The 104,661-nt window shown below is 37.2% G+C and overlaps 2 protein-coding genes and 3 non-coding genes across 10 annotated transcripts; 4 read left to right on the top strand and 1 right to left on the bottom strand.

Moving 5' to 3' along the window:
* Positions 1-13,055: 13,055 nt before the first annotated feature.
* On the top strand, positions 13,056-13,129 carry TRNAV-AAC (transfer RNA valine (anticodon AAC)). Its single transcript has one exon. It is a non-coding gene; the product is annotated as a tRNA-Val (tRNA).
* A 1,881-nt stretch (positions 13,130-15,010) lies between these two features.
* Positions 15,011-15,084, top strand: TRNAV-AAC (transfer RNA valine (anticodon AAC)). Its single transcript has one exon. It is a non-coding gene; the product is annotated as a tRNA-Val (tRNA).
* Positions 15,085-15,173: 89 nt separating this feature from the next.
* Positions 15,174-15,247, top strand: TRNAV-AAC (transfer RNA valine (anticodon AAC)). Its single transcript has one exon. It is a non-coding gene; the product is annotated as a tRNA-Val (tRNA).
* Positions 15,248-31,999: 16,752 nt separating this feature from the next.
* LOC104606033 (cystathionine beta-lyase, chloroplastic-like) lies at positions 32,000-56,455 on the top strand. 4 transcript variants are annotated; one of them, XM_010271046.3, is made up of 14 exons: positions 32,002-32,165; positions 32,244-32,357; positions 32,450-32,621; positions 32,695-32,807; positions 33,123-33,193; positions 33,279-33,370; positions 33,471-33,558; positions 33,646-33,757; positions 50,475-50,571; positions 50,702-50,783; positions 51,844-51,961; positions 55,777-55,884; positions 55,958-56,060; positions 56,145-56,455. In XM_010271046.3, exons 2-14 carry the CDS (start codon positions 32,295-32,297, stop codon positions 56,318-56,320), a joined length of 1,395 nt encoding a protein of 464 aa, XP_010269348.1. In that variant the 5' UTR covers positions 32,002-32,165; positions 32,244-32,294; the 3' UTR covers positions 56,321-56,455. The 4 variants fall into 4 exon arrangements, with proteins under 4 accessions (XP_010269351.1, XP_010269348.1, XP_010269349.1 ...); XM_010271047.3 differs by having other exon boundaries at positions 32,004-32,165; positions 32,259-32,357; XM_010271049.3 differs by lacking the exon at positions 32,244-32,357 and having other exon boundaries at positions 32,000-32,165.
* A 445-nt stretch (positions 56,456-56,900) lies between these two features.
* On the bottom strand, positions 56,901-84,473 carry LOC104606032 (uncharacterized). Of its 3 annotated transcripts, none has more exons than XM_010271043.3 (8): positions 84,330-84,473; positions 82,548-82,816; positions 80,212-80,317; positions 78,547-78,729; positions 73,232-73,717; positions 73,062-73,148; positions 72,909-72,989; positions 56,901-57,181 (listed from the first exon to the last, which is right to left on the bottom strand). In XM_010271043.3, the coding sequence occupies exons 2-7, from the start codon at positions 82,593-82,595 to the stop codon at positions 72,925-72,927; spliced, it is 975 nt and encodes a 324-aa protein (XP_010269345.1). In that variant the 5' UTR covers positions 82,596-82,816; positions 84,330-84,473; the 3' UTR covers positions 56,901-57,181; positions 72,909-72,924. The 3 variants fall into 3 exon arrangements, with proteins under 3 accessions (XP_010269345.1, XP_010269346.1, XP_088754285.1); XM_010271044.3 differs by having other exon boundaries at positions 82,548-82,809; positions 84,330-84,471; XM_088898159.1 differs by lacking the exon at positions 56,901-57,181 and adding an exon at positions 61,515-63,068 and having other exon boundaries at positions 84,330-84,471.
* Positions 84,474-104,661: the final 20,188 nt, after the last annotated feature.

Here is a 104,661-nt window from a genome sequence, read left to right on the forward strand (position 1 = left end):
ATGGGCTTTAGGCCCAATAAGTCTAAGTGCTCAGAATGCTTCCAAACTGCTGCCCAGTTGGGCTTCTTTGTATGGCGTGGGACCCAAACATTGATCTACACATCAGCCACATGGGTTTAGCCCAGCCTCTGTTACAAGGCCTGGCTGAATTCACTGAAAAGATTGTGAACCCCCTGAAACCCATCACATGGACTCCTAATGGGCCCAACACTTACACTAAGTGGTCCCTGGGCCAAGCCACCTTATAAAAACCCAAGGACTGTGAGCAGATGCAATATTAGCCCATCAGGTATAACCCTCAATGGCTTTACATTTAACCTCTCAACCCATAATGATCAAACACTGCCCGACAAGAGAGGACCTCTCCCTCGGCTGCAAGGAACAGTGTTGCACTCTCTTCTCACATGGATCCCGGGAATTAAAACCTTTTTGCAAAGGTTTAGAAACCATAATATATATGTATATCTTTATATAAATATATTTTGCAAAAACAAATTTCAACGATTGAAATCAACTGCCGGTAGTTTTGGTTTCCATCAGAGAGAGTGCATCCCCGATCATTACCTTTGTCCGACAAAGGGGTTGATACTGTCACTATGATCACTCACTCAGATGAATTCTCAGACTGTCCCAACATACCCAGGTTTTGACCCCATCTAAGGATCTCACTGATTGGCACATCAAAGACAGCCCAATCCAACACCTAGTGTAGTATCATAATCGAGTCTAGGGGTCAGGTGTAACATTCCAGTTTTGCCCACTTATCACCAACGTCCAGGGAAACACTGGAATTCTGGTCTGGTTCAAGGTTTCAAGTTAAACCTACAATGCATGTACCTCGGGTCTCACCCTGGCGGCTGAGATAGGCCACCCCAACCAACTTGGCGGCATATCAATGTCAGCCTTATCAAGATAGATCTCCCCAGATCAACCCACTAGCTGTGAATATTCCAAACTAACACAAGTCTCATTATGTGTCCAGTTTAAGGGTATTACACAGAAACACACCACAATAACATGAATCAAATATGTACTTTATTCATTTACAATAAATGTCATAATGTACATCAATCTGATTGGAGCTAAGGGCATACACTGTCTAACAACTCCCACTTGCACTTAGGATCAATCTGGTATAAGACGGAGTCCCAGACTTTCCACGTGTTTCTCAAACACTTTCTGTGTGAGTGGCTTAATCAATGGGTCTGCTACATTCTCTGTTGACGCTACCTTCTGAATCAAGGCATCCCCTCTACCAACAATCTCCCAAAGGACGTGGTACTTCCTCTCGATGTGCTTCGACTTCAAGTGTGCTCGTGGCTCCTTAGCCTGAGCAATAGCTCCATTATTGTCACACAACAATGGGATGGGTGATGTGTTGGATGGAACAACTCCCAATTCGTGAATGAACTTTTTCATCCACACGGCTTCTTTAGCAGCTTCACTTGCGGCAATATATTCGGCTTCGGTTGTGGAGTCTGCCGTGGACCCCTATTTGCTGCTTTTCCAGCAAACAGTACACGATCCTATCGTAAAAACATACCCAGATATAGACTTTCTATCATCTGGATCCGACTAAAAATCGGCATCAGTATACCCCTGGATCTGTAGTGAGCTACCATCGAATACCAGACAAAACTCTTTTGACCTTCGAAGGTACTTAAGTATATTTTTCACAGTGGTTCAGTGCTCCTGCCCTGGGTTGGCCTGGAATCTGCTTACCACACTCACTGCTTGAGCAATGTCAGGACGAATGCAAAGCATGGCATACATGATGCTCTCTACGACTGAGGCATAGGGAACGTCATTCATGCCCTCAATCTCCTTAGAAGTCTTGGGAGACATCTTCTTGGAGAAAGTGACTCTGTATCTAAAAGGAACATTATCCGCTTTGATCTATCTCTATAGAGTCGAAGACCTAGTATATAGGAAGCTTCTCCAAGATCTTTCATGGAGAATTGCTGTGAAAGCCATACTTTCACCATAGTCAACATTCCTACATCATTCCCAATGAGTAGAATGTCGTCTATATATAGAACCAGAAACGTAACCTTGTCTCCACTGGACTTCCTGTAAACACAGGGCTCATCCGGATTCTACTCAAAGTCAAACCTTTTGACAGTAGATTCAAACCTGATGTTCCAACTTCTGGAAACTTGCTTAAGTCCATATACAGATCTATTTAATCTACATACCATGTGTTCCTGACCTACAGCTATGAAACCTTGCGGTTGCTGCATATAGAAATCTTCAGTAAGATCTCCATTCAGTAATGCAGTTTTGGCATCCATTTGCCAAATCTCGTAGTCATGGTATCCTACTACATCTAGCAAGATCCTAATGGATTTAAGCATGGCCACGGGCGAAAAGGTTTCCTCATAATTGATGCCCTCTTTTTGAGTATACCCTTTCGCCACCAGACGAGCTTTGTAGGTCTCAACCTTACCATCAGGGCCCTTCTTCCTCTTATAGATCCATTTGCAACCAATTGCTTTTACCCCGGGGGGGCGGATCTACTAGAGTCCAGACTCCATTGGTCTCTATTGAGTCCATCTCAACTCTCATGGCATCTACCCACTTCAAGGAATCTATGTACAACATAGCTTCCGCATAAGTCACGGGATCCTCCTCATTAGTCAAGGCTTCCACCAGGTAACTATCCTGATCATAACCAAAACGAACTAGTGGCCTGGAAACCCGGGTAGATCTTCTAGGTTGGTCACTACCTGGAACTTGTGGAACATCTCCCACTACTCCTATGCTCTCCTCATCAAGAACTATTTCCTGACGATGGGTGTCCAGAATGTAATCATTTTTCAAGAACTATGCATTTCGACTGCAGAACACCTTCTGCTCACTTGGGTCATAGAATAGGTAACCCACAGAACCCTTGGGGTAGCCTATGAATAGGCAACGGCTGGTCTTGGATTCCAATTTGTTTGCACTCATTCTTTTAACGTGTGTTAGATAACCCCAAATCTTCAAGTGTTTGACACTTGGTTTCTTTCCGGTCTAAAGTTCATATGGAGTATTCGGAACCAATTTGGTTGGAACCCGATTCAGCACATATATCGTAATCTCTAATGCGTAACCCCAAAAGGATGTGGGTAACTCTGAGTGTACGAGAAGTGATCGAACCATATCCAATAAGGTCTTGTTCCTCCTCTCTGAAACACCGTTTAACTGTGGTGTAGCAGGAGGAGCCAACTGTGATACTATCTCCCATTGACCTTCAAGTAGTCCATGAATTTGTCAGAGAGATACTCGCCACCTCGATCCGATCGAATGGTCTTAATTTCTCTCCCTAACTGTTTCTTGACCTCTTGTTTGAACTCCTTGAACTTTTCAAAGGATTCAGACTTGTGTCTCATTAGGTATACGTAACCATACCAAGAGTAATCATCGGTAAGTGTAATGAAATACACATGTTGGTTACGAGTCCTAACACTCGGGGTACCACATACATCAGTATGTATAAGGTCAAGTGTGCCTGTACATCTTTCAGTCTTACCGTTAAATGGTCGTTTCGTCATCTTACCCTGAAGGCAAGGTTCACAAGTGGGAAGATCTTCTACAGTTAGAAAATCCAAAGGACCATCCTTTACCAACCTTGTGATATGATCAATACTGATATGGCCAAGTCGGTAATGCCACAAGCACGTGGGATTAACTGTATCACGGGTTCTTTTCTTGGGAATATCAGCCGACGTAGTTTCGGCTATGTTAGTTTCTAGAGAAGGATGTAGAACATAGAGACCATTCTCCAGTTCCCCGTATGCAATGAATTTGTTGTTTCTTTCGATAGTAATCGTATTACTAAAGAAGACAGAATATCCATCCGCACACAGTTTTGAGACAGAAATCAAATTTCTTCTTAAATTCTGTACAAAAAGACAATCTTTAAGTACAACAGATCCTTCTCTAAAATTTAATTCTACAGTTCCTATGGCCGCAACTGCAACACTTGTAGAAGTCCCCAAGTAAAGTGTCACCTCTCCTTCACTCAGCCTTCTGCTTACCTTGAACCCCTACAGTGAGTTACACGCATGAGTTGAAGCCCTGGAGTCAATACACCAGGATGCAGAAACTACCAACAAATTGGTTTCTATGACACAAGATTCGAAATTACCTTTCTTGGGTTCCAGGTATTGAGGACAATTCCTCTTCCAGTGGTCAGTCTGTTTGCAGAAGTAACATGCATCAAATGCCCTGTCCTTTTTTTGCTTCTTGAACTTGGTGGCTTTCTTCTAGGGTTTCTTCTTTACCTTCCTCTTTTTCTTGCCTAACTTGCTAGCTTCAATAAGCATAGCAATAGGCTCATCTTTCTTAATCAGTTCCTCGGCCCTCTACAACATATTGCTGAGTTCCTGAACGCTAACATTCAGCTTATTCATGTTATAATTCATGATGAATGGATTGAAGGAAGGAGGCAAAGAATTCAGGATGGCATCTATTTGGGTTGCGTGATCCAACCCGAATCCAAGAGCCTCAAGCTCATTGATGTAGCCCATCATCCAAAGACAATGGTCATGAACTTGTTGCCCCTTGGACATCTGTGCGGTCATGAATTGTTTCAAGACCTTCTGTCGAGTAGAATGATTCCGCTCTTCATACATTGTCTTTAGACTGTCCAATATGTCCTTGGCAAGTTCGATCTGATCAAACTACCCCTGTATTGGATTGTCCAGTGATGCAATAATATAGCACCAGGCCAAAGAGTTTTTCTCCTCCCAATCCTGATAGTCCCTCCTACGGGCCTCAGAAGCCCTATCACCCAGACGCTCCGGGGCAGGGTTTTTAGCCACCTTGTCCAACTTCTCAGAAGTCAGGATCAACATAAGGTTACGGTACCAATCGGAATAGTTTGGAACCTTAAGCTTGTTGTCGTCAAGAAGCTTTGCAAATTATTCATTTGCCATTTTCTGATAAAAGAGCAAACATCAGTCCACAACCTAATTTGATTCATGTTATCCACATAGATATGGCTTTTAATCTATGTTCCATTCCCATTTATTCATCTCTAAGATTTCCCTCCCATCTCAGTGACGGAGACTGCGAATTGTCTCTAGAAATGTGGGAAACCAAATAGGGTGCATGGAACCAACTGTTTCAGTTGCAAAACCCCACCACCTTTCTGTGAATGATCATATCCACTCATCATATGAGCTTTCCCTTTGGCCTCTGTCAGACAAGGTTCAGAGCCATTTTAGGTTAAACCTTTTTGTCCAGTGAGTGCTCACCCATCATATTCGTGAATGCCAAGGTACCGTGAGAGTCTCCCATTTTCTGGTGAGGGCCTCCCACATCGGTCTATGGTGCCCTTATCATCTTAGGAAACACTCCAACAGATCCAACAGCACTTGGATAGCCCAATTTTATGGTGTGTCCCCTCATAACTGAATGACCCATCTTCATGCTAATGACGGAAGGCCTTTAGAGAGTTCATCATATGAATCTCCCTATCACATGCACTCATATTTCAAGAAGGAACAAAAGTTACGCCCTAGATTAATTTAGGTCAAACCAAAGTGGCTCCCACTGACTTTCATAAAGCCAGATTTCTGGCGAGCCCTAAACGGCTAGGGTTCCACACATAACCTTTCAGGGGGGTGGCGCCCACCACTGAGGGAGATCATCCAATGATCTTTAGGGACATCATGGCAATGATGTGCATTATGGCCCATGTACGAAGCACATCACACATTCATACATCCACAAGGATAGAATTGATCCAATCAATTAATATCTGTAAAGCCCATTATTAAAGCCCAATTTAATCCATAATATTACTGATTAATATTATCTAGGTATATGGGCTGAATAGCAGTTAGCAGTTTGGCCCATATAGCTTTCCTGCAATTAGTGGGCTTTTGCGGTTTTAACACCTTAAAACTGGGCCTTACAGGTGTGGGCCAAATTAAGTCTCTTAATTAATCATCAATCCCTTGACCCAAAAAGTGGGAAATTAGGGCTGACAATCAGCTTCCATCGATCCACAGATTCGGTCCAACCAGTTTGGTCTAATCTAGTTCGAATGGGTTTAGGATTTGATTTTTAATTAAAGATTTAATTCAAGAAACGATCTAAAATTATAATTATTGATTAAAGAAAAACAAGAATCAGTCACAGGGCTGTTTGCACATCTCCATCCTGCAAAACAAATGTCAGATCTCAGTTTGCATTTTCACAAACTACAAATCACAGATAGCAATTTTGATATTTGCGAAATCTCCTTCTGCGCCACCATCTTCGATCAAGAAAAATAAATAAATAGAAAACCTAATTTCTATTAATATTACATTTAATCAAATCTTATACATTCAGTCTAGAAAATAAAAAAAAAAATTATTTACAGACCAGAATGTAAAAAGAAACTACAAATCACAGGTCCACTTCGCCAATCAAGATTTCGATCTCCATTTGTACAAATAGCCCATAATTCAAGAAAATAATAAAGAACATTTCTAAATAAATTCCAGATTTATAAAATTAATTTCAGATCATTCGCCCTTTAACTGGGAACCGATTTCCCAAAAAAACCCTAATCTGCACAAATCGGGTAGAACGCCTTCTGCCCATTTGCGCAGGTTCAAATCTAGTCGATTTCGGTTCAAGATTTGAACCATGGCTCTAATACCACTAAAGGGATGAGAGATTCATCATATGGATGGCCGAACCCTGTAGGAAGGTAGGGCGAAATTTCAAAAATTTATCTCTCTCCCATGTGGGAATCACATTCCCTGTTTTAGAAAGTTGCTTTTCAAGGATCAATCTTAAACCAAGAACTGAACCAGATTTGAACAAAGTCAGTAGGAGAGGGATATACCTGATACGAAGATGCAGTATCTCCCAATGAAGGTGTTCACGCCCAAAGAAAAAATCCAAAGACTGTTCCTACTAAAGATGACACAGCGAATGGTGGAGCAGAATCAGCAGGGTCTGTCCAACGAACCGAATTCTTTAGCAAGAATTCAATGGAGGCAGTGAGCACGACTTTTGATCAGCCTTTCTCCAAAGACAGATATCAAGACTCTTCTTGATCGCTCCTACAATGGAGATTGAACTGGCAGTGTGGCGGCAACTGGAGGAGGACGCAAGAGCAGAAGATGGCGTAGCCGTCTTCTCTCTTGGTGATCTGAGATCTGATCTCTGGATGCTAGTGATGGGCTGAATAGTTCGCTCCCTCCTCCTTTTATAGCCTTAAAGAGAGCTCCTAATCTCATTAGGAGTTTCCTAATCCAAATCTGTATTTGGATAAGGAGTTCTCTTTAAGAGATAAGGATAAGACATTATCTTATCTGCAGATTAGATCAGCCCTCTCCTAATCTCATTAGGAGGTTTCTAGATCCAAATCTGTATTCAGATCTAGACTTTCTGAGTGGATAGGGATAGGACCCTATCCTATCTGCTGATTTAATCCCAGATCCGCCCCCTTATTTAACTAATCAAATTAGGTCAGTTCGAAATGGGCTTTAGGCCCAATAAGTCTAAGTGCTCAGAATGCTTCCAAACTGCTGCCCAACTTCAATCCGATTGGAGCTAAGGGCATAAACTGTCTAACACCTCTCTTCCCTTCTTCCTTGCTTCCTAGAAACCCTAGTTCGAACCAGTTGTTGTGGGGCTGAGAATTCTTCAACCCTCTACTGTGTTTTGGGCAAAAACCTAAGATACACTTATGCTTATGTTGCTACAACATATCCAAGATAGTTTGGAGATCTGTTTTGTAGAAAGGGGCATTGCTGAATCAACTTCACATTGCAATTACACCATCATCAGTTGTAAGCTGGTTCAGGTTTAATATTGGTCGTGAACCACCACTTTGGGAGCTGCTTTTGTGGACTTCGTTTCAAGAATGATCAGAAATTAATTTGGGTTTCAAATCTCGTTCAAGTCAGTGCAAGTTCAATCATGAAATTTCAATCCTACTCTTGTGTAGCTCTCTCTCTCTCTCTCTCTCTCTTTCTCTTTATATATATATAAAGAGAAAAGCCTAATAACCCATGTATTGGTGGGCAAATTTGGCATTTGACATTATTTTGAGTCCAAGTTAGGGTTCATTTTTGGGTTTGCCCTTGAGGTAAAAAGAGAGAAAAGAGAGAGAGAGAGAGAGAGAGAGAGAGAGAGAGAGAGAGAGAATTAAGAATGATCTTATTAGAGAATAAATATTAATTTTATGAGAGACAATTAAGACTCGTAAAGAATTTACACCTCTACTTTATTAGAGAGAGACAAAAGGGATTAAAAGATATTTAAGAAGAAAATAAATATTTAATGGGAATGAGAGATGTTACAAACATTGACTATTAAGGTGAAAGAGAGAGAGAGAGAGAGAGAGAGAAAGAACAAGAATGGTTTTAATGATTTCATTTAAAAATAAATATGCACACGTGTGAGAAAGGAGACTAAGAGGAGGAACATGTGAGTTTTGTGGTGAGAGGACTACTCAGGCCCTCACCTCCCATTTCCTCTTTCTATTACATATACTAGCTGGGACCCGTACGATACACGAGAAATTGTAGTTAGTAGAAATTGGCACGTTTTAATATTGCATTCATCTGTCACTATGTCATAAAATATTAAAGTAGAAATTGGCAAGTTTTAATGTGGCATGAATTATTACAAAAAGTATGAAACCATTAAAAAATAAAACATGAGAAAAAAATACCAACGACGAAAGAACACTTAAAGCATGTACACATACAATGACTTGGCTATATACATGTAATGGTGGACGCCCAAGATTGAATCCTGTCTATACCAAGTTCTTTTATCAAGTAAAATTGAAGCACGAGTCCTATAACATTTCTAATTGGACTAAGTTGTTCAACCCAATTGTTATTTTTGGGTTACATCTTACATCTAATTGGTCTCATTGCAATCTAAGTTGCACCCACAATAAGAGTGGCAAATTTCCAATGCACATATCCCTTCTATAAAAACCCAGTAAATAATTTTAACTGGTTTTCCATTAAAACGTTGATAATCAATAGTTTAAGTGAAATTTGAATTAATTTTAAATTTAATAAAATTTTGTTATTTTCAGTTAATGAATTGAGCATTGATCCCTATACTTGAGAAATGGAGGAACAAAAAATCAAACAACTGAATTAAATAAACATACTTCACCAACCTTCTTTGTATCACAAAGCTTCAAATGATAAACAAACTGAAGATAATTCACGACAGAGGCAAAGATCTTCCAAAATACAGAATAATGGGAGAGCTTTTTCAAATATCAATTGACAAATATAGTACTCATGGATGATCATTATCTGTCTTATAGATCAGAAAAAAAAAAAGGAAAAACATAGAATAGCACTCCAAACCTTACTTTTCTAACAAATTCAACTTAAATCAATTCTATGAACAGCCACAAAATCAATTCATTGGTAGTTACAGCACTTGTGGCACCTGTAGAGATACATATGAAAGTATTATCATCTTTATCATGGATGTTTTGATAAAGTGTGTTCGAATAATTTAATGCCTATGTTGGTGTTTAGGAGATGAAAAAGAATTATGCAATGCAAACATAATTTGAACACATTGTAGCTAAAATAAGACAATAAGGTGTAGAATTCTCAAAACAAAAGTTGTGATTTGCTTATTTTCTAAGAATAGGGGAATTAATTGTTCTAGATGTTTTAGGTTAAGTTAGCAATCGATTGTTTTATATAGATTTCTGTGTTTCATTCTTCAAACTTCTTTAGTTTTACAACTAACATCTCTTAAATTTATGAATTGGTGTCTTTTCTTCAAACTTCTTTAGTTTTACAACAAATATCTCTTAAGTTTTTGAATTGGTTGTCTTTAGATTTTATTAATGTCAATTTCTAAATCGGTTTTCAGCTGATCTGCTGCATTCCTACCATTTCTTGTAGTTTTCCTACTCCACATTTCCTTTTAAGGTGCTTCTTTAACTTTTTGGTTCATCCAATTGTAAAACCCATAGAGTAGGGTAGACCAGTAGTGGTTTTGGAGATGTCAAGTAAGGACATGTTTGCATTGGACATGAGGTTTACTGGCAAGGGTAGACCAGCAGGGCAAGTTGGCAAGGTGGCTTACTGGCTTAGAGCTAAAGGAGTAAGGTTAGGGATGGAGTAACCCTAACATGTAGCAAACCTAACATATATTGACATCTTGTGTATAGATTCCGTTTCAAAACATGACCAAGGATTATTTTGAGACAAATCTTCATCTCCCAGAGTTGATCATCATGTTTATAATACTTTATGTTAGAATCTAGATGTTAGGATTACCGTACAGTATTAATAGATCTTTTTAGGGAATTTGTGGATAAATTCTTTCTTGCCAATTTTTTAAACATGTCAATTTTTTTAGGGAATTCTTTCTTTCAATTGTAACCCATGATTATAATTCCTGTCCTACTTCCCTTAAATTGTATTGTATAAAATCTTCAAGTGAAATAATAAAGGACTTGTAAGGCCAGCCAAAACAAATAATAATAGGAAAATTATGAGCTTGATTCTAAGACAGTTAAGGTGTGTAGGGTATTCAATTAACAACCACTAGAGATTTGATTTTTGCAAAATCATAATCAACATTATAGGCATAAATACATTAAAAATTAGGTTAACTTACAGAGTTTTGGGATTTGGAATCAGAAACAAAATTGAAGGTATTCAGCCCACCAACTGGTTAATCTCCAAAGTCCTACGGTCATGCTTGGGAACTTGGTAGAGAATATCTAAATAATTTTAATCCTTTGTGTATTGTATCGATATTTTAATCCTTGACCACCATTAAACAAGTTCATATGTAGGTGGATGACTAAGGGTGTAACTTGTGTGCGTTGGTAGGGATGCAAATGGATCGGATCAAATTCGAATCAAGGTATATTCGAATCCGATCAAACACTATTTATGTCAGATCGAATCCTATCGGTAAGTCGGATCTTCGGATTTGATCTGACTTGTTTTCTTTAAAAATTAATAAATTATTAAAATAAAAATAAAATATACTAATTTAAATAAAGTAAAAACATAAAATACAAGTATATTTTAATTATTTTCATCATATACATACATGTTTTTAATAAAAAATAAATAATATAACAAATTTATAAAAATATATTTATAAGTAAATAAATAACATATATATGTATTTATAAATTATATTAGATTGGATCTTATTATTCGATCCGAAAATCCATACAGGGGTGATCCGAATTCGACCAAATAGAATCGGATCGGATCATGATTCAATCCATTTGCACCCCTACAGGTTGGGTTGGGTTGGGTTGAGAGTTAATCCAAACCCAACTTAAGGTGCAAACCTCGAATTTGAGCATGACCCAACCCAAGGTCAAACCATATTTTATCAATTTAGGCTCAATTTGAGCTGGGACTAAGGTTGGGTTGGATTAGGTCAAGCTTAGTTGAACTTAGACAAGTTGGTCGGGTTTGAAGGAATTTACAAATATATTTTTAATAGTCATATTTTATTATGGTCTAAGTTCAAAGTAGAATTGATTGAAAATATGTATAAATTTTATTTATATATTTATGTATACATATTTTATACATATGAGGTCCTTGATGAATTGGAAACAATGAATTAGAACAGAGGCTACACAACCAACCACATTATAACATGTCTCGCTTTTTTTATTAGGCTGCATTTGGATGTAATGTAAATCAAGAACCATCCATTCGGTTTTGTACGCATTTGGAAAGAGAGTGTAATTATTATCGACATAAAATTACACTCCGGTTCAATTTTGCGTGTGTTTGGATGGAGTGTAGTTTGACATCGACAATCGATGTAAAACTTCATCAACTCTAAAGTTTTACATCGATAATCGATGTAAAAACTACATCGATTTTATTAATGTAAAACTTTACACTCTTCCACCCAACACAATTTTCAAAAAAGCAACGGTCATTTTCTAGTTCAGTGTAAAGCGTCATTAGTGTATTTTTACATTGATGACGTTTTACACTAATTCCAAACGCAACCTTAGTGGGTAAAAGTAAAAGTAACGGGAGAGTAGGGGTTTGGTATGGTGGCATTATGTTGCTTTGCATTTTGGGTTATTCAATACAAATTTGTGAGAAATATGTATTTCCACATCATATATAATTGTCATGTCAACTAAAAATGCATATGTGAGAAACTTCAAATTTGATATTTTACAAATGGGAAAATGCAACTGTAACAAATAGGGATACAAACAGATCAGATCGGGTTAAAATTGAAGTATATCCGAATCCAATCCAATAACACATCCTAGATTCAATCTGATCCAAAGACCCGGTTGGATCTCACAAATAGCAAGTCAAATCCAAATCCATAAAGGATGCCGGATATCTGAATCTGATATGATCCAATTTAATTTCTGATAATTTTAATAAATTATTAAAATAAACATACTAGTTCGTTTATAAAAAGAAAAAACATGTCTGTCTGTTTATAAAAAATGCAATATAAACATATTTATAAATAATATATATAGATAGGATTTGATAGTACAGAGGGGTGATTCGAATTCAATCTGATTTTCAATAATCGGATCCTCTTATCCCATCCGAAAATCCAATAGGGGTTATTAAATCCAACAAAAATAGGATTGCATTTGGATTGGATCGGATGATCATCCGGTCGAGGTGGAAAAGCCGGAAATACTTGCAACCCCATTTCTCTCTCTGTGATTTTTTCTGGGAAACCCATGATCCCACCAACAAAGAATACTTGATGGCTCCTTTTCCCTTTTCCACATTAACTATGGTTTTAATTTCCCATTCATTTGAAGTTTGGGATTGATACACACTGTTGCAGAATTTTGGGATTAATACAGACTATCGATCTGCAAAATTTTACATGCACGAAGAACGAAGGAAAGCGAAGGAGTCCAAAAACAAGACGATAGTCAGTTAGTCAAAAAGATCATTCCCAGGGGATCAAGATTTCTGCCTCGCAGAAAACCAACACCAAATGTATTATTTGCAGAAATGTGGACTTCATAACGTTGAGATTGCGAAGTACAATTTGCAAACTTAATGGCTTTATAGAGAAGTGAAACTTGTCAAGACAATGGTGTCGTGGTGTAGTTGGTTATCACGTCAGTCTAACACACTGAAGGTCTCCGGTTCGAGTCCGGGCGACGCCATTTCTTTTTATTTCTAATATTTTACCCAATTGGCCAACTGGCTATCAAAGTGCCACATGCTATAGTCCATAGATCCATGGCTATGGTGGTGTGTGATAAAACTGAAATTTGAAAAGCAAAATTCTACCGTTTTTTTGTGTTTTAAAATGTATTTAATATTAAAAAAGAAATAAAGACATTATTGGTGGTGTTGGGCATTATCTGTCATTTTCTTATTTATCATATTTATTTTTGTTTGATATAATATTAGAGATGTTAACAGGGGTGTCAATGGACCGGTTTTGGATTGGGCCCTGCCCAAACCAAAATCAATTTAGATGGATTGGATGGAGCAACAAGACATATTGAATTGGACCAATCCAGACTTAATGGTCCAAAGTATTTATTGAATTGGATTGGGCCTGGGCCATCCATAATGGATTTATATTGGATTGGATTGGATTGAACCAATATCTAGTCTATTGATAGAAGATAAGAATGTAGGTGTCAATAGACCAGGTTTGGGTTAGAATAAATCTAAATTAAAATAAATTTGAACAGATTGGACGGTTCAAGCATTGAATTGGACCAGTCCAAAATATTCATTGTATTGGATTGGATTTTGGACCTGGTCCATTTGTAATGAAATCACATTGGGTTGGATGGGTTTGTACCAAATCCGGTCCAATTGACACCCCTTGATGTGAACAAATTGTTTGATAAATTTTTGTATTTTTATAATTTTTATTTCTTTCTATTTTTTGAGTTATTATTATAAAATTATGACATCTTTTATTGGTCTTTATGCCCAATTTAGGAATAGAAATAATTGAAAATATGTACACAATTCATTAACAAATGTACATATACATGTTTAATATAAATTAGAAAAATGATATTTTATATAAACAAGATGCATATATGAATTTATCTGGACGGGCTCAGGTTGGATCAGATAGGGTTCAGGCCCAAACAAGTTGAAGTCATGACTGAATTTTTTAACCCAGGCTCACAAAGAAAATTCAGGCCCAATCCGTCAAAAACTTGGGTTGTAATGGGTAAGAGTAGTTTGGGTCAATCCTAGTTGCAGCCCTATTTATGAAACTTTACCCCACTTAATTCTTTAGACTCAGCTTGGAAAGAATATAAATACAAATATATACAGTAAAAATGTATAAAAAAAATACAAAATACAAGGTCTTACATTTTACATATTTGTATTTGTATTCCTTGCAAATTGAGCCTTAGGATGTGTTTGGTTGCAATGCAGATAGATTTTCACTGATGCAAAACCATGTCTGTGCATATGATTTGAGTGTAAATTCTGACATATTTTTGTTTAAAATTTTAGCTTATTTTGTTTGATTGCAATACAAATAAAATAAATTAAGACATGAAGCAAAATAAAGTATAATCCAAAACAAAATTAAACAAGAATTTGCATTTTTTACATTTGTACTAGTACAAATAAATTTACAATGCAACCAAATACAGCCTTAGGCTCAGTTTGGAAGACTACAAATACAAATATGTAGAGCACAAATACATATAAAATAATACAAAAAACAAGGTTTTGCACTCTACATATTTGTATTTGTACTCCTTCCAAACTGAGCCTTAATTCCTGGCCACTTTGAATTTCCATTCATTTTTTCACATAGGCTGTGTTTGGTTTGAAGAAAAAATTAGGGAAAGAAAAGGAAAAGCAGAGAAACCCTTGCAAAACTTGCATGGGTTTCCATACTTTTTTCTTTTTCTTATCTTTTCCTTCAAACCAAACATAGTCTTACAGTACACTGTAAACCAAAAGTATTATTTTCAAAACTGTAGACTTCATGATCATGACATATTGAGTTGCAAAATTAATGGATATAGATTTAAGTATACTGCATTTTTAGCAATGGTGTCGTGGTGTAGTTGGTTATCACGTCAGTCTAACACACTGAAGGTCTCCGGTTCGAGTCCGGGCGACGCCATTTTCTTTTATTTCTAATATTTTACCCAATTGGCCAACTGGCTATCAAAGTGCCACATGCTATAGAGAAGTGAAACTTGTCAAGACAATGGTGTCGTGGTGTAGTTGGTTATCACGTCAGTCTAACACACTGAAGGTCTCCGGTTCTAGTCCGGGCGATGCCACTTTTTCTCATTTCTAATTTTTTGCTTAGTTGGCCAGCTGGCTAACAAAACAAAAACGTTTTTTCAATTGTATGAAATTTGAAAGCTAAAAGGGAAAATCTACTTTTTTTTTTCGTTTTTCAAAATTTTGTAATATGAAAAACAAATGAGGTATTGAGGTCATCTTATATATATATATATATGATTGACCGATTGGGGTGCTCTCTCCGTGCAGGAAATGAAATCTAGCACGTGAGAGTAGATTCGCACGTGAGAGCAACCCATTTTCTATTAATTATATAAATATTGTTAGATAAATATATAATAGTTATTATATATAATTATAAATATTGTTTAATAGGATTGAAGTACTCTCTCCATGCGGGAGATGAAATCTATTCGTGCGAGTAGATTCCCACGTGAAAGCAACCCATTTCTTATTAATTATATAAATATTGTTAGTTAAATATATAATAGTTATTATATATAATTATAAATATTCTTATTATAATTATGTAATTATTGTTTATCTAATTATCTAATTATTGTTTATTTAATTATATAATTATATAAATATATAATAATTATTATAAATATTATTAATAACTAGATATCGAACTGTTTGAACCGTTCAAACGGTTTTGACCACTTTTTTATTTTTTTGTCAGAACGGGCCGACCGTTCAACCCGTAACCAACCCCTAACTAGTTCGGTCTCCGGGTCGGTTTTAAAAACCATGATGTTATGTCATTCGAGCATGTGATTCATATGACCGGAAAATGAAATTGTTCTAGCCACCGGTTTTCGAATCGACGGTTCGACCGTCCGATTTGAACGGACGACCCATTCTAACAACAAAAAATTAAAAAAAAAATAAAAAATGGCCAAAAACCATTGAATGGGTCAACGAGTTGACGGTTCGACCACTTGAGTCAATGGGTTGTTAACCGATTCAATGGTTTTTGGCCAAGGACCGGGATTGGGGTAAAACAGAACTGGTTGCCTGGATGGATCCCAATTAAAAATATAAAAAACAGATGACCCATTTTGACAACAAAAATTACAGGCAAAAAAATGAGTGTGTGAGGTCCATTAAGTAGTACCATACGTGTTATGTCATTTGAGCGTGTGACTCATACGACTTGAAAACGGAATCGTTCTAGCCACTGGTTTTCGGGTCGACAGTTTGATTGCTCGGTTCGAATGGATGGCCCGTTCTGACAACAAAAATTAAAAAAAAAAAACAAAAAATGACCAAAAACCATTGAACGGGTCAATGGTTCGATCGCCTGGTTCAATGGGTCATTGACCAGTTCAACGATTTTTGGCTAAGGACCAAGATTAGGATAAAATGGAACATGTTGCCTAGATGGTTCCCAATTAAAAATAAATAAAAAATGGCTAAAACCATTTTACGGGTCAATGGGTCAATGGTTTGACCGCTTGAGTCAATGGGTTGTTGACTGATTCAACGGTTTTTGGCCAGGAACTGGGTCAATAGGTCGATGATTCCATTCCAGCCCCTACGAAATAGGCCCCTCTGCTAGTTTTAATTATTATGAACCATTCGAAATACATCTGAGAAGCATTTGACAAATGAGAATGAGCCACCTCTCTTGTACCTTTTTATTTCTTTTCCGGCCCCAATTCAAAGCAATAAAAAAAATTAAAAAAAAAAATTGGAACCTGATCCAGTTAGAATCCAATTGTGTCTCATAGGGTTGAGCAGAAATTTTGTTAGGTTTGAATTGACAAATTTAGGCTGCATTTGGAAACAATGCAAATAGAGTGTAAATTCCGGTTCAGGGTAAATTTGCACTCTAGTTCATTTTTGCTTGTGTTTGGCAACATTACATTTATGCATTAACAAATGACAGATCAATGCAATATTTACATTGATAATAAAATGTAAAAATATATCAATAAAAAAGAAGTAAAATTTGCATTCACGTGGGCTTTCGATAAAAAAACATATGCTTTATTGGAATTCGTGTTTGCATCCATTACAGCTTAAAGTCTAAAAGTCTATTTGGTAAAGAGATAAATTTGTCAGTGTAAAATTAACCCAACTTTACAATTTATATGAACTGTATTACATTCTACATATTTGCATTCACACTTATTTGCATCATTTCAAACACACCCTTAGGTCCATGATAGGTTCAAAATTTAAGATTGGCAGTTACATGATCTGATTTATACCTCTAATTTATTAAAGAGAATTAAAAATGACTAAAAATTCAATAGGAAAAGAGGGATTTCAAGGAGAGATAGAATGATCTTAATGGAGATGGTAATGGCAGATTTTATTAATTAGATAAAATTAAGGCCTTAATAACTTGATTTAAAAATAATTGTCATCACAAGAGTTCTGAAGTGGCGCAACAAGCTGCTACATGGCCACTCACAAAGAATCCCGACTTAGCATTGGATGGATTTTACCTTATAGATGGCTCAAACTGAAAATTAATATAATTAATTAATCCATCTCAACTGTATCTTTCTTTTAGAAAAAAAAATAGAAAAACCGTATCTTTAATTGAAAAATATATTGCATTTGGATTTTGTTCATACTTGTCATCAATTAGGGTGTTAAAACATTAAAAAATTCAGAGAAACTGTCTTTTAAATGAGCCTTTAAAGCGGTTTCCACTACAAATTTCATGTTTTCTTAGACTACATTTGGAATCCATGTAAAACGTCATTGATGTAAAAATACACTGATAACCGTAAAAGTAACCATTGCTTTTTAAAAAACACGATGGGTGGAAGAGTATAAAGTTTTACATCAATAAAATTGATGTAGTTTTTACATCGATTGTCAATGTAAAACTTTATGCTTGATGAGATTTTACATCGATTATTGACGTAGAATTCCACTCCATCCAAATGGATGCAAAACTGAACCAGAGTAAAGTTTTATGTTAATCATAATTACACGCCCCTTCCAAACACGTACAAAACTAAACCAATGTAAATTTTACATCGGTTCTTGATTTACATCGCTTTCAAATACAGCCTTAGGATTTATATGAAATCCATATTGTTAATTATTTTATGTATTGGATATAATTCGATTTGTTGGTTCATTTACATCTAGTTCAACCACATAAAGATATTAGTCACCAGTCCAAATTGGCTATTAAAAAGTAAAAACCCTCTAATGGCCATTATAGTTTGTAGACTTCCACTTCATAGTGCGCATCCACCTTTTATAAGATGCTCTCTGAGGTGTTGTTAGCCTATACTGAATTCTGCACTATAGATATCGTTCTTCCTTAGGGCAAGAGCAATGGGTTTTGAGTGGATTTCCATTCCCATCATGATTTCTTGGAATTCAAATGTCTATTCCTCATGCCACCCTTCCACAAAAAAAAATAATAATAAATAAAAAATGGAGTAATGGACCCAAAACAGGTAATTTGGGGATGCTTGGAACAAAAAGTTCCAATTTCATCATGCATCAGCTTTATTTGCCCTTCAAATCAATATTGTGCAAATAGGCTAGAAATGGATCCATCGTCATATCATATTCAGATTAAATGGGAGGTTTTCCTATTCAGGTTTAGATCCAGATTCAATCAGGATCAATGAGAGGGTTCCAATTCAAGTCTGGACCTGCTACAGATTTGATTTGAGTATACAAAATGAAGTAGATATGAATATATCACATCATATCCTAATCAGATCTCCCTGGATCTAATGTGAGTATTTCCCTTTTGGGTTTAGACTTGAATCCAACTTGGTCTGTATCAACCCGTTTATCCCCTACTTAAAACCATTTAATACATGATTTTCAAAAACAAAATCCAAAGAATTTTCAAATCAATTGAATCTAATACAAGTGAATATACTTTGAAACTATAATCCAGGCCTAATTACCAAAACATAACCAAGAAAAGTATAGGAAGGATTGAATTATGGTCATAATCCAATTGTATAGATTGCAAAGAACATCTTGTCTAGAGGTTATTTGATAATGGTTGGAGTGGAGTTTAAATCAGCCCCCCACAATGTCCCACAACACATCCCCACCGTGTATTGGGAACATCTCTCAATGATAATACCAGAAATAATGATGCCATCATCGAAAGATGTTCCCAATACACAGCGGGATGTGTTGTGGGACGTTGTGGGGGGTTGATTTGATCTCGTTGGAGTGGTTGAACTTAATAAATCATTAAGTAGGTGTTAGACAGTGTATGCCCTTAGCTTCAATCAGATTGATGTACATTTAAAATTTATTGTAAATGAATAAAAGTGCATAATTGATTCATATTATACTTGGTGTGTTTCTGTGTAATTACCCTTAAACTGGACACTTATGAGACTCGTGTTAGTTTAGAATGTTCCCAGTCGTTGGATAGACCTGGGGAGGTTTATCTTGGCAATGCTGATACTAATGTGCTGCCAAGTCAGTTGGGGCAGCTTGTCTCAGCTACCAGGGTTGGACCCCGAAGCACATGTACTGTGTGTTTGCTTGAAAAACTAAACCCGGACAAATTTCCAGTTGTGCCCTGGACCTTGGAGATTGATGGGCAAAACTGGAAAGTTACACCTAACCCCTAGACTTGATTATGGTACTGCACTAGGTGTCGGATTGGGCTGTCTTTGACATGCCAGTCAGTGAGATCCTTAGCGGGGGTCAAAATTTGGGTATGTTGGGGCAGTTTGAGAATTCACTTGAGTGGGTGATTATAATGACAAAATCAGCCCCTTTGTCGGACAAAGTGAATGATCGATGACTGCACTCTCTCTGATGGAATCCAAAACTACCGGTAATAGATTTCAATCGTGTTTGAAATTTGTTTTTGCAAAATATATTTATATGAAAATATATATATTGTGTTTTATGAAAAGGTTTGCAAAATGTTTTAATTCCCGGGATCCATTCGAGCAGAGAGTGCAACACTATACTTTGCAGCCAAATGAGAGGTCCTCTCTTGTAGGGCAATGTTTTACCATTATAGACTAAGAGGTTAAGTGTAAGACCATTTAGGGCTTTTATATCTGATGGGCTAATCTCACTTAAGACCATAATCCTTGGGCCTTCATTAGGTGGCTAGACTCAAGGACCATTTAGTGTAAATGTTGGGCTCGTTAAGAGCCCATACTGATGGGTTCAGGGGTTCATTGTGTTCAACAGTGAATTTGGTCGGGCCTTGTAACAGAGGTTAGGCTAAACCCATTAGGCTTTTGTGAGATCAATGTTAGGGTCCCACACCATACAAAGAGAGCCAAGTTAGCCTTTAATTAAAAGGGGAAGTGAGTCTGCAAGTTTAATGGGCCTTAAGCAATCTTGTGACTTGGGCGAATTTGGGTTTGGATCAGCAAGAGGATAAGAGGATAAGTCTTATCCACTTAAGAGTTCAGATATTTAGATCAAAGAACTCCTCCTAATAGGATTAGGAGAGTTGATCTTGAAGGCTTATAAATAGAGGGGGCAAACACTTCAGTCTTTACCTTTCTGCATTCAGTTCTCTCCTTCTGTTCTTGCCGCCCAACCCTAATTCAATCTCCAGTTTCTTGGACTGGTAGAGATCAGTTCCTACCTATGATCCTTGCTGAAGGATTGCAGTTCTTGTTGAAGGACTACATTGCTAAACCTACTTCATCTCAAGTTGTGCCATCTTCAGTGGAAGCGAGTTTTGGTACCCTCTTTAGGTGTGAACACCTACATTGGGAGTTACACGTGTGGATTCCGTATCAGGTATTGCTCTACCATTCTTTTAGTTTCAGATCTGGTCCGATTTGTTTTAAAAATGACCCTTAAAAAATGCAATTTTTCTAAAACTACGAATACGATTCCTGGAATGAAGAAAATAAATTTTTTGAAATTTCGCCCAGCCACCCTACATGGTTCGGCCATCCATATGATGGGCTAATAATGTGTTTACTTTAATTTATTAGGGTTTTACAAATTATTTAATTGATTGGATCAATTTATGCATGTGAATGCGTGTCATGTGTTGAATATGATTTGTACATGGGCCATAAGTACTTGGCCCATGTTTAATTGTTAGTGGCTCTCTGCGAACACCATGGCTGAATGCACATCATTGCCATGGTATCCTAAAGATCATTGAATGATCTTCCTTCTCAATGGGCCCTAGATCAGCTTCCTCCCGAAGAGGAATCGTATGAAACCCTAGCCCGTTTTAGGCCCATTTGAATATGACTTTATGAAATTCAATGGGAGCCACTTTGGTTTGACCTAAATCAGATCTAGGGACGTTTTAATTTGTTCCCTCCAATTAATATAAGTGAAAATGATAGGGAATTTCATATGATGAATTCTCTAAAGGTCTTTCGTCATTAGCATGAAGATGGGTTGTATTAGCAATGAGGAGATGCACCATAAAATTGGGCTATCCATTTGCTGGTCCAGTTTGTTGGATTGCTTCATAAGATGATAGGGGCGTCATAGACCAACGTGGGAGGGGCCTATCCTAAAATGGAAGACGCTCTTATGGTACCTTATGGTCCACGATATGACGGGTCAGCACTTACTAGGCAGAAAGGTTTAACCTAAAATGGCAAAGAACCTTGTTTGACAAAGGCCAAAGGAAAAACTCATTTGATGAGTGGGTGAAATCCTTCACAGAAAGTGGTGGGGTTTTGTAGTTGAAACAGTTGGCTCCATGCACCTATGTGATTTCCCACATTTTTAGAGACATAACCGCGTCTCCGTCATTGAAATAGAAGGGAAATCTCAGAGATGAAGAAATGGAAATGAAACATAGATAAAAAGACTTTTCTATGTAGATAACATGAATCAATTTTAGGTCGTGGGTTAATTTATGTTGCCTTTTATCAGAAATGGCAAATAGACAATTTGCCAAATTGTTGGATGACAATAAGCTTAAGGGGCCTAATTATGATTACTGGTTTTGTAACCTTATGCTGGTTCTGATGTCCAAGAAATTGGACAAGGTTGCCAAAAACCCTGCACTGGAACGTCCAGGTGACAGGGCTTCTGAGGCCCATAAGAAAATGTATCAAGAATGGGAGGAAAGAACTCTCTTGCCTGGTGTTACATCATAACATCCTTAGACAATCTGATATAGAGACAATTCGATAAGATCAAAGTGTCCAACAATATCATGGATAAACTGAAGAGAATGTACGACGAGCAGAACCGTTCTGCCCGACAGAAGGTCCTCAAATTGTTGATGACCACATAGATGACTGAGAGCCAACAGGTCCATGACCATTGTTTAAAAATGATGGGATACATTAACGAACTAAAGGCTCTTGGTTCTGGGCTAGATGACAACACTAAAACTAATGCTATCTTAAAGTCTCTGCCTCCATCCTTCAATCAATTTATAAAGAACTATAACATGAATAACCTAAAAAGTTAGCCTTTAGAAACTCAGCAATATGTTGTAGAGGGTCGAAGAACTGATAAAAAATGATAAGCCAATAGCCTTGCTTGTTGAAAGTGGCAAATCAGGTAAGAAAAAGAGGAAGCTAAGAAGAAGCCTCAAAAGAAAGTTGGCAAGCCTAAAAAGCAGAAGAAAGACAATGCATCAGATGTATGTCACTTCTGCAAGCAGACTGGACACTAGAAGAGGAACTGCCCTTAGTATCTAGAAACCAAGAATAAATAAGGTAATTCCGAATCTCTTGTCATAGAAATCAATATGTTGGTCACTTCTACATCCTGGTGTATTGACTCTGGGGCTTCAAAATAAGTAGAAGGTTGAGTGACGATGAAGTGGCACTTTACTTGGGTACTTCTGTAATAGTTGCAGCTACAGCCATAGGAACTATAGATTTATTTTTCAAAGAATGAATTGTTAGGCTTAAAGATTGTCTTTATGCACATACTTTGACGAAAATCTAATTTATGTTTCAAAATTGTGCAAAGATGGTTATTCTATTTTGATTAGTAATACGATTACTGTTAAGATGAATAACAAATTCCTCACTTACGGAGAACTTGAATGCTCTCTATGTCCTCCGTCCTTATTTGGAAACAAACATAACCAAAACTACATCAGAAATTATCCCCAAGAAAAAATCGTGTGATATGGTTAATCACACGTGCCTGTGGCATTATCAATTTGGCCACATAAATATAGATTGTATCACAAGGTTAGTAAAGGATGGTCCTTTGGATTTTCTAACTGTAGAAGATTTTCCAATTTGTGAACGTTGCCTTCAAGGTAAGATGACGAAACGACCATTTACGAAAAATCCTGAAATGTCTATGGGCACACTTGACCTGATACATACTGATGTATGTAGTCCCATGAATGTTAGGACACGCAAAAGTGGCTTAATCAGCACGACTCAATCAAAGCCCTCAAGCCCTCTCAAACGAACACTTAATAGATTTTTCAATGAAGCTTAGTGAAAGTAGATGTGATATCTTAGCTAGTAAATTTAAAACTAATTGTAAGAGATAGAAAAGTTTTGTAACTTGTATGCCTTAGAAAATATATATGTACAACATGCATAAAAGTAGCTTGTGAACTATAAGCAATAATGCCAAAGTGCAATAGGGTGGCCAATGGCTGACCTGAAGATGGTAATAATTAAGTTATGTATGATAGATAGCATGTACCACTAGGGGTGGATTCGAGCCGAATAGTATGAGGCTCAAGCTCGACTCACCAAGGTAGTACAAGGCTCGAGCTCAAGCTCGGCTCGATTCAAAAACTCGTAAGGTCGAGCTCAGCATAGTTCAAGTTCGATTTGAGAAAAATATTTTATAAAAATAAAAAATTGTATATAAAAATATTTTTGATTTGGTATTTAAAAAATTTAAGAATTATGATCTTATATATATATATTAATAGGACAGGGTGCTCTCTTCGTGTAGGAAATGGAATCTACTCATTCCACGTGAGAGCAATCTAGTAATTACTGCCATATAAATAACAGTAATTACTGATTATTACAGTAATTTAATAAATATATAATTAGTGATTATAATTAATAATTATTGTTATTATAAATATTGTTAATAATTAGATATTTACTTTAAAATTATAAATACTGTTAATAAATTACTGATTATTACAATAATTTAATAAATATATAATTAGTGATTATAATTAATAATTACTGTTATTATAAATATTGCAAATACATAGATATTTACTTTAATTTTACTTTAAATAAAAATTATAAATATTGTTATTAATAAATAGTGTTAATAAATTTAGTAATTATTGTTATATTAAAAATAATTAAAAATGTTATTAAAAGTATTGTTATTAATTATTTAACAAAATATTATAATTACTGACTATTACTGATAAATATTGTTAATTTAATTTAATTTTGGTAACTATTAATTTAATGAATATTGTTAATAAATCCTATTCATAAATTTAATATTTACTGTTATATTAAAATTAACTAAATAATTATTAAAACTATTATTAATGATTATTTAATTAGATAGTATAATTACTTACTATTATTGATAAATGTTGTTAATAATGTTCTAACAACAGATGGTTCGAATGGATGGCCCGTTCTGACAACAAAAATTACAAACAATAAATTACGAAACCATTCTGGACACCGGTTTTCGGGTCAACGGTCCGATCATCCGGTTTGAATGGTTTGTTCTGACAACAAAAATTATAGGCAAAAAATTGAGTTTGTGAGGTCTATTAAGTAGTATCATACGTGTTATGTTATTCGAGCATGTAACTCATATGACCCAAAAATGAAACCGTTTTGGCCACCAGTTTTTGGGTCGACAGTTCGATCCTTTGGTTTGAACGGACGGCCTGTTTTGACAATAAAAAATTACGAGCAAAAAATTACGGAACCGTTTTGGCCACCGATTTTCGGGTCGACGGTTCAATCGTGTAGTTTAAACAAATGACCCATCTTGACAACAAAAAATACAAGCAAAAAAATTGAGTGTGTAAGGTCCATTAAGCAACATCATACGTGTTATGTCATTCGAGCGTGTGACTCATACGACCCGAAAATGGAACCGTTTTGCCCATTGATTTTTGGGTTGACAGTTTGACCGTTCAGTTCGAATGAGTGGCCCGTTCTAACAACAAAAATTTAAAAAAAAAATGACAAAAAACCATTCAACGTGTCAACGAGTTAATGATTTGACCACTCGAGTCAATGGGCCATTGATCGATTCAACAGTTTTTTGCCAGGGATCGGGATTGGGGTAAAACGGAACTAGTTGCCTGGACGGTTCCCAATTAGAAAAATAAAAATGAATTACCCGTTCTGAAAAAAAAAATTACAAGCAAAAAATTGAGTGTGTGATGTCCATTAAGCAGTACCATACATGTTATGTCATTCGAGTGTGTGACTCATATGACTTGAAAACGGAACCGTTCTGGCCACCAGTTTTCGGGTTGACGGTTCAACTGTTCGGCTTGAACGAATGGCCCACTCTAACAACAAAAATTAAAAAATAAAAAAAGACCAAAAACCATTGAACGGGTCAATGGTTCGACCGCCTGGGTCAATGGATCGTTGACCGATTCAACGATTTTTTGTCTAGGGACCAAGATTAGGATAAAACGGAACCGGTTGCCTGGATGGTTCCCAATTAAAAAATAAAAAAAAATAGTCAAAAACCATTGAACAAGTCAATGGGTCGACGGTTCGACCGCTTGGGTCAATGGGTCGTTAATCGATTCAACGATTTTTTGCCAAGGATTGGGTCAATGGGTTGACGGTTCCATTCCACCCCTACGAAGCAGGGCCCCTCCGCTAGTAATTAAGAATTATAATATTTTTATTATATATATACATATGTGTGTGTATATATATATATGTATTCGAGCTCGGCTCGAAGCTCAGTTAAAACCGAGTTGAACCAAGCTTTTCATGAGCCGAGATTGAATAGCTCATGAAGAGCTTGGCTCGTGGCCATCCATATGTGCCACTTCCCTATTTGATTCTTACACTTGGTTATTACCATTGATTATGGCTTTTTCATGAGTGGTTAGCTTTTTTATGAGCGACAGAATATTTACTAAAATATTGTTGCTTTGCTCTTGGAGGGAAGCAACCCAGATTTGTGTGCCTGACCATATACTTTTATTTTCTGTGGGAAAAATATTATAATTGATAATAAAGGCATCTTATGCTTGGGACTAGTTACCCATAGCTTTTGTGTGGTTAGGTTTATCTAGGAATTTTGTTCCTAAGACTAGTTACCCAAGGCTTTTGATGTTTGAATTTTTTTTGTGTGTGTTTGGGATTAATTATCTAGAGCTTTTGTGCTTGGGATTGGTTACCCAATGCTTTGCTATTTGATTTGCTTGTGTCTATGATTAGTTATCTAGGGCTTTAGTGCTTAGGACTAATTACCCAAAGCTTTTGATGTTTGTGATTTATTTGTGTTTAGGACTAATTACCTAGTGCTTTTAGTGCTTAGAACTAGCTACTTAGGGGGCTTCGCTATCTGATTTGCATAGGGATTTTATTTTTTGTGATTGTGACTGAAATTGGTTACCCAAGGCTTTTAGAAGTAAAATATGTGATTCATGAATGCATTGCCAGACATGCAATGAATGGATAACACTTGAGAAATCACACTTATGAAATTAGGGTAAGCATAAATGTAATGTGGAAGTAAGTGCACATATCATTAGCTATTCACAAAGATTATATAAAACTAAAGAATGACAATTCCATTGATATGTGATAAGTGCAAAAAAATGAATAAATTAAGTTAAATCATGATACATCTTGAGCTAGTGGTCATTCAATGTTCTGACCTGTTTAAGGGTCACAAGGTCTAATGGTACATAATAACCAAAGGGATGCACTTCCTTGGTAATGCATGGGTTTGTCTAGTTTGGGCTAAACTTTTTGTCAAACTTGCCTTGTCATACATGGAGTGACATCTTGATAACTTTGTCACCCTCTTGAATATGTGGGGTTTGACCATCTTATTGAAGTTTGAAGCCATTATTTGTTTATATTTTATCTATTTCTAAAATCTTTGTTCATGATTCTCATCGAGGGTGTCTAATTTCTCATACATTTCTAAATGTTTGTCCTTTGTGTTATGTTTCTTTCCCATTGTGTGAGTGGCTCTAGTTGGTACCATTTGAATTTTAGCTGGAAATACTGCCTCATGGTTATAGACTAGAGAATAAGGTGTTGCTTTTGTGGCTTTCTTGATGGAAGAGGTCCTATAGGCCCTAAGTGTATCAGATAGTTTATCTACCCAATCTCTTTGGTGCCCACTTACTGTTTTGCCTAGCATTCATAGAATAATCTTGTTTATCGCTTTTGCCTAATAATTTCCTTGTGGATGGTAGGTAGTTCAATTTCCTAATCGAATTCCATAAAGTTCTAACAAGCTCTTGACTTCTTTATTTTTTTATAGACAAACCATTATCTGTTAGTATTCTCATTAGAAGTCGAAAATGATGGATGTTGTTTTGCATGTTGAAGTTTGCAATGTTGGCAGAAATTATCATTTTGAAAGGTATGACCTCTACCCACTTAGTGAAATAGTCAATAGCAACTAAGATAAAGCAATACCCTTGAAATGGACTTGCGGTTTTTCCGATCAAGTCTATCCTCCAAGTGTGAAATGACTGGGGGTGATGATTGGGTAAAGCTCCTAGGCATGTTAATGGTGACTTAGCGCTTGAAATTGGTAGTAGACTTGTTCATGGGCTGGGTAGACCGACGGGTTGCTCGGCCAAACTCGGTCTAAGTTAGGCTTGGACAGGATTTCAGGCCCGCAAGCTCAAGCTCGGGCCTAAAATATCGGGCCCAACCTTTTTTCAGGTTAGGCTCAGATTTTCTCAAAAAAGCCCGACTTGATAATGTATTATATAATAAAACTATATTTTATATAATAAAAAAACATATATATAATATATTTTTTCTTTATTTTCTTCTCTTTTTTCAAGTAATAATGACGTCTTGCATTATTTGTTTAGGTTTTGAGGTCTTTTAATATAAATAAATTAGCTTTTAATTGAATTAAAAAGTAAAAAAAATCTTTTTTTCCAAATTTATGGCCGATCTTCGAGCTTTATATGGGGGCCACGCTTGGGCTCAAGGCCTAGGCCCGATGGTCGGGTCAAGCTTGGGTTTGGGCCTAAGCATATTCTATTAATGTAGAGGCAAAGCCTAGCCCTTGAATAGGTTTAATTGGAAGATATGACATTGCTTAACATGATTTGTAACACCCTCTATCATGGTAGGTGTATGCCAATGAGATGGGGATGGTCTGCAGGTCTTGATGTTGGTAATGAGAATGTCTAAGGGTGAAGAAAGCTAATGTTAGAAAAGTATATCAACAAAGGGAACTAAGGAAGAGATGGCTAAGGGAAGAGGATCCCTTCTTTAGAGTCCTCACCCTCTACTTATAGGATTAGGGAGCCAAGCTATGTGCATAGCTCTATATATTCCAAAATCTCCTTTACTTTAACAAACATGTGGAAAGCAAGTCTCGTCTTTTTTTCTGCCCAATAGACACAGGTCTTGGGGACTACGAGGTCGTTAGATCAAATTCTTTGGAACAGTTTAGGAAATGATGTGTTTATGTAGCCATCAAATGCAATTAACTTGTAGTTTTCTTGAGGTGGTAATACATTTTGCCTTGAGCACAATCCAAAATGATAAAATCTTGATATGAGTCATGTGAGACCACATTGCCACGAGGTTAGACTTGCCTGCTAGTTCTAGATTCATGATTTTGCATAGCTCCACAAGATCGTATTGTCCTCAACCTGTAAGACTTCTTTCACTAGATCTCGCTCGGTCTTGCAAGATCACTATTTTCTTCTACTATTATGTTCCCATGAGCCCTTAAAAGGGCACCTATGGGACAGACTCTCTATGAAACCGAGGTTTCTGTGAGGTATTTACTTTTATTCCTTAATATTGTCCTTGCCTCATGTTCACAGTTGATGCCTTGCTCTTAAATGTATATCCATTCTCTCATAGTATTTCAATAAAACCCTAAGTAGAAAATGTGATCACAAAGTGCATTTTGACCTTGGTGAGTGGTTGACTCCCAGTTATATAGAACTTCTAAGATGGTTATTATTTCGCCCTCAACTAAGCATCCCAAGGGTTTTCCAAATATTTGATTTGTGATAGTTGTTTGGGTGATGGTTGAGGTGGCCAAGGATGCCATGTGGAAATCTCCGCAACTGCCCCCTCTTAGGCTATGTCAACGCCACACATAACGGAAGAGCATGACTAAGAAGTGTTCTACATGGACAAGGAAGCGATCTCTGCTAGGCAAGAGAAATCCTCCCGAAGACTTCAACAGACACCCTCATCTCAACAACCTCGAAAGTCCTATCCATCTTGGACACAAAAGCTCAACTATAAATAGGTATTCTCTGCTCAAGGTAAGGAACTTTGGAAACTATACTCTTTGAATACCTCTTTGCACTATCTCTTTGGCTCGGGCCAGGCCAAGCTTTGCACTTATGATAAGGGCTATAGCTTAGGCCCGGGCCCAACCCAGCCCGGGGTTCTGGGCCTGAAACATAAGCCCTAGCCCAAGTCTACACGGGCCTAGGCCTGATTTTGTGCCAATGTCTTTCATATATAAAATATTACATATCTATAATATTTTATATTAAATGACATAACATGCATATAAACTTATTTTATACATTATATAATATAAAATATTACATATAATATAAATCATACATGTCATGTTATAATATTTATATATAAAATATATAATCTAATGTAAAATAACATGTATACATTATACACAAAATGTGTAAGTTTAAATATATGTGGGTTGGGCTAGGCCCGGGTCGAACTTGAAGTATTAAGCCTAAGCCCAACCCTAAAATTTGCGGGCCTGGGCCTGGGTCGGGCTTGAACACAAAACTCAAGCCCAAGCTTGGAATTTCCGGGTTGGGCTTGTGTGGGCCAGGCCAGGCTGAAATGATCACCCCTATTAAGGCCTTGTTTGCACAAGTATTCTTAGAAGTACTTATTTTAACAACCAATTAAGGCTGTTTGGTAACCCACTTTCCAAATCATTTATTATGTTTTTAAGCACTTATTGGGATGGGGATGTTTGGTAAGCTACTTTCCCCATAAGTGCTTATATTGACACAAATGACAATTTTAGCCCTCACTTCGCTTATATATATATACAATGCTTTTCACATGTTATGTGCTATACATTTTAATTGAGTCCACGTGGATCCACACGTGAATCACCATGTGGAGCCAATAATAATAATAATAATAATAATAAATAGTAAATAATAATTATAAATAATCATAATAAATAATAAATAATCATAATAATAATAAAAATAATAATAAATGATACTAAATAATAAATAATAATTATAAATAATCCTAATAAATAATAAATAATACTCCGACCTCCCTCTCCATCTCATACTTCTTCTTCCTTTTCTTCTTTAGACCCCCCCTGAAATCCACTGTTCATCATCTTCCTCACGACATAGAACCAACGGCGGCGATGAATCCATTCTAATCTCCACCTCCAATCTCTCATCTCTCTTTTTTCTCCCACACCATCTCTCTTTCTTCATCTTCTCCTTAGTCTCCACTCTTTCCCTTTTCCTATTCATCATCGTCGTTGCAACGGTGGGTTCAAACCAGCAACAGTGGTGAGTGGCTGTGTTGAATAGGAACAATGATTGAGGAAGAAAAAACAAATTTGCGGTCTCAGAGTTCGACCTCTATGGCAAGGCTGAGGACGGAGGAAGAAAAAATGGGAACAATGAGTGGCAAGGTTGCATACCAGCAACCAAATCTAGGTTTCGATCCCAGAGTTTGATCTCTGTGGTAGTGTATTCGATCCCAGATTTGCGAACTAACGATAGGTCCGCTGGCCACTTTTCCTCACCGCCGATAGTCGCTGGTGGACCTGCAACTGGTGCGCCGCTACCTAGTAATAAAGATGTTCGAATGAAAGGAAAATGAAGTATAACCCTCATGCGGGGGTATTTTAGGTATTATAAAAATTATTAGGGACTGATTCATCCCATTTTTTTGGAGTACTGAAAAAAAAAGCCAACTTGAAGTCACTTTATTTCTTAAAAAAAGTATTTTTTCCCCACTTTTTTACCAAACACACAAAATCACTTAATAACCACTTAATGTGTGGTCCCTGCTCTTAAAAGAAGTACTTCTTATAAGTGTTGTGAAACAGGGGCTTAACCATGTATTTCACTCTTGTTTTATATCAAAGTATCAAACCAAACACGTTATCATATTCTACATTCCTCCTTCCTAGTTTTACTATTACCACTCCCCTTCCAAGCAAAAATAAACCACATAAATCATAAATTGAACAAGGATAGAAATGGCAACGGGGTGGGGCACCCTCTCCACGTCTCTGCCCCGAAGTCACGATACCTTGCCCTGTCTTCGGTGGTGGGGCGGGGCATCCATTCCCCATCGGAGACGGGGAATCTCCGAATTTTTCTTACTTAAAAATTATTTATTTTATAGACAATTTATACATAGGATATAGGAATTTGGGGGTATTTTAGAATTGAGTTAGGGGTAATTCAAAAATAAAATTATGGGATCTTAGGATTTTAAAAATTTAGGGAAAATTTAGAGATATTTTAAATATTAATATTAAACTTAGAGATATTTTACTAATTCAAAGAAGCAAGTTCAGACAATTATATACAAAACCCGTGCCCCACCCATACCGATTCGGAGAAAAATTATTTTCCCCGTCCCTGCCCCATTCTTATTTAGGGTCGGGGAAAACCCGCCCGTTGAACGGGGCGGGGCGGGGCGGTGGCCCAGTTTTACGGGGGGAATTGCCATTTCAGCCAGTGAGTCAGTGTCAGTGACATATCATAGGCAGGCAGCTGGGGAGGGAGAAGAGCCGAGGAGACTCCGCCAGTATTCTGTCTCCTCTGGCCCCCGAAGATAGCTCACAGCAAAAACAAACACAGCTTTCTTCAGTTTCTGCGCCGACACAGTCGTAATCTTTGAGGTTTGAGTTTTCTCTGGCCTCTGCATGTTCATAACTAATCCCTCTGCAACTTTGATGGCACTTTCTTTTCCTTCATAGTTTCTGTCTCCACAGCACCAGAGAACAGTAACCCTTCACCTCAATTTAAAAATGGCGGCTTCTTCCACCTTCAACTCATCCCTCCGCTCTCTCTCTACTGATCTCAGCGATTACGTAAAACCCTTTTTGTCACTCTTGTTTCTTTTTATTTTTTATAAAATTTTACTTCTTTTTTAACCTTTTGTGGGCACTGGGCAATGACTTAGGGTTTGAAGCGTATCCAATTCCCAAGAGGGAGCCTTGGGTTTAACAGACTGTTGCCTAAGAACGTAAAGGGGCTTGTAGGTCGTGAGAAATTTGAGCTAAATTGCTCGAGAGAGCGGGATATGGATGTGAGCACATCGGCTTTGGTGGATGGCGTTGCTGAGTGCTTGAATGGTTTGTCTCTTATAACTGCCCCTCCCCGTGGTTCATTTGGTTTGTGTTTTTAATTTTGTTCAATTGGAAGCAGATATTGAACTGAAGGAGCCGAGCGTCTCGACTATGTTATTGAACTTCGGGAATTCATTTGATCCCTATGATGCTCTCAGTACTCCTCTTTACCAGACGGCTACATTTAAGCAGGTAAGACTAATCGAGAATTATGTATACTTAAATATTGATTTCAGGTTATGTTTTGTGTTGAATGGAAAAGCATTTTGTGAACATTGGAAGTCAAATTCAATACCATAATCTGGAAACTTCTTGACTTGCATATTTTGCAAAGATCAAATGTTGAATTTAGTAAATGGGTTGAGAATAGAACTGCTGGAACATATGGTTTTAGTTTATGTATTCGCAGGACTTCAATTTTATGGGCAAATTTTACATATTCCAGATGACATAGCAGTCTCAAACACAAATTCATTATTATGTTTGCCTGCTTTCCTTTAATTGCAGCCGTCAGCAACTGAGAATGGCCCCTATGACTATACTAGAAGTGGCAATCCCACACGTGATGTGCTAGAAAGGTGACAAGTCTCTAGCTCTGGTTGCAGTAGTTCAGGTTTTGAACATCTCTGCTTTGTCATTGATCGTCTTCTTTGTAATGATCAGTCTCCTTGCCAAGCTTGATAAAGCCGACCGTGCATTCTGCTTTACTAGTGGAATGGCAGCGTTATCTGCTGTCACACATTTAATTGCAACTGGTGCTCGACCCACTTCCTGACACTCTTGGTTTGATTGGTGATGAGGTGTTTGGGAATCTTTGTAAGCTCTTTCTAAACAATTAAAGTGTGCACATTTTAGGTGAGGAAATTGTTGCTGGGGATGACATATATGGTGGTTCTGATCGGTTGTTGTCTCAAGTAATTCCGAAGAAAGGAATTGCGATTAAGTTAGTATAGTTTCCTTTCTGATGTTGATTACAATTTTATAATCTTCACTGCTAATTGATACTGACATTTATTCTCAAAATATGCAGACGAGTAAATACAAGTGATCTAAGTGAGGTTGAAGCTGCAATTGGGTCATGGACCAAGCTTGTGTGGTTGGAAAGTCCAACTAATCCTCGCCAGCAAATTTCTGATATACGTGTAAGAAGTGTTTATGCTTGGATCATGAAATGATGATAGCTTTTTACTACTTCATCTTCATGTACAATTTTTTTTATTCGATAACCAAAATATTTTGTATATATAATGAGAGTCTTTCTGTTTAGTGCTGCTTGATAATATAGCTATTGGACATTTCATTTCTTTCCTTGGCTTCTTATGCACAAGCTAGTCATCAATTTTTTTTTTTTACTTCTATCTTACTTTGCCTAATTTGATAATAATATATTTGACTACGAGTTAATATGGATTTGTTGATTTCCTCTTTCTTCTTTGTTTCGGATATCACATTATCCATTTCTGACTATTGCATGTGACAGTTTGGCTTTTGTCATCCTATTGAGTATTATTATTTTTCTATTTTACCTCTTTTCCTCATTATACCTCTTAGTGCACATGTAATATTCAGAAATGGATATTGTGATACTACTTGAGAGTTGATGAGTCATGACAATTAAGTAATAAGTAATGTTGTCAAATGAGTAGACTTTGGACCTTGGCCTCCTCGGAAATAGGTTCATTCCCATCACGGGGACTATGGGCCTTGGTCCTTTTGACCTTGACCTCAACTGTCCCATCAACTAAGCCGGAATGGACACTTGCCAACTTTGACCATTAATTGAGTTGGAGTGGGCACTTGCGAATTCCAATTTCCAACACTGAGCTGGAGCGCTTGGTATGGGAACCAAAAGAACTAGTAGAATTGGAAGAAGACAATATAATGAAACAAGTAGAGCTAAGGAAACTTACCAAACTAACTACACAAGAAAATTGAGGAAGACACTAAGCATCAAGCTGAACTCAATAATGACCCAGCTCCGCTCTAATCTCCCTAAGGGCTCTAGAGCAAATGGTGAAGTTTGAATCAATCGAGGCTCTTCCCTTATGTAAGACCTTCAACGGCTTAGATCAGTTGCCCATCAATGGCTCAAATCTAGTTTGACACTTGCCACGCATTCCATGATTGAGGGTTCACTTTGACAAGCGCCTTGGAAGATGAAGTGATACACTAATGACAACACCCATGCCAACTACACAAGCAGAAGTGATGCAAGCCCTCAAAGAATGTGTATGACCCACGTGCCGTGAATGGAATGCCTCTTTCATCACCTTGGAACAACCACGGCATGGCTCAGGCTTGGCCCCCACTTCAAATAGCTGGATTACTTTCTTCAGTCGATTCGACCTCTTACTGTAAGAGTAGCAAGATGACCACCTTGGTCTTGAAAGTGGAGGGCAAGTGATGAGGCCCATTTGTGCGGTCCAATCCCGAGTCACCATGTGTCCCTAAAAAAACATTCAAGGAACTCATCGATGACCCAAATTGCCCCACAGTTGCTAACTTGACCAATTAGCTCACCCGGAATCCTCTAGTATGCCTAGTTCCCAATAAGGACAATCACCAAGAAGCTTGGGCCGGGTCTACTTGTAGCAGCTGTCTCCCAATAGGATTAGAACTCCTCGACGAGCACAACACTTCCTCTATAAATATTTAAGACACCCCAGCCCTAGGAAAGGTATGCACACTATAGCACCCTTTCAGCCCTCACCTCGTCCTAGCCTCTTCTGCTTGGTCCAATGTTCCTTTGCTCACTTACTGACTTGGAGAGTTCTCCCCAAGGAACACACCTCGGGGCTCTCTGACTTTTTTGCAAGTGCCTTTAGAAACAATTCGGTTCATACGATCTGTTGGAAAACGTGGGGTTACTGGTTCAGATCTGAAAATAGAATTGCATATATTCCTAGGATTGTGGAAGGATTGATTTAGAAAGTTTTTTCTTTCTATTTCTTTCTTTCTATTTTCTCTTCTTTCTATTTTTTCTTCTTTCTATTTTCTTTTCTTTCTATTTTTCTTTCTTTCTATTTATTGCAGTAGCTTACTGTATAAATATGCCCATTGGCAATAGAATGAAACATATCAGTATTCTACCATTCCAAAACATGGTATCAGAGCTCTAGGTTTGTCAACCTTGAGATTTTTTCGGCCTTCATTGCCAATTTTTTGTGTTTTTCTCTTCTGGCCTTCAGTGTTGATCTGTAACCAGAAGTGTTCCTTTATTCTCCTTTCCTGTTGGCCTTATTTTTCCTCCATTAACAATGTCCGACATGACTGCAACAAGTGCTCCCGTCCAAACCAATGAAGGAGCAACAAATTCTCATCCTCACACTGGTGATTTGCAAAATATTCAGGCAACATATAGACTGAATGGACAGAATTACTTGAAGTGGTCACAACTAGTGTGTACCTATTTGAAGGGAAAAGGAAAAATTAGTCACCTCCTTGGAACAAGACCAAGGTTGGGCAAGCCAAATTTTGATGCTTGGGACGAACTTCATGACTATGTCATGGTTGTGGAGTTCAATGACACCCGAGATCAGTGATACTTGTATGTTTCTTCCCTCTGCAAAGGCTATTTGGGATGCTGTCCGACAAACTTATTCCAAAGCCCATGACGCTGCTCGTGTCTATGAGGTCAAAGTAAAGACTGTGGCGGCCAAACAAGGGAGCAGGAGTGTTACAGAGTATGCAAATTTGCTACAAAATTTATGGCATGAGCTTGATCATTATCGGGTTCTTGAGACAAAGTGCGCAGATGATGTTGTGATCTTGAAGAATTTTATTGAAAGAGATAGGGTGTATGATTTTTTGGTCGGACTGAATGCTGAATTTGATCAGGTCTGAATACAAATTCTTGGCAAAGAAGAAGTGCCTCCATTGAATGAAGTCATAGCCCTTGTCAGAGCTGAGGAAAGCCGCCGTGGAATCATGCTTGAGCCTAAAGATCCCGAAGGCTCAACCATGGTGGCAAGGGGAGGAAGTTACAGTGGTTCAAAGGGTGAGAACAATCACAACTTGGCTCATGACACAACCACCCGTGACTCTAACGATAACCTCTGGTGCACCTATTGCAAGAAGCCCAGACACACGAAAGATCGGTGCTGGAAACTTCATGGGAAACCTCACACATCCAGCAAGGAATGGGGAAATCGAGGAGTTTCAAAAGGAGTTCAACAGGTCCATAATGTCTCCACAACCCCGCAGCAAGAACACTCAAGTCAGGGACCATTTAATGATGAAGAAATTGAAAGGCTAAGGTGCTTCCTGAAATCCTTGAAACCAAGAAGTGGTTCTACCTCTCTTGCTCTCTCAGGTGAGTCTTTATCTCTAGGATTACATGCCTCGGCTAGTGTTTTTCCATGGATTCTTGATTCTGGAGCTACTGACCACATGACACCCTCTTCACTACATTTTCTCACCTATACACCCTGTCCTAGTAATAGAAAAATTTCTATTGCTGATGGTTCTTTCACCACAGTGGCAGGGATTGGGAATATTCAAATTACTCCATCCCTATTACTTAAAAATGTGCTTCATGTTCCTAAGTTATCCACTAGCCTTATCTCTATACATAAACTCACCCAGGATGTGAACTGCAATGTTGTGTTCTTCCCTTCTTACTGTGTATTTCAGGACCAAGTTTCGGGGAAGAAGATTGGACTTGCTAAGGAAAGAGATGGACTCTACTACCTTGAAGCAACCAGCAAATCATCTCACACTGTTATGCATGTCACACACGAGTCATTCTTATCTACCTCCAATAAAGATTTAATTTGGCGTCATCATTTCCGTTTTGGTCATCCTTCATTTCCTATTTTAAAAACAATGCTTCCTTCCTTGTTTAAAGGAATTGATGTTGAAACCTTTCATTGTGATGTTTGTGAACTTGCTAAGCACAAAAGGGTTTCTTTCCCAATCAACAATAAAAGATCTTCAACTCTTTTTTATTTGTGATTCATTCGGATATATGGGGCCCTTCTTAAATTCCCAACATTACTGGTTCCAGATGGTTCGTCACCTTTATTGATGATTGCACTAGGGTCACATGGATTTTTCTTCTTAAGTCTAAATCTGATGTGGGTACGATTCTTCCCAACTTTCATAACATGGTCCAAACTCAGTTTGGTGTAAGAATTAAAAGGTTTCGATCTGATAATGCTACAGATTATTTTAATCAGAATTTGCCCCCATTTTTTCAAAAAGAAGGCATTGTGCATGAATCCTCCTGTGTTAACACTCCCCAACAGAATGGGGTAGCTGAGAGAAAAAATAGCCATCTTTTGCAAACCACTCGAGCTTTTCTCTTTCAAAATCAGGTGCCAAAACAATATTGGGGGGAAGCTGTCCTTACTGCTGCCTACACCATAAATAGACTACCATCTAAAGTTCTTGACAACCGAAGCCCAATACAAGTCCTTTCTCAATTTTACCCTGATATTCGAGCCTCAAATAATTTCACACCAAGAAGTTTTGGCTGCACTGCCTTTGTTCATGTCCATAATAAGGGAAAATTAGACCCACGAGCAATCAGGTGTGTCTTCTTGGGATATTCCCCAACTCAGAAAGGTTATAAATGTTATCATCCAGCCAACAGAAAATTCTACACCTCCATCGATGTCACATTTGAGGAAGGAAAATCTTTTTTCACTCAACCTTATCTTCAGGGGGAGCCCTCATTAATGGAAGATAAGGCCTCGGATCTACTCTCCCTAGATGTTTTACCCTCACAGACATTCAATCGTCAAGAATCACATCCCTCTGAGTCACATTCCTCTGAGCCCCACATTCCCGAGTCTCAACAAGAGTCAAACAACCCGACCATTGAACCAAATTCGGACACATTAACCCCACGAATGATGTGCATGATAATGTGAGATATATGCAGGTTTACTCTAGGAGGAAAAATCCAGATCCTCAACCTGTGCAAGTCCAAGATTCAACTCCTAATCATAGAACCGAGGGATGCTTAGATCCTGAACCTACATCTTCACAGTCTGAGTATGAGTATGACCTATCTATTGCACTGAGAAAAGGAACCAGAGAATGTACCAAACGCCCATTGTACCCTTTAGCCAAATATGTATCATTCCAAAGATTCTCTAAATCCCATAAAAATTTTCTAGCCAGCCTTAACACCATTTCAATTCCTAATACTCTAGCCAAGGCACTTTCTAATAAGGAGTGGAGAAAAGCCATGAGAGTGGAAATGGAGGCATTAGAAAAAACAACACATGGGAAGTTGTGGATCTACCAAGAAACAAGAAGACGGTAGGTTGTAAATGGGTGTTCACAATTAAGTACAAATTTGATGGGTCATTAGAAAGGTACAAAGCACGCCTGGTAGCCAAGGGATATACACAGACTTATGGGGTAGATTATCAGGAGACTTTTGCTCCAGTAGCTAAAATGAATACAGTAAGGGTGTTACTGTCGTTGGCTGCTAACTATAATTGGGATTTGCAACAGTTTGATGTAAAAAATGCATTTCTCCATGGTGATCTAGAAGAGGAGATATACATGGACATTCCACCGGGTTTTGGAGAAGGCATTAAAGGGAACAAAGTTTGTCAGTTGAAGAAAGCACTATATAGTCTCAAACAATCTCCGAGAGCATGGTTTGGAAGGTTTACGAAGGTAATGCTGAGTACAGGTTACAAGCAAAGTCAAGGTGACCACACATTGTTAGCCTCAGGGGGAGTTACTGCACTATTAGTCTATGTGGATGATATAATCGTTACTGGGAATGATAAAAAGGAGAAGGAAGCATTGAAAAACTGCCTTGCCAAAGAATTTGAGATAAAAGACTTGGGGAGACTAAAGTATTTTCTCGGAATTGAAGTTGCACATTCTAAACAAGGCATCTTTATCTCTCAACAAAAGTATGTTGTTGATCTTTTGAGAGAAACAGGAAATATGGCATGTAAACCAGCTTACACGCCTATAGATCCCAATCATAAACTTGGAGAAGCCCACGAGAATGCAAGTGTAGACAAGGAGATGTTCCAAAGACTAGTTGGAAAACTAATTTATCTTGCACATACACGACCGGATATTGCATATGCTGTAAGTGTAATAAGTCAGTTTATGCATAATCCTAAAGAAGTTCATCTACAGGCTGCTCATCGAATTCTGCACTATTTGAAAGCCAATCCAGGAAAAGGAATTTTATTCAGAAGAAATGGAGGACTGACTCTTGAAGCATATACAGATGCCGATTATGCAGGATCTCTAGTAGATAGACGGTCCACTTCTGGTTACTGTACCTTCTTAGGAGGAAACTTAGTCACTTGGAGGAGTAAGAAGCAAAATGTAGTGGCTCGATCAAGTGCAGAGGCAAAATTTAGGGCTATGGCACAAGGAGTGTGTGAATTACTCTGGTTGAAGATAATTTTAGAAGACCTGAAGATTCCACGAGAGGAGCCTATGAAACTATATTGTAACAACAAGTCAGCCATCAATATTGCTCACAATCCTGTTCAACATGACAGGATGAAGCACATCGAAATTGACCGACACTTTATAAAAGAGAAACTGGACAGCAAGTTGATTTGCACTCCCTATGTGTCTACAAAAGGACAACTGGCCGATGTACTTACTAAAGGGCTCAATAGTACAGACTTTCGGAGAATTATAGCCAAGCTGGGAATGGAGGATCTCTATTCACCAGCTTGAGGGGGAGTGTTGGAAAACGTGGGGTTACTGGTTCAGATCTGAAAATAGAATTGTATATATTCCTAGGATTGTGGAAGGATTGATTTAGAAAGTTTTTTCTTTCTATTTCTTTCTTTCTATTTTTGTACTTTCTATTTTCTCTTCTTTCTATTTTTTCTTCTTTCTATTTTCTTTTCTTTCTATTTTTCTTTCTTTCTATTTTTCTTTCTATTTATTGCAGCAGCTTACTGTATAAATATGCCCATTGGCAATAGAATGAAACATATCAGTATTCTACCATTCCAAAACATGACCTCCTTGGCCCGTTCGACTCTTCATCTCATTCCTCTTTCATTTGTTTCTTGATTTGGACTGCAACAAATTACATGTTAGGCAAATAGCAATTTGGACATGTTAAAAGGCTGTTAATTCTCTGAGTATAGTACCGTAGGGGTACTATTGTAATTTTCTCTTATTTTTTATATCTGCCGCCCTAGTATATATACCAAAAGCTGGTGCTGCCAGCAGAACTTTTGGCTCTCAGATATCTCTTCTCTCTTCTTCTCTCTCTTCTCTCTTCCTCTCTTCTCTCCTACGTAACATGGTATCAGAGTGGGATGATTAGATCTGAAAGGAGAGGTCGAGTGAACAGTTTCCTTCGCACCAGATTTCCAGATCTGCCACCCACATCTACTATTCGGCTGATTGAAGATCAAGGTTTTCTCACGCACTGAAGTAACTTCTCTCCTCTCTTTTTTTTTTTTTTTTTTCTGGTCATGTGCCAGGGCAGAACCTGTACTAGGTCTACTGGTTGGATGTGAGGTGATCAGCACCTCTTTCTTTCCTTTTTTGTGGGGTCAATTGGCCCTTGTATAAATTGTAGGTCGTGAAGACCTTTTGTGTGCTGCAATAGCATCTTTTATGGTGCATTGAAGGTCAGAGAGTGACCTGTACTTGATGTAACAACATTTTTGTTGATGCGTAGGTCAAGAGATGACTTGTGTGCACTGTGACAGCACCTGTGTTTGATTCTGTAGGTCAAGGGATGTCCTGTTAGTGCTGTAACATCACCTATGTTTTACAGAAAAGGTTGTGTTTCCGAAGAAAAAAAGGGGTTTCCTTTCTCCCTTGGTGTTAGACCTTTTTTTTTAAGGTTTTGTGCCCACTTTAAGAGTTTTTGAATCTGTAATCATGAGTGGTGAAGATTTTGCTACATCCAGTGTTTCCTCAATGCAGAATGGAATGAGTGGGGTGTGGACCTATAATTTTCCATGGCTATTATCCCTCTCGATGGTAAATTATTTAAAGTAGTCAAGAGGGATCAAGCTATACATCACTGCAAGGGGAAAGATAGGTTATATAAATGGGAGAATCAAAGAACCCAATTTTGGGAGTGCTGAATATGATAGATGGAACCAGGAAAACAGCATGGTCATGTCTTGGCTTTTAGTATCTATGCAACCTCAAATAAGAAGGAATTGTATGTGGGCTGAAACGACAAATGAGATCTGGAAACAAGCAAAATCAACCTATTCTGAACAGGGGGAGAGGTGTTTGTCTATGTACTATTTAGACTTGACCTCTGTCTAGAAGGAGTTTGACCATTATCAGAGTGTGGACTGTAAGTGTGATGAAGATGTAAAATTGTACAAAAAACTTGTTTTCCAGCAAAGAGTGCTTGCTTTCCTAGATGGCTTGAACCCTGCATATGAATCTATCAGAGTCCAGATCCTAGGTAGCATGGATCTTATATCTGTCCAGGAAGTTTATGCTCTAGTACAATCAAAAGAAAGCAGAAGAAATTTGATGAACAATTCTGGAGGGGATGCAGTCGTGTTGGCAGTGAAAGGGAGTGTTACTACAGGTGGGGGAAATACCTTTAAGAAGGGGGATTTTTAGAAAAAGGTGGATGACAAGGACAAACTGTGGTGTACTCATTGCTATAAACCCCGACACACCAGAGACACATGCTGGGATCTTCATGGGAAGCCGAAATGGGCTCAAGATCTGAGTAAGAAGCAAGGTTCAAATTTGAATAAAAAGTCAGGACAACAAGGTACAAGAAAGCACACTATGACAAATATGGCTACTTAGGAGAATTACCCCCCGTTACTACTGTGATTCAGACACGCCTTTGGATTTGACCCAAGGGGGGATATTATTAATTCCTTCTATGACCATTTAGAGCTCTATGGTAGAGCAATTCGTCAGATGGATGCTCCTCCCTCAACTTCATTTGCGTCTACATCAGGTAACTCTGCCACAGCTTTCCATGTAGCATCCCATACCCCTAACACTCCTTGGATCATTGATTATGGAGCGTCTAAACACATGACTAGTAAGTCCTCTTACTTTCAAACCTATCACCTCCTTTCTGAAAGAGACAAGGTGAGACTAGTTGATGGATCATACTCTACCATAGCTGGTCAAGGAACCATTTCTCTTCCCTTAGGCTTTACCTTATCTAAGGTTTTACATGTCCCAAAATTTCCTATTAATTTGTTCTCTGTTAGTAGTATTACTAATTCCTTAAACTGCTCAGTGACCTTTTTCCCTTCTTACTGTGTGATTCAGGATCTACCCTCGGGGAAGATGATTGGTAGAGGATGTATGGTGGGTGGGCTTTACATGCTGGAGAATAAGGTTGGTCTTCAAGTCGCAGAGTCTAAGAGTCAGTCTTGTAAGAGTCAGGTCTATTTATGGCATAGTCGTCTTGGTCATTTATCTTTTGAATCTTTAAAATTGTGTTTCCAGAGTTGTTTAAGTTAGTATCAATGTTAAAATTTACTTGTCAAACTTGTCAATTAAGTAAGCAGTGTAGAACCCATTTATCTTCAAAGAATAATAAATCTGAATTTCCTTTCCACATTGTTCATTCTGATGTTTGGGCCTTTGGGGCCCTGTTACTTTACCATCTGAGAGTGGCTACAAGTATTTTCTTACCATTATCGATGATTACTCCAGATATACATGGGTATATTCCATGCGAACCAGAGATGAAGTACCAAAAATTATCCAAGATTTTCAGCGGATGATCTTCACCCAATTTCAAACTAAAATCCAAAATTTTCAATCGGATAATGCCAAAGAATATTTTCATAGTGATCTTATGCTTCGTGTGGCTCACTTCACCGTAGCTCTTGTGCCCGATCACCACAACAAAATGATGTTGCTGAAAGAAAGAATTGACACCTTCTTGAAGTGGCCCGGGGGTTACTATTTCATATGAATGTCCCGAAACATTTTTGGCTTGAGGCTGTCCTTTGTGCTACCTATCTCATCAACCGCATGCCCTCTTGTTGGTTAGAGTGCAAAGCCCCACATCAGCTCTTTTTCCTAAGGCTCCCCTTCTTTCTATTCCTCTTTGTGTGTTTGGTTGTTGTTGTTTTGTTAAAAATCTGTTACCCACTCGTGGAAAATTAGATTTTCGTGCCATTCCTTGCATTTTCTTGGGGTACTCTTTCACTCAGAAGGGATACCGGTTTTTTTATCCTATTTCTCGAAAATTTTATGTTTCTATGGATGTCTCCTTTGAGAGTGAGCCTTTCTTCCCTGTTTCTCCTCAAGAGGAGTGTAGGAATGAGGAGAAACTAGTTCATCTCCCTCCTCTTCTTGATCCTCCTCCCTTTCGTGTTTTCTTTCATCGTCACAAAGGCTAACCATGTTCAAGAGCTGTGGGGCACCTAGAAGCTGTACCACCAATGCCATCAGACTCTCCGGGGGCGGATCATACCCATTCAGGTACCTTGGTTCTTGTTGATGTTCCTGACCCTATTGCTATTGATACTTTTGTTGCTAATGACCTTGACCTTCCTATTGCTCACCGAAAAGGTGTTAGATCTTACACCACTAAACACCCTATTTCCCACTTTGTTTCCTATGAAAATATTTTCACCCTCCTTTCTAGCCTTTCTCTCTTCCATTGATAGTGTTCTTATCCCTAAGAATGTGGTAGAAGCTCTTTTGGTACCTAAATGGACAGATGCTATGAAGGAAGAAATTAATGTGTTACATAAAAATGGCACAAGGGAACTAGTAGATCTTCTTGAGAGAAAGGATCTAGTTGGATGTAAATGGATTTTCACAGTTAAACACAGGGTTGATGGCACCATGGAACGGTATGAAACTCGTTTAGTGGCAAAGGGGTTTACACAAGTGTATGGAGTAGATTATGCAGAAACATTTGCACTTGTTACTAAGATGAACTCCATTAGAGTCATTTTCTCCTTATCTGCTAATCTTGACTAGGATCTTTATCAGCTTGACATCAAGAATGCCTTTTTGAATGGTAACCTTGAAGAGGAAGTATACATGGTACAACCCCCTGGTTTCTAGGCTCAAGGTAATGAACAAAAAGTGTGTGGGTTAAAGAAATCATTATATGGGTTGAAACAATCATCAAGAGCCTGGTTCAGCAGGTTCCATGTAGTAGTACAACAAAGAGGATACAAGCAGTGTCAATCTGATCACACATTGTTTGTGAAAAGAGGGGAAGGGAAAATTGCAGCATTGATAGTGTATGTTGATGATATAGTTATCATTGGTGATTGGAAGGATGAAATTCAGAAGTTGAAGAATTTTCTTGCTACCCAGTTTGAAGTGAAGAATCTAGGTCCTCTAAAAGGTACTTTCTTGGGATTGAAGTGGCCCGCTCACTAAAGGGTATCTTCATTTCCCAAAGAAAGTATGTCCTAGATCTACTCCAGGATATAGGAAAATTGGGAGTGAAGCCAGTTGATTCCCCTATTGATCCTAGCCACAAACTAGGCGGCCGTTAAGGTGAACCCATCAAGGATGTGAAACAGTTCTAGAGACTTGTAGGAAGATTGTTATATCTTTCTATGACTCGACCAAACATAGCTTATGCAGTGAGCGTTCTTAGCCAGTTCATGCATGTCCCTAAGACTACCCATCTCGAAGCAGCAGGAGTTCTCAAATATCTTAAGAAGTTCCCAGGTGCAGGCATGTTGTTTCAAAAGCATGGACATCTGAAAGTTGAAGTGTATACTGATGCAAATTGGGCAAGATTCCTGAATGACAGAAAGTCAACTAGTGGCTAATGTACCTTTATAGGAGGTAATCTAGTTACTTGGAGAAGAAAAAGCAAAATGTGGTAGCTAGATCTAGTGCTGAAGCTGAATATCGGGCAATGTCTCATGGAGTGGCTGAAATTATGTGGCTTAAATGTTTGTTGAGTGAGTTGGGTTTTCTAGCTGATGGACCTATGACCCTATTCTGTGATAACAAAGCAGCCATAAACATTGTTGCTAATCTAGTGCTGCATGATAGAACTAAACACATCGAAGTCGACAAACACTTTATCAGAGAAAAGGTTGTCACAGGGGAAGTGTGTACTCCTTATGTTAGTTCTGAAGATCAACTTGCAGACATCTTTACAAAAAGGTTACACCACTCACGTCATCATGATTTACGTGACAAATTGGGCATGATTGACATCTATGTCCCAACTTGAGGGGGAGTGTTAAAAGGCTATTAATTCTCTAAGTATAGTACCGTAGGGGTACTATTTGTAATTTTCTCCTTTTATTTTTTATATTTGTCGCCCTAGTATATATACCAAAAGCAGGTGTCGCCAGCAGAACTTTTGGCTCTCAGATCTCTCTTCTCTCTTCCTTTCTTCTTCTCTCCTGCATAACAGATAGAAGTGGAGAAAATGGATAAAAGTTTGCACCACTACTACAAGATTCTTGATCCTAATTAATGGTCCTACAAAAGGAAATCTCAAGAGATCAAGAGGTCTAAGACAAGGAGATTCCTTGTCACCATTATTGTTCCTTATTGTTTTAGGGATGATATAAAGAAATTTAAATGGCTTACTAGAAATATGTATTTGAGGATACATTAGTTAGGAGATAGGCTAATGTGATGGTGGATGCTTTAGCTAAGCAAATTCTTTGATAGTTGACCCGAGACAGAGAAATTAAGTTTAAGTGGATTAAGAGAAGTGCAAACTCTTTTATGGACTCACTTACCAAACCAGGTTATAGAAACTCTTTGTACATAGGACCATATGTACTTTTTATTTGATTTAATACAATCTTACTTTGGGATGGGCCTTGGTGTGTGGGTGGGGATTTCAATGTGATTAGATTCATGGAGGAAACCAATAATACTAATTAGAGGGTGACAACTAGTATGAGGAAGTTTAACCGATTTGTGGATGCCTTTGAACTCAAAGAGATACTATTAGCCCATAAGACATTCACTTGGTCAAATTTCCAATTGAGGCCCACTTGCTCCAAGTTGGATAGGTTTCTGTTCTCTTTGGATTGGGAAGAACACTGGGGAAATTTAGAATCTAGTGCTCTTCCAAGATTGACCTCTGACAATTGGCCTATAGTGATTTGCAAGGAGGAAAGGAGGAATGGTGGACCTGCCCCCTTTAGGTTTGAGAATATGTGGTTGCTCCATCCTGGATTCACTAAAAGAGTAAGGGAGTGCAACCCAGTGGTGGATTGGGAGGGGATGAGGTTCGATAGGAAGCTACAATTTTTGAAAGCAAAGATCAAGGAGTGGAATCAATTGGAGTTTGGAAGGCTTGAAGAAAAGAAGAGAACCTTGATGGACAAGATTGAGAGCCTTGACTTGAACGAAGAAATGGGAGACTTTGGAGAGGCAAACAAGAGGTTTGAGAAGTCAGCTTGAGGACTACCTACATAAAGAGGAAATTAGCTGGAGGCAAAAATCTCGATGTAAATGGCTACAAGAGGGAGATAAAAATACCAGTTTCTTTCATTCTTTGGCAAATGGGAAAAGGAGAAATTGTATCTCCAAACTGGAAGTAGACGGAGTTGAGTTAACACAACAAGATGAGATTGCAAGAGCCTTTGTTGGACACTTTAAATCCATTCTAAGAAGGCCTATAAGTAGGGGGTATGGTTAGAAGGATTGGATTGGCCAGATGTAGGAAATGATAACAGAAGATTGGAGAGAAGGTTTGAGTTGGAAGAGATTTAGGAGGTTGTTTCTCTATGGATAGAACAAAAGCTCCAGGACCGGATTGTTTCACAATGGCTCTTTACTAGACTGTTGGGATATGGTGAAAGATGACCTTTTGTCTGTTTTTGAGGAATTTCATAGGAGAGGAGTGGTTAACTCGGGTGTGAATTCCACCTTTCTAGCTTTGGTCCCTAAAAAGAAAGATGCATTGCATCCAAAGGATTTCAGGCCAATCAGCTTGGTAAATAGCTTGTATAAGATCCTTGCAAAGGTGTTGTCTCTGAGATTGAAGGAAGTGTTGCCAGCTATCATCTCACCAAATTAAGGAGCTTTTGTGAGTGGAAGACAAATAACAGGTCAAATTCTAATTGCTAATGAGAGTGTGGAGAATTTCAGGAAGGATAGAAAGAAGGGAGTGGTCTGTAAGTTGGATCTGGAAAAGGCCTATGACTTGGTGGAATGGGAATTTTTGAGGAAAGTTATGACCAAATTTGGATTTGGGGCTAGATGGTGCAAATGGATTATGGGGTGTGTTCAGAATTGTCATTACTCGATACTAGTGAATGGGACAGTGGTTGACTTCTTCCCAGTCATTAGGGGTGTAAGACAAGGAGACCCACTGTCTCCCTTCCTGTTCACACTGATTGCTGATGTTCTGGGGAGATTGATCCACAGAGCAGATTCTAGGGGTCTTATTAGAGGATGGAGAGTTGGAAGGGAGGATACCCCCCTCACCCATCTTCAGTTTGCAGATGACACGATTTTGTTCTGTGAAGGGGGAAATCTGAGGTTTATAAGGAACTTGAAATTGGTGATACAACTCTTTGAACAAATGTCAAACTTGAACGTGAATTTTAAGAAAAGCTGTGTAGTGGGTGTGAATATGGAGGAAGGTGAGATAAGGGAGATTGTAGAAGTGCTAGGGTGTGAAGTCTCAGAGTGGCCTTTGGGGTTGCCATTGGGTGATAACCCAAAGAAAGTTTCTAGAATTCGGTGGTGGGAGGATAACACTGATTAAGGCTACTCTAGCAAATTTACCAATTTATTTTTTTTCAGTGTTCAAAATCCCAGTAAAGGTTTCTAGTAGATTGGAAAAGATGATGAGAGACTTCCATTGGGAGCTGGGAGAGGAGAAGAGGGACCATAGAGTAGGTTGGGAGGTGATGACTAGGAGTAAAAATAGTGGTGGTTTGGGGCTCGGGAACATTAGAAAAAGGAATTTGGCCCTTTTGGGGAAATGGTTGTGGAGATTCCCACTAGAGAAGGAGAAGTTATGGGCCAAGATAGTGGTCAGCATACATGGGCTGGAGCTAAATGGATGGGATGCTGGAAATCCGAGCTAGGACTACAAGTGCTTCACCTTGGAAAGCCATTCATGAGTTGTTACTAGTTTTTTCCCCTCTTATCAAGTATGACTTGAATTTAGGTAATGCTATAAAATTCTAGGAGCAAACTTGGGTGGGGAATGCCCCTCTAAAGGACCAGTTTCCTTTTTTGTATGCCCTCTCTGACCTTAAAAATGAGCCAATCTCCTCCTTCATAACCCCCTCTTCCACCTCTGGGTTTGGGTGGAATTTGGGTTTGAGAAGGGCTATGAGAGACTCAGACCTTGACTTCAGCTTCTTGACAATATTTTCTTAGACCTTGCTAAGGTGGACTCTAGAATTTGGACCCCCACCCCATTGGTTCTTTCTCCTGTGCCTCTTTCTTCAAAGTTTTATGCCAGTCCACCAGTCCTGTAGCCCTCCCTTTTCTTGTTCATGAGGTTTGGTGGTGATCAATCCCTCCTAGGGTTGGTAGTTTTTGCTGGGAGGCCTTTCTGGAAAGATTCAACATTGGTGATCTACTCCAAAAGAAGAGACCCAATACTTGTTTGTCCCCTCACTGGTGTGTTCTTTGTAAAGCTGATGGGGAGACTGGTTTTCACCAACTGGTGTCTTGCCAATTTGCAAAGTCTATTTGGGAGTGGGCTCTCTCCCTATTTGGGTGTAGTTGGAACCCTCCATCAAATTTGCAAAATCTGTTTTCTCCTTTTTTCAGGTGGCACATGAAAAGGGGCAGGACTATGTGGAGAGGACTGAGGGTTGCAATTTGCTGGTCCTTATGGGAAGAAAGAAATGCCAGGATCTTCTTGGAAGTAGAGAGAAGTGCTGACGAATTGAGGGCTTTGATCCCTTACAAGGGTCGTACAATGGATGAAATCACTAGAGTTATTCATAGATTATACAGTGGATGATATGTTGAGGAATTGGGGTGAGATTGTTAACAGCACCCCGACCAAAATAGTGATGAATGTGTCTTGGGCTCCCCCACTTGCGGGTTTCATAAAACTAAACTTTGATGGAGTTGTAGAGGGAATCCTGGACAATCAGGTATTGGGGGTGTTTTCAGGGATGAGAATGGGGTTGTTTCTACCATGTTCTCAAGCCCAATTGGAGTGGGTGACTCTCTCAGAGACGAGATCCATGCGGTTATTATGGAAGGAATCCAGAAAGCCAGGGAGATGAATATCAGAAAACTTATAATTGAAGGGGACTCAGAGGTGGTGGTAAGATGGCTGAATAAAGACAGCAGTGGCTTATAGAATTACAGCAATATGAGGAGGAAATTTAGATGGCTGGCTCGAGAGATGGAAGTTAAAATCAGTTGGGTAAAAATATCAGCTAATTCTTTTACTGATGGGTTAGCTAAACAAAGGGTGGAGAGGGAGTCAATGTTTTGGGCACGGTTGTAATTTTATTTTTCTATTTCTCCTTCTCTTTCTCTTTTTCTTTTTCCTTCTCTTGGGGCTCAAGTTATAGTTGGAAGATAAGAAAGTTTGTCTTCCTCTTTGTAATTATTATTGAAAGTTTTTAATTAAATTAATGAATTGTGTTATTGATCAGAAAAAAGTTGATTCTCTATCCAAGGAAAGATCTAACCATTATCTGTCTACAGATGGGTTTGTAAATCAACTGTTATAAAACTGAGCCAGATGGGCTTGTACTCTATTGGCCTGCTACTCTTTTTTGGTAGTATGGAGATTTTTAATGAAATGCTTATGACTATTTATTAAAAAACTATTCTTTATCTGTCTAGAGATTGGTTTTAACCAAGAACCTTCGAATGCCATTTTACATTGTTTTACTTCTGTTTTCTTTTGTTTACAGTACTTTGTTCTCTTAAAAATTTCCTTGGTAGATAAAATATGTTCCTATTATCATTTTATCTAACATGGGGATTTTTTCCATTTTTTGTTCTTGTTTCCAGAAGATAGCAGAGATAGCTCATGCACATGGTGCTCTTTTGATGGTGGATAACAGTATTATGTCCCCTGTACTTTCACGGCCATTAGAATTAGGAGCAGGTATTTCCATGCATATAATAAGTTAAACAAAGTCCGTGTGGCATGTTAATATTTAAAGTTAAACAAAGTGCAATAGCTTCCTATTTCAACTATCAGCATGTGATTCTGATCATTCCTTGTACCTTCTCAGACATTGTGATGCACTCAGCTACAAAATTTATAGCTGGACATAGTGATGTCATGGCTGGTGTCCTTGCTGTAAAGGGTGAAAGGTTTGTAATTTTACCATTTGTAGCTTATTTCACATGTAATATTTTATGGAAAACAAAAATTAAGAACTTTATTTGAAGCAAATGGGTTCTAAGACTGTTGTTTTGACAGCTTTTTAGGGATATATACTTTATGGTTTAGATATACAAGTAAAAGAAAAATAACTTATAATATTTGTTTCCCTCTCATTTACTGGACTTGGTTGTTGATCATGTAAAATGACACCCAGTCCTATGCATGAAAATGCCTTTTGACTTGATGCATTTGCAACTGGATTTCTTGTTTCCAGGCTTTTGGTTTTCTTGCATATTCTTTGACTAGGAGGTGAAAATCAGTACCTGATTTGAAAGTTTCACACTGCATCAGGCCTGGGCCCTTATGGTCAGGCCCTTCAAATTTAACAATGCTCAATCCAGGCCTGATGAAGTTGCATCCCCTATCCTTTGGCGATGGCTTTGGAGCTAATATAACCTTGGTTATACTTCATTTCTTTTAATTAAGCTGTGCTATTCATTGCCTTATTTGTTGGCTTGGATTTATTACATTCAGTTGGTCAAGGAAGTATACATTCTATTATCTTCAAGAAGATTTAAATAGTTTAGTTATGTTCATAGGATGTATTTCATATTATTGTGCTACAAAGTCTTAGTTGGGAAATATTATATTCTTCTTTTTTTTCTTTTAATAGGGAGCACCTGTTTTGGGCTGCACTGTAATTGTTTGTTATTTCAGTTTCCTTCTTTTTGGTTGGATGTAATCTTTTAAGAGTGAGGCTGCACCTTGTGGCTCTTTCTGGGATACTTATAACAGATCTATCTTTTGATTAATAAATTAATATTTCAATTATCAAAAAAATATATTTTTCTTCTTTTATTTTTAAAAGAAAAGAAATATTCAGTTCTCTTCTAATAAGTTTTTGATTAAAACCCCAGTTTAGGTTCCACATCTTGAGTTCTGAAATTACTATAAATTCATTTGATGATTGAGACATCAACCCTTGGTATTGCACTTTTTCTATTTTCTTCTTTGTGATTATTTATATATTTATTTTGCAATGTTCAGCTTGGCCAAAGAAATAGCTTTCCTACAAAACGCAGAAGGGTCTGGGTTAGCTCCTTTTGATTGCTGGATTTGCTTGCGTGGTATTAAGACCATGGCTTTGCGTATTGAGAAGCAGCAGGTACAATACCTCCTGCTAATACTAGATTCTTCTCACCTCCAGTAATTTGTAAGACTGTCCTGCTTAAAATTAGAGTTTCTTTCTTTTTATTTTTTGGTACATGTATGCTATTATTGAGTCTGTTCTGTTGTAATAGTTAGATAAATAAACCATTGGGGTAATAAAAGAAAAGAAATGTAGTACCAATGGAGTGGTAAAGTAGTAGAAACTCCCTTGGCAACTATATGCAAGGATAAGTGTAGAACTAGGAAGTATAAAGTTTATGATTGTTATAAGCAGAAGAATAGAACACTTCTTGTGCAATGTAATGACAGGGAGGATGTTAGTTCGGGAAATCACTTGGGTGAGTGAGTAATGTTTTGTAAAACAAAGAATAGCATTTGGAAATCTTTGAACATATTTTATCATTAATACACAAATTATAGAAATGATAGAATTGTCTCACCTATATTCCATCTCTGTATAAATAAAAAAGTATAGTGTGTGCATATGCGCAAATGTGGTACTGGGTGACAAAGTGTCTCTTTCTAAGAATTAATGATGATTTTTTAAACTATTATAATTTGGATTTGTTGGGTGGTTAGATCTGATGATGCACAAGAACCTGGTGTATATGGAAAATGTTTCTTTGGGTGGTAACTATCCCAAAGTTCAACTGTTTTTGTTTAAAACTGCCCACATGAAGTGCTTATTTTGGTTATGTGATAAGAACTTTTGTTCTGAAGATTATGCCATGATTAGAGGGTAAGAGTTAGACAAGATGGGCCATTTTGGCTCCAAATCTAGGTGCCATGTCAATTCAACTAGCAGATTGTGGTCTGTGGTATGTTGATACAGCAAAAAAAAAAAAAAAAAAACTCTAATGGCCCAATGGCCTGGTAGAAGAATGTGATCTTAACATCAGTCAAAAGAATTACTGATTGGGGAAGGATTTTGGAGGCGATTGTGGAGAGATTTAAATTAAAGGGTCCTGTGAATATTAAGCCCTTCGAGGATTCGAAGGCTGTTTTATTTGGAGTTGACGAAGACGTGATTTCCACTGCTGAAATGGTGGCCTCTCCAGATGGCATGGTAACGGCGGAGGTTTGGTACATGTCTTATAATCAGAACCCCATCTCTGAAGAAAATATTGCGATTCAGCTTGCAGGACTTCCCTTCAATCTTTGGAATGTGGAAACCCTTGAAAGGTTGATCTAGATTATGGGTGGAGATTTGACAGCTTATAATCTTCAAGGTCTTCATACTGCAAGACTCAGAATCGCGGGACTGAAACCTGAAGATGTCCCTAGATGCATAAGTCTGCTTGCAGATGGTCTCTGGCTGAATGTCTGGGTTCTGCTGGAAGTCGAAATGTTGCTTTGGATGAAATGTTCTAAGGTAGCGGACTATGTTTTTCTCTAGGGATGGGTCACATATGGAGGGGATAGGATTGACAAAGGATCAAAGGCTATTGGCCAAAGTTCAAAGGAATCTGTAGAGACTGCACGTGGGTCTGGCGATAAAGTTGCAATTCAAGTTTAATTGAAAACGGAGAACAAAGGTTAGGTGCAAAAACTTGTGTAGAGGCCATTATGTGCGGAGCCACCCCATCTAAAGCATTGGAACCACACAACTTAAGAATAGTTCAAGGGTTGGAACCGGCTTTAGGGTCTGGTCGGGTTACAAAAAGCAGGTCATGCGATTATTTAAGTAATCAGACGACTTGAGTGGAAAGGTCTTTGAGTGACTCGGTAGGTGACGATTTGCCTCGTCTATCATCATCTTTCTCCATTCAGAGGACTTGCCTGAAGCTTGTGTCTCATCCAAGTGGAGTTTTAAATGAAGCTCAAGCTCGTAGTATTGATCTAGTTAATGGAAGGAAGAAAAATCAGAGGAGAAAGGACAGAGTTTACAAGAGAAAGGTCTTGGGTCCTAACAGACCAAAGTTCAAATTCAAAAGAAGTGGGACGCTGATTAGAAGTGCCTTGTCTGGAAGTAGAAAGAGAAAGGAAGAAAGGTGGACTGGGTGATCGCCAAGTATGATAAGAGCGATAAGAAGAGTATTATCGGTGGAACAGGTGTGGACCTTGTTAATTGCCCAAATTCTTCAGCAAATGGTGATACTGATCTCCGCTCTCAGGGTGGCAGAGGAACCAAGGTGATTTGCAACTCCACTGAGCCTGGGGTTACAGATGCGAACAGGTACGGCTCTGGAAATCCTGCTCCATTGACTTTGGAAGTGGATTTCTTTTCAGGTTTAGAGAGGCTGGAAGGGGAGGGGGAGGAGGAAGTTGGGGAAGGGCGCATCTTTGCAGGTGATGAACATGAGAATGAAGGTGAGACTGGAGGGAAAGGGGAAACAGGTGATGACGAAGGTGCTGGGTGCCAGGAAGAGAGCTATGATGAGGACTGTTTTCACTTAGGAGGTGAAGGTGGGAAGGTTGGGTGTTGATTTGGGCCAAAGGAACATGCCTGATGAAAAGGAAGAGAACCAGATTAGCAAGAACTCACACAATTTGTGAAATCATAATGTAGTGTATGTGACTAAGATCTTCTCCAGGCTAAAACTTGGTCTGGCAGGGGAAGGACCTACGAAAAACTACAAATGGGTTTATAGGAGGAAAAGAACAAGAGGCAGTGGGACATCTGGCACTGACAATAGGGGGCAACGGTGCAAAGTCAGCCATTGGCCTCCCATTCGAGGAAGGAGCAACAGGAGAACAAAATGAGTGGTGTTGACTCTGATTCTGGTGCGAGCGGGACAATGCAAAATAATGAAGGCGATGACGCTAGATCGGGGTGTGGGACTCCAGAATTTGGTGAGGTCATGATTGGAAAGAGCATGGGTTTGTTTTTCTGGGGTGGTGAGGAGTTTGCTAGAAGGGCGTTTGAGGAGTTTGAAAGGAGGAAATGGGAAGAGAAGGTCAACAGTAAAGTTCATTGGGAAGGAGACATGAGTTGGGATGAAGATGATCCGAGCCAGAAGGATGAGATCGTCGAGGAAGATTGAGGCCTTTGTTATTGGGCAAGGAGGGATTATGTTTCTGATCAGGGGTGGGGATGGCTGTATATGCTCTCATGGGGGTTTTTTTTTGGGTTTTTCCCTTGGCCTTTGCTTGAGGTTGTTTGGGTTCTTTGGGTATGTTTCCTCTTTGGGTGATGTCTTATCACCTTCCTATTGTATTCTTTTTCCTTTTTCCAATGAAATTTTATTTTTACTCTTCAAAAGAAAAACTAAAAAAGTTGTGGTCTGGGGGATCACACGACTTATGAGGTATAAAAGAAAGAAAAATGATTCATTTGCTATTAGTTGGCCAAGCAAGGTAATGGATAGAGCTAGCATTCAAATATCTAAGGTTCACTGGCTGTCTATGGTTCTTTTCTGGTGTGCCTGTGTTTTTCACCTTTTTTTTTTAATTTTTTTCCTTGGCACAATACTCATTAATAGACATGTATATATCATATAAAATTGGAGTTTTCCCTTTTCTTTTACATACCTTATTTGTCAAAGAAAGGAAAGGTAGATTTTAGATGGGTTGGCTATGTTACCCAGATACAACAAGGACAGCTGGATAAGGTGTGAGATATGGTTGTGACAAAGGTTTCCTTTGACTTCTTGACCTGCAGAGAAGTGGACATGTTACAATAATGTTTTGGCTATGGTACTTTCAGCAGTACCATGCTTCTAGATCTTGCCCTGAGGATTTTTCATGTTTTGTTCCAATTTATTTCAATCATCATCATCATCATCATTGTTGCACAGCCATCATCTTTGTCAATTTCTTTTCTTTCCTTTTTTTGAGTTTTCATGGATAATGTGGATTTGCATCTGACAGGAGAATGCACAAAAGATAGCTGAGTTCCTCTCATATCATCCTAGGGTGAAGAAAGTTTACTATGCTGGTCTTCCTGATCATCCCGGACGCTCCTTACATTATTCTCAGGTAACTAATCTGATTTCATTAGCAAAATTGGTACTTCACCAGGGTGATTTCTTCTCACATCCACCTCTTGCAGGCAAAGGGTGCAGGTTCTGTGCTTAGTTTTTTGACAGGGTCATTGACACTCTCCAAACACATTGTGGAAACTACCAAGTATTTTAGCATTACTGTCAGTTTTGGTAAAATATTATTCTCCAGACACTGAAAGTTCTTCCAAATAGTTGCTGCTATCAGTTAGATCCTCATTGTTTTTCTTTATGTAGGGAGTGTGAAGTCACTCATTAGCATGCCTTGCTTTATGTCTCATGCAAGCATACCTCCTGCAGTCCGTGAAGCTAGGGGTTTAACTGAAGACCTTGTTCGCATTTCTGTTGGCATTGAAGATGTTGATGATCTAATTGCTGATTTGGACCATGCAATTAGAACGGGACCTGTGTAGGATAGTTGCTGATTTAATATTGATTAATCTGTGTTAGATACTATTGGCCAATAACTGATGCAGTCATCATCTCATTCTCTTGCAAGTATATTGATTCAGAGAGATAAGAAGAAACATAACCGTTTTTCTGTGTTCTTTCTTTTTCCTCTTTTTGGCCCTTTTCTTCCTAGTGGTTCCTAGATGGAAGTAGGGCTGTAATTGGACCGGATTCAGATTGGATCTAGCTATAGTGCTACATCCCCATCCGATCCTATTATCTTTGGATCCCGATCCGTTTCGATTTATGGGAATCTTCGTTGCAGAAATCCATCTATCAATAAAACTGAACAAATCTTGCACACGTTATGAGGTGTTCTGGGTCGTTTCTTTTTTCATGAAAAGAGGGTGGGAAGAGGAAAGTATGAAACCATATCTGATACAAGCATATATGAAATTCCATACTGATTTAGGGGAGGTTATAGAACAACGCAGTAAACAAGCCCAATCGCATATACGGTACATAAATATATAAAAGGAAAAAAGTTAAAAAGTATCGTGCCGATTAGTAAGCTTCTTTACGTGGCTGCACCAACAAAAGAGATTTCAATCCTCAATGAAAGCACACTCCATTATGACTTGATCTATTCTGTTTATTGTATATGCCACAATATAAAGTAAATCACTTGTTTGACGGCCATGGTTACAAAGAACCATTTCTGTTCAAAGTGAACTTACTTGTAGATGCCTCCTTTAGGCAATCAATCTAATATAATCAAAACCCCATCTCTAGTTACTATAAGTTTACATAGGCAATAAATTTTGAATCCTTCTTGATTTGCAGTTATGTACAATCAATAACTTCTCTAAAGTTATGTAGTTGCTCTGCAGTACAAAAAGCAAAACATAAGAATGAATTAGTTTTGTTGAAGTAAAATCAAAGCATGGAAAATCGTTAGGTATCAGAAATGGAATGGCTAAAGGAAGAACATAGAATCTATCCTACTTTCCTAGAAATATTACAGAAACATGCAAACAGGATGCAGAGATTAAATTCACTACAATATGCTGAAATACCAAATATACCCCATGCAATGTACTTTTTCCCCACGGATGACGAATGTTAAAACAAGCCAGTTGGTGCAAGTAATCCAATTTGGCTACCAGCAATCGTATTAAAACACTATTTTTTTCAAACAAAATTGTTTCCACTGTTGACACAGTCGAAATCAAAGCGTAGGAATAAGATTTAATAGAACTAGATTCATATTCTGAATCACATGATCGAACAAAGAAATGAAAAGGGACTCTAGCTTGGATTTTCTTATCAGTGGCAAGATTTGATTTTTATTTTTTTGATCATTGAGAACAAGATCTGCTTTTTGACATAAGATTTTGATAGTATTGAAGGAAATGGCACAATCCTAACTTAACAGAGAATCTTGACACTTTCATCTCATTTTCTGTCTATCGGAGAAACAAATTCATTACTGAGCTACATGAAATGCTAGCAAAACGGGTATGTTTATATGTTTATTAGTTTTGACATGGAAATAAGGTGTCCGATACAAAATTTGTAATGGAGGGAGTAATTATAGGATCGCAGGCCTTTATATTGTGAAAATGTCAAGCCACAATAGGCAAAACAAAAACAGGAATTTTTCCCAATGCAAGGGATTAAGGGGCAGTTTGGTAACAGTTGAGGTGGCTGAACTGAATGAACAGTTAAGGAGGTGAGCTCCTTAACTCCTTAACAGATGATGCTGAAGTTGGGTTAATTACTATCCACAAATATTTTATTCACTAAAAGACATAGTAATAAGCCATTCAATTCAGCCATTTCAGCAGATATCAAACAGTCCCTAAGGGGTGTTATATCTTGTCCTAGTGATTTCATTGGCCTGTAATAGCCAGGACAGTGACGCTAACATCCAGCAAATGTAGGAAATGCAAATAGATGAGGATCAATCAGTCATTTCAACCTGATTTATTAGAAATCCTGAAGATGAAATAAACATTTATTGCAATCTTCCAATTATTGTGGTAGAAGCTTAAGCTACAGCTTTCCTGCTATGGTTTCAGTAGAAATCTGCTGAATTAAAAAAATATGAAAGAAAGTAGTTTCTTGAAGAGAGAAGGAGAAAAAGAGAAGAGAAGTTGAAATAAAAAAGAGCAATAATTCTGGCCGCCCCCTTCACTTATTATTTATACTAAAATAATAGAACAGTACAAAGACAACTATGCCCTATAAGGGCGGCAAAACATAAAACAGCATATATAACACTCAAAAAACATAATAAAATTTGGACTCACATAACTACTGTAGCCCCCACCTCCTATCTAACAACTAACATAAACATCTACTCAGAAAAACATCATAAAACTAATTAATCTTCAACACTCCCCTTCAAGTTGTGAGTAAATGTCACACATTCCCAACTTGTGTAGATCATGTTCAAGCTTGTTCCTTACCACCCTTTAGTGAGAACATCAGCCAGCTGCAACTCTGAAGAGACATAAGGCAAACAAACTTCTCCGATTGTTACCCTTTCTCTTATAAAGTGTCTATCAACTTCAATGTGTTTTGTCCTATCATGCTGAATTGGATTGTGGGCAATATTGATTGCATCCTGATTGTCACAGTATAACATCATAGGTTCTTCTGCTTTCACTCCAATCTCACTCAAAAGAGATCTAACCCAAAGAAGTACTGAGACACCATGAGCCATGGATCTATACTCAGCCTCTGCACTTGACCTTGCCACAACCGCTTGCTTCTTACTCTTCCAGGAGATCAAGTTTCCACCTACAAAGGTGCACACTCTTGATGTAGACCTCCTGTCATCTAAGCATCCTGTCCAGTCTGCATCTGTATAGGATTCTAGCTTCAGATTCTCATGATTTGAGAAAAGAATACCTTTGCTAGGGTGTTTTTTCAGATATGCAAGTATTCTCTCAATAGCTTCCCAGTGTTGAACCCGAGGTGCATGCATGTATTGACTCACAACACTAACAGCATAAAAAATATCTGGTCGTGTCATACACAGATACAACAGTCGGCCCACTATTCTTTGATATCTCCCCACATCCTTTACCAATTCACCATCCACACCATTAATTCTGTGATTTGGATCAATAGGAGTGCCTACTGGTTTGGTCCCCAGCTTCCCAGTCTCTCGTAGTAGGTCAAGTACATACTTTCTCTGTGAAATGAAGATCCCATGCTTGGATCTTGCAACTTCAATCCCTAAGAAATATTTGAGCTCACCAAGACCTTTGATCTCAAATTCTTGCTGTAATGATTTTTTGAGATCATCAATCTCCTCTAGATCATTTCCTGTCACCACTATATCATCCACATACACAATCAGAATTGACACCAACGCATCTTTCCTCTTCACAAAGAGGGTGTGATCAAACAGTGTCTGTGTGTATCCAAAACGGATGAGTGCCCCTCTGAGCCTGTCAAACCAAGCCCTAGGTGACTGTTTCAATCCATACAGAGAATTTCTGAGTCTGCAAAACTTTCCTTTACCAACATTTTCATAAAAGCCTGTTGAAATGTCCATATATACCTCCTCCTGTAAGTCACCATTGAGGAAAACATTTTTGACATCAAGCTGGAACAAGGACCATGAATAGGTGGTTGAGATAAAAGAATACAAACTGAACTCATCTAAGCTACTGGTGCAAAGGTTTCCAGATAATCAACACCATAGGTCTGAGTATACCCTTTTGCTACCAACCTTGCCTTGTACCTCTCTATCTTGCCATCGGCCTTATACTTCACTATGAATACCCATCGACATCCGACTGTCTCCTTGTCTGGGGGAAGATCAACTATTTCCCAAGTTTGGTTTTTGACCAAAGCATCCATCTCATCTTGCATGGTTGTTTTCCACTCAGGTTTGGAGAGAGCCTCAGTAATATTCCTGGGTATAGACACAATCCAGAGAAGAAAGAAAAGTACGGTAGGAGGGTGATAAGGCATTGTAGGAAAGATGGTGTGAAATGCAGTGGGCTGTACACTTTCTCTTCCCCTTACGAAGTGCAATGGGAAGATCAAGGTTAGTGGAATCAGCTGCAACAGTGGTGTTAGGGACAAAAACATTATCATCAGAAAACATAACAGGCTCAAGAGGAATACCTAGAACTGTATCTGTCGAATCTGGAGTTTCAGAAGGACTGATAGAGAGTGGTGTGGGTCGAGGATGTGTGGAGTCAACCATCATTTGCCGGCACTGATATTGCTGTGAGGCTGCCCGTAGTGGCTCAGGTAATGAAACTAGAGGTGCAAGTGTTGGGTGAACCGATGCTGGCTGAACTGATAGTGCAGGTGGTGGCTGAACTGATGGTGCAAGTGCTGGCTAAACCGATGGAGGCACCACAGAAACAGGAAGAGGAATAGATTGTGAGTTCTCCTCCCCAAAACTCTCCCCCTGAGGAGAACCACTCGAGAAGAAGAATGTGGATTCAAAAAAGGTAACATCCATAGTGACAAATCTGCTCCTCGACACTAGGTCATAACAGCAATACCCCTTTTGGTTCTGAGCATACCCAAGAAAAACACATTTCTTGGCCTTAGGATCAAATTTCTTGCGATGAGGGCCGAAAATGTGAACAAAAGAAACACAGCCAAAAACCCTCAAAGGTATATGAAATATCTCTCCATCTGGAAAAAGGAGGCAAAATGGCACCTTAAACCCCAAAGTCCGTGAAGGAACATGGTTAATCACATGTACGGTTGTAAGAACTGCATCTCCCCAGAACTGCACAGGGACTGAAGCGCACACCATAAGACTCCTTGCCACCTCCACAATGTGTCTGTTTTTCCTCTCAACAACTCCATTCTGTTGCGGTGTATATGCATAACTGCTCTGATGAACTACACCATGTTCTAAGAGATACGTGGTTAAATCCTTCTCAAAGTACTCTTTGCCTTTATCTGATCTAAAAACCTTAATTCTCACTCCAAATTGTGTGAGAACCATCTGGTGGAATTGTCGTACTAAGTTAGGAACCTCATCACGTGATTTCATCAAATATAGCCAAGAATATCGTGTACAATCATCCACAAACAAAAGTAACGAAATTCTCCCATGGATGGGATTTGATATGGCCCCCATACATCAGTGTGAACAATATTAAAAGCAAAAGTACTTTTATTACTTGGTTTAAAAGACTGTCTACAATGCTTTCCTAACTGACAACTCTCACACTTTTTTTTTTTTATCAATAACACTTTCATTAAATCATCAGTAGAAAATTTATAGGAGGAAGACAAACACACTTATCTTCCAAGAGCCACAAAGAGCCTCATAAAAGGAAGAAAAAGAAGAAAAAGAGAAAAGAAAAAAAAAGACACTAAAGTTACAGCTTAGCCCAAAACAGTGAATCCCTTTTTGCCCCTTGTTTAGCTAAACCGTCAACTAGAGAATTAGCCGATCTTTTAACCCAACATGTCTTAACTTCCATCTCCCGCACCAGCCACATGAATTTCCTCCTCTCATTGTTGTACTTCCATAAACCATTTTCATCTTTAGTCAGCCACCCTACCCTATCACCACCTCTGAATCCCCTTCAATTATGAGTTTCTTGATGTTCAACTCCTTAGCTTTCCGGACTCCTTCCATAACTACAAAGATCTCAGCTCTAAGGGAGTCACCCACTCCAATTGGGCCTGAGAACATGGCAGAGATGAGGCCCCATTTTCGTCCCTAAAAACACCTCCAATCCCCGATTGCCCCGGATTTCTCCTACTGCAACCATCAAAGTTTAATTTCAAGAATCCACTAGGTGGGGGAGTCCAAGCCACATTCATTACTGACTTGGTCTATGTGCAATTTGCAATTTTACCCCACTTCCTCAACATGTCATCCACAGTGTAATCTGTGAATAGTTCCAAATATTTCAGCCACTGTACCGCCCTAATATGTATGATAGCCCTCAGATCTGCTGCTCCTCTTTGGGTTTCTGAGAATATCCTGGAGTTTCTTTCCTCCCACAATGTCCAACATACTGCAGCCCTTAGTCCTCTCCACATTATCCTTCCCCTTTTTATCTGCCACTTGAAAAAGGTAGGGGAGAAAAGGCCCTGCAAGTCTGATGGGGGATTCCAATTGCATCCAAATAAGGAGGAAGCCCAATCCCAAATTGACCTCGCAAAGTGGCAAGACACCAGTAGGTGAAAACCAGTCTCCTCATCCGCTTTACATAGAACACACCACTGAGGTGACAAGCAAGTATTGGGTCTCTTCTTTTGGAGTAGATCACCAGTGTTGATTCTTTCCAGATAGGCTTCCCAACAAAAACTACCAACCCTAGGAGGTATTGCTCTGAACCAAACCTCACCAACAGGGAAAGGGGGGAAGGTAGGACTGGTGGACTGACTTAAGACTTTGAAGAACGAAGCACAAGAGAAGATGCCATTGGGGGTAGGTGACCAAATTCTAGAATCCGCCCTAGTGGGGTCTAAGACAACGTTATCAAGAAGTGCAATAAGGCTCAAAATACTGTCGAGGTCTGCTGACAACTCTCATACTCCAAAGTAGATAATTGAACAGACTCGAACAACTTTGGGAAAAGATATTTCAAAGAATTAAGAGAAATATGTCACAAGCGATTGTGCCAAAGCATAATCTGGTTTTACTGACTCTGACCAACTACTACTGCTACTGCTAACATGATGGCCCTGATGTCTCAGAATCTCATCCAGAAAGTAGACTCCATTCACCTCACGACCACTCCCAATCATCTTCTTTGACTCCAGATCCTGCAAAACACAATTACCAAGAAGAAATGTCACAAAACAATTCAAATTTTTTGTCAAAGAACTAACAGACAATAGGTTGGTATGAAGTCTAGGGACATGTAAAACAGAGGACAGAGTTATATCATTGGTCACTCTAACTGTCCCCTTCCCAGCAATAGGCATATGTGAACCATCTGTTGTAGAGGCTTTGTCTCTACCAGAGCACAACTGATAGGAACTGAAAATGGTAGGGGCATTAGTCATATGCTCGGATGCTCCTGAGTCTATAATCCAAGGAGGTCCCTCCTTACTTGAAGTGGATGCAAGATTCGCAGTCGTATATGGACTACCTGTATGTGCAAAGGAAGTGGTGTAGTTGGCTCCTGCATTCTACTGTCCATCTGGAAGGTTAGGGATGGGTGAATCTTTTTTTTTTTTTTATCAATAACATCATCTTCATTAAAATAAGAGAAGAGAGGGAATAAGTATACAAAGGGGGAGATAAAATAACTTAGCTCCCCAAAAACAGAAAACATAGGGAATGCAAAGAAAATTATTAAAAACTAGCCCAAAAAACAGCCTCCCTATTCATTCCTTGCTTGGCCAACCCATCCGCAAATGAGTTGGCACTCCTTTTCACCCAGCTGTACTGAATCTCAATGTCCCTACCCAGCCATAAGAACTGTTTTTTTTCATTGTTAAAGTTCCACAAACCACTGTCCTCTGTCTTCAACCAACTAACCACCACCTTCGAATCACCTTCCAGAATTAAGCGGCTAATATTTAATTCCTTTGCTCTTCGAATACCTTCAAGCGCTGCAAGGATCTCAGCCCCTAAGAGAGTCACCTTCTCCAATAGGGCCAGAGAATAAAGCAGTAACAATCCCTTCCTCATTCCTAAAGACTCCTCCAATCCTAGAGGGCCCTAAATTCCTTACGCTATTGCCATCAAAATTCAGCTTTATAAAGCCCGAGGGAGGAGGGGACTAGAACGGACAAAGAGTCCTCTTGCATCTAGCAGTGGAAGCAATCTCTTTCCAGTTTCTTAGCAAGTCATCCATAGGAAAATCTGAAAACAACTCCAAAGATTTTAGCCAGTGGACAGCTCTTAAAAGGATTCGATCTAACAAATCTTCCAATGCCCTTTCCTTGTCAGAAAAAATGTGTGAGTTTCTTTCTTCCCACAAAGACCAGCATACCACTGCCCTAATACACCTCCACATAGTCTTCCCTCGCTTCTTAGACCAACTGAAAAAAGGAGAAAACCAACCTTGGACAGTCTCCGGAGATACCAAGAACACCCAAAACGGGAGAAAACCCACTCCCAAACAGTTTTAGCAACCTTACAAGAGACCGTGAGGTGGTAGCTAGATTCCCCATCAGCTTTACAAAGAGCACATCTATTAGGAAGTAGACAATAGTTGGGTCTCTTTCTCTGAAGTAAGTCTAAAGTGTTGATTCTTTCCAGGAAAATTTCCCAACAAAAAAAACCAACCCGAGGAGGAACAGGCCTGCTCCAAATTTCCTTAACTGGAAAGAACAACCCCACGAGAATAGGAGGCTGAGTTAAGGTTTCAAAGAATGAAGCACAAGAAAAGATACCAGAGCTAGAAAGGGTCCAAAATCCGGTGTCTTCCTTAGTAGGGTTTAGGAAGGCACCCTCAAGGAAGGCTAGTAGAGCTACCAAGCTATCCAAGTCTGTATCCCTAATTGCCCTACGCAGGCCAAGGTTCCATCCAAAGCCAGAAGTGGAGGCTGAAGGGACCAAGAAAGAAGATATGGGTTCATTTTTCAAGTCTGAAAGAGCATACGATGAAGGAAACTGGTCTTTCAGAGGAGAATCCCCAACCCAAAGTAGTTCCCAGAAATTTATTCGGCTACCAGAATTTAGACCATACCTGATCCAAGGGGAGAAAACTGGAAGCAGATTGTGGATGGATTTCCAAGGAGAAGCAGCTAAAGCCCTTGCCAAGATTCTAGGATCCCAACCATTGTTTTCCAGCCCATGAATGCTAGCCACAATCTTAGTCCACAATTTATCCCTTTCCAAAGAGAACCTCCACAACCACTTCCCCAATAGAGCCATATTCCTTTTCTTGAAATTACCAATCCCAAGACCTCCTAGTTTTTTACACCTAGAGACCACCTCCCAACTCACCTGGGCTGGGTGAATCTTTCTTACTCATAAGTTGTCTAGACCTCTCCAATTCTGTTCTCACTGCTGCTACTGCAATGGATTCCCAATCAGTTTGGGAGAGAGGGGCTGAAGAGTCTCCTGTAGTGGCTACATTTGCATTTCCCTTCTTGTTTCTTATCCGAGTAGGCATAAGATTTGGATGAAAGTTCCAACAAGTGTCCCTAGTATGCTTAGGCTTCTTGCAATAATCACACACCAAGTCCTTCTTATCTTCCCTTCTAGTCTCACTACTCCCCCTATCTCCATTCGGCTTAGGTTTTGTTGTACCAACCATAGCCGACTGGTCAATCCCAGGTTGTCTTAGCATTACATTCCTCCTACTCTCCTCTCCAGAGACAAAAGCATAGGCCTGAGAGAGTGTCACACCCTCCCTAGAAAGAATATGTTGCCTAGCAATGTCAAATTCAGGGTTCAGCCCTGCCAAGAACTCAAAAACCCTATTCCTCTCTACCAGTTTGTGATAAGTTGTTGCATCGTTTACACTTTCCCATACCACAGTTTCTAAGTGATCTATTTCCTGCCATAGGGTTTTCAGCATGGAGAAATACACAGCAAGAGGTTTTCTCCCTGTTTATACTTATAACCTGATTTCTTAACTGATAGGCTCTGGCTTCATTTTGCTTATGAGAGTAGGTTTCAGTCACTCCATCCCAAATCTCCTTGGCAGTATTAGCCCATAGGAAATTTTTTGCAATATGAGGTAACATAGAATTACACAGCCAAGACATTACCATGTAATTCTCTTGCACCCATCGGGAAGAGTCTGTATCAGGTTTCTTCTCCTCCCCAATGAGATACCCTAATTTTCCACGGGCACCAATAGCCATCTTAGCTGATTGTGCCCACTCCAAATAATTTGTGCCATCAAGTTTTAATGTAGTAATGATCCCAGACCAAAAAATATCACTACTACCTCCAACACCTAGTCCCATAGTACTGGTAGATTTCATCTCGGTATTCCAACTCTCCATTTTACTTCAAACAGTTCAATAGTAAGAAAAAAATAGATTGGAGACCTTCAAAAAATAATATAATACCACACATAGAAACCAACCCTTCCGGAAGAAGAAAACCCTAGTTGGAGGGAAATCTCTCTCCTCCCCACGCCTCCCAACAGAGAGAAAAGGGAATCGATCACTCTGGGAGGCCTAGAAAATTTCAAAAACCAAACCGCTCTCTTTAGAAAATCAAAAGAAAACTAACAATACCCGGGCACCCAAGATCAGATAAAAAACAAAGAGTCCAACTTTTCTGGGACTTTTCCCCGTACTCCAGTTCTTCCTAATTTTGATGCCGAACAGTAGATCACCTTCCTAATGTCTCGATCCCACCAAAAACTCCAAGAACTGGGCAATCTATAGCAGATTGATCATCCCTTTACTTCTTCATGCAATCGGCTGATCTAGGGCTGCATGAGAATGCTTCAAGAAACCCTAGCCGATGCTTTGATACCAAGTAGAAATCTGCTGAATTAAAAAAAATATGACAGAAAGTAGTTTCTTGAAGAGAGAAGGAGAAGAGAAGAAGAGAAGTTGAAAGAAAAGAGAGCAATAATTCTGGCCGCCCCCTTCACTTATTATTTATACTAAAATAATAGAACAGTACAAAGACAACTATGCCCTTATAGGGCAGCAAAACATAAAACATCATATATAACACTCAAAAAAACATAATAAAATTTGGACTCACATAACTATTGTGGTCCCCACCTCCTATCTAACAACTAACATAAATATCTACTCAGAAAAACATCATAAAACTAATTAATCTTCAACAGTTTCCTAGTGCTTGAGATATGTAAAGATTTGCTGGTCCTCCATTCTATTGACAATTATGTGGGTGGTATGGACAGAAAAGAATAGCAGGGTTTTTGATCTCAAATCCTCCACTGAAGCTGAGGTCATAAATATGGATGGCTTTAGGTTTTATTAGAAATTTGTTGCCTATACTTACTGAGAAAGAGGATACTTCTGATTGTACTTTTTTGAGGTCCTTCTGGCCAATGTTGTCAAAATCTTTTTTTTTTTGATAAATGAGAGTACCAATGTTGTCAAAATCTTACAATTTACAATACGATTTACGATTTGAATCATGAATCCCAAAGGTTTCAATTCGACTCTTATGTTTGAATCCTTTTCTGCAAAAATCTTACATTTTTATATGAATCCTATGATTTGATTCATAAATCTTACGATTTACACGATTTTTAAGATTCAAATAAATTCAACTAAGAATTAATTGTCTACTTTGTTTTTTTTTTGGTGGGGGTTATGTTTAGTTTTGCCGACTTATTTAACATTATTCAAGACTAGAAATTGAGTTTATTTTCTATCATATGTAAGTTAAAGGGCCATTGTATGTAGATTTATTTGATTTTCAAGTCAAACTGATTATATCATCTTAGACTTCTATTGTATAAGTGGTAAATTCTATTGTTTTAAGTACATATATGGTAGATAGAGATTAAGAATAGGGTAAAATCACTTTCCTATATATATTTAGCCTTTTAATATATCTATATTTAATTTTTTGACAAGTTTGTAGAAATAGAAATAATCTTATGATTTACAATATGTTTCACGATTCAATTTTCTCTACGATTTACGATGCGTTTACGATTTTCAAAACATTGCTTTCGGTTTGTTTTGTACAAGCTCATTGTACAAAGGACCTTTTTACATTAATACAATTATACTTTACCTTTGCTAAAAAAAAAAAGATACGGATTAAAAGTTTTTTTAAATTTTTTATCAATGATATGGGCTAAAAGGTGCTTGCTTAAATTTCTGTGCTTATGTTTATTTATTTTTTGAAGATAAATAAAAAAATAACTTTATTAGAGAAAAGGAAAAGGAGATTACAGCAAGGTGATAAGGAATCACCCAGCAAGAACAGACCTACCCAAACAAAAGCCCCTAAAAACAGAGAATTAACCCTACAGACATACCAAAGCACCTTAAGAAGCAAACCCATATCTGATTACAAATATCACAAAAAAAAATAAAAAATCACAAAGGTCCCTACCACCAAACCCTAAACAAATTAAAACAAACAAAAGACTGAATATCCCAGAACCTCCAAATCCTGCCAGAAAACACATGAAAAAACATCCTGAAACCCAAACAATCCAACTGATGAAATGCTCAACTTAAACTTTATCTATTTCCTCATCATGCCCTCTGTGTAATATAGAAATCTCTTGTCTCATCTGGGAAACTTTCTTTATCTTTCTCCCTTTTTTTAATCCTGCTCCATATACTCCCAGCTTCAATCTGGCAAAAGCATTTGAAACTTGTCTCTTTTGATTGGTTTTCTGTCTTCTAAATCTTCTTACTGCATTAGGGCAGTAATCCACCCTCCTTTGAGCATTAATTCTTTCTAACTCAAATATGGCATTCTTCTCAAACAATTGATCAGCACTCAGGTCTCCTCTACTCTTCCTCTCCTCTACTTCTCCAACTATCATTAAACTTCCAATCTCCTTAGTTGTCCCTGAACCAGAATCAAGCTTCCTTTGCAAAATCCCCCCCCTCCTCCCAAGAAGAATAAATCCAACAATTTACTGACCCTCAAGTTTCAGATAATGTATATAAACTGAACTCAGCCTTAATCCCAACATTTGAGGTTTGGTTACATGAATCCTGTCTAGCCATTGTGCTCTACCATCACTCCCAACTGTTGGTCATCATCATCATCAAGGCCTTGTTAGTAAAATATAATTCTTAAAGAAAAAGCAGTACAAGGAAACATTCACGGTGTAGAGGACAATGGCTGTGATGCAAAATAATGCCTCATATTGCTTCAAACTCCCCTTGGAAAGCAACTTTTGAGGTATTGCCTACCTTTCTTAACTTCATTTGCTTTGATGTGGGATTTGGAAATAAAGTCTTACTCTGGGAAGAGCTTTGGCTTGGGGATTTACCACTTAATCCCTTGTTCTTCCAACTCTCAAATTTGGAAAAGTTTTTTTTTTTTGGATCAAAATCTTTTGGATGGTAGAGTTTGGTGCCCCTCACCTAATGGCCTCTTCTCTTGTGCATCCTTCTTTAACCTTTTTATTCGCTCAAAACCTATGGGGGTGAATTTCCCGGTGAGAGAAAGCTAGTGCAAACCAGTCCCTCCTAAAGTGCAGGCTCTTTGTTGGGAAATGTTCTTTGGAAAAATTAAAACCTGTGGCGTGCCACAGAAAAGGAGGCCAAATAATTCTCTCTCTCATATCCCCTCATATCCTTTGTAAGGCTAGTGGTGAGACCCTTTCTCACTAATATCCTACTCTTTTCTGACTTGCATTTAAGAATATTTCTGTTCTCTTTGGTTGCAGATGGGTTCCCCCACAGGATGAGGTTAGTTTGTTCAAATCCAACTTCTTAAGGCAACAAAAAAAAGGGAAGATGTTAAATCCCTTTTCCTTAAGATGTGCAGCTCAGGTCAGGAGAACTTCCCAGATGGGCAGATTTGGAACCCCACCTGTCCCTCCAAGGTTAACTTCCTGGTTTGGAGAATGGTTTTGAATAAATGTTTAACCAGGGTCAACTTGGAGAGAAGGGGTGTTCAGATTCCTGATCCCTCCTGTGTTTTATGTGGCATTGGGGCTGAATCTATAGATCATTTGTGCATCCACTGTCCGATTTCCTCTTCAATCAGGGGACCTTTCTTCAAGAAACTAGAGGTGTGTTGGACTATGCCCAAGTCTGTGAAGGATCTGTTTATGAGTTGGAGATTGGAGGGTCTTAGCAAGAAAGGCAGGCTTGTTTGGAATACTATTCCGCAGGCTGTTCTTTGGTCCATTTGGATGGAAAGAAACAATAGAATTTTCTATAATCAATCAAAAAGTCCAGATGAGATTGTGCACAAAGTGGTGGGGAAGATTTGCTCCTGGGTGTCGGTGAATGAGGAGTTTAAAAGTCAGAATGTTTCTCTCCTTCTTTGTACTAAATCATGGATGTTCTTGTAATATGTTTTGGGCCCAGGAAGGCCTAGTTGGCCTGAGTCTTGTTGTAATTGGCTTTCTCATTGAATAAAATCACTTTACCTTTTTCCAAAAAAAAAGGGAAGATGTTTGTGGAGGATAACAAGAGCAAACGTGGTTTGGAAAAAATGGGAAGAAAGAAACCAAAGGATCTTCAATGAAAAGAGTAAGTGAAAGGAAGAAGCGATTGAAACCATATAATTCAGATCCGCACATGGGCAAAAACAATGGAACTTGTCAATGATGTCTCTACAAATTACTTATTATGGAAATGGGCTGAAGTGGTACAAATAGATAGACATAAAGAAGTGAGAATGGAATGGAAACCTCCGGAGCCAAATAAACTGAGGCGAAATTTTGATGGCAGCTCTTTTTGCAATCCAGGGAGGACCAAGTATACGGGGAGTCTTTAGAAACCATCAAGGAGAAGTAGTGGCCTTGTTCTCGGGACCAAGTGGATTCAGAGACTTGGTTAAAGCTGAGAATAATGACTCTCTTACAAGGACTGAAACTAGCAGCGCAGCTAGGAGTTACAGAGCTGGAAGTAGAGAGAGACTCCTCGTTGGTTATTTCTTGGGCTAAGCAAATCAACTCAACCCCTTGGAAATATAGATTTGCTTTTAAGGAAATTGATCTTCTTGTAAAGAGTTTTTACTCTAACTTCGGCTGGAAAAAAGGACAGCAAATGGGTTGGCAGATGTCCTAGCAAAATAGGTAGCTGATAGATCCACTTTATTTTGGGCAATGTTGTAATCTGTAGTAGCAAAACGGGGGGACTGGCAAACCAAAGTACTGCCGGCAAGCTGTATTCTGATGAATTCTAGGCTACTGAGTATCTAAAACACTTGAATTTGTCTTGGATATTAATAATTGAAAATTGTCTTGCTCATAAAAAAAATACAAGTTATATACAGACACTGTGGCCCCAGAAAGGAATAACTTATAAAACAAAATACAGTACTAAAAATCAAGATCCAAACCATCCTAACATCAGACAGTATGTCAATTAACAGGCAAACATCCTACAAACCAAAATCTGAAACTACAGCCCAGTAAAAAAATGCACCTATAATAACTCCAAAAGACATAAAACCTGAATATATGGTGTGGAGAAACTACCAGAAGCCCCCTGTAGTAGCCCAACTAGCTAACAGACCCAAAAGAAAACCAACATTCACAGATTCAAAACACCAGGCTAAAACTAATTGGGATCAAGTTTCTCATCAAGATCATCATGATGCTGCTGGTATGTGAGACTCACTGTTGGGATCAAGTTTTGAAACCCAACCCCAGGATTCGATCCCTAGTCTCCGCTATGACCAGCAGGAGACCTTACCAACCAGCTGGTTGGCACCTTTTCTTTTCCTTTCTTTTCTTTTCTTTTCTTTTCTTTTTTGTGAAAGATAAAGTAAAATCTATTGCTGGAAACAAAAAATAATGATACAACAAAGGGATCAAGGCCTTGACAAACACCAAGGACCCCAGCCCACACACATACACACCAACAGAACATTACAACCAGAAATCAACAGATTGAAGGGATGGATTGATGGTCCAAATCCTTGGCAGCCACAACCTAAGACCTCAGATTTCCTACTGAGATGTTGATGAGCTCCTCCCTAGATCTGCTTACATTTCGAAAAATCCATCTATTCCTTTCAGCCCAAATGGTTCATATGACCACCACTTGCACAGCATCCCAGACTAGTTTCCCTTCTTTACTCATTCCCCTTTTCTGCCAGGATGACAGAAGCTCCAGCAAAGTCTGAGGCATCACCCCAATCTCCTTTCTAAGTCCATAGACACACTTCTGGCAATCTCCACCCATAAAGAAAATACCCAAACTCTTAATAACCTGAACTGCCTTGTCCACCACCTTATTTGAATCAAATTTTCCTTCTTGACAATCGGGATACATTGTTGGTGGTTAATTCCATGTATTCTAATACTTATGGCACAGTTTCTTTTATTGGTTCATCATGTTTCATCTTTTTCCTTCTTTTACTACACCCACACACAAGGTTATATCCCCCTCCCTCCAAAACAATACATCCAATGGCAAAGGTAAGGAATTTATCATCAAGGGACAACAGGCACAATACAGGTCTGTGTTGAGATACTGCTCAACACAGGAATCGGCTTCGAGGGCGACTCAACCTCCTAAGAAGTAGAAGAATATAGGAGAATAGTGGGAAATTTTTCATTCCAATCCAATTGCTCTGCTGATACTCATAGGCTTTACATGTGAAGCCATGTGCAGTTAGTTATTCCCAGTAGCCTGACACAGCTTTCTAAGGTACACAGAGAATGATAGGCTTAGTTGGCGAGGTTGAGTGTGGTGGTGGGGGACCAAGGATATTCCTGGGTTTGTATAGGCTCGGGTCTGGAGCACACACAGCAGATAGAGTGGGCTGGGTTTTATCAGTCTGTTACAGACAAAAGATAATCAACACCTACTTGAATAAAAGAACTTTAACCAACCACCCAGAATCTCCACTGACATCCCAAATGCCACACCCTCTTCAACCACTATCTTCCTCTTGTCTTGCCCCTTTGCTCAATGCTCTAACTTCATGGGTTGTCATTGATTAATCTTGCCAGAAAGAATTTTCATATCTTATTATTGAAGGGTTCCCTAATAGCAGAAAATCAGAAGCAACATATTTAAAAATAGTTCTATGATACAGGAACTTACAAGTTGAAAAGTCTGATCATTCACTACCAAATTCCTCATAACTTAAGTCCTCTGATATGGTATCCAGTCTCTTATTCCCTCCTGGTTGAGCCAACATGTAAATATCAGGAACCAAATAAGAGATTTAGCAAAATAAAACTATAAATTTCTCACCTTGACAGTCACCATTTCCAGGGGAATTCAGGAAGTCCTCTGCATCTGTTCCTAGGAACGGGGACCTAGAGTAATTCTCCAGTATATCTTTAAGTTATGAGAACAGAATGATCAGTATTGGCCATTATAGAACAATTAACTGATTGATCAGAATGACTAATCCTACTCACCAGCACTCTGCGAAAAGTCAGCAGTCAAATCTGAAAGACTGAAATTTCGAGGAATCTGGCCTAAAAGTCCAAATGAAGAAACATCATTTTCCAGGAGCCCATTCAGGGGGTGTGAGTTGGACTCCGTGCTACTGAAAGTTGTAATAGATGCATCGCCAAGTGCTGAGCGTGTTTCCAAGACATTGGTTTCAGTACCAAAACTAAAAGTTGAATTGTTTGAATACCCAGGTTCTGATTTGATCACCATTCCATTCATTCCTGGTACCATTCCCATTTGTGAGTTTTGAGTTGAAAGTATGCTAGCTGAGACATCTATCCTCCTGGTATGAGCAGGAACATCATCAGTTACATGCATATTCCTGCACACTGAAGATGCATCACTTATGAATGCATTAGGAGCATTAGGACCAATTCCATGATGCCTGTTCTCCAGCCTTGCAGGTGCTATTGTATGCTCTGGGACATAGCATGCAGAAGCCTGGTTTACTGTAACAAAGAAACATCAGATTGCCGGTTCAATGGGAGTTTAACTCCAAAATAACACTTGTCAACAGAAATCAATACAATCTAGTGGATCCACAAAAAAATACTAAAGGCCACAAAATTAATATCAAATACATGGTGTAAAAGTTGCAAAATCTATCAAGTGACCCCCATGAAAGCAAAACTCATGCACTATGTATTAACATAACATGCAAAGATGCTTCAAACAAAAAGTTTCCTTTTTTTCTTTTTGTTGATGTGTGCCCTCACAGTTGGGAAAATGTTAGGCAGGCACCCCTTCCAAGTGCAATGGCGATCAACTAGACCTGTTCATGGGCCAGGTAGCCCAATGGCCCGACCTGTTATTTTTGGGGCTTGGACAAAACTTCAGGCCCACGGGCTCGGGCTTGGGCTTTAAATACCAGGCCTGGTCATTTTTTAGGCCGGGCTTGAGCTTTCTCAAAAAAGCCTGGCTTGGGTCTGAGCCGGGCCCAATACTATTACATATAATAAAAAAGCATTATGTTATATATAATATATATTTATTTCTTAAATTATTAATAAATATTAATTTACTATTAGAAAATACAAATTAGTTTATTAATTTATTAAATTATTACTAAATTAATATAATATTAGTTTATAAAAGTACACTAAAAATAAGACATTTTGTGTACAAGTCGAGCTTCAAGCTTTATATAAGGGTTGGGCTCGGGCTCAAGATCTAGGCCCGATGGTTGGGCCAGGCTTTGGGCCTACACATTTTCTGTTGATAAAGAGGCAAAGTCCGACCCGGCCCATGAACAGGTCTATCAACAATCTAGGCCATGGGCCTTCTTAATCACATATTGATCCAGGTAAATATATGCTTTGAAAATTCTTCTGAAATGGTACTTCAAAGTTTCCTTAGACTAGATGGTACAACAATCAACCTTAACTGTATGTATGATATTCAAAATGTAGATTCAGTTTCTTTGTTATAGTTACCCACTTTTTTCGAGCATAAAAAATATACATCTTCACCTTCCCCTTTCTTACATGCTTTTTTGTAAAATTTTGTTCATTGACAAACTTTTTCTTTTTTTTTCTGATAATTGAATTGATAATTTCATTAATCAAGAAGATAAACTTTTACAAGCATCCCTTGGAGAGGTGTGACCTCTTCTATAATAGTGATTACAGGTTCTCAAAAACTAAAGATTACATGCAGCCCAATATAATAGTTCCCGAGAAGTCCCTTGTTTAGGAAGATAATCAACATAGAAGAATATGAATTGAGGGTTATAAAAGATTCTTTAGGTTGTGAGAAGGGAGAGTGGCCTATGAAATACTAAGGGTTACCCTTAGGTGACAACACTAGATCTTCTAGTTTTTGGACCCGTGGTGGAGAGGGTGGAGAAGAGATTAGATGGGTGGAAGAGGAGCTATATTTCGTTGGGGGCGAGGTTAACTCTTACTAAGTCCACCCTCACCACCCTCCCAGTGTTTAGGATGCTCCAAGAGGTAGTGAGGAAAATTGAAAAAATCACAGAGGAGATTTTCTTTGGGAGCCAGGAGAAAGAAAGAAAGATCGTCTAGTAAGACGGGAGAAAGCGGTGAAATTAAAGACAAAATGGGGCTTGGGAAATGGTAATGTCAGGTTGAAAATTTTGCCTTTGCTTAGTAAATGGATTTGGCAGTTCCCCAAAGAAAATGAGAGGTTATGGCACAAAGTTGTTGCAAGTATTCATGGCATGCCAATCAATGGATGGGATGTTGGTTGTCTTCGTAGAGCTACTCTGGTTACTCCTTGAAAGGCCATTCATGAGATTCTTCCTGCTTTCCTCAATCATGTCAAGTATGATTTGGCTTTGGGTCAAAGAGTTAAGTTTTAGGGATTGAGGATATCCCTTTGGGGGAGAGATTTCTTTCACCTTTTGCTCTTTCCTGTCTTAAGGGTAACTGTGTTGGATTGTTTTGGCCAGCACTCTCTTCCTTCAAGACTGAACTGGAACTTAGGTTTCAATAGAAAAATCTGAAATTCCTAGTGTGTTTGAGCTATTAGGTTTTCTGAATTCAGTGGTCCTGGGAGAAGGTGGCTTGGATTCTAGGGTTTGGGGTCTTAATCTTGATGGTTTGTTCTCTTGCAAGTCTTTCTTTAATTCCCTGGTAGCCGCCTCCTCTTCTTCTTTCATGGTTAAGGAAGTTTGGTGTTTTCATATCCCCCCAAAAATCAGTGTTTTTTGATGGGAAGTGTTTCATGGTTGTATTAATACCTTTGACTTGCTTCAAAGAAAAAGTCCAAACTGATGTTTGTCCCCCTATTTGCCCCTTGGCCGGTGCTTCCTTTGTAAGTTATGGTGAGACTGCTTTTCATCTCTTCATCTCCTATCCTTTTGTTAGTTGTATTTGGAATTAATTTTCTTCTCTTTTTGGATGCAAATGGTCTTCTCCTAGCAGTTTGGAAGGATTGTTTAGCCCTACTGTTTTTAGTTGTACTAAAAGGAGGCACAAGATTTTGAGATGTACTAGAGCAGTGGTGCTTTGGACAGTTTGGGAGGAAAGGAACTCAAGAATTTTTCAAGATAAAGAAAGAAGGAAGCTCTGGTAGAAGTCATAGCTCTAACAGTGGTGGCACAATGGGCTAAAAGTCTGAAACTTTTCTCGGATTTTAAAGTTGAGGACTTCTTCAGGTCTTGGGGTGTAATTATTGCCTCATTGTCCAGAAGACAGAAAATAGTTGAGGAGTGGTCACCCCCAAATTGTGGCTAGAAGAAATTCAATTGTGATGGAAGTTATCTAGGCAATCCAGGCCCCTCAGGCATAGGAGGTGTCATTAGGAATGAAGAAGGAAACATCGTAGCCTTATACTTGGATCAACTGAACAAGGTGATGTGGTTAGATCAGAGTTATTGGCTATAGTAAATGGGGTTGAGAGGGCCAAGGTTTGGGTATTGATAGACTGATCACTGAGAGTGATTCAAGAACTATTGTGAAATGGCTGAAGGGGGAAGGAGTGTCATGGCATCTAAGAAATGAACTCAGATTATTTAAATGGCTGTCAAAAGACATGACAATCCAAGTTAAATGGGTTAGGAGAACTGCCAACAGTCTGGCAGAAGGTTTATCTAAGCAAGGAGTACAAAGAACTTCCTTGTATTGGGTTCAATTATAACTCTTGGGTTGGGTCAGCTTTTCTGAAACTGTTTTTTCTCTTTTTCCACGACCTCTTGTTGTAATTATTTTCTCTATTTTTAATGAAATCATTTCTGTATTGCTGATAAAAAAAGATAATCAGCCATTGCATTTGCCGACCTGCCCACCCATTGGGTTCTAATAGTCATGTGCCATGTTAACCATTTAACTTTTTTTATGATATCCCTATAACTCCAAATGACAGAATCTGGGTCCAACTGCCATCCCACAACCACCTTTGTACCTCCTTCAATTAGTAGATTCTCCACCCCAAGTTGGTTAGCAATCTGGATCCCTTGTACTGCAGCTAATAACTCATCCCTTGTAGAGTCACCTATTACCACTGGGTCTGAGAATATGGATATAATTTTACTTACCTCATTTCTCAGAACTATACCCAACAGTCCTGGATTGCCTTGACTGCTCTCATCGAAGTTCGGTTTAGTAAAACCCTTCCGGAGGTGGTGTCCAGATTGCTAAAGTACTGTGTTTCTTAAGGGAAGTATGCTTTTTATTGAAAGTGGAAAAAGAAAGAAAAATAAGGATAAGTATACCTTATTGAGCTGTTTTGAAACCCCATGAACAGGTCTTTTCTGACATGGAATTCTACCAAGGAATAAGTTCTACTTTGTCCCCACTTTTTTGGAATAATGAACATCATATATGCATAACAAATTCCATCTTTTTTTATAGAATGTTCCTAGGCAACATAAATAAACTTTAATCCTCTTCAACTATATGATGATAGCTGTCACCAACATTGGATAAATGGCCTTTCAGATGTGATTATAGAACTCAAGATAAATAAATCTTTAATAGTAAAAACTGATTTTGGACATCTCCCCATCCCCAACTGCATGCCTTTTTTCCCATCTTGCTGAGTCAGACTTCTGGACATGCATTATATTGCAACTACCATATCCATGTCCACGCAATGCTGATGATAACATAGAACTTGGTCTGTTACTGTTATCCTTTCCTCTTCTGTAAAGGCAGCTGATTTTCATTGTATTAATATGTCAAATATCAGAAGACATACAATGACGTAAAAAAGAATATGATGATGACCCCCACCCACCACCTAGAAAATTTAGGTGGACATAGACCTATTTACATACATAAAGCTTCCTACAAATGATCTAGCTAAGCAATTGAATGTAGTAAGCAAGTATCCAAGGACCTTGGCCAATTCACTTCCACCTGATTATTGGCCAAGTCCCCCTCAACAAAACTATCAGAGGATGAGATGAAAGATCCTCAGCAAATTCAGGCCCTAGTTAGGAAAGAAACAACCCTGCCTCAGTTGGGTCCACATTGCCAACAGGTTCACTATACACCCAGAAAAATTCTGCTAATCCCAGCTGGCTCCACATTTCCACAGAGAGCTGCCATCAAACTGTATCTTAATCTCCTAATCAACCAAGGGAAGAAATGGGCATTTTATGACTGGAGTATTTGCACATGATTCAAATGCTTCAGTCAAAGCTATGGATGTGATATGATGACAGAAATGGTATCCATATTAATTATGCTACAGGCCAAGAATTATACAATAATGCCACAAAAACAATGAGCAAAGAATTGTAAGCATGAAAATAGAACACGTTCAAATTAGATCAAGCACATATAAAACACAATGATGCAGAAAGCTGTCATACATGATGATGTACGAGACCCGTTAGAAACAGGTAGAGAAGCAACTCCAGGTGGGCATATTTGGCGCATTAACTCAACCTGTTTCTCAAGTAACTTGTTGAAAATTAGAATCTGGTTCTTCACCATCAACCTCAAATGGTATGCCTTGAAAAATTCTCTGTTCTCTTCTTCAAGTTTTTGCCAAACTGAGGAGAAAAAAGCAAGAATCATGGAGAGATCAAATAAATAACATAATCACTTTCTGATGTAAAATAAAAGAAGTTTCTGTTAAACAAGTAGCTAGGTGGGAAAATCAAGCTTACTATTATAGAATAACCTTACTATATCCCCATCATCCATCATGCCCTTTCTTGATGTTTGAGCAAAAAACAGAAAAAGAAAGAAAAGATCACGATGTCTTACTTTGTAGGTGTGGCTGAGTTAACCTTCTAATGCTAAAAATGTAGGATTGGAACTCCAGCAAAGAGAAAGAACATTATTTCCATACCTAAGATTTGTGTAAAAGCATCATTGTATTGGAATAGAAATACAATCATGGCATCTATCCCAACAGAGATCCAATTAGGTGTGACCATGGACCAGGCTGGGCTTAGCAGTTAGCACCTATGATAAGGGCTATAGCCTGGGCCTGGACCCCAGGCCTATGACTTCAAAAATAAAATATTAAATATACATAAAATTTCATATTATATGTGAAATATAATATATGTACAAATTTTGTTATATATTTTATAATATATAATATGTATTATAGGTGTTACATTATAATGTTTATATCTGTTTCTGATAAAAAATATTATAATGTGTATACATAATATAAAATATATGATAAAATAACAAGTATACATGTGTAGAGATATAATATACGTAAATATGTGCAGTTTGGACCTAAAATACTGGGTCCAGGCCCGGGCCAGGCTTAAGGGCCGCTAGTGGTCAAAAAACATCAGAAGAAAAATTGATAATTTTTGTTTTTGTTTTTTTTTTTTGATAGATAATAGAAACTTTATTAATTATAAGCAAGTAAGTATAGATATTACATGCAACTCAAAGAGAGTAGAGGGAATCCTATCTCTCCCCATAAATTCCTTTTACAATTGGCCCAAAACAACTGTTCCCTACTTTCCCCTTGTTTAGCCAAGTATAATTTGATGGCTGAGGAAATATTCAAAGGGGTCAAGAGCATCAACAATGGCAAAGAAATGAACTTGCAGCATGAAACAAACTCAAAATACAATTGTTCACTATCAGTGTATGGTGTGGTGTGTAAGGTTAAATTGAGATTGGTCTTACATGTGTCCAAATATCAATCTCAAATTATAGTGCTTTGTAAATATCAATTCATACTTTAAGCTGGATCAATATCCAAATAATTGGGTATTTACCAAGTCCAACAAACTCAAAATTCAAAAAAGAGAAAAAATAGGAAACCAAAAGCAAGAAATGTCGTAGCTTTGATGAGTCTGACACATATACTATATCCATCATACCCATGTTTTACATTTGGTTCTCTGTATTCTAGCTCTGGTTTTGGAGCTCCTCTGTAATTTCTGTTTGTCTTAATAAATTACCTTACCTTTTTTCAAAAAAAGATAAAATGTCTGTGCACCACAATATATCATATTGCATGAGACATGACTAAATAATAAACCATACATAACAATTACCAAGTTCGGTAAAACCAGGCTCTATGGTTGCCTCCTTCATAAGAGTATCAACAACTTCTTTCTGGTTCATGTATAATTGCAGACATCGTTCTATAAGATTTTGTACCTGCAATTAAGGAATATATATAGCTAGAGATGTCACAACAATAGAAAAGAACTTGATCCAAACACATATGAAACCATAGATTTATACTTCTAGTTATGAAGCCCAAAGTAAGTGGCAACTAAAACAAGGAAATATACTGAAAGAATTTAATCAACTCTAAGAAAACCAAGCAATTCTAATTAGGGATTATTTGCATATTTTTCTACAGGCATCATACAAAATTGAAATTTATTAAAAGAGAAGAAAATGAAGTACACATGATTTGTGATCCAAGCGAAGGAAAATCAGCCCCAGCAAAAAGAAATACTGGGTATTGTGTGATTGATTTTACCTTGACTAGGGTTGAGAAAGAATGGAAAAAGATGAAAAAGAGGAGAACGTGTTTGAGAGAATAAGAGTCAATGATTAAGCAGTCAGCATTATTTATAACATAATGCAGATTGACACCCATACCCTCACATAAGCATGCATATGAGTGCCATGTACAAATTAAGCATCTCAATACATCCCCTTAAACTAAACATAGATCTAAAGAATGCCCAGCTTGGCAGGTAATTTATTGTTAATTTTAACTGATGCACACATCTCCAGAACCAGAAGTAATCGTCTCCTGTATAAAATGTCAATCAACTTCAATATGTTGGTTCCATCATGTTGGATTAAATTGTGTACAGTGATAATGACTGCTTGGTTGTCACAATATAACCTCATTGGTTCATCAAGATTAATGCCAAACTTGCCAAGGAGGATCTAACCCACAACAGTTCTAAAAATCCATAAATCATGGCCATATTTTCTACCTCAGCACTAGACCTAGTCACTACTATTTCTTACTCCATGGCACAAGATTGCCACCCACAAAGGTGTAATAGCCTGATGTGAAATGGCTATTATCACAAAAGCTAGTCCAATATACATTTGTGAACACCTCCAGCTTCAGGTGATCATGATCAGCATATAGCATATAAGATCCTTTTTCTTAGTAAATCTTTCAGGTAAACAAGAATTTTCTCAACTTGTGGCTAATACATATACTAGCTGACTACACTTAAAGCATATGGATTCTGAACTTCCCAGTGTGCTTAGACTTCTCCAAATCCTTGATGAGGTGTTCCTTGACCCCACTAAACCCAATGGCCAGTTTTGGAATCCTCCCTTGGGTTCTTTCTCTTGCACTTCCTTCTTTGAAGCCTTAACTTACGATTGTTCTCTCAGAGTGGAGACCTTCTTTTCCTTCCTTTTTTCTATGTCAACCATAATTTTAGTTAATGAGATTTTTGTTATCAATCAAAAACCAAAACTAACTTCTTAAGGAAAAAAATGGAATCTCATGATTTGTACATTTAGCTCAATTCTCTCCTATAAGGGTTAACATTAGAAACTAAATTGCAATGAAGACACAATAGATGAAAGTCAAAATGTGTAAGTGATTTATCAAGAATGTTTTTATTAAATGGCAATCTCAAGAACTAGGGAAGCAGTATTGCAATGCATCATGGATAAGGTGGATTCGGTTAAAGCTATGGATATTTTCTCATCCTACTCATATGATGATACAAGGAGAAAATGGGGGAAGTGGCAGTAACTTTATCAAAAAAGTGGAGAATTCAAAAGGAATAGAAACCACTTGAGGATAGTTTCATAAAGCTAAACTTCAATGAGAGAAGTTGTGGTAATCTAGGTCCCTTAGGTGTTGGAGGGGATTTTTAGGAATAAGGATGGCTGCATTAGTCTTGTTCTCGGGCTCTATTGGCTTTGGGGACTCCACAAGGGCTGAACTCTATGTTGTTCTTCATGAAGTACAAAGAGCAAAAGAAATGAAGTTGAATAGGTTAACCATTGAAGGAGACACTAAGGTGGTGGTGAGCTGGGTAGAGGATGAGGAAAAAGCAGTTTGGTATCACAGAGAGGTGCTAAAGAATAAATGGTTAAAAAGGAGCATGCTGATAAGGGCACAACAGGTAAAATCTGCAAATGGATTGGCTGACACAATAGCAAAGCAAGGGGTCAATAGGGATCAACTGCACTCTTAGTTGTAATTTAGTGCCATTTGGGAGAGGTAGTAATATTGACCTCTCCAAGAGATGCTTAACTTGTACATATATTTCTGTTCATAATTAATAAATTCTGTTATATATCAAAAAAATAAACAGAAAAAACTTATCACATGCTATCAGAGCTATGAATCTGTAAAAGAAATATCAAGCTTAATGACTAATGATTTTCTTACCAATTGTATATCTTTATGTGAGACTCTTCTTGGCTCTCCACTGGACATTTCTTGAGGTTCCTCAATTAAATCACTACTTTTCTTGAAAATGCTTCAAGTAAATCGGTAGTTGCAAGAGAGACTATGGTGAATGTTTTATCATGCTTCAAAGGAGGAAACAGAGACACTAAAAAGCTGATCCATACACAGATGATGCCACATTTACCACTATGATGAGAATGCAAAATTAATTGCTTGATGACAAACTGGAGCACATGCAAGCCTGTATCCTAATACAGAAACATAGAGGGAAAAATAAGTCATAACGACAATGGCATCAGAAATATGAGTAGGATGAGAAGATAAGACACCAATTACTATAGAAACAATGGCATCAGAAATATGACAGACATAGAAATGGATGTTACCCAAACACAGAAGTTATATTACACAAATATTGACAATTAAGCCAAATAACCATATAATTTGAACAGAAAAAACAAAAGCAAACTTATAATTGGAATAACCCAAGATTATTACCATAGGGGACAATATAATAAAGCAATAAATGAAATACAGTTCAAAATTCTGGACCCTTTCACTCCACGTGGACGCATGGTTCCACAGTCAACAGTTTGGGACTTTGGGTTTATCTGGGAACCAGATTGGTTGTTGTTCATTCAGTTATCATATGGTTATTTAAGGCAAAGTTCTGGATCTAAAAACAAAGGATATGAAAAGAGAACCAAACAAATTAATATCCTATAGTAAAGCATAGACAACATTTCCACAAAATGATTAATTACTGGCAAGGGTAGCTATATCCATTCAGTTGAATATTCTAGAATTACAATATGTTATGTTAATATAAATTTGACTATAGCCAAAAAAATATAGATTTACTATAAAGAAACAAAGATAATTTCTTACATGACAAAAACTGCTACAAACCAATTAATAGAAACATAAAGAGTTCCTTTCATTTATTGTTAAATTTACAACGAAAATAAACTAATCAATCTTGTCTTGTACATTCCCGTTTCTCTTTTTCTTTCATAAAATTTTACTGTACTATTAAAAAGAAAAAAAAAATCTTCAAGTTCAAGGTTTTCCTTTAAATCTGTGTTTGTCTCAAAATAAAATGGATGGAAATGTTAGTAATTAGTAACTAAATCTTGCAAGATCAGGAACAAACAGAGCCAAAACAGAAAGAATAACATAAATATTAGAAACATATGCAACCCATAAAGACCCTTTCTTAGCAAAACCTTGAAACATGATGAACTCAAATTAAGAGGAAAACTCGAAGATCCTTTCTGGGCGTCATTCAGTTAAGCGTAAACGCGTAAGTAACAGCAAAAATACACTGATCAGTATGTAAAAAAAAAAAATAGCATCTTCAGCAATAAAAAAATAAATATATGTAAAGAAGAAGAAAATAGGCAGACTGGAATCAAGTTCAAAAGAACACTCGAAACAGTATAGGAACCCTAGCCAGCAGCACCAATAAGACCAAAAAACAAAAGCAATAAACAAGAACCCAGAAACAAGAAAACTATATCCCAAACAAAGATCATCAAACCCAAATTGTAAATGTTGATCCCAAACTTCTAAAGATACATAGAAAAAAAAAAGAATCACGGTTAAACTAAGCGGATCAAAATTCCACCACCAATAAAGGAGAGAATAAAGTCTCTGTAAACAACGAATCGAACACTAAGAACTCCAGCGATCACACAAGAGCACAAAGAATTGAAAACCCAGCATCAGTTTTCCTTAATTTCGTCTGTAACTTCTTCTCACCCTTTTCTGTTCTTTCTCAAAGGCAGACACCCTTCAAAGCTCCTCCGCTGAAGCTCAGAGAGAGAGAGAGAGATGGCGAAGCTCTCTGCTTTCGCTGTCCAAATTCTTCGATTGCTTTTCTCCTTCCTTTCCTTTTTCGAGTGTTTGATAAAGGACAAACGACTCAACATAAAAACGTAGCACGTAATGGGACGACAGTCGACGGGGTGTGGGTGTTCCGCCGTTCCGTAATGATCGGTGGGGCCCACTGGGAGGTGGGGACCACTGGGAGGTGGGTCCCACACGAGAGATCTCGTGCTGATGGATTCTGGAGCTAAACCGCTGTCAGGCGTCATCATGTTGGCTCCTTTGGTGGGTTTGGTGGGTCCCGCCCACTGGTACATGACGTTGATAACTTCAACTCTCGGATTTCAGCTATATTGCCCTTATCCGTTGCAGGTGTTGTTCTTGTGTGGGCCCTATCCCCACTTGATCTTCCAAATCCTCGAATCTCGACCGTTGTAATGGGGGATAAGTGTCCTTTTACCACAGTCAAGTGATCCGAGTGTCTGGATCAGAAGGAATATATCATATAAAGGAGTACAGTTTTTAAGGATAAGAAAGAATATATCGCAATGGACGGTCTAGATTGATAATGTGATGAAACGTATGTAAGGAAAAGAAGTGATGGTCTAGCGGCGATGGTGGATCTCAGTTGTACTGTGCATGTAATAATTACGAGGTCATTATCTTCGGACTTCGGAGGTAGTTAAAAACTCGTACCATCAATGAAGGATTTGGCAATGAAACCCCTGAGACAATGACTAATTGCAAAGAAGTCCAGCAGTATTTTATGAGAGTGACGATGAGATCGCTCACGTCGGTTAAATCATGGTTTTCAAAACCGGATCGGACCGGCGGTCGGACCGGAGAACAGGGAACCGCTTCGCTTTACTCAGAACTGTTATTTTGCCAAAAACCATTGATTTGATCAATAAACTGCTGACCCGAGAAATCGAATTGTTCAAACCGTCTAATGATTTTGACCATTTTTTATTTTTTTAATTTTTTTTATCAGAATAGGCTATCTATTCAATTCGAACGGTTGGACCATTCGACCTATAAACCAGACCCCTGACCAGTTCCGGTTCAGTTTTAAAATCCTTGGGTTAAACCCTGAGATCCCAACGTGTCCATCACTCAAGGCTTCAAATATAGAAAGTGTTTATGGTTTGGGTCAGATACCGTATAGTTTCATGTAGGGTTAAATTATCATACCGGAAAGACGTGATACAGGAAAAGTTTACAGCCAATGAACTGGTATAACAAACGAAGTGACTAATCAGGTGATATTCATCAAATTCATAAGGGTACTTTTAGTAATACCATGTCTATGTCTAGATTTCGGATTTATTGGGTTTGACTATCATTACAGAAAGATATAATATTAGAAAAACTTACAACTAATCAATCATTATCATAAAAGATCAATAGGTGGCCAAAAACAACCAAGGCCCTTTTTGTGTTTTCTGGAAAATAAGAGGATAAAATTGGCAACTTTTTTATAAATTGTGAGTTTTATGGTAAAATTCTTTGAGAGAATGACTATTGAGCACACTCTAAGAATTCTTAGCCCCATCATATAGTTGGGGTAGGTGCCAAATCAGACTTGATGCTAATTCACGGACAGGTAGTAGTGTTTAAGGGTGAAGATATTTATTATTTTGAATTGTATAGAATTGCAACGGAGTTCAGAATTTTGTTGTTAACTATAATGTACTTTTGAAGTTTTTTTTTAAGAGTGTACAGTAAGATAACTTTTCCCCATGGGAAGATGACAAAACATAATAGGACAAATTTACTCATTCTAATTAATGAATGGCATTTTATGGATAAAACGATTATTATATAACTTAATAGTAAATTCACTTATTAGGTAAATGGCTTCCGGGAATGGGCCTAGTTATAAGGCCGACTAGGCAACGCATCTCATTGTAATAAATCTCCTTTTTGATAAGTGTGTTAAAATAACAGGAGAATAGATAATTCTCTAGTACAACACTGTTTGGATTTGTTTATCAAATCCATCTCTCTCTAACAAAAACATTTGACCATGACATTCATTGCAGAGATAGCATTAATTCCAACAATATTAAATGGGGAGCAGGGATATAGATGTAAACTACCAAAAGAATCAGAAAAATAAAATAGTGTGGAGGCAAAGTCTTCTCAATCTTATCCTACATTAAAGCGTGGAACCTGCCAAAATTAAGAAAGCAGGGATGTTGAACCTTTAGTATGTGTTTGGTTTGAAGGAAAAAGGTAAGGATACCTATTTCCTTCAAACTAAACACTGCTTTTAGGGTAAAAGTGATTCTTAGTTTAAAAGTTCGATGAGAAAGAACACATTCTATTAGAGAATAAAAACCTATTCAGGGGACTCTCTTAACAACTTAACCTTTTAGGTTGAATGGTTATTTGAAATGGTATTAAAGTTTATTTGACTAAGTGGTCTAGTGTTTGATCCTCATTATCCTCATTAGGCTCTTGGGTGAGGGGACGTGTTAGAAAATAAAAACCTATTCAGGGACCTGAACTAACAACTTAGGCTTTTGGGTTGAAGGTTCTTTGAGACATTCTATGAAAAATGAAATTCTTTTATGCTTTTTAAGTCTTCAAAGATAGAAATCAGATTTGGTCCTCAAAGAATCGTTCTTACAGTCCCTTTCAGTTGTGCATTGCGAATATCTCCCCGTGAATAAAAATATATACAAGTACAGAAATGTTCCTAATGTATAGCTGAAGAAGGCTGTGAGAAAAGTTTGAGGACGATTTTGTGAGGACCAAATCCGAATTCTCAATGATAAAGGTTCTAGGCTTCTAGCTTGCCACTAGTCTCCAACATTCCCTTAGTTCAGGCTTAACTCTCCAAAGAAAAAAAATTCTGATCTAAAGAATGTACAAAGCTGCAAGACCTATATAAGAATCCATGTCAAAGAAAAATTCAACCAAGTCCTTGCAACAAAACCAAATAATATTCACAGTTCATACTTCAGAAATCCAGCATTGCTAATGTAACATTGCAAATAAAAATCATAGAAGAATAGATAATAATAAAAAATGTATGTATTATCATATTTTATTTCTATTTTTATTTTTATTTTCCATTATTTCAAATTAACATTTCAGTTATTTAATTTGTTTGCTTTTAGGTGCCATTTGTCTTTCGGTAAATGGAGGGGAAGTTTGTTAAACTGATTGTGGTTCCCATTGACCGACAATCCCATGTTTGTTTTCTCTTTCCTATAGGTATCTAATGGGACAAAATGCCCCATCTAATAATGACATTTTATGGAAGGTCATTGTTTAATTTACCTCAGAAACATATCAAAATAACATAGATAAGTGCACTGGTGTAATGGTAAAATCTCCAGCTGACAAGCATGAGAATGTGGGCCCAAGTCTCATAGTAACTTCTTATGAGAAAGAAAAGTAAAGGCTAGATGTGGATCCGGCCCACCTTCTCATCAATATCAATAACATTCTTGATTTGCTACCCACATGACACTAACCACACATGGGGAATAACTCTGTTCTCATTCATTTGAATGTGTTCCCAATGCATGCCTGTAGCCTATTAGTGAGTGGATCTGAACTTTTCAATACCTCAAATAGTTGAGATCAACATTAAGTAACATCTCCTCATGAATTTAACATGCATATACAAAAGATATTCATTATGTGCAATTAGATGTTGTGCTCTTACAGTTTTTGCTTTCGAGAGATCCAGGCTCTGAGCAATGACCTTATTTGGATGGGATAGAATGATAAGTTGTCCATTGTATGTAAATATTTGTGTGGGTATAATACTTAAACCTCCCCTAATATTTCACCTAAATACTAAAACATCCCATCACTTTTTAAATTGGACTTAGACCTCCCTCTTGGATGACATCAGCAAACAAAAACCTCCCATTCCTTAATTCTTCATCCATATCTATTAGAACATGACATCATATGTGGTTTAAGGCCCTATTTAGTTCGCAAGAATAGGGGTTTGGAATCGGAATCGGAATGGGCTATTCCAATTCCAACTGTTTGGTTGAGCAGAATTGGAATCCCATTCCCATTAATGTTGGAATGGCATTCCCCCATTTGAGGGAATGGTCATTCCTTGCCCCTCCCTTGGGAATGAAATCTCATTCCTGTTGATTCCAATTCTCATTTTCATTCTTGTTTGAACCAAACAGACTATGGGAATAAACCATTATGATTCCGATTTTAAATGATTTCGATTTCAATTTCAATTCTGATTCTGACTGCGAACCAAACGGACCTAAGTTTTTTAAAAATCCCAATTTTATCCATCATTATCTCTTTGCTTAGTTTTTTAAAAATCCTTATATAGAAAAAGAAATCTTGAACAAATTCATTTATTTTTAAGTTTTTTCTCTTTTTTCTTTTTATTTGATTGACTTTTGTGTTAATTCAATCATGGATAGAGTGTAGCATGTATGGTTAAAATAAAAAATTCTTTTCATAAAATTGCAATATCTTTCTACAGAATAAAAAAAAAGCAAATAAAAAGAATTTATGGAAGAAAGTTTCAAGTGAAGATTTAACAAAATAAGTTCAGAAAAATAGTTGTTTACCCTTTTGTGAGGAAATTAAGATCACCTATTGTTAATTGCCATTGAAGAAACCCACTTTTTAGTTAACTAGTAAGTGTGCATGTGCTTTGCATGTGGTAACTCTAGATGATGATAATGATAGTAATAATGAATCCAAAAATCTCTATAAATACGTATTTTTATTTTTTGTTTTATATGCTTTTTGCTTTTTATTATTAGTCATATGCATATGCAAAATCTAAATCTGATTACATAAACACCTCATCTAAATATATGATAATCAGATTGAGTTGTGATTTGTGAAGTTTCAAGTACCATTAATAGGTCTACTTGCTTGGTTAGATTCTTCTTTTTATAATATTTTATCCTTTTGCGTTTTTTTTTCTGTTCATTTATCAAAAAATGTATGATTTAAAATGAAGGAATTGAATGAGGTGAAAAGTAGTAGTTTAATTTACAATTTAAACCTCACAATTAAATAGAGGTTAAATTCAAAAATGAGTATTTTAGTCAAAAGAAAGTTCCACAATCTTATTTATATTTTTAATAGTAGTGTAAATATAGAATTATAGATGTGTTCAATTTTTTTTTATATATTTTCTTTATATTTCTATGTAAAAATAATTTCGTTATGTCACACTCACTTTTTGTTTAATATGTTAATTAATTAATGTTATACATGTGCTTGAATGTTTTTTTTTTGCAACATTTATGTATTTTTTCATTTTTGTATTTTTATATTAGTTTTTATTATTTATTTATGACATTAAATGTTAATACATTTGACCCAAAAGTTGAACTATTGATCTTTGCCAAATAGTAAAATAATTTTATTTTTGGTTAGTTCTAAAGTATGTATTTCATTTTCATTATTAATAAAAATAATCCTTTTTATTACACTTATTTTTTAATTTGATTAATAAAAGTATCATAAATGTGTCTAGTTGTTTCTACATTTTTGTAATTTTCTATATTCATTTCTATTTTAAAAATTTTATTACCTAACTATGACTTCATAGGTTTATCAATTTGATTCGAATGGTTGAATTGCTTAGCCATCACTTGGATAAAGAATGTTTTTGTTTTTTAGACAATTTTAAAATATATGGGTTTATATTGTTAAAAATATTGACATAGATCTAATTAATAAATTTATTGGTGAAAAATAGCTTAAATATAGGATTTAATAAGAGAAAATGAGAGTTAATACCTTCAAGTATAAGGCTTAATGAAAGGGGATTAAATGAGGTGGAATGTAATAATTGAAGTTATATTTTCAACCCTTACGATTAGAGATGTAATAAATAAACAAATATGGGCATTTTAGTAGCCATCAAAAGTTGGCATTAAATCTGTAATAAAATGACTTTCATACCCTTATTCAAACAAAGAAATAGAGGGTAATTTTAGTCTAAAAAAACTTCCACTCTGCATCCGCACTTTTATATATAGTATAGATATTTTTTCTTTTGTTCATTTATAAAAAATGTAAGATTTAAATATAGGGAATTGAATGACGTGAAAGTAGTAGTTCAATTTACAATTTAAACCTTACAATTAAATAGAGATTAAATTCAAAAATGATATTTTAGTCAATATTTCAAAATTCTGACCAGATCGAATGGTCGAACCTTTTTGGCCGGGGAACTAGTCAGGCCACTAGTTTTGTTTTGGCCCTGAACCACTATTTTACAAAAAAAAAAAAAAAACGTTGAAATGGTCAGAGAATTGCTGATCTAAATAGTTTAACCGTTAAAATGTTCAACCCAATTAACGGTTCTTGGGTTGCTTTCAAACCTTGTTTGATTATTCCCTATGGCTAAAATTAGTTAGGGTTTTTAGTTATTCTATTTTGATTTTGAGTTTTCTCATTTATGTGATTCTTTTTAAGTTGTAACAAAAAAAAATTGCAACTCCAACAAAGAAATTGAAAAATTGATGCAAGAGATGAGAGATCAAACACCAATCTTATATTAAAATATGGATACGCCAATGAATCAAATGATCTAGGATTTGAGAGAGATTTAGAGAGATGAGAGAGATGTAAGAAGAGGGCAAGCAGTATTGTAGCGATGGTTGAACCGCTGACTCGGAAACCGGAAGCCAAAGCGATTCCGTTTTTGGGTCAATTTTTAAAACATTGATTTTAGTTAAAAGAAAATTCCACAATCGTATTTATATTTTTAATAGAAGTGTAAATATAGAATTATAGACGTGGTCAATTTTTTTTCTACAATTGTTTTATATTTCTGTGTAAAACTAATTTCAATATGTCACACATACTTTTTATTTAATATGATAATTAATTAATATTATACATGTGCCTGAATTTTTTTGCAACATTTATATATAATTTTATTTTTGTATTTTTATATTTTATTAATTTTTATTATTTATTTATGACATTAAATGTTAATACATTTGACCCAAAGGTTGAACTTTTAATCTTTGCCAAATAGTAAAATAATTTCATTTTTGGTCAGTTCTAAAGTATGCATTTCATTTTCATTATCAATAAAAATAATTCTTTTTGTTACACATTTTTTTAATTTGATTAATAAAAGAATCATAAATGTGTATAATTTTTTATATTTATTTCTATTTTAAAAAAATTATTACCTAATTATGACTTCATAGGTTTATCAATTTGATTCTAATGGTTGAATTGCTTAGCCACCACTTGGATAAAGAATGTTCTTGTTTTTTTTAGCCAATTTTAGAATATATGAATTTGTATTGTTAAAAATATGAGATAGATCTAATTACTACCATTTATTGGTGAAAAATAACTTAAATATAGAATTTAATAAAAGAAAATGAGAGTTAATACCTTTAAGTATAAGGCTTAATGAGAGGAGATTAAATAAGGTGAAAAGTAATAACTGAAGTTACATTTTCAACCCTTACAATTAGAGATAGATTAAATACACAAATATAGTCATTATAGTAGCCAATAAAGCTAATAAAGTGAATTTTATACTCTTTTTGAAACAAAAAAAATAAAGGGTAGTTTTAGTCCAAAAAAAGTTTCGCACTACATTCACACTTTTATATACAGTATAGATTTAGATAAAAAAAGTGCAAGAATCCATCACCCAACTCTCCACCTCCCTCAAAAATGTCAAAAAATGAATGTTCAGCAACCTTTCCATAAGAGGTAAACACATTAATTGAGTATTCTCATTGATGCAATCATTGTCTACACAATGGAAATAGGTTGGTGTAATACAAGAGTTCTTGCTCCACCACGGCAGTCAAGTTTTTACAAATCTAAATGTTGAATGGGTTTTCTCACTTTAAATTAATTATAAAAAAATTAACCAATCAAATCCCAAGTTTAATTTGGGGTATATAATATTAGTCCCTTTTTTTCGTCAAATATAACTATTTATAAATGTGAGAGCTAGGAGAGGCCTAAGTCTAATTTGAAAAATGAGGGAATGTTTTAGTATTTATGTGAAATATGAGAAGAGGTTTAAATCCCTAATTTTTTTCCTACATTAAATCCTCTACCAAATCAGGTATCTACTTTATATAGTGTGATGGATATAACAAAAATATATGGTAGGAAAAAATTGAAAGTTGAGTGTTCTAAAGTGGAGCTAGACATGAAAAGGTGAGTGCCTTGCCTTATTGTATAAAGATAGTGTGTTGCCTTAAATATTGAAAGTTGAGTTTTCTAAAGTGGAGCTTGACATTAAAAGTTGGCTTAAAAAAAAAAAAAGAATAAAAGAATAAAAAACGTAGAAGACAACAGAGCAATTATCACCAACAGAGTGGAATCTCTGTGGTGGGGCCCACTTTACTAAAATGCACTCAGGTGGGTGGAAGGCAAAGCAACAACAACAACTGGCAGGATCTTAAAAGTAGAAAAGAGAGTAATTTAAAGACAATAAACAACTCAGCTGTCAAAATGCAATAAACAATTGGAGTAGGAGTGTCAATTGGACTAGATTTGGTCCAATTGGATCCAGTCTAATGTAAATCAATTATAAATGGGCCGGTTCAATTGAATGTCTGGACCGTACAATCTGTTCAAATTTGTTTTTGTTTAGATTGGTTTTTACTTTTTATCCAAATCCAGTCCATTGACACCTATTTTCTTATTTTATATCAGTGGGTCAGATATTGGCCCAATCCAACCTAATCCAATATAAATTTATCATAGATGGATAAGATCCAATTTAATCTAATAAATACTTTGGACCATTAAGTCTGGATTGGTCCAATTCAATATATCTTGTTGGTCTGTCCAATCTATCCAAAATAATTTTGGTTTGTATGGATCCAATCCAAAATTGATCCATTAACACCCTTAAATTGGAGGGCTGAAGTGCCAAAGAATACCACTGCTTATATGGTATACCGTATTCAGTATGCATTCTATGTTAGACACATGTTTATCTATCTTTTATTTCAATAGAATAATTATATTAATTCTAAAAAATAAGGAATAGTTACCTGCACTTTCAAAACGTATCCATTTCAATTGAGAAATGACCCATATTAAGTCCAAACTTACGTAAATGCAAGTGTGTGGATATGTGTATAATAAATAATGTAATATGTAATGTTTACAAAATTTAAATTATAATGAAATTTTTTCAATCATATATTAATATATTATGATAATTTATATATTAAATTATTTAATTTAATCAATAAAGGTAATATAAGTTTTAAATCATATATTATCATTATTGAAAATCAAGTTTTTGAAGGACCCTGGAATCAACCTTAGAACCATCAAGGCCAGAACCAACCTTAGAACCGATTTTCACAAGATAAGCTCCAGTACCAAAAACTTGGAACCAACCTCTATAGGATACGTTCTAGGTTCTACCATAAAACCAAACCAAACCGGCCCATACTCATACCTACCCCTTAATACAATATAATATATATCCACTCACATTGAGTTTTCTACTTATCTTGCCTAGAGGCTGAATTCATTCAATTGCATGATCACATCTCAACATAGAGACCAAATACCATTAGGCGTAATATATCAGTATTTGGTCGATCTATTCATAATAGAGGCATGTTTTGCGTTAGGGTTAGGGTTGAAAAATATGAACCCTAACCTAGCTTCAGGTCGGGTCAAGGTTGAGGCCTTGGGTAGTTGGTTAACACAATCTAATCAACCCAACTTATTTCATATTTGCTTGAATAAATATAATATAGATATACATGTACAGATGTATATATTAAGGGTCCATTTGATTTACAATTGGAATCAAAATTGAAATCCTTCAGAATTGGAATTAAAATGGTATATTCCCATAATTTGTTTGGTTCAAACAGGAATCAGAATCAATTGGAATGGGATTTCATTTCCAAGGGAGGGGGAGGGAATGGGGTTCCGATTCCATCCAATCAAACAGTTGAAACCGGAAATGGCCCATTCTGATTCCAATTCCACACCCCTATTCCTGCAAACCAAACGGGACTCAAGAGTGACCCTAAGGCAACTCAAAAGAATCAATGGTCCAGATTGTCCATCCACTACACTATAGGCAATTTGAACCTAACTGTACATTGTTAAACCGGTGGACAAAAAAACCACAATAACTCTACACCCACAGACCTAACTTATCAATCAAGTAGTCCAGAACAAATAGACGCTCACAAATAATCTCAACTAGGGGTGAGCGTGGGTTGGTTCAATCTAGTTCTAAGGCAAAACCTAAAACCTACCCTGTTAAGATCAATTCTAAGGTCTACCCATGAAACCTATTCTTTCTTTATCAACCCCCAAAGGAACATGCTCTTTAACTTTATTTTCAATAATAATAATAATAATATTGTTTAAAACTTATATTTCCTTTATCGATTAAATCAATTAATTTAATTTGTAGATTATCAAAATATATTAATATATAATTCAAAACATGGTTTTCAAAACCGAATCGGACCGGATGGGTCGGACCAGAAAAAGGGAATCAGTTAGGTGACCGGTTTTGTTTTACCCCAGAATCATTATTTTGCCAAAAATCATTGATTTGGTCAGCAAACCGTTGACCCAGGCAGTCAAACCATTTGAACCGTCCAACGGTTTTTGCCGTTTTTTATTTTTTTTTTAATTTTTATATTTTTGTCAAAACGGGCCATCTGTTTGGTTCAAACGGTTGGACCGTTCAACCTAGGAACCGAACCCCTGACCGGTTCAGTCTTAAAAGCTTGATTCAAAACTTATCATTATAATATAAATTTAGTAAACATTACCTTTTACATTACTTATTATATACATTCAAATATTAAATTGAAGAAAAATGATTAAATCACTTAAATGACTCAATGGTCAAGTGTGAGTGTGAGACCATGCATGCATAGCCTTTGTAACCATGAGTGCTTTGGTTTAAATCTTTACATTTTCAAAGCATTTTTGAATTTATTTTAAGTCAAATTCAGTTCTAAGCTCAGTTCCCCAAGCCCGTTCGGTTAGAATAAACCCCTAGAACCCCCTAAGTGGGGATCGATTCCTAGAATGTAGAATCAGATCCTACCTAATAACAAATAAGATAGGGTTGATTCAAGACTAATTTGAGGTCGTTCCATTTGGTTCTAGGTAAAACCTACTCATTTGTTCACCCTAATCTCAACCATCTGATCTATTGTCAATCAACATATCAAAATACTTGCAAGTTGCAACCTCATTTTTCTTAAAATCATCTAATTGACCATAAAAATTCTCACACGAGAGGTTAGGGGTAAAGTCTAATCATTTTTCTTAAAATCATCTAATTGCACTGTAGCAAAAATAACTATTCACCCGTACGTCCCCACTTAATTTCTGATTGTGAAATGGACAACCATTGTTTCCTTGGTTCTAAGAACGTGGTCAATTCAAATATATTCTTTTCTTAATTTAATTCCATTCGATTTCTTGAGAGGTCCTATTAAAATATATTTACTACAAAGAAAGAAATAGGTACAGATGCATATCAACCACAAAATGTTTTAAATGAAGTACAACCAACTTGGGCTCTTGTTTTTAGGCTTGGAGTGGGCACAAATAACTTAAATAAAACAATGACACAACCAACAGACTCACTACTATAATCTTTCCAATAAAATATTACATGTAGCAAGAAGAGTGATCCAATAAAACCAAAAAGATAAAGACATGGATTTTGGAAGCCTTAAACTTTGAACCAAGTTTTCTTTCATAACTTAATTATTAAATTAGGTAGTACGGAGTCATTATTCTATTAAACTTAACTGAGTGGACAGTCCAATGGCCAATTCAGTCAATCCCATGAATCTAACAAGGAAACTCAACATTTTCATGTTTTATATAAAGAACATGTAAAACAATGTTTTAACCTTAAACTTAACTGAGTGGACAGTCCAATCGCCAATTCAGTCAATCCCATGAATCTAACAAGGAAACTCAACATTTTCATGTTTTATATAAAGAACATGTAAAACAATGTTTTAACCTTAATCATAGAAAGCCGGATTAGATCTCAGGTTTCTATATATGGAGGGACACTGAGTGACTATCTCTGATACTGGATTATTGGCAAATTTAGGCTTTATTTGGAAGTGATGTAGATTAAGAAGCGTATAATTATGATTTATATAAAATTCTATTCTGGTTTTATTTTGCGTGCGTTTGGATGGAGTGGAGTTTTATGTTAATAATCGATGTAAAATCTCATCAAGCATAAGGTTTTATATCGATAATCAATGCAAAAATTACATTAATTTTATTGATGTAAAACTTTACACTCTTCCACCCATTGCATTTTTCAAAAATCAACCATCAGTTTTACGGTTTAGTGTAAAATGTTATCAATGTATTTTTACACCGATGACGTTTTACACTGATTCCAAACACAGCCTTATGGAAAGTTAAATAATTAAAAAGTTTGCAGTTGCATGATGAGTCCATCTATTTGAAGAATCTCATGGTCTACCATAATGAGCAGTTTAATTCCAAACAGGATCTCCTGAAAACAAAAGTTCTGCATACACTTTGAAAGCATAGGCATCTAGTTGCACATTGGGAATATCTCTCCATAAATCCAATATGAAGTTGGACGCCATGTGCGCAGGGTTTTTGCTTTCAGGAGATCGGTGCTCATTTCATTCCAGGTTAGTCTCATAACACTATAAATTTTTATTTTTCTTTAGGGTAAAATTTAAAAACCTCCCAAGAAGTTTCTGACAATCATAAAAACCTCCCATGAGGTTCCATTTTAACAAAATCCTCCCCTATATTCTTAAAAGCCTACACTTACCTCCCTTCCATTATTGTCTCTGTTCATTAGCATAAAAAAAATGCATCTATAGAAGGCTGTTTCTTATTTGGGGTAAAGTCTAATCATTGATTAAAGTGACTCTCATATGTGATGTAGCAAGACATATCTCTCACCAATTTATATTGATCAATTCAACATATTTCATATAGAAGCCACATTAATACCAAACACAACCTAGGTGAAGTAACATCAAGATGAGAACATAGCAATACATCAATGGCGATTTCACAGTTTGGCCAAAACTGCATCATAGCAAAAGTAAACTCTACAGTTTTAGAATTTTATCCCAATGTTTTTGAACCGCTGTTGATCTGGACGGTCAGACCATTCAGCCCAAGAACCATTTAGGCAACTGCTTCCATTTTACCCCAAACTCAATCTCTGGTCAAAAACCATTTAATTGGTCAATAAATCATTTTTTATTTTAATTAACTTTTTTTTTTATTTTTTTTGTCAAAACAAGCCATCCATTCAAACCAAACGGCTAAACCATCAACCCTGAAACTAATGACCAGAATAGTTCCAATTTCGAATAGTTTTTTAAAACATTGGTTCATCCAACCCCACCTAATTTCTGGTTGTGAAATGGACCACTTTTCTTACCTCGGTTCCAAGAATATAATCAATTCAAATGCTTTTTTTATTCAATTCCACCAATTTCTTCTTAGAGAGATTCCATTAAAATATTATTTACTTAATTACTACAAAGAAAATATCAAACAAAGAAGTTTTGAATGAAGTATAACCGACTTGGGCTCTTGTTTTTAGGCTATTGGATGGGTACTGATATTCTACATAAAACAATTGCACAGCCAACAGACTCACTTTTATATAATCATTTCAATAAAATATCACACATAAGAAACTAGCAAGAAGAGTGACTCAAAGATGAAACAAAAAGATAAAGACAGATGGATTTTAGAAGCCAGCACTTCTGAACTAAGTTCTTTCATTAATTAACTATTAAATTAGGCAAGTATGGAATTATTAATTTATTAAACTTAACTGAATGGATGACCCAATGCAGTCAATCCCATAAATCAAAATGTCAAGTTGATGCAGGGAAGTCTACGTTTCATGTTTTATATAAAGAGAGGAAAGGAGGTGAGAGCGACATGTGAAGCCCAATAACTTTTATGTATGGAGGAATACTGAGTGACCATCTCAACTGTTGTATCATCAGCAAGCCCACTAACAATAAAGAGGCTTTGTGATGAGGTCAAGAGTTGTAGGATGAGGAGTTCCATTCCGGGTCAGCCCTACAGCACTATTTATAACTTTTGATCGATGCTTTAAAAAACAATTAGGAAATGGAATCGTTCTAGTCATCGATTTTTAGGTTGATGTCAGACTGTCCGGTTTGAATGGATGATTTGTTTTGACAAACGAATAAAAAAATAATCAAAAACCATTGAACGGATCAATGATTCAGTCACCCGAATCAACGGATTGTTGACTTTTTCAATGATTTTGACCAAAAAACTGGGTTTTGAGTAAAATAAAACTAATTGCCTGAACAGTTTTCAAGACGAATGGTCCAACCATCCGGGTCAACAGCAGTTCAAAAACCTTACTTTTGATTTTGCTTTAATTTAGCAAAAGACCATAAAGAGGGGTGCACTTAGAATGCACATGTGGCAAAGCTTTTGAGGTTGAATTTTGTCCAATTAGTAAGGGTCAGAGAGGGGGAATTGCATTTTCTTTAGGCCTCAAAAGAGTTTTCCATGGAAAATCCCTTGAGTTGTTGAGACCCCACCATAGTACTACTCCCTAATCAGAATGAAAAGATGTTGATCTCTTTGGAGCTTTTTGGACCACCCAAATGAAAAGAGTATTGCATCATCATGTTAATTTGTTTGTTTACAAGATCCTTCATGTAGGACCCATTATTGGTGAAAAGATCTGACTACAAGAGCAAGAGATTAGTCAACTAAAGATGTGATCATATTCTTTGATTACTGTTTCTGCAACATTTCTCCTTGATTATTGTCAACCCAATTCAAAAGGAACCTTATCAGAATAATATTAAAAATAGCCAGAATGAAATTTCCATGATTTCGAGTTTTTGTCAGTTTTCACAGTTACATTGAACCAATTGTTTGGTTGAACTATTCTAACCCTACAACAAGAGCAAATTTCTGATTCAGTTTCTGGGTCTGTTTTTATTCAGTTTCTGGGTCTGTTTTTAAAATATTTTCCCACTTTTTATCAATCTCAATCTTTGCACAATTAATGACCATGGAGTTGCATGTAGAATGTAGATTTTAAGCCTTGTCACACCCTTCTTTTCATTTTCATATTATTTCTCATTTGTTGGAAATTGGTGAGAGGTGGAAAGAGATAGAAAGTGACAGGTGCTATAGCTTTCGTGATTATTTCCACTGGGATTTTATGTTGGGATATAAGATCTTTTTAATTGTACTTGTTGGCTGCTTTTAGGGGCTGTTTAACCAGTAATAACACCTTGAGGCCAAATTAGCTGCAGTCGATAGCTTTGTGAGGAGTTATTTAACCAAATAATAATAATGCCTAGGGGTGCAAATGGATGGGATCATGATCCGAGATTCGATCTTATTTGGTCAAATTCGGATTATTCCTGTTCGGATCTTCAAATTGGATTTGATAATAGGATTTGATCACCTTCTATCCGATCCTAGATATATTATATATTTATAAATAAATAAATAAATATTACATATATATGTTGCTTATTTATTTATAAATATATTTTTATATTATATTTTATAAATTTATTATATTATTTATTTTTTATAAAAAACACGTATACATATGATAAAAATAATTAAAAAATACTTGCATTTTTGTTTTTTTACTTTATTTAAATTAGTATATTTTAATTTTCTTTTAATAATTTATTAATTTTTAAAGAAAACAAGTCGGATCAGATCAAATCCAAAGATCCAAAGATTAGACTTACTATTAGGATTCAAATTCTAATAGAGTCCTATCTAATCCGATCAGATCTTCGGATCCGACATGAACAGTGTCAGATCGGATTCGAATATACCCTTATTCGAATCCAATCCGATCTGTTTGCATCCCTAATAATGCCCCATGTCAGCCATCAAGTGTATATGCCCCATAACCACTCCAGTCTCAATGGTTTTTGGAAAAAGACCAAGTCATGGGTGAAACGGAATCGGTTGACTGAATAGTTTTCAGGCCAAATGGTCCGACTGTCCGGGTGAACGGGTGGAAAACCATGGTGGAAACAAAGACAATTAACATGAAGTTGGAGTTGTCTCTTTCTGATTTTCTTTCCTCCATTTGCGTAAAAAGTCTGAAACTAATGAAACTGTAAGATGGTTTAGCCAGTATTTGGTTCCTATTCTATATGAGGTTGACCCAAATTAAGCATTATATATATTAACAATACTTGGAAGAGCTCATCTTTGAGGTAGGTCATACCCAAAAGCATATATAGCAACAAAGTGGGGTGACCCAGGAGACATATCCAGTGAATTCAAGCCTTATTATTCTTAGATGTACTCAAGAAATCAGAGAAAAGTTGTTCTTGTAACAAGAGGGCAATGATATTATTTTAAAACATTTTCAAAAAATAAAAACACAATAACTAATTGAATTGAATTGGTGATATGGGTTTACAGTTCAATTATAGGGGTTAACTGATGATCATTGATTGGTTCAATGGTTTTTGTGTGAATAATGGATTAGAGATGAATCGAAAGTAGGATTGTGATCAGATCACTGGTTCAATGATAGATTGAAATTAAAGCAGACCTTGGCAGTTCTGGATAGCAGGTAAAAATGGGTTTCATGATAAGGATTTGAGCAAATGCCATGAATAAGAATTCATTAGGGTTTGGAGAAAATGAAGTAATTTTGTGATGTAAACTTGTATACCCAATTTCAGCATCACTTGAGAAACCACATTGACAATGACTATGCACAACATGGCTTCAACAGTCTAAACACTGAAATTTGGAGATAAGGGCTTATTGATGCAAAAAAGTACAAAACACCGGAGACCCTTTAATTGACCAAAATGTATCCATCAGTGAAGTGAATGATTTTATTTCTTTGAAAAGTGTGCCACAGGCCCACGAGCACAATAAATGCATAGATATGAACTTTTGTAAGCCCTTTTCACATTCATATTTTCTATGTAGATGGTCATTGGTATCAGTGCACGCCTGACGCCTCCTTCATCTATGCGTGTGCCCTTTTGGGAGGGCTGAAAGCCTGAAATGCAGCAGCTTTTTGGCTTCGTGTTTGGTGAAAGATTCCGGAGAGCCAAATCGGCTGTTGAAAAGCTCTCCATTGTGGCCTTGTGGTTGTGGATAGTATGCACATGTTCAAGGTTTTTAAAATCGATCCGGAGAACGAATTGGTTAGGGGTTCGGTTTTTTGGTTGAACGGTTCGATCATTCAAATCGAATAGTTGGTTTATTTTGACAAAAAATAAAAAAAAAATAAAAAATAGTCAAAACCGTTCGAATGATTAACCGTTTGAGTCAGCGGTTTACTGACCAAAATCAACAGTTTTTGACAAAAATCTGGTTTTGGAAAAAACGAAATCGATCACCTGACCAGTTCCTGGTCCAACTGTCCAGTCCAATCCGGTTTTGAAAACCATGATGGATACTATGTATTTTATGATTGGCATGCATGGGGGCATTATCCGAGTTCTCAGCGCCCACAGCACATTCCCACCGGGCATTAGGAACATCTCCCGATGATTACTTCATCATTTCTAGAACTATCATCAGGAGATATTCCCAATATACGGCAGGAATATGCCCAAATGTGGGGAGCAAATATGAACTCGGCTTATCCTAAGCATCCTTTACTATTATCTGAATACCCAACTACCCGTTCAAGAGGGTTGAAGCACAGTGACTTCATGAGGCTTTTCGAGGTGGTCTCACACAAGACAACTTTTAAGTTATGTTCGGTGAAAAATCAGAATAACCCAAATCAACTGTTCATGAGTTATTTGAAGAGCTGTTACATACCATAACCAGAGTACATTAAAGCAGCTAAACCACCTTAGCTGAATCTTCAGCTTCTCAAAGTGGCACTGATTTCTTTGACATTTTAGGTGGTTAATCACCCCTATCCAATCCGAGAAGATCCAATCTTATATATATATATATATAGGTGGTTAATCACCCCTTATCAGAAAAATAAAATATAATAATTCAAAAAAAGAAAAACGAAAAAATACAATTATCTTTTAAACTATTTTTATCATATATATATAATTTTATATTGCATTTTTGTAAATTTGTTATATTAATTATTTTTATAAAAACATATATATATATGAAAATAGTTTAAAGATACATGTATTTTTTTGTTTTTTTTTTAAATTATTATATTTTATTTTTTTTAATAGTTTATTAATTTTTTAAGAAAGTTAAATATTGGATCATATCCAAAATTTTGACTTCTTTATTGGATTTGAATTCGAATCCATACTTATGAGATCCAATCAGATCTTTGGATTGGAGCGGGTTGAATCAACTCTTAACAGTATCAGATCATATCGACTCTTAACAATATCGGATTGGATTCAGATATACCTTAATTCAAATCTGATCCGATCTATTTGTATCCTTAGTTATCAATAAACATATTTATGCAACAAATCAGTTTAATTGAAACAAAACTTATTTTCAACTAAGCCCTCCCAAACGAGCCCATAGTCTTCGACAGCTGTTTTTTGCACCAAAAAAAAAAAACAAAAAAAATCTTACACAGTTGTTTTGACAACTATGTTGCTTATCAGTCATCATCAACCTATGCAGAAATCAAAGGACAGAGGTGATACACATTAATTATAGTTGGCTTTGGTGAGGGAAAATTACTTAAACATTACCATGTGTTTTTCTGAAAAATACTTAAACCTCCCTTATATTTTGATATTCATGAAAAGTGCTTCATGTTTTAAATAAATATGCAAATGCATCCCTTTCCTTAAATTGTCACAACATAAAAAGTTGATGTAATGCTTTAAAGTTTTTTAATTCTATAAAAAGTTCATTGAAATGAAAATAAGGTGATCCACTTATTTAAGTGGGCTTCATTGTTCACTTTATCAAATGAACAACAAATTCAGGTTGGAATGACTTCAAATCAAGTTTGGATTGGGCAAAACCCATACCCAACCTGAGTCATTTGACATTGTGGCTTGTACAAATTATTATTAAGGGCCCACCGTTCACTGGGGTTCCACCATAAAGATGAAATGGGGAAATATGTACCAGAAAATGTGCTTTTGCTGTGATAAAAAAGGATGCATTGATCAGATGGTTGCAGAGTACCAGTGTCAGACCATGCTGTCTGTAAAATAAGTCTTTTCTTATCTAGTTAGGTCTTATTCTGTATCTTCTAAATATCCAAAACATATAAAGTCATGAGGGCCCACATACAACCTCCTAATCTTATGATGAAGGCAGCTTTCACACTCATTTTTGTTTTGGTCAAAATAAAACCATTTCACATTTAGTGGAGTGAGAAATGTAATTCTCGTTGATGAAACTTTCAGGAAAGCTTTGGCTGTTTGGGAGCTTCTTCCACATGACACATTGCCCCATTCAGTTTTTTAGGCTAAAAGAATATTGATTGCAATAGCTTTTATAGCTACCAAACAGCCAAAGTTTTTTCAGCAGGGCTTCCCTGGATGACACGTTAGCTTACAAACACTCAATATCGGTGCTAAATACATGGCTGGATGGAGATGGGAGATGGGGTCGCCACAATTGTGAACATCTCTCCATCACTTTAACATACAATTATGGTCGGCAGGGGTGTATCGGTGCTTTAAATCATGTATATTTTGTTTTTCAAATTTTAATTATATATATCAAGATTCAAAAAATCGTTGTGTATTGGCCCATATTAGCTGATATGTATCATATCTTCCGATACACCTCTACAGGAGTTGTATTATGTCAGGGCCTGGTTTAGAGGGTAGTCAGGATTTAAATTGACCTTTCTGAACCAAAATTGGGCCGATATTGACTGATACATCCTACCGGTGTATCGGCCAGTATCAATACTTTGAACCTTGATATAATATATATATATATATATATATATATATATATATATATATAAAATAAAAAATTGGGTTCTTAAAAATACCTGTAAACAAATATATCGGATATCCAAAAATACAATATGACACGCCCAATATAAGATGGACTGGATGTCTTGCTCTGACAATATTCACAAGGTTTGTTTGATTACAGGAGATCCGGGCTCAGCTGGGTGAACTAATGTGTCACGTAGGGAGGGCCTATTGACAGCCCAAACTGTGTTGACTATGCACAGCCAAAGTTCTCTGTCATTATGCTGGGCCTATAGGGCCTATAATTAGTGGGTTAATGGGGCTGGGGAAGAAAGGATGCGCACATGGGTTAATCGGCTTTACAACTCAAGCAACATGCTTTTCTGCAGCTTCATAGC

This window comes from Nelumbo nucifera, chromosome 2 (genome assembly GCF_055504915.1).
Source record: "Nelumbo nucifera cultivar China Antique chromosome 2, China Antique-T2T, whole genome shotgun sequence".
Classification (NCBI taxonomy): Eukaryota; Viridiplantae; Streptophyta; class Magnoliopsida; order Proteales; family Nelumbonaceae; genus Nelumbo; species Nelumbo nucifera.

Coding starts and splice junctions, on each gene's coding strand:
- LOC104606033 (XM_010271046.3), top strand. CDS start 32,295: ATGGCGGCTTCTTCCACCTTCAACTCATCCCTCCGCTCTCTCTCTACT. Junction 32,358..32,449: donor CTACTGATCTCAGCGATTAC/GTAAAACCCTTT, acceptor GCAATGACTTAG/GGTTTGAAGCGTATCCAATT. Junction 56,061..56,144: donor TAGCATTACTGTCAGTTTTG/GTAAAATATTAT, acceptor TTCTTTATGTAG/GGAGTGTGAAGTCACTCATT.
- LOC104606032 (XM_010271043.3), bottom strand. CDS start 82,595: ATGTCCAGTGGAGAGCCAAGAAGAGTCTCACATAAAGATATACAATTG. Junction 80,318..82,547: donor CACATAAAGATATACAATTG/GTAAGAAAATCA, acceptor CCTTAATTGCAG/GTACAAAATCTTATAGAACG. Junction 73,149..73,231: donor TGACTTTTCGCAGAGTGCTG/GTGAGTAGGATT, acceptor CATAACTTAAAG/ATATACTGGAGAATTACTCT.